This window comes from Rattus norvegicus, chromosome 14 (assembly GCF_021556685.1).
Source record: "Rattus norvegicus strain SHRSP/BbbUtx chromosome 14, alternate assembly SHRSP_T2T, whole genome shotgun sequence".
Taxonomy (NCBI): Eukaryota; Metazoa; Chordata; class Mammalia; order Rodentia; family Muridae; genus Rattus; species Rattus norvegicus.
This window is the reverse complement of record NC_141547.1, coordinates 83,772,855-83,912,500: the sequence shown is the minus strand read 5'-3', so window position 1 is coordinate 83,912,500 and position 139,646 is coordinate 83,772,855. Positions and strand designations below refer to the sequence as shown.

Sequence of the window (139,646 nt, the reverse complement as noted above, 5' to 3'; positions counted from 1 at the left end):
TATTAAGTTTAATTCTCTAGGATAACTGCCCAAGACCACAGTTCCTTTGTATTGGTTAACTATTGAGCTGTGTAAGAAACCTTCATATTTTTCTCCATGGTGACTTTGCGTTTCCCTAATGACCAGCAGTGCTGAATATCTTTTCCCATGTTAGCTTGTCATTTGTGCATTGCGTGTAGAAAAACATCTGCTCATGTCTTTGGCCAATTTTCCAATTGGTTTGATGTTTGTTTGTCTTTTATTTTTCTGAGACAAGGTCTGATTATATAATCCAGGCTGACCTGGAATTTACCACAGAGTGCAGACTGGCCTCGAACTCACGATCCTGGCTCAGGCTTCTGAGTAGGGTTGCAAGTATGTGCCACCATATTTGGCCAGGTGTTGGAGTTTTAACTGCTGAGTTTTGTGATCCCTTGCTGGGTATATAGTTTACAAATATTTTCTTCCAGTCTGTACTGGTTTTCATTGTTGTCCCAGAGTTTTTAATTTTGATGTGGTCCAGCTTACTGCTTTTTCCTTTTATGGGTTATACTTTTAGTGTTGAATCTAAAGACCTCTTCCTTAGCCCTAGATTTCAAAGATCTTTTTCTTAGTTTTCTTCCTAAAAATTGTATAGTTTTATATTTCATACTTAATCCATAAATCCATTTTGAGTTAATTTTTTAATATAATCCGAGTTTATTTGCCTGTAGATAGTGAATTACTTAGATACCATTTTTGAAAAGGCTATATTGTTTCCTTTCCTGGATCACTTTGGCATCTGTCAAAAACCAATCGAGTATATTTACATAAATCTATTTCTAAGCCAACAACCCAATTGGAAGTTGAATTCAAATATTGAGCTTGGGTGAACAGAATGTAAGAAATCAATCCATACAGAGACTGAAATGAAGACTAACATGGGAAACAGTTATCAAACAATCTAATGTTCTGTGTAATTAAATATGACACTGTAAGAAATTGGCTGTGAGCACCCTGATCATGAGCTCAGGGAAGTGTGTGTGTGTGTGTGTGTGTGTGTGTGTGTGTGTGTGTGTGTAGAAGTGGATGAGTTATGAGCTCTAAGCAGGATATATTAAAACACTTCCTGACTATGGAGCTAGGAAAACTGGCATTTATGCCATGAATCCATCACTTATTACCTGACTCTGAGCAGGTAAACACATTAACTGGCCTCTTGGAGCATCCCTTCACTCATTCAGTAGAGACCACATTAACTCGCCTCATAGAATTAATTTAAGGTTCAATGCTATGGGGACCTACAGAGTGGTTAACATTGATTTGTTATTATTATTATTTTGTTATTTCATGTGTATGGGTGTTTTTCCTGAACCTACATCTATGTACCACCTACCTATGTGCCTGTTGTCCAAGGATGACAGAGGGAGACACTGGATTTCCTGGGACTGGAATTACTGACCTTTATGAGCTACTGTGAGGGTGTGGGAACTTAAACCAGGTCCTCTAGAAGAGCAGCCCGTGCTACAGCTCCTGACACCGTGTATAGCAACCACAGCACAGCAGGTCTAAGACATAGTTTGGATGTTTATTCCATATTCTCTGTTAACATCCTCTTGAGCACTTGCAAGTGGATGTGTTATTCTTTCAATAAGATAGTGCTCTCATGTGCGTGTGTGCGTGTGTGTGTGTGTGTGTGTGTGTGTGTAAGAGAGCTGGGTATTGAACAAAGGGACTTAGGTATTAAGCAGGTACTCTACCACTGAGCCAGCCCCAAAACTACAGCTTTGACCCCTTGTTTCCTAGAAACAGCAGGGATGCTACTATTCTACACCAGGGTTCAGTGTCTTCTTTCCTAAGTATGAGGTTCCAGTGCGCCCTTTGCAGGCCTGGACATTTAAAAATCCCTACTTCAAAGAGACACCCTGTTCCGAGCAAAACAAAGCAAAAACGATCTCTATTTCAGCGTTCTCTAGCTACTAAGTCACCTTGCAAATGAGATTCCTTGTCTTTCTTGGGACATTAACTTTGACTTAGAAAATGGAGGTGGCTCAGGGGCCACCTTCTAATTGTGGTTTAGAAGGACCAACAAGAAGCCAAGTGCAGAAAACCTGGTAAATCTCTGCACACCATTCATAGACGCAGTGAGCATGGACTGAACATGAGTCAGCAGTGGTCAGGCCAAAACTATGCTCTGCCCTTCCCGTCAGCCTGTGTTCTTGACCAGAGAGCTAAGAATAGTTTTTACACTTCAGAAAGAAGAGGGAGGGAAGTAAGAAATGTGGGAAGGCAGGAAGGAAGGAAGGAAGGAAGAAGGGAAGGGAAGGAGAGAGGAAGGGAAGAAGGGAGGGAGAGCTGTGCTGTAGAGCTGTGCATGGCTTACAGAGGTTAAAATTCTGTCTCGTACTTTATGGAAATACTTTGCTATACCTTGTTGTAGAAGGTGAACACGAGCTCCAGAAGCAGAAACCAGTCAAGTATGGCAGTGTATTTTTCTTTAGTCCCAGAACTGAGCAGGCAGAGGCAGAGGCAGATGGATTTGTGAGTTTGAGGCCAGCCTGACCCACATAGCAAGGTTCAAACCAGTCGGGGTTACATAGTGAGACCAACCGAACAACCAAACAGAACTCTCTGGAGAACACTATCTGGCTGGAAGTCACACAGTAAGGAACTAGAAATCCATTCATTCGTCTGAAATGCAGATTGAGTTCATTCTGTATATAAGAATATTTGCGGGGCTGGGGATTTAGCTCAGTGGTAGAGCGCTTACCTAGGAAGCGCAAGGCCCTGGGTTCGGTCCCCAGCTCCGAAAAAAAAGAACCAAAAAAAAAAAAAAAAAAGAATATTTGCGGGGTTGGGGATTTAGCTCAGTGGTAGAGCGCTTGCCTAGCAAGCGCAAGGCCTTGGGTTCGGTCCCCAGCTCCGAAAAATAGGAAAAAAAAAAAAAAAGAATATTTGCTTGCCGAATCATGAGGACAGAACGCACAACATTTCCAAAGTGGGTTATAAGGAATTTGCTCTGCAAACTCTGTAATTTCTTTCTTTTTTTTTTTTCTCATTGTTGTTTGAGACAGGAGCTTTTATTCTGTAGCTCAGCCTGTCCTAGAACTCACTATGTAATCTGGCATTAAGTGTGTGGCACTCTTTTGGCTTCTACTTCCAAGTGCCAGGATTACAGGTCTGAGATACACGTCTCTCTCTCTCTCTCTCTCTCTCTCTCTCTCTCTCTCTCTCTCTCTCTCTCTCTGTCCCCTTACCCGCCCGCCCCCAGTATCTCATTATGTAGCCCTGGCTGTCCTAGAACTCACTATGTAGACCAGACCGACCTCAAAATTCACAGAGATCACCTTCCTCTGCCTCCTAAGTCCTGCTTCCTGTTCTCTTCAGTTTCAAGACTATCTAATATCACGCCTCACCAACGTGGGGAATTCAGAAATCACAAGCTGGGTTGGTGACCCCTTTGCCTTAGACAGAATCAGTCAGCTCCTCCAGGTCTTTGATGAAAACTAGAGACTAATTTCTGGCTCAATGTTGCATCTCCCGCTTTGGCCTTGAAAGCCTAATTATTTCCCAGGCCTCTGGGCTGAGAGTCAAAATGGCTCTGGCTGAATATTGTTCCGTGATGTTCTGGGAAGCCAGAGGCCTCTCTATCACAGCAGCTGCCATTCCATGCCTCTCGTACCCTGATAAGGGAGGATGTACATCAGTTTATAGAAACTCACACGTCAGGAATGTAGGACACGGGGAGATGGATGGAATAAACACAATAACCATCACCACCCAGAGACTTGCTGGGACAGGGCTATTCCTAGAGGTGCTGATGAAGCATTTGTCATAGTGAAAGAATGTAACTGTATGGAACCCAGCCTGTACTTTATGACTAACACCACATCAAATCACAGAATTTCAGCATCGTTCTCCTCTCGGGACCACAGTAAGATGCTTAAATAAAACCCATACCTGTTTCAGTGCCTTGGTTCAATTGTTCAATGAGTAGGTCAGCTGTCTTTTGCCTCTGGATCTTTCTTTGTGCTGTGTCCTTTTTCTCTCCCCTCAAATTTTATCCAGTCTTCATCTGTTTTGCTAGCTTGGTTTTGTTTGTTTTGAGACAGTGTCCTCAGATTGCTATGTGGCAGAGGATGCCGTTGAGCTCCTGATCCTCCTGCCTCCACTTTTTTCTTTCTCTTTGTTTCTTTGTTCTTTCTTTCTTTCTCTCTTTCTTTCTTTCTTTCTCTCCTTTCTTTTCCTGAGATAGGGTTTTTCTGTGTAGTCCTGGCTGTCCTGGAACTTATTCTGTAGACCAGGCTGGCCTCGAACTCACAGAGATCGGCCTGCCTCTGCCTCCTGAGCACTGGGATTAAGGGTGGGTGCCACCACTGCCCAGCCTCTGCCTTGAGTTTCTGAATGTTGGTATTACAGATGCGAGCCATCATTCCTGTCTGGTCAGTGTACATCTAGTCCCCCTTTTGGTCTCTAAATCAATCTGGGCCTTGGTGAGTCTAGGGTGGCTTCCTCTGCATCTTCACTACCAGGAGTCCTTGGTTTTTCTTTTTTTTCTTTTTTTTTCTTTTCTTTTCTTTTCTTTTCTTTTTTTTTTTTTCTCGGAGCTGGGGACCGAACCCAGGGCCTTGCGGTTGCTAGGCAAGCGCTCTACCACTGAACTAAATCCCCAACCCCGAGTCCTTGGTTTTTCTGTCTGAGCACTAAGCTTGGCTTCTTTGCATCCTCACTAGGCTGTGAGTCTCAGGGAAGCAGTGCCTGGACTCGTATTCTTCACTGTTGCATGAGCAGAACTTGCCCTGATTTCAATCAAGGAAGTGGCCAACCAACACTGGCTGCAGAGAGATTGACTGAGAGCTGGATGTGTAGTCAAATAAGCATGAAGCAAAGGGCTAGGCTCCACCCCCAACGCTGGAGGGGAGTTGGGAGAGAGAGATTGACTTAGAGGATGTAGCTTAGTTCGTGGAGGTCCTGCCTCACATGTGCAAAGCCCTGGGTTAGACCAGATATAAGGACATATCCTTGTAATTCCAGATCTTGGGGAGATGGAGGCAGGGGGAAAAAAGTTCAAAGTTATCCCTGATCACACAGCAGGTTTGAGGCCACCCTAGATTGCATGAGACTCCATCTAAAAAGGAAAAGAAAAGCAAAAAATAAAAAGAGAAAGAGAGAGAGAACTGGTATGATTGCCTTTAATTTCCTTAAGGCAGAGGACATGGGGCAGGGGGCAGAGGGCAGGGGGCAGGGGGCAGGGGGCAAAGTGGAGAGGGTAGAGAGCAGAGGGCACAGAGCACAGGGCAGAAGAGCAAGACAAATTTAAAGCCAGCTTGGGCAACATAGCAGCTTCTAGACCAGCTGAGATTACATATAGATCCCCGGTCGAAACATAATACAAACTTAAAAAAAAAAAAAAAAAGAAAGAAAGAAGGAAAAAGGAAAGACTGAATGAGCTTGTGCATCTCACCTGGCTCCTTAGCTCAATCCAAACACTGGGAAACAGCCTGGTAGACTCTAAAGAGGCACAGTAGGTCTGGAAATGGAATTGAGCTTCTCTAACACTGGCCGTAAAATGTTTTCAAACCTCTAAAACGTTCTTAAACAACTTAATTCCTCCCCAGCAGAATTCTCTTGGTCCCTCTCTCTTCTTTCTCGCCACCTCTGCAAAGGTTAAGACCGTTTAGAGAATTATTTGATAACAGATGGGATCCCGAGCAGAGGAAAATCTATGTACCTCCCAGGAGCAGAAGAAATGTGTACAGTTGGACCTTGGGTTTAAATGAGCCAGCAAATTCCTGCAAATGTCCTTCCCTTGCTGGGTCCTGTCGTTTCACCTTCAGCAAAGGAGAAAGCCAGCCTGTGTCACCCTTGATTTATGGGCTGTAGTTTGCTCTCTTCCCTAGAACACTTAACACCCCAAGCAGAGCGGGAAGAAGAGGTAACCTCAGGCTGCCTGGCTGCCAGACTTGGTGTCTGGGTGCCCCAGGAATCATAGGAGTTCTTTGCTCTGTTGAGGCCCAAAAGTTAAAAAAAAAAAAAAAAGACCCATGGGGCTATGGGGTTACTGTATATAGGGAACAAGGGGGATTCTGTTCGCCTCAGTTCTGCAAAAACAACTGGCCTCTGAACCAAGAGACCTGGCTGGCTGATTTATTCACGTACTAAGTGCCTGCTTTGAGAAGAGTCTTCTCTTGCTGTGTGCCTCAGGTTTTCTAGCTGTCAAAGGTTGGCTGGAAGGAATGGAGACACTCTTAAACTGGTGCTGTATCTGGCACACTGGCTCTCTGAACTATTGAAACAAACTACCCTGAGGTATTGAAATTGCTTTCGAAAGAACATCTGGGAGAAGGAAGATGCTGACCCTGGTGCCAACCAGAAGGGAACTGGACTCCTGACAACTTTTTTTGACCTTTCTTGCAGGAGACTTGGAGCCTGAGACCATGGAGGCGTAGGGCTGCCCCTTGACTAGGGCTTCACAAATACGTCTTTTGTTCTCTGTTTAACCTGACTCTTATCTAGGACCCTTAAGATCGACTTGGAGGTTTCCTGATCTCTGTCTCTTTCCAGTGGGGTCACAGTGAATAAGTTTTTTTTTTAAATTATTAATTGGGTACTTTAATTTGCTTATCAAGGAAGAGTGGCATGGGCCCTGACTTTAATTATGGTAACATTTTCAGCCTTAAGAATCTGGAGCTATCTGGCTGTGAATGGAGATGAGTGTATTGCAGTGGTTCGCCTATGGGGGAGGAGAAGATTCATATTCTCTACCTCCAATTGGTTGTGTGGCTTTGTAGGAAGCTCTTCCTCTCTCTGAGCTGCAAGTACACTATTGACCTTTCTTTCTTTCTTCCTCCCTCCCTCCCTCCCTCCCTTCCTCCCTCCCTCCCTTCCTTCCTTCCTTTGTTTTTTGTTTTTTGGTTGGTTTGTTCGATTTCCAGACAGGTTCTTTCTGTGTAGCCCTGGCTGTCCTGCAACTCACTCTATACACCAGACCGGTCTGGAATTCAGAGATCCGCCTGCCCTCTGCCTCCCGAGTGCCAGGATTAAAGGCTTGCATACCCTCCCGGCCCTCTGTCTAGGGACCTTCTTTTTTGGCTTCCTGAGAACTATAGCCAAGAGGAGACCATGATGCTGGCATCGAGCCAGCATTCAAGAGCGGGCTCCTCCTCCTGCTCCTGAGTTGTTGGTCCGTAACCCCGGGGGTCTTGGTACGCCTATCTCTGAGTTTTTGGCTTGTGGCCTGCTCACTGCGGGCAGGGTGTCCTAATGAGCGCTTGTAAGTCCTGGGCAGGAGGAAAGAGGAGCTATTTTCAGTGGGTCCTGGTTCTATTTGTAGCAGGCGAGTTGGCCCGGGGTGCAGGGAAGCTGCTGCAGAGCAAACTGGGTGCGAGAGGGGTGTGTTCCATTAAACTGGGAGGACGGGGAAGCTGGCCCCGTCAACAACCCTAACTTCTTGCCAATTTCATTTCCTCTACCTTTCCTGGGAGAATTTAGAAGGGACACCGGATCTTTGAAAGGTGGATTTAGTTTGTGACATGAAACATTCATCAAGCTCGCTAACCTAGTGAAGGCCGCACAGTATTGATTCTCTCAGGCTCAAGTGAGATTTGTATCCCCGCTGGAACTGCAGTGTTTGTGAAAGCGCGTGGTGGCTAAACTGCCAAACCGAGAGTCGTTTCTCAAAGAATAGACGATGTCCTTTCATTTCCCCGAGGAGTCCTAATAAAGAGCTGCCATTTTCTCCCCAACTCTTGGCAACGTGGCTAAACCAATTGTTTAACTTCTCCAGGCCTCGGTGTATTAATTTGTGAAATGGGATGTGGCTGCCAGGAACACATCTTGCTCTTGAGTCCTTTCCAGGAGAGAATCTGACGCAGTCATCAAACAAAGTCAGGGCTATCCTTTAATGAGAGGACGGTGGGAAGGCCTGGCAGGCTGCAGAGGATATGACAGCCTACCCTGTCATTTACTGGATGGGAAAACTAAGGCTCTACACGTGAGGTCAGATCAGTCCGTGAGTCAGTGAGCCAGGCCTTCTACCTCCCACAGCCGGGTCTGTCAGTCTACTCTGACGCCAGGCTGCAGTACCTCTCTCCAGAGGACAATAGAAACCATTTGTACGAGCACTGACTCGTTTAACTCCTTCAACCCTCTGTTTTCCCGATGAAAGCCACACACAGTTAGGAGGGGTACAGATGAGCTTGATGCAAAAGCTTTACCATGAGAAGCCCAGTTATTGGGCTCCATATATATGCATTTTTGACACAATCTGTTTTTTACTACTATTGACTTCTTATTTTTCATTAGGCTAATTTGTTTGTTTTTTTGTTTTTGTTTTTTTCCCTATCTCCTTGCCTCTTCCCTGGTGCTGAGACTACAGGCTTTTGACACCACGTTTAGATTTTTTTTTTTTTTTTTTTTTGGAGACAGTCTCATAGACTTTCTGATCCTCTTGTGTCTACCTTCCAGATGCTGTGTTAGGAGTGTGCGACTGCACCCAGCTCAGACTTTCCTTTCTTATGATAATTTAACTTATTTACTTCATATTGTATAGTTTTTGAGACAGGGTTTCATGTTGCCCAGTTGGCCTTGAGCTTGTGTTTGTGAATAGCTTGAAACCCTGAGCCTTCTGCCTTAAACTCCATATGTTGGGGTTACATAAGCCATTACCACTGGCAGATCATTTTATATTTTTTTCTCTTTTCAAATTGACAATTAAAAATTATAGATCTTTCTGAGATATAACCTGTTTTTTTTGATACGTCTGAACACTTCGAAGTGAGTAAATTAATCTGTTTAGCATCCCCGTTACCTCAGCTCCCTTTTTGTGAGGACATTTGAAAACCTACTCTCTCACAGAATACATTGTTAAAATATAGTATGCATATAACTAACTTTACAATCCTGTGCTGTGTAACTAGAATTCCTTTCGTCTAATACCTTGTACCTTTGACACAATAGTTTCCCAGTTGGCCTCAGTCTCAACCTCTTGTAACTACCATTTCCCTCGGTTCCTTCAGGATGGACTTCTTTCAGATTCCATGTAGATGTGAGTGTATTCTCTACTTATCTGCATCTGGCTTATTTCACTTAGCGTACTATTCTCCAAGTCATCTATCATATTGGAAGTAATGGGGTTTTCTTCTTTTTTTTTTTTTTTTTGAGCTGAACAGCGTTCCATTGTACAGAGACCACATCATTTTCTTTTTTCTTTCCTTTTTTTTTTTAAAGATTTATTTATTATATATAAGTACACTGTAGCTGTCTTCAGACACACCAGAAGAGGGCATCAAATATCATCACAGATGGCTGTGAGCCACCATGTGGTTGCTGGGAATTGAACTCAGGACCTCTGGAAGAGCAGTCAGTGCTCTTAACCGCTGAGCCATCTCTCTAGCCCCCGAGACCACATCATTTTCTTTGCCCATTCATCTACTGTTGGGATCTGCGCATGCATTCTTTCCACTGCTTGGATATTGTGAATGATGTTGCAACGAATACAAATTGTAGATATTTATTTGTTCCACACACGACAACATCGTGTCTTTTGGGAACCAGCACTCAGATTGCTGGCTCCCGTTCTACTTCTATTTTGAGTTTTTTGGACATGGTATGGTGTTGTGGAGGTTGGCTTCAAACTCACGATGGAGCCAAGGATGGTCTTGATCTTCTGATCCTGCTGTCTCTACCCTCCAAGTGCCAGAATTACAAGCATGTGCCAATACTCCAAGCTTATGTGGTCATGGGTGGGGTCAAACCCAGAGTTTCATGTATAACCGGCTTACATCGAAGCTCTACTTTAATTATTTTGAAATCTCTCCATTCGTTGTTCATCGCGTTTTACCAATGCACATTCCAGCCAACACTTAAGTTCCCCTTTTCTCTATATTTTCACCAGCATTTTGTTGTCTACCTTATTGATCATGGCCATTCTAAAAGGCATTGTATTCTTTCTTAATTCAGATTTATTTAGGCACACAGTGGTGCTGGATACTTGGTCTAGGCCTTGCTCATGCTAAACGTGCAAGGATACATTTACCATTGAGCCTTATGCCTTGACCCTTCTTCGAGGATTCTGGGCGTGAGGGGGCATGTGTGTATGTGTGTAGTATACATGTGTAAAGTCCAGAGGGTCAATGCGTGATGTCTTTTTTAAAGATTTATTTATTTAATGCATGTGAGTACACAGTCACTGTCTTCAGACATCAGATGCCATTACAGATGGTTGTGAGCCACCATGTGGTTGCTGGGAATCGAACTCAGGACCTCTGGAAGAGCAGTCGGTGCTCTTAACCCCTGAACCATCTCTCCAGCCCTTGATGTCTTATCTATTGTGCATCACCTTACATTTTTGGGACAGCATCTCTTGCTGAACCTGGAGTTTACCGACTGACTAGGCTGTTTGTTCAAGAGGTCCCTGGATCCTGCTGTCCTGTCATTCTCTGCTGTGCCTGGCTTTTTCACATGGGTAATAGAGTCCAAATTCAGTTCCTCATTCTTGTGCAGTGAACACCTTTATCTACTGAGCCATCTCCTCAGAGTGTACACTTTTGTTTTAATTTACATTTCCTGGATGATTAGTGACGTTAGACTTTTTTTTCATACACTATCTGGCCACTTGTACGTATGTCTTCTTTGGTTTTGCTTTGTTTTGGTTTGAGACAGTGTCTCACTATGCAGCCTTAGCTGGCCTAGCATTTGCTATGTAGACCACGCTGGTCTTGAATGCGTAGAGATCTGCCTGCCTCTGCTTTTCAAGTGCTAGGATTAAAGGTGGGCGCCATCGCAGCTAGCCAAATCTTCTTTTGAGAAATGTCTGTTCACACCTTCAATTTACTTCTCAGGTGGGTTACTCATTGGCTTATTTTTAAGTTGAATTCCTTGAATATTTGTATTTTCCTTAGGTACCTGGTTTGCACATAGAACCTCTTATTCTCTAAGTTGTCTGTTCATTATTACCCTCTGCTATCTGTACTGAAACTTTTTAGTTCGATATAATCGCTTTCGTTTATTTCGTTTATGCGTTGGGGGCCATATTAAAAAAAATCAGGCTGGGTATGGTGACACATATCTTGAATCCCAGCACTTGGGAGATCCAGGCAGGTGGATCTCTTGTTGGTTCTTGGCCACCATCTACATAGTGAGTTCCAGGACAGTCAAGGATCTATATAGAGACCCTGTCTTAAAATAAAATGAATTCATTGCTCAGAGCAATGTTACAGAGTCTTTGTTTCTTTGGTAGTGTTTGTGGTGGCTGCTTATTCTAGTTTACATTTCTTTCTTTGTTTACTTTTCGTGATTTGAAAAATTTATACTTGTATGCAATAGAATAGGGTCATTATCTACCCATTTCCCCCTTCAACGTCTCCTGAATGCCATCATATATCCTTCTCCCGATGTCAATGATTTTTTTCCTTTAAAATAGATTAGGATATATTTTTGCTTATGCGTATGTGTGTACACCTGCTTGTCTGTCTGTGAAACCTGCACTGATATTCTTTTTTTTTTCTTTTCTTTTTTTCAGAGCTGGGGACCGAACCCAGGGTCTTGCGCTTGCTAGGCAAGCGATCTACCACTGAGCTAAATCCCCAACCCTCTGCACTGCTGTTCTTGCATCTGCATTTAGTTTGTAGCAATTTGCTCTGGCCAAAAGTACTGAAGAGAATCTTGTCTCATACAAATAAGACATTTGTGCTTATTTTTTTGTCTCAATGTACTAAGACTTGCCAGAGTCTAAAGTTTTTTTTGGTTGGGTAATTTGTATCAATGAACTTCTAGCATTCTGCTGCACTAAAGTTCACCGGTCTACCTTCCACTTGGAAGGGTACCATCTGGTAACAACATAATGAGTTGATCCTATGTAAAATATTAGTTCACTGGTTTATGCGGCTCTCTTGGCTCTGTTCATTCTGTGTTATGAAATTTTCACTTTTGCTAGTGTTATCACGCATCTCAGTACAAAACACTTTCTTTTGTTTCGTATTGAGACAGGGTTTCTCTGCATCCTGGAACTTGCTCTGCAGACAAGGCTGCCACTGAACTCAGAGATCTACCTGACTCTGCCTTCCAAGGGCTGGGAATAAAGATGTCCCCTACTTTGTCCAACCTTCAATAGAAAAGACTATGTCTCATGAAGCAGTCAAACTTATGGTAGGTCATTCAAGTTAATTAGGCTTTAATTTTACCACTGGTAACAAATACAACACATTGTATTCGTTACAAACCTAATATCTGTTTTGAGACAAGTCAAATTTGAGAAACTGGATGTTGCTTGTTAACCATTCTTTCCTGTTCAAACAGTGTTCCTTAAAATAAGAGACTGACCCAACTACAACCCAGACAGTGGCAGAAGGATTTTCCTCCAGATAATTTAGGGAACAACTGCTTATAGGACATCACATTTTATTTGAGAGTTCTAAAAGCATTGAGGTGGGAGAAAGGTGTGTGTGTGTGGGGGGGTGCAGAACACTAGGATGGTATTAAATATTACTGGTTTGTTTGCTTTAACATGATGAGTTGACCTGTGAATTTCAGCTCAATAACCTGTGAAGAAATGTGCTCTATATGGAATTTCCATATCATCGTCTGGAAGATCGAAAGGTTCGCCGTCAAAGAACCAATGAAATTAGCCTTTTTTTTTTTTTTTCAATACAGGTCATTCTTTTTTTTTTTTTTTTTTTTTTTATTCTTTTTTTCGGAGCTGAGGACCGAACCCAGGGCCTTGTGCTTGCTAGGCAGGTGCTCTACCACTGAGCTAAATCCCCAACCCCAATACAGGACATTCTTTTTTTTTTTCTTTTTCTTTTCTTTTCTTTTCTTTTTTTTTTTTTTTTTGGTTCTTTTTTTTCGGAGCTGGGGACGGAACCCAGGGCCTTGCGCTTCCTAGGCAAGCGCTCTACCACTGAGCTAAATCCCCAACCCCAGTACAGGACATTCTTCAGTGAAGTTGACACATTGTTTAGTAGCAGTCCACTGTGTGAAGAATACAGTTGCTAGGGGAACACACTGTACCACTGCCTTGACTGGGACAAAGCGTCAGCAATGAAACCAATTCTTTTGTGCCATTGGTATAAAAATCAACATAGTAAAAAAGAGGCAAGTGATTAATTGGTATTATTATGAAAAGAGTTTGAGCCCAAATAGACCCTGGAGAATTTCAGCCTACCTGAAGGCCATGCTTTGAAACCCATTGTTCTACACTGAAATAGAACTGAAATTAAACTGATCCATTTCGATCAGTAGGGGTACCTGGTGCTGTTGGAAAAATCCTGGGAGATATTTGTATACTTACTAGAAATTTTAATTCAAGCACACACACAGTGCTATGCTTGCCTTGTTTTTAGATTCTATCACTGGACACAGAATAAAAGTAGTGATTCTGGGGGGCTGGAGAGATGGCTCAGCGGTTAAGAGCACCCGACTGCTCTTCCAGAGGTCCTGAGTTCAGTTCCCAGCAACCACATGGTGGCTCAAAACCATCTGTAATGAGATCTGATGCCCTTTTCTGGTGTGTCTGAAGACAGTGACAGTGTACTTATATATAATAAATGAATAAATCTTAAAAAAAAGAAGTTGTTTATAAAAAAAAGTAGTGATTCTGATAATGGCATGTACTTTATGTTGTTTTTAAAAATTACTACTTTCAGGCTCTTTTACTGCAGTAATTATATTCTCATTAATGTTATTAATGTCACTGTAATCGTTTTTGGCTAGAGAAAGTTTTTTTCCCACTTATTAAAAATAGGCTTTGGTGTGTGTGTTGTGTGTGTGTGTGTGTGTATGTGTGTGTGTGTGTATGTGTGTAGATGCAATTCTGGGGGCTTTTCTTTGCTCCTTTTGCTCCCAAGCAATGACGGGACATTTCTCTGCCTGCTGTAGCCTGTCTTAGCTCCCCAAATAAATGACATGGAGAACTAATACATTTATTAACAAGCTGCAGGCACTATGTTGGGCAGATACCTTTCTGGTGGCTTCCTTCCCAGCCACATGGTCCTTTCCCTGCAATCAGTCTTGGGTTAGCTTGCTCTGTTCTATCTGACCTCTCCTCCCTGCAACCTCCCGGTGAATCTTCCTGGTCCTTCTCCTCCTCCTGCTCCTTCTATCTCTTCTTGTCTCCTCTCTCTTTTTGCTTGGGACCCCCTGACTAAGAATTGGAAGTCCTGTCCCGTTCTCTTCTGCTAAGTTATAAGCGGAATCAGCTCTTTATCAACCATTCGAAAGTGATGGAGAACAATTTTTACACATTGTTGAATCAGGAGATGTTCCACATATCCTGACGATGCCAATGTTCAGATTGCAGGCTGCTTCCAGATCTCTGGGCACAGCAATCAGCATCTGAAATACACACTGCCCAAAGTCATCCATATGTATGAATGTATGTATGTAGTATGTAGTATGTATGTTTACATATATATCACAACAATTAAAGAAAACGTGATCATGAATTTGAAAGGGGGATGATGCTTTATGGGAGAGTTTGAAGGGAAAAAAGGGAAGGGGGAAATGATGTAACTATTTATAACCCCCTGAAAAACTAAAAAAAAAAAAAAAAGTCCAGAAACAAACCTACATAAATATGATATTTCAATGTTAACCTCTTGCAGTAGTACTGTGGTAAGAAAGACAATGCGGCAGTCAGTGTGACTTGGACTGGGGGCTATGTAAAATTAGTTGGATTTGACCGAAAGCCCTGAAACTTTGCTGTCTGTCCTGAATTCACGACTGAGAGATGTAAAATCAGGAAACGTGACTTCATTTCCATCTCTATCTGCTTTGGACAAGTTGGTTTTCAGCGGCTGGAAATTTAATTGCTGTGTTGGTGAGCTGGACTGGCAGCCACAGGGGATCTTCATGAAGTTTGTGAGGACTGGAGGCTAAGCCGAGCAGAGCTTCGCAGATGTGAATAACTTTTATCAGGACCTAGTGTTGGGAAGTCTGCATTTTTGGGGTTGAGGGACTCCCAGGGAGTACTGGGAGCCTCTGGGAAGCCTCCAGTCTCCAGCAGTCAGCCTTTCCATCTTCAAGAAGCTGGGGGAGACTTTTTCACCTTGAAGAAAGCAGGGGAGACTGAAGCTGAAGGAGAGCAGGAAGGAGAGAGGAGGTTCAGGTGGGCAGAGGAAGCCCTGTATGTAAAATCAGTGCAGTGACAAGACCCCCCTGAGCTAGCTTGCTTCCTTCTCTTCCTGTGACTTTCTGTTGGGTTTTGACTTCTGCCTGCAAGGATCATTATCCAGTAGTTTAGTTCGTCCATAAGATATAGAATGTCCTCAAATCTTGAGACTGGATAGATGGCTCACTGGTTAAGAGCACTGGCCGCTCTTGCAAAGCTTTGGTTCCCAGTATCTGCCTAGTATCTCACAACCGTTTGTCACTCCAGTTCCAGGGCATCTGATGTCGTCATCTGACCTCCGTGGGCACCAGGCACACACCCGGATCACAGGCATACGTGCAGGCAAAACATTCACATGCATAAAATTATCAAATCTAAAAACAAAAACAAAAAAAATCTAAAAAAAAAAAAAAACCCAAGAACCAAACCCTTCAAATGTATTACATCATAGGGTTGTTTTTTAAACACCTTTGTGTGGTAGGCACAGCGATCATGTGACATGGGTAATGAGGAAACTGGAACACAGAAAAAGGAAATGAGAAACAAACAAGTGTAAATAAGTACCAGGATTCAAATTGACGAGAGCTCTCTTCGTTTTGTCTTCTTAGGCCCTTGTTCTGGAAGTGTATTTTGCAATGAAGGAAATGGACTCTAGAGCCTGGGGTACACTCAACACACACACTCTCTATACCCAGCCTCTATAAAGTGGGTTTTCCAGGTCATGCAGAGTTTGCTCTTTTGTATTTAGAGACAATTTCCTAATATCCGCCTTATAGGCCCCCATTAGTGGGGAGGAAGGGTAGTGTGATGTTCACAGATGTCCCTCAATATTGGGTTGTTTGAGTTCAAACTTCGGCCTTCTCGTTTCACCTACATCATAAGGTCGAGGTGGTTTGGTGCGCACTGAAAGCTTCGGTGCACACTGTGAGTTCACGGGTACAGGAAAATTCCTTCAAAAGTTTTACATACTGGTGGAGGATTCAGTATCACTCCGGATTAAAAAACAAACTGCTATTCTTGATAAACAGAGAGGAAAGTGACAAGCCAACCCACTTGCTCTTTCCATGTGGACTGTGGGAAGTGTGGGATTGGTGGAGAAAGTGTGAATTTTCTGTTGCTTGAGTTGTCTACCCAGAGCAACTTTATTAGTGTCTAGCTGTCCAATAGGGAGTTGTCCTGGCAGTCAAGGGCTAGTTCCAGGACAGCGATGGCAGTCTATCTATTACTCTACATCTCTTGTCATTCATTTATTTTATGTTCTGTTTCTTTTCCTGTCCCACAAAGGCCACGATAATATACAAAGGGGCAAATCAGGACAGTGGATTATAAATGAAGGTGTAGAATTTCTTTCTATCACTACCAAAAGATCTTGTTTCCCCCCCTTAGGTCCAACAGGTGCTATCACTACTCTTCAAGTTTAGCCTTGTGCTTCTTTAGTGAAGGTGACAATAGAGACACAATCAGCTGCATTGAAGAGGAGGAAGACATCAGGTTCTCAGAGAGCGATGGCAAGTCTTTGCTAACTGATCTGTGATGTAATACTTTCCCTGAGATTCTGTGATTCGGTGGGTAGTATAACCTAGAGAGTAGCAGGACGGTTTTATTGTTGTCGGGGTCTGGGTTTGAAGTTTTAGTTAAATTCAGCTTAATCTGGGTTTTACTTTTTTTTTCATTTGTAAAATAAAGATAGCCCTGACCATTTATGAAGATTCAATTAGATAAATAGAAAATTGCTATTCCACAATTAGGAGATTTGCCTGGCTATTGTCTTGCCCAATTTTAGGTGCTAATGACAAATAAGACAGCATCCTTTTTTCTAATTATCCTTAAACTCTAATGGGGGCAGAAAGGCAATGTTGAATACAAAGACACAAATAATTGCTGTGTGTAGGGGCAACAAACAATGTAACAAAGAGAGGGATAAATTTCATTTACTTGTCTTCTGGAAAAAACAAGGTCATATTAAAATTCATCTGAGGAAGTGAAAGAAACATATCAGAGGGTTTGTCAGGACCTAAGACAGTGGTTCTCAACCTTTTAAACGCTGTGGCCTTTTAATACAGTTCCTCATGTGTGGTGACTCCCAGCCATAAAATTAATTTTCTTGCTACTTCGTAACTGTAATTTTGCTACTGCTATGAATTGTAATGTAAATACCAGATATGCAGGATATCTGAGACCCCCAGGTTGAGAACTGCTGACCTAAGATAAGGTTTTAGATTATTTCTTCTGGAGGCCAGCGTTAAGTAGGTCCCCCCCCCCCCTTGCTTTTCTTTGAGCACTGAGATTTTTTTATTTGGAGCTGAGGTTGAGGCAGTTTGAACTTGTATTCTCGGATAATATAGCACACTATATTTACATGCACCGTATTAAGTTAGTTTTATATTCACTATGCTTGCTGGAGAAATAATATTACTACTGTTCTAAGTTTTTTTTTTTTTTTTTTTTTTTTTCCGGAGCTGGGGACCGAACCCAGGGCCTTGCGCTTCCTAGGTAAGCACTCTACCACTGAGCTAAATCCCCAGCCCCCTAAGTTTTAATAGTAGAGTAAGCTGATGCTATCTTGGTCCATTCAGTTGGAAAAGAAGCCTCCTGAGAATCTTTCTAATACTTGTTTTTCTTTTTCTTAATTTTTAACGGTTTATCTAATCATTTCTCATTTTTCTATTCTTTCCTTAGTCTGTCTCTCCTCTCTTGCCTCTCTGCAGCCACATTCCGGGGACCTGCAGCCCCGCCCACATCCTGGGGCGTGACCAACGAGCCAGGCCCCGCCCCCGTCCATCCCATGACGGCCAGCCCACTCCGCCCCACCTCCCCCGACCGCGGACAGCGCGCCGGGGCGTGCGCGCGCGTCCCCGCTCTCAGCTCCGATCGGTCTCGGGAGCGCGCTCTGTGTGGCCGCTGCCGCCATGTTGTTGTGGTTGTGAGAAGGCGGCGGCGGCAGCGGTGGCGGCGGAGCAGCCGGTGGAGACGCTCCAGCGGCCCAGGCGCTGCCCCCCGCCGACCCTGGCTGGCAGCCTCCTGGGGTGGCGGAGGAGGCCGTGCGGTGGCGGGCCTCGCCATGTCCTGCCTCCCGGTGAGAAGCCCACCCTCCGGCTCCGGTGGCGAGGAGGTGCTGGAGGAGGGGCGGGCCTGGGCCGGGTGCGGCGGCTGTCACCGGCTGGGGAGGCGGTGGCGGGCCGAGGGCTGGGGTGGCCGCGGCCTCCCGGGGCAAGCTCTCGGAATGGAGCACTGAGGCCCGGCCGGGCGAGTCGGGGGAGGCGGGGTCGCCGAGCTCGGCGGCCATCCGGAACCTGGCGGTGGGCAGCACTCCCGAGTGTTGGGAGCTACCGCTCGGGCGCCCTGGAAAACGCTCCCGGGCCTCCGGGAGGTGAGCGTGTGGCCTGAGGCCCTGGCCGAGACTTTGGGAGTCCTTAGTGGCGAGTGGCCGGAGGTCGTGCTGTTGGAAACCGCGGGCTAGCAGTGCGGGCCTCAGCCTAACTGCAGCAGGGCATCTTCCTGACCTGGTAGTACTTGAAGGGGAACGAAGGTCCAGGGGTGGTTGAAGGAGCTCAGGGAGCACTGCTCAAGTAGCTCTGCAAAAGATTAGTGTTATTTCTTGGGTTGAAATTGTACTGGATGTATTGCGTTTCATGACCCAAGATGATGTTGGGGCCAGAAAACTTACTGCAAAAATTTGAAGTAGAGTTTGAGCACTCTATTAGGCCACCTGGAGTCTGATCATCTCACCTGGGGAATTAACACACAGGTTTGTTAGATATTAATGTTCAGTCGTCGTCAGAATGAAGTTTACATTTTTACGCTTCTTATTATCTTGACATCTACTTGGCTTTTTGACATTTAGGGTTTTTTGCTTTTTGGTTTTTGTTTTTTTGTTTTTGTTTTGTTTTGTTTTTTTGTTTTTTTTGTATGAAAAGTGCATATGCTCTTGTAGTGGGGGCTCAGCTTCGTTTCTCATGTGAACCGTGAGTCGTCAGAGGTTACGATTGAATGGTTCTTTATCAAGATGATTTTGTTTGTGGGGATGTGAAGGAGTCCTCCTTTGAGATTCTGCAATGTTTCTGTGTTTTTACTTGGAAACCAAATAACATGCGTTGGTGGCCAGTGAAAGACTTCTTTTCCATGACTTGAGTGCGTAGAAGAGTTTACAGAATGACACCGTTTCGAGTAAACGCTATGCAGTATGTTATTAAACTAAGTTTGGAAGCTTCTAGAAGGTTAGAGTGATTGCCTATGAAGACGTATTTTACCCCTACCATCTTTACATTTTAGGTAACTGTGAGCAGCATGATGAATCTGTTCAGAAGGCATTAGAATACATTTTATCAACTTAAATGTTGTTTAACTGAAGGTATGTCCAGAGATACACCAAAGACATAGAGGGAAAAATAAAGGGAGGCATGAAGTCTGCTTCTAGCCCACAGAGGGGTCCTAAAGGTGCCTTCTAACATGCCAACATTGTATTTATTTCTAAGCCGTCTGACTCAGGTTTCCAGTAAAGTGGAGGGTAGCAGGGTGTGTTACAGTCATTTGAGACCGGGTTGTGAACCTGGAAGGTGTACTGTAGTTGTTAAAAGTTCTTGTAATTTGCTTCGGGCTGTGAGGTATGGTAAAGTCAGTTTAAGTCCTAGTTTATACTTTCTGTGGTAATTGGAATTCTGAGTTATCAAGAGATGGATTCATATTTCAAAGGTGTGTTGAGTACTAGAATTTTGGAAGAAGCAAACGAAAGTATTACAACAGTTGCATAGGATTATATATTCTGACATATCATAGAGAGGCCCATCCAGTTGTTCTCTAAGACCAGAAACCTTGTCTTGTTCAGTCTCCTGATATTCCACTACTTATCATAGTTCTCAGCAGAATTTTCTTTCCAGATATTTTTTAGCAAATGAATAGTATTAGTATGAGAAACACTAGTGTTAGTTATTAAGAATTTCTTGATGGCTTACATTTCATTCTTTGAAACTTGGACTTTTCTGTAAGAGATTCTGTTTTCTATAGATTGTGAAGTATTTACAACTTTAGGTTTCACACTTTTTATTGACTTTAGAGGTGGTATAGACTGATGGGACATTCTGTGCTGGTGGATAGATCTGGATCGTTTGTGGCATTAATGGCTGTTGGGATATTACTTCTCTGAACTTGAGTTTCCTCATCTACCTAATTTAGACCTCATACTGAGGCCAAGTTTTTACACATTTTAATTATTCTTTTTAAATAAAGGAAAGTGTAATATATATATATTTTTTTTATTCCGGAGCTGGGGACCAAACCCAGGGCCTTGAGCTTGCTAGGCAAGCGCTCTACCACTGAGCTAAATCCCCAAACCGAAAGTGTAATTTTTATTTAAAAGAAACAACTCAGGCTAAATTGCCAAGAGTTTGAGAGAACTGTGGGCCAGCCACCTAAGTAAGTACCACATTAGCCAAAGCTTCATAGTAAGATCCTGTCTTAAAAAACGAAAACAGAAGCAGGAGCGATGGCTTACTGGGTAAAGACACATGCTGCAGGGCCTGACAACCTGAGTTTGATCCCTGGACCCACGCAGTGGAAGGAGAGAACAAAACTCTTTTTTTTTTTTTTTTTTTTTTGGTTCTTTTTTTTCCGGAGCTGGGGACCGAACCCAGGGCCTTGCGCTTCCTAGGTAAGCGCTCTACCACTGAGCTAAATCCCCAGCCCCAAGAGAACAAAACTCTTAAGTTGACCTCCACATGTGTTCATTGACACACATATGCACACATACACAAAAAAAGAAATTAAAAAGAAACAAAACTCTTACAAATTTGCCCCAAAATCTCAGAAACAGTATTCTGTTTTGAGTTTTGCTTTTAGCTTATGGATTTCATGCATTTCTCAAAAGCGCTCAGGAAATTGAGTGCATGTTGCAAGTTTGCAGAAACAGCACACTTATGCTGTTGTAATTCTCTTTATGTTGAAATCAAGTCAAGTTTCACAGAGGGCCCTTCATAATCTGGTATGAAGATACAATTCTAAGAATGTTTGGAAGAAGTTTGTGCACGCTTTATGTTTAGTGGCTTCTTACGGATTTCCCAGTTATGTAATTTTAAATTTGTTTTTAGGAGTTATTCTCTCCATTCACCATGTGCGTCCTGGGGGTGGAACTCAGGTCGCAGGTTTGGCTGTGAGTGCCTCTATCTCCTGCGCTATCTCCCTGACTGTTGATGGTGAATGTCTATGTAATTTCATAATCAGTGAAACCGATTTAAAATTAAGTCTGAGGTCACATCCAGATTGGATTGAACTAGGGTTCCCAGTAATTCAAGACTACTACTACTACTACTACTACTACTACTACATGTCATTGCTATTTTTAATCTTAATTTTGTGATCTTAATACTGGTGTGCTTTCATTTTCATTTTTGTACTGTATGAAGAAACTAGAAAACCTTTTAAAGTTGATATTTGTATCCTGCACTAAAAATGAAAATTGTTTTAGTGTAATAGTGGATAGCTCAGTGAGTCTTGAGTCCGCTTAGTGCTACTCCTTAGCCCTTTTGTTTCTAGCAAGCCATATAACATTCCCTCATTATTAAAAGGAAGAACAGTGTCTACTTATTTCATAGGTTGTGAGGGAAGAGCAGGTGGAATGACACATGAAAAATAAGCTAAAAATGTAATGATAGAATCCTGTTGCCTTAGAATTCTTTTTTAAAAAAATTTTCATGAAAGTATTAGATTGTCTAGCTTGGCAGTGGTGACTCATGCCTTTAATGCCAATACTCAGGAGGCAGAGGCAGGTGCATCTCTGAGTTCAAGGACAGCCTGGTCTACACAATGTGTTCTAGGACAGCCAGGGATACATGGAGTAACCCTGTCTCACACTCGATCCCCCAGTAAATAGAGTTGGCTAGTGAGCAGAGATAAACAGGAGCATATTGTTAAATGCAGAATTTCCTGATGCCACTGAGAAGGCAGCCGAAGTGGAGAAACCCTTCAGCACTTGTATCTGTTACTGAAATAGTCATGGGGTTGCAGGGGTTCCAGCAGAGGGGATCTCATCTTGCAGGGTGAATCCTGGTTGGGAACTGGAACTGAAGTAAAGCCCATCAATTCAAATGCCCATAAGGATCAAGTAGAATACACTTAGCTGTATTTGATCTGTATTTTGGAGCTGTGGTGGTAGGTGGTTAGAGCAAAGAGCTTAGCTTTGTTCTATGTAAAGTTTTAGAAATGTGTTTTTGTTTCTTTTTTAAAACATTTTTAAATTTAAGTGTATGTATGTATACCATATGTATGTGTGCATGTGCAGGAGCCTGCAGAGTTCAGAGAGATGTCAGAACTCTTAGAGCTGGAGTTATAGATGATTATGAGCCTCCATGTGGTTTCTGGGAACCAAAACCAGGTCCTCTGCGATTTCTACAGCCCCAGAACTGTGTTTTCTAAATGGCAAGTGGCATATTGCAGGGTAATGAAGTCAGTGCGGTTACTGGAAAAAAAAAGCATTAAAAAGGATGTCAATACATGCTAATGGTAAAACTGTTGATTGGGGACTGTGTTTATTATTATTATCTAAGTTTATACTGGGTGTGGCATACACCTTTAATCCTAACACTCTGGAAGCAGAGGCATGAGGATTTCTGAGTTCGAGGGCTACCTGGTCTACATAGTGAGCTCCAGACCAGCTCTGGGGCTCCATCGATATGCGCAGGTATATGTGTGTATGTGTGTGCAGGTATATGTGTGTGTGCATGTGCAGGTATATGTGTGTGTATGTGCAGGTATGTATGTGTGTGTGTGTTTGTGCAGGTGTATGTGTGTACGTATGTGCAGGTATATGTGTGTATGTATGTGCAAGTATATATGTGTGTGTTTGTGCAGGTGTATGTGTGTATGTATGTGCAGGTATATGTGTGTATGTATGTGCAGATATATGTGTGTGTGTGCAGGTACATGTATGTATGTGCAGGTGTATGTGTGTATGTATGTGCAGGTATGTGTGTGTGTGTATGTGCAGGTATATGTGTGTGTATGTGCACGTGTATGTGTGTGCGTATGTGCAGGTATATGTGTGTGCGTATGTGTAGGTATATGTGTGTGTGTGTGTGCAGGTATGTGTGTGTGTGTATGTGCAGGTATATGTGTGTATGTATGTGCAGGTATATGTGTGCATATGTGCAGGTATATGTGTGTATGTATGTGCAGGTATATATGTATATGTATGTGTAGGTATGAGTGTGTATGTGCAGGTGTGTGTATGTGCAGGTATAAGTGTGTATGTATGTGCAGGTATATGTGTGTGCGTAAGTGCGGGTATGTGTGTGTATGTATGTGCAGGTATGTGTGTGTATGTATGTGCAGGTATATGTGTGTGCGTATGTGCAGGTATATGTGTGTGTGTGTGCAGGTATGTGTGTGTGTGTATGTGCAGGTATATGTGTGTATGTATGTGCAGGTATATGTGTGTATGTATGTGCAGGTATATGTGTGTATGTATGTGCAGGTATATATGTGTGTGTATGTGCGGGTATGTGTGTGTATGTATGTGCGGGTATGTGTGTGTATGTATGTGCAGGTATGTGTGTATGTATGTGTGGGTATATGTGTGTATGTATGTGCAGGTATATGTGTGTGCGTATGTGCAGGTATATGTGTGTATGTATGTGCAGATATATGTGTGTGTGCAGGTACATGTATGTATGTGCAGGTGTATGTGTGTATGTGCGGGTATGTGTGTGTATGTGCGGGTATGTGTGTGTGTGTATGTGCGGGTATATGTGTATATGTATGTGCAGGTATGTGTGTGTATGTATGTGCAGGTATATGTGTGTGTATGTGCACGTGTATGTGTGTGTATGTATGTGCAGGTATATGTATGTGTGTCTGTGCAGGTATATGTGTGTGTGTGTGCAGGTATATGTGTGTGCGTAAGTGCGGGTATATGTGTGTGCGTATGTGCAGGTATATATGTGTGTGTATGTGCGGGTATGTGTGTGTATGTATGTGTGGGTATGTGTGTGTATGTATGTGCAGGTATGTGTGTATGTATGTGTGGGTATATGTGTGTATGTATGTGCAGGTATATGTGTGTGCGTATGTGCAGGTATATATGTGTGTGTATGTGCGGGTATGTGTGTGTATGTGCGGGTATGTGTGTGTGTGTATGTGCGGGTATATGTGTATATGTATGTGCAGGTATATGTGTGTATGTATGTGGAGGTATATATGTGTGTGTATGTGCAGGTATGTGTTTGTGTATGTGTGTGTGTATGTGCAGGTATATGTGTGTATGTATGTGCAGGTATATGTGTATATGTATGTGCAGGTATACGTGTGTGTGTATGTGCAGGTATACGTGTGTGTGTGTATGTGCAGGTATATGTGTGTGCGTATGTGCAGGTATATGTGTGTATGTATGTGCAGGTATATGTGTATATGTATGTGCAGGTATATGTGTATATGTATGTGCAGGTATATGTGTGTATGTATGTGCAGGTATATGTGTGTATATATGTGCAGGTATATGTATGTGCAGGTATATGTATGTGTGTATGTGCAGATATGTGTGTGTGTGTGCAGGTATGTGTGTGTGAATGTGCAGGTGTATGTGTGTATGTATGTGCAGATATATGTGTGTGTGTATGTGCATTTCAGCAGAAGTTAGATGCTAAGATTTGGTGCCAGTCTTTTTTTTTTTTTTTTTTTTTTTTTTTTGGTTCTTTTTTTCCGGAGCTGGGGACCGAACCCAGGGCCTTGCACTTCCTAGGTAAGCGCTCTACCACTGAGCTAAATCCCCAGCCCTGGTGCCAGTCTTTAAGGACTACTCATCTTGTAATCTGAGACAGAGCCTCTCATTGGACCAGTGCTCTGCAGCTGCATTTGTCTAAGCTGACCAGAAGCTGGCCTTCCAACCCCAAAGGTTTACTGTTTATGCCTCTTCCCCATCGTTGGGGTTACAGTCATGAGCCACCAATACACAACGTGTTAGATGTGATTTGGAGAGTGAACTCAGGTTCTCATGACTGTAGCAAGTACTTTATCTATTGAGCTTGTTAGCTCCCTTGTAGCTTTTTTTAGGTTTAAAAATGTTTTTTTACTATATTTTAATTTATTGTGTGTGTGTGTGTGTGTGTGTGTGTTCATGTATAGGTGTAGGTATGTAGGTGGGCATGTAGAGGTCAGGAGACCACTTGTTGAAGTAGATCTATCCTGTTGGTCTCAAAGATTCAACTAAGGTTGTGTCACTCTTGGCAGTAGCTTCTTCAGCTGAACTACCTTGCTGGGTTAAAAATGTCTTTTTCTTAGTGTAAAAATAATTTCATTCATTTATAACATTATACTTTGCATATAAATTCATTTGCCCATTGCCCTTTGCTCCACGCTTCCTATGGTGGCCTTTTCCTACTCTTCTGATTTCATGTCATTCATATATATATATATATGAATATATCATATATATGCACATATACACATGCACATATATGTATGATAATATGTATAATGTTACATTTAGATTCCTCATAGGATGGAAGATATATTATTTACCTCCCCCCCTTTCCCCTCTTTCTCCCCCACTCCTCACATCTCTTCTCATATAGTTTGCTTTTAAAGTAAATTTATTTCTGATTCAGAATGTTAGAGTAGATGTTCACTGTAAAAATCCCACAAGTTATGCGGGGTGTGGTGGTGCACGTGAAATCTCAGCACTTGGGAGGTGGATGCAAGAGGGCCAGTTAAGGCTGACTATCTACATAGTGACTTTAGAGCCTGCCTGGGCTGCAGGCGATTCTGTCAGAAAAAGCCTACAGTGGGGCTGGGGATTTAGCTCAGTGGTAGAGCGCTTACCTAGGAAGCGCAAGGCCCTGGGTTCGGTCCCCAGCTCCGGAAAAAAAAGAACCAAAAAAAAAAAAGCCTACAGCAAAACACTTCCCAAGCCCAAGCAACCAACCCACGGTCAAACCAGTTGAATCATCCCAGGAGAATACGTAAAAGTAGAGGTGGTCTATCCAGCTTGAATTTAACAGTTATTAACTCTTTCGTTATATGTTATCAATTGGAATACTTACAAGAAAAGCTTTCCATGTGAAATTTATATTCTCATGATGGAGAATATTCTGTAATCATATTCTATAATCATAGTTTACAGCAATTTTTTGTTAATTTATGTTACCTTAATTTTTTTTTTTAAATAGTGCTATGATGAACTGGTGTGGACATTTTCCTGCAGTTGTGCTGTTTTTTTAATCTTGTAAGTTTGCTTCTCAGGTCGTAGGGTATTTTTTGTTGTTATTGTTTTTGCTTTTCTGGTTATTGGATCAAGAACCTTGAACAATGCTTAGAGTCTATCCCTTGAAATAAAGGTGTTTTAAAATTTGGATATATTGAAGGTATCATGTTAATAGGATCGATGTCTTAATTTCCCATCAACATGTTAAAACCTATGTCCATACATTCACACTAGCAATTTACCAATTACAGCTTGTAACTCTGACATTAAAGTGGATTAGTTTTTCTATTCTCTTTTCAGCACCAAGACTTAACCTCTATAGTTTAACTGTGGAGGGGTAAACATGAGTTAAATAATAAAGCAGTGCTTTAGATCTCTGGAGATGAGGTTTTTTTTTTTTTTTTTTTTGGTTGCTTGCACCATTAGTACAAAAGTTTGAGCACTAATTTTTAATACCTTGGTGTTTAATTTGCAAACTATGTATTTGTATATGATATGGAAGACAAAAAACAGACAAGAATGAAAATTACAAATGAAGCCTAAATCTGTTTTTCTTTCACCCAGTGAGACATCTCTTGAGGTATATTGTATTCTGCTCTGGCTGTCAATGCTTAAGATTTCTAAGGTGGAAAAATTGTTTTTTTCTGTTTTTTTTTTTTTTTTTTTTTTTTTTTGAGACATGTGACTCACTAGGCTGGAAGAACGGCTATGAGGAGTAGTCTGGACTGGAACTCAGAGATCCACCTGCCTCTGCCTCTGCCTCTCTGCCTCTCTGCCTCTCTGCCTCTCTGCCTCTCTCTGCCTCTCTCTGCCTCTCTCTGCCTCTCTCTGCCTCTCTGCCTCTCTGCCTCTCTGCCTCTCTGCCTCTCTGCCTGCCTCTCTGCCTCTCTGCCTGCCTCTCTGCCTCTCTGCCTCTCTGCCTCTCTGCCTCTCTGCCTCTCTGCCTCTCTGCCTGCCTCTCTGCCTGCCTCTCTGCCTGCCTCTCTGCCTGCCTCTCTGCCTGCCTCTCTGCCTGCCTCTCTGCCTCTCTGCCTCTCTGCCTCTCTGCCTCTCTGCCTCTCTGCCTCTCTGCCTCTCTGCCTCTCTGCCTCTCTGCCTCTCTGCCTCTCTGCCTCTGATCGGGCATTTCTCCAGTTATGAGAGATCGAATGATTCTGTTTAGTTGGATTATAATTTTTATAAAGTGCCCCATGCTCTCGAGAGTCATTTGTAATAAGGATAAGGTACATCTCAGTCATCAACTTAATACTTTTTGTGATTGCTGACTAATTGAATTAGAAAAGACAAAAAGATAAGGAACAGTAGAGTCTACTTCTCCTCGAAAGAACTGAGACTACATAGAGCAGTCCACAGTTTGTGAAAGCAGCTCTCCTGTAAAGCATCCTTGTTCTTTTACCGAGTTTGGTTTTTGGAGACTGAGTAAAGAAGTGTGATTGCTGTTTGCTTTCCTTTGCTTGCAGAGTACCTGGTGACCTGTTTTGACTCTCCATTTGGAAGGGCCTGGTCTGTACCATTGTAAACATGCTTTACCGAGTTGTGATGACTGCTCCTCCTCCTTGTCTTTGGCCTGGGAACTGAGCCCAAGGTCTTATCCAGGTGAGCACTCTCCCACTGAGGCGTAGCCCCCAGCCTACTTGGTGCTCTTTATTTTGAGGCAGGATCTCACTAAGTTTCTCAGACTGGCTTCAGTCTTAGTCTGCAGCCCACACTGCCTTGGATCGCAGTTCTCCTGCTTATACCCCTTAAACACTAGTGTTAGAAGCACGTGCCTCCATTCCTGTTGGCTACTTTTAAGCTTCAGAAGTTGTTTTTGACTTGGTGTCCCTTTACCCATAAGTTAGGAAGTTAGGAAACATTTTCTTGAGTTAGAAAAAAATTGTCTCCCCTTCTTCTCCATCTTAGGGAACTTACTTCTTGTTTTGTACGGTCATTGTCAAAGAAAGACAATTAAAACCTCAGAGATTGTGAAAAGAGATTATAATTAAGCAGCTTGAATGGTTTTCTTTTTTTCAACTAAAAGGAATGAAATACTTAATGTTGAAGGTGGTTGCTTCGTAAGGTACCTTGGACACAGACCAGGTATCTTTTTTTTTTAATCTCGTGCAGTTGGCTATGGAAGGTTCTTTCTGCTGGGCAGTAGTGACACACACCTTTAATCCCAGTGCCCAGGAGGCAGAGACAGGCCTGAGTTCTGTGTTCTAGGCCCGTCCGATCTGCAGAACAAGTTCCAGGACAGCCAGGGCTACACAGAGAAACTCACTCTCTCTCTTATTTTAAGAGAGAGAGAGAGAGAGAGAGAGAGAGAGAGAGAGAGAGAGAGAGATCCTTCTTGGGCGTCTTAGATGCCACAAGGATTTGAGACCACTGTTACTGGAGATGTTGTAACTTAGAGGATTTGACATTAGGTGCTATATAAATTTAAGTATTTACAGGCTGATTAAATTGTCAACTTTTTTGAGACATCTCATGGAACTTAGGCTAGACTTACACAGCCTGATCTTACCTCAGCCTCCTAGGTATTGGGATTATATCCATATATCATCATGCCTGACCAGCACATACTCACTTACTCACATGAACATAAATTAAATTGTTCTTTTGAAAACATCATTTATGATTTTATTTATTATTAGCATGTATTTCTATATACCAGAATACATGTGGAGGCCAGGATTTGGGAGTTGAACCCTGAGTTTCTTGGATCAAGCTCAGGTAGCCAGGATTGCATGGAAAGCACTTTTACCCACTGAACTATTTTACTAGTCCAGATTATTGTTTTATGTAATGTGTAGAGAAGGTATTTTTGTAAGGTCAGTAGTTGTAGATCAAACTTTCAGCTATCCCTTTACCTCTCAAAGTATGTTCAAGGGTTGAAAAAAATTAATCTCTTAAAAGTCCCTTTACTAAATATATAAGCAATGTGCTTTGTCTTGTATAATGTTCTTAAACTCCTTTTCATAGTTTGTTGTGGGAGTGAAGGAAATGGAGTAAGGTTGATTCCCTTCACCTGCCTCATTTTCTTCATTCCTTTAAACATATATTCATAAAACACTAAAAAAAATGAATCTTTCAGAGAAACAGGATCTCTCCCTTGTTCTGTGTTACTTAAAATCTGGTTTGATAAACTAGTTAATATGCTTATACACAGAAGAACAGACTATGGGTAGAAGTGTTAGTAGTGATTAATAGCTGTCTGGTGAGATAATATGACTTTTTTGTTTTATGTTCTTTTATAATTGACTAGTTTTCTCTAACAAGTATATTTCCTTATAGTTAGGAAAAAGAGTAGGTTTGAAAAATTAATTTAAAAACTGTTGTAGTTTTACCAGCACAGAATAGAGGAAAGTGGAGTTAAAGATAAGCTTCTCAAGCATAGTCCACAAATTGTTAGACTCCAGTCATTAAAATATTGGAACTTTCTTCTTCTGTCTGTACTGAGTCCTTTTAGGCTTTTGAAATGAAAGGCAGTGTCAGGGAGGAGGTGTTGGGTGGTAATCTGCCTAGAGCTATGGAAAGATTGGAAACAGTGATCCTGTACTGTACTCAGAAATGGCGAAGTGATAATCCCGTAGAAGCTAGCTAGTTAGCTCCTCATAGGACGTATACATCTGTTGATCAGCTGAATGGTGGGTAAGACAGCAATTTGAAGTTGATAGAATTTGAGCCTGCAAGAATAAATAGAAGTGTGCTAATTGAAAGGGAAAGGGAGTTTTGGTAAAGGACTGAACTGAGATCCTTATGTATTTAACAGTGAGGCTAGGATATATTCAGGAGCTTGGTTACAGAGAACTTGGACCGGGAGGAAAGGTAGCCTAGTATGGAAGATCTTGAATTTAAAAGAACATATTTAGGGGATAGAAAAAATGGAGCTAATACTTAATGCAGCTAAGTATTACTGCCTTTGCCTCATCATTGCTGGGGTCACAGAGATCCACCTGCCTCTGCCTCCTGAGTATGTCCCCCCACCACTGCCACCACAGCCACCGCCTCACCATTTATAGAATCTTAATGTGGAGCAGTTACCTAGACGAACAGTAGGAAGAGATTATAAAATAGAACTGTTTGGTTATTTATAGATTGGCTGTGAAACAGTGGTTTCCAACCTTCCTAATGCTGCGACCCTTTAACATAGTTCCTCATGTTATGGTAACCTCCAACCATAAAATTGTTTTGTCGTTCTTCACAACTGTAATTTCGTTAATGCTATGAATCATAATGTAAACATCTGCTATGTGACCTCTATGGTCTGGACTCACAGGTTGAGAACTACTACTGTAGAGCCTGTGAGATGGCTCAGCAGATAAAAGGGCTTGCTATTCAAGTCTGGTGACTTGAGTTTGATCCTTGGGACCTAGAATGGAAAGAAAGCTGACTCCTACCTAAAAAATTTCCAATGACCTTTACATGTAAACTGTGGCATGTATGAATCTGCATTCACATATGCCACACACATACAATATTAAATAAAGTAAAATGAGTTGGGGTTGGTGAGATGGCTTAGTGGGTGAAAACATTTACCACCTAGACTGACAGCCAGCGTTCAGTCTCTGTAGCTCACATTCCGGAAGGAGAGAGCTGACTTTGCATGTCGTCCTCCAACCTCCTCTCTAGCGTATGTGTGTGAAAGATTTTTCATTTTATTTGTTTATTTTAACATGAGTGAGTGTGTTCTCTGTATGTATGTCTGTGTACCACATGTGTACCTGGTGTCTTTAGAGGTCAGGAGAGGGTCTGGATTCTCTGCAGTTGGAGTTACAGACTCTGTGAGCTGCCGTGTAAGTGCTCAGAACCAAGAGTCTGGAAGAGCAGCAAGGCTCTTGACCACTGGGCCATCTCTCAGCCTCTTGAAGGATTTTACAAACACTCTTTGGACTTCTAGGTAAAGTATATAATGAAAAAAAGTTTCTTGTTCCCTCCCACACATTATCTTGTTCTGTTATTAGAAATAATTAAGATTCTATCACATCTATGGTTAAAATTATTCTTTACTAAGATATACTTTATATAATAGTGTAAAAAAGCTATTATGATCAAGGAAGAATAGTTTGTTTGATAATCTCAAGCATTTTTTTCCAGTCCTTTGTGTGGTTAATCTGGTCTCTGCTGTTTGTTTTCTCTTTGGCTTTGTCTATTTTAGAATTCTATGCATAGGTCACACCGCATGCAGTTTTTTTAAATTGTGAGCTGGTGTCTCACTATATGTTGTTCTGGCTGTCCTGAAACTTCCTATGTGTATTAGGCTGACCTTAAACTTGCAGTGATTCTATTCTGCCTTTGAAGGGCAGAGGTTACAGACTGGCATATTGTACTTGATGTAGTGTAATTTGATATTCATCCTGTTTTGGTTATCAGTAATCAGTTTTTATTACTTCAGAATAGTATTTTGTTGTATGAATATGCCACAGTTTATCCCTTAGCTTATTTATATTGTTTTCAGGTTTTGATAATTATAAAGATTCTAGAAAGCTACTTATGTATACACATGTACGTATGCTCATGTATTTATTGTTTTATGATGAAGAAAAAAGGTGCCTGCAGTTGAGGAGATGTCTTGGTTGGAAGAGTGCTTGGTAGAATGTATGCAAGCCTGAAGATGCGATTTTGCACCCTGTCGCCCACATAAAAACACAGGTGTGCTGCGTGTCTAATCCCAGTGCTGGGTAAGGCAAGGGACTTCACTGTCCAGCAAGCCTAGTGGAATCATGGGTTCTGGGTTCAGTCAGAGAGCCTGTCTCAGAAAATAAAGTGGAGAGTGACTGAGGAAGACCCTTGATCCTGATCTCTGCCCTCTACATTCATGTACACTCAAATACAATGTCTAGCTGACCCAGCTTTTTGTTTGTTTTAAAGTTTTATTTATTTTATTTATATGAGTACTTTTGTAGCTGTTTCAGACACACCAGAAGAGGGCATCAGATTAGTGGTTGTGAGCCACCATGTGGTTGCTGGGAATTGAACCCAGGTCCTCTGGAAGAGTAGTCAGTGCTGTTAACCGCTGAGCCACCTCGCCAGCCCCTGTTTGTTTATTTGCTTGTTTGTTTGTTTGTTTAAGACAGGGTTTCTCTGTGTAGCCTTGGCTGTCTTGGAATTCATCGTAGATCAGGCTGGCCTTGAATTCAAGATTCTCACCTGCCTCTGTTTCCTGTCCTGAGTGCTGGGATTAAAGCTGTGTACCACCACTGCCTGGCTCTGATCCAACATTTTGATGTGATGTGACATTAACTATAAGCGTATTGGCATACTCATAACTGCTCTGGGACATGTTCATGGACAAGGTTGAACATGCTGGGACACTAGACCTTTTGTAACTTTACTACAGAATCTGAAAAGGCTGGTAATTTTCATAGAATATTGTCAGTTGTTTAGCAAACTTCACTCCTAGAAAAACCCACTTAGAAAGTAAATGAGAATAACCTGTTTATATGAGTATTCTTAAACTGTTAACTGTAAATCAATTTTTTCCTTTTATTTAAAAAGTTTATTGGGGTTGCAGAGCTCTTGCAAAGGACTCAGATTTGATTCTCCACATCCATACAGTGCTGGCACTCAATCATCTGTAGCTCGTTCGAGGAGAGTCGGTCCTTTGGACTCCAAAAGCATCAGACACATTTGGAACACAGATATAAACACAGTCAAATACACATAAAATACTACTAAAATGTTTTAAAATTAACTATATTTTTATTGTGTTGTTCGTTTGAGTTCCTTTGTATGCCCCTGGAGGTCAGGGGACAACTGATGGGAGTAAGCGCAGTTTCACCCTGTGGACCGGTACTAGGCAGAGAACATTGTGCTTGGTAGTAGGCACCTTTATGCATTGAGCCAGCTTGTCAGCCTCAGAAATTTTTAAAATTAAAGAAGTTAATTCATGCATCCTTATTAATGGATACATAGGCTGTCTTAGTGTTAAAGTCATATTTTGTTTTTAGTGGCTCTTAAATTGTCAATAGGATGAATTTTTTAGTAGGATGGTTATCAAAGTCTGTCAGTAAAAATTTCCTGTGATTTTTAGGGCAACTTCCTTAACTTCTCTGTTTTCTTTTTAGAAATGGGAATTATGACACTCCTGTAAGGATTTAGCAAGTGTTTATTGTGGAAGCTAGCCAGTGGTAAAGGCTATGTTTTTGCTGTTTGTAGTGATGCTATTATCATTACAGTGATAATGATAACATCTTCTTTCAACTAGGGAACACTGAGCATTAGAGAAGAAAATGCAAGAATCAAAAATACTGAAAAGTGATAGATAATTTATTCCAGGAGGATAAATAGCAGAGGAAGATTTATGCAGGAGGATATATCGGTATAATAAAGGGAGATCCATTTTATTACAGTTTCAGCTGTGTCCATATTTCTTGACTATATAACTATGTTGAGGGTTGAACTCAGGATCTTGAGCATGCTAAGCAAGTGTTATATTTGTACGTTAGAGGGTTTATGAGTGGTGCTTGGGCCCTTTTTTGCATAAAGTAGTTTAAGATGTTCTTTTAAGTAACTTAATGTAAGCTGTTTAAATCTACTTCTTGATCTTATTACTTAAATTGAATTACATAATATATCCTAATTACATAATATATCCTAAAATGTCTAGAATTTATTTTTATTTTATATGTACAGCTTACTCATCTTAGATATTAAATCATCTTTTACATGTTTTTGGTGAAGAAGACTTTACTAAAACTGCATAAACTTTTATATATTATATATATATATATATAATTTTTTTGCTTTTTCAAGATGGGATTTCTCTTTGCAGTCCTTGCTGTCCTAGAACTATCTACATAGAGTAGGATGGCTTTGAACTCACAGACTCACATACCTGCTTCTGGTTGTGAGCCTAGCCTTTATCAGGCTGAGCCATCTCTCCAGCCCACATACCCGCTTCTGTTGTCTGAGTGCTGGAATTAAAATATGTGCCACCATGCAAGACCATGTTTTTCAAGACAGGATTTTTTGTGGAGCCCTGGCTGTCCTGGAATTGTTAGACCTGACTGGCTTTGAACTTACAGATTCACCTGCCTCATATGCCACCACTGCCTAGCAAGACTGTAGTCTGGTTGTTTGTTTGTTTGTTTTGGTGGTTGTTATTTTGAGACAGAGTTTCTTTGTGTAGTCCTTGCTGTCCTGGAACTCACTTTGTAGACCAGGCTGGCCTCAAACTCAGAGATCAAGGGGTGTACCATTGAGCCTGGCTCTTTTTTTTTTTTTTTTTTTTTTTTAACTTTCTCTAAGAATTATTGTTTTTTTCTTTCTTTTCTTTTCTTTTTTTTTTTTTTTTTTTTTGGTTCTTTTTTTTCGGAGCTGGGGACCGAACCCAGGGCCTTGCGCTTCCTAGGTAAGCGCTCTACCACTGAGCTAAATCCCCAGCCCCGTTTTTTCTTTCTTTTTTAAAAAAAGGTTAATAGCATTCTCTTATAAAGTATGGGGACTAGACTTAAGTGATATTCTTGCCTCATATGAAAAAGTTAGACACATTCATACAAGGCAGTCTTGTAAAATTCTGCCCGATGTATCACTTATTTCTTTCTTTTAATTCAAACTTTTTATTTGTGTATGGGGGAAAGTTGATTGTTATTCAAACATTTGAGTGGCTTGCTTTGATGTGTATCTGTATCCCTTGCTTGATAAGTATTTTAGGGAGCCTTGAAATGTGTTGTTTTACCTGCTCTCCCTACTCTCCAAAAATACGTTTTCACGCTAAATCCAGCAGAAAGCATGCTGGCAATAGTGCAGAAGCTGACTCACTAAGGAGCAATGGTAGACACTGAAGGGAATGACCTATCCCAGGATTCTATTTCAAAGCTTAATGCTGTGATTACATCAGTAAAAAGCAGCCAAGAAATCAAGATGAGCTCTTCCTTGTACCTCCTGAGAGTAATGCTACACATAGGAAGGACCTTTCACAGTAGGCACTACTACCCCATTATATATAGATTAACATTTTTTTTTGCTAGCAATCTTACATAATTTTAGGATGAGCAATAAATTGAGAGTTCATTATGGTAGTGCCATTGTGGGACTGAATTGCCTTTTCCCTTTTTAGGGCTTGGACAGGAATAGCCTTATGGTGACTAAGGGTTAACTCAAGAAGCTCAATGCAGATCAGTTTTCTAGAGCTAAAGGAGTATACTTAGCTCAGAAGTAAGCACATGTATCATGTTCATGCAGACACGGTAGGCTCCGTCTCCTAATTAAACAGACTGGAGGAAACCAAAGCAAGACCAGGTCCTTTGCCTGTTCCTATGATACATTTTAGGAGTAAAAATGGTTGGAGAGTGAGCTTGCTAATACCGTGAATAGATAGTACTACGGATGACGGCGCGGACTGCAGAGATTGCAATTCCATCTTTAAGTTTGATTTTGTAGCCAGAATTGGTTTTTATGGACAACTAAACTTTTATAATCACGAAGAAAGTTTGTTTTTATTTCCAGTTGGAATTTTTCTGTTTAAAGGTGTCTTGGAGATGAGAAAACACACAAATATTTTTTCAGAGATAAGCTGGAGTATGCTTAGATTGACCCATTTTGATTGTGGTAGAACTTTTTACTTCTCAGTAAAATATGTTAATCCTGAAGAAAGTATTAAGCAAGATAGTAATTTGCTATAAATAAGATGGATTGTTTAGCTGTTTGACGTAGTTCAAGTATAGTGTTTAGGAATTAAAAAGTTAGTTTTCAACTGTTTTCTCCAGAGTATGCTTCTCAAAAGTTAAAATTACTTTGCTTTATTTAAGGAATATGTTTCATCTGTCCATCCATCTATCTTATCTATCTTTCTTTTTCTTCCTTCCTTCCTCCCTTCCTCACTTCTGCCCATCCTTCCATCTGTCCATCTGTCCATCCGTTCGTCTAATTTGCCACCACAGATTGCCATCTTTCCAGTTGTTTGGACCTGGTCATTACATTGAAAAAAAATTCTTAGTTTACTTTTATCTTTTTTTTTCCTTCCCTTCAGCCTTTCCTATATGTAGTGTTTTAACAACGGTGTTTAAAAAAGTAAGTGTGGCTACAGAGAAGATTCAGTGGTTGAGAGCGCCTGTCCTTGCAGAGGACCTGGGTTCAGATTCCCTAGCACCCACAAGGAAGCTTACAACCATCCATGCTCCAGTTCCGGGGAGCCAGTTCCTTCTTATCTCTGCAGGCACATAGTGCACATACATGCACTCAGCAAAACACTTACACACATAAATAAAATAAATCTCAAAAAACAAAGCAACAAACCCCGAACAATTCGTTCAGTTACAGCATGCAGGGTATTGAACCTAGCCCTCAGCTGACCTTTGTTTTTGAATTGGTTCTGCATGTACTGGTCCTACTTCATTTCTTACATGATTTAAACCTGCATCTTAAACATATTTATTGGTTAAGTTCATGACTTGAGAAGGTTAACTTCTCTGTTATCTTAATTTCCCTCTTTGTAAAGCAAGGGCAATATTGTCTGCCTTGTAGAATCTTAAGGTTGATTAATACATGATGAGGCACTTAAAAGAATGTACTGTATGTTGTGGCTGTTAGAAGCCAAGAATCGACTCATACATTTTCTACAATGCTTCATTTTATTGACTCTGAATTTTAGAATGTAAGAGAACTTTGTGTTAACAAATAATAAATTTTACCTTGTATTCAATTCATCATAAATGTCAATTTACTATTTATTAAAAATATCATATTTTGTTGCTCTAGATTAAGCTGAAAAGATAACATGTTGATAGAAAGTTTTTTCCTGTAACTTTTAGGTCGTTACATACTTTCGAGTGAGTGTAGTGTTGTGAAGTGGAATAAAGGCTGTGGCATGGGACGGAAGTACTGGAAAGATAGAGACTGTAGCAGGTAGCTAATTGCTTCAGGAGACCAGCAAGGAATTTGAGGTTGCCAGCCTCTAGTTAATACTCAGTTGCTGTGCATTTGTTCTGAAACAAAGTAATTTAAAACCTAGATATGCGGGGTAATTTTGGATTTCTTTCCAGTTTACAAATCCATATTCTTTGTTCTTCTTTAAAAGGGAGAACCATTTCTCTAGAGATAACTTAGAACCTTGAGTGCTTTATGAGTTTCAGTCATTGCTATGATGACTATGTGATCACCAATAGTATGAGTCTATACTTTTAAACCTAGACCATCAAATATATTGAAAGAGGAGATTACTAAATTATCATGTTGACTTTTATGAATCTTTCCCTTTTTCCCTGTAGTGGAACTTTTTCAGTGACTTTTGTGAGAGTGAGATTGTTTTCTACATTTAGTAGAATTATTGTTAATTCCTAGACTTTATCCTTAAACTAGATTTTTTTAAGCATATAGAAATTATAATAATGTATTAGTAAAAGGAATAGGGTATTTGCTGGAGTTCTAAATTTTTTGAGGTCTTTTACATTTAATTTATGATATCAAAATAAATCAACATGGGTTTGGAGAGATAGCTCAGTGGTTGTGTCCTTGTTGCTGTCACAGGGGACTTGTAGCACTTATGTGGCAGCTTACAACTATCTGTCACTCCAATTTGGCTCTCTTCTGGCCTCTGTGGGTACCAGGTATGCATCTGATACACACACATGTAGGCACAACACTTGAAAACAAAGTTTTTTTTTTTTTAAAGCAAATTAGAAGAATAAGTCAAGTCAGTGTATATAATGGCCAAACTATTACATTATATATTCAGTAAGGATTTCACTCCTTTTTTTTTCCTTATTGGCTCAAGGGTAGACTAGAGCAGTTTTTTTTACTGGTTCATCCTGTGCTGATGGGTATAAGGCATTGCATGAAGGGTCAATATATAATAATATATTACCCATAATATATAATTAATTATATTACCCATTATCATATGACATATGTATAAGCATTAATATAAATACATATGGACACATAGACTACTGTATTGGTAACAGAAGCGATAAGAACAAGCTGTCAGTTTCCTTGTGGGCTTGTGAAGCTGGGACTGCCTCTAGCTGCGTGGTGCATCTCTCCTTTCGCTCTGTCAAAGGCGGACGATGTAGCTGCAGAGGGAGAGGATGACGCCAGGAAAGTAAAGAGTAGCATGAAATGAAGAAATGGATCTGGTGGCACTGAGCTTTTGAGGGCCTGCTCTCTTCAGTTCTTTCTATTTTGGTGCTTTACCTCAGTGTCCTGTGAGCCAGTAAATTCTGCTTTTGTTGACTTGCTTGACTTGTGTTTTCTTTCACATGTATCCACCTCACGACGGACATGCCTGGATGTTAGACTTTTTGTAACTTTACTGTAGAATCTAAAAAGAATATTGTCAGTTATTTAGCCAACTTTACTCCTAGAAAAACCCACTTGGAATAAGAGAGAATATAAGTATTCCTGTCCTGTTAACTGTAAATCAAAATTTTTCATTTTGTTTGAAAATCTCATTAGAGGGTGCTAGAAGACACTCGAGCACCACTACAGTGAGTAAATATGTAATGGAGAGGTGGGAAAGAAAGAGAAAAACTGAGTGGTGCCTGTGCTAGAGAGAGCTGTGGACTTGAAACTGTGATGGTGGACAGGTGAGAGAGAGAGGGCTGAGGTCTACATGCTGTCATTCCCCAGTAGGGCCAGCAGGATGGTATACAACAGCTTATGCTGATGCAGACTCAGTCCCCCAACATGCTGCTGGGCTACAGGATCCCACTGGCCCTGGGCAATGACAGAGGCCTGAAATGAGGAACAGTTCACTTTCTTGATTGGACTTCCTTGAAGGACCACTGTGGTCTGCAATATCACCAGAAGATGTGTTGGTATCATTGGTCCATTCTGCTGGCCCAGACCGGGATGAAGCCTGAGATCCAGGTGGAGGTATGCAGTCTTGGTGATATCCTCAGGCTTGGCTGCCTCAGGAGCCATGCTGGTCTGAGTGGCCTGTCTAACCACCTGAGACCATGAGGAGACAGACTCCTGGTCCCAGCAGCCTTGAGGGTAATGAGTGGATCAGTGGTCCTGATACAGCCAAGGGCCATGTTGGTGTTGGTGGCCCCATGTGGTCAGAGCTACAGAGGCTACTGCTTGACTCTCCTTACCTTTTCTTTTTGAGGTAGAATCTGTCAGTACAGCTGTGCCTGGCCTTGAACTAGTGATTATTTGCCTCTGCCTCCTTAGTGCTAGAATTGCAGGACTGAACCACCTTGCTGGGTGGATAATTTTAATTCTTAATTGTTGGGATATTTTTTGTGGACTGTGTAAAGGTTGCCTTTGTATTGTTCAAGTTTTGATTTCAGTACCTGGCAGGCCAGGACTTTAGTATTGTTATTTTTATGAAGCATCACCTGTTTTGATACTTTGTAAACATTCTTTTCCATTTTCTGATTGGTTTAATAAAGAGCTGACTAGCCAATAGCTAGGCAGGAGAAGATAGGCGGGACTTCCTGGCAGAGATAAGAACTCTGGGAGATTCACCAGCTGGCCGCTGAGGAAGAAGCAAGAAGGAAACAGGTTCGGGAGTGTGAGGAGAGATAATGAGCTTAAGCTATAAGGCCTACATATTCATAAATATAAGTCTCTGTGTCATTATTCGGAAGCTGGTGTTTATGACAGTTCAGCAATACTTAATAGTGGTATAGATTGTAGACATAGATATGTAAGTTAGAAGTGATGTTTTGGAGCATGGTGGTGCACATCTTTAGTCCCGGCACTTGAGAGACAGACACAGGTGGATCCCTGAGTTTGAGGCCAGTGTGGTCTACAGAGTGAGTTCCAAGATAGCCAGAGCTGCACAGAGAAACCCTGTCTTGAAAAACCATGAAAAAAAAAAAAGTGTTGCTGTGACTTTCTCACCGATATATTTGGTGAAATGGTTTATAAACTGTTCAGTTTTATATATGCAGAACAAAGGTAGCCAAGAAAGGACAAAGAAAGTTACCTCTTGACAGGATTAATAAAATTATAGTTTCGAAACAGTAATATGTAATGAGACATGTTAATAAACATTCTGACTTAATTTATATTCACTCTTGACAAGTTTCTAGTCTTGATTTTAGTCTTGAGGAAATAGTTTTCTAGATTAAAATTAGGGGTTGGGGATTTAGCTCAGTGGTAGAGCGCTTGCCTAGGAAGCTCAAGGCCCTGGGTTTGGTTCCCAGCTCCGAAAAAAAGAACAACAACAAATTAATTCAGTAAATTTATACTTACAATGCAGTTAAGATATCTAACTTTATTAGGCGATTGGCTGAGGGCTGTATAGGCATTTTATTTTACTAGTGCTTTTGTTATAGAGTTAGGCAATTCACTGTAAGAATTTAATCAGATGGGGTTGGGGATTTAGCTCAGTGGCAGAGCGCTTGCTAGGCCCTGGGTTCGGTACCCAGCTCCGAAAAAAAAGAAAAGAAAAGAAAAAAAAGAATTTAATCAGATAAGTCCTGAATTCATTAGTTTTTCTTTAGTAGCTAAAAAGTTATTAGGTCATTTGTTGCATATTGTACTAATTGAAGTGATTTACTTTGGCTAATTAAGCCATCTATGGTTGGTTAGATAAATATTTTTTTTAGAGTTTCTCACTGTTTAAAAATATGTCCAACAAGAAATCCATGATTAAGACTTTAGGAATACTCTGTTTTATCAAACTCTAATTTCCTATTTGTTCCTCCTACTGGTACTGGTAATCAGTCTTCCACTTTCTATTTCTATGTATTTGACTTTCTTAAGTACTTCCATATATGTGGATACATACAATATTTCTCTTTTGGGAAGGGGAATACTCAATTTTTTTTCAAAGCAGTGTAAAGTTCATCATGTGGCATGTGTCTAAATTATCTTCCACTTAAATAGTGAATAATACTCCGTTGTATGTAAGTGTCGTGTTTATATATTTACATATTGATGGACAGTGGTGGTTTGCTTTTGTCTTAGGGGTGTTGTAGATAATGTTGCTATGCATATTGATGTACAAGTGTCTATTCAAGTTAACTTGTTCTGTTTCTTCTGAGTATATATCCAGAAGTGCGTTCGTTAAATCATGTTGTTATTTTGTGCTTAGGATTTATAAGAAATTTCGATACTATTATAATGGCCATATCTTTTTTTTTTTTTCTTTTCTTTTTTTCAGAGCTGGGGACTGAACCCAGGGCCTTGCGCTTGCTAGGCAAGCGCTCTACCACTGAGCTAAATCCCCAACCCTGTAATGGCCATATCTTAAATCCCATGATTGACCCATATCCTAAATAACATGTAAGGAAGAAAAATTAAAAAAATAAAAAGCTTGGGTGGGTGGATGGCTGGAGAAATGGCTCAGGGCTTAAGAGCACTGACTGCTTTTCCAGAGGCATTGAGTTCAATTCCCAGCAACCACATGGTGGCTCACAACCACTAATCTGATGCCCTCTTCTGGTGTGTGTAAAGAGAGAGACAGTGTACTCATCGATACATAAAATAAATCTTTTAAAACATAAAACAGAAAGCTCCTATTAACTAGACATGGTGGTACATATCTATAATCTTAGCATTTAGCAGCTGGAGACAGGGTGGTTAAGAGTTCAAGGTCAGTATTAGCTAAATAGTGTGTTCAAGACTGGCTTGACCATAGGTCAAAAGAAGTTAAAGATTAAATAGCAGTTCTAAGAAATAAAATAGTCTAATTGTGGTTTTGATTTTTATGTTTTTAATTACTAGTAATGTTGGGAGTCTTTTATTGTCCATTTTTTTAGACATCTTTTGGAACAGTGTATATGTTAAGTCTCTATTTGAGGTTCTGGCCTGGTTTAGTTTTTGCCTAGGACTGACTTCTGAATAATGAATACTGGCATCTCTCATATGCACAGTGGTCCTGTAGGACTGAGCCTTACTTGCACAACTTCATTTAACTAATTGCAGCAGTAAAGATAGGCCTTACCTCCATAATGACGTTGGTGGTCAGTGCATACCATTTGAAGCTTGAGGGGCTGTAAGGACCATAACAAAGTCATTTGCCCTCTTTATGATAGGTTTGCTTAGTTTTTTTATTTGTCGAGTTGTAAGATATTTTCTGATTATTAATCTCTTTGGTCAGGTCTGGGGTTTGCAGCTATTTCAACCACTCTAGAGGTTTCCTTTATACTGTGTTGATAGTGCTCTTTAGTGCACAAAAGGTTCTCATCTTGATGTGGCTGAGCAGGTTGGTTTTTCTTTTGGTGCCTGTGTCTTTGATAGCAAATGCAGTGTCATGAAGCTTTTCCTTTCTTCTTCTAAGAGTTTTAGAACTTAGTTTTTACTTCATTTTGACCTAGTTTTTATGTTTTATGTACACAAAATGACTAACTTTATTCGTTCACATGTGGGAATCCAAATTATCTAGTGCCATTCATTGGGGAAATTGTCCTTTCTCTCTTAATGGTTATAGTGTCCTTGCTGAAAATAGTTTTGCAACCCTGGGTAAAACTGGGAATGCCTTGAAAGCTACACATAGCACCTTCAAACCCTTGATATACACGTGTGTGTGTGTGTGTGTGTGTGTGTGTGTGTGTGTGTGTGTGTGTGCGCGCGCGCGCGTGCACACACATGACATCGTACACAGGACATCAGCATGATTTCAGGTCCCAGGATATATTGAGAGTTCATCATCTGTATTCAGAACAATATCCAGTTTAAAACTTAATTATTTATTTCTGGAATTTAATATTTAGTATGTTTGGATTATGGTTGATCTAGGGTAAATAAAAGCATAGAAACTGAGCTACAGATATATGGTTATCCCAAGGTGCTTGTTTTGTTCTATTGGTGTTGTTTGTATTCATTGTATGTCCATTTCTACAGTTTGATATGTGCTTTTTAAATTTTTATTTATTAGTTTTTTTTAATTTTTTTACTTTGTTACTTAACATTCTACTCACTGCCCCCCTCCCGGTCAACCCCTTCCACAATCCTTCCTCCATCCCCATTTTTAATTTTTTTTAAAGACAAGGCTTCACTATGTAGTTCTGGCTGGCTGTAACAGTGTAGGTTAGTATAGCTTGGGCTTAACAGAGATCCTCCTGCCTCTGTCTCTGGAGTTAAGAGGCATATGTCACCATGCCCCACTAGTTTTTGAATTTTAAAAAGTTCTTGTGTTTCATTTTCTCTAGATTTTGAATTATATATAATGGTCACTTTTAGTTTTCTAGCTAGTAGTAGTTACCAAAAGAGAAAGACTTGGGTATTGATGGACTTTTCCAAAGCATTGTGCAAGGTGGCAAATGCAGAAGGCACAATGACACTTGTGCAAAATGATACAAATGTTTCCTATGTGTTTTTTTTATCAGCTGCTTTGCATCAGTTCCTTCCAGAGCGTATTTTCAATGTGTGAACAATAGGGTCGTTGTAAAGAATTAAAACATAAGGCTAAAGCCCCTTTATCTTTATTCTTCCTTTTCTTCCTCCCTTTCTGTTCATCATTGACAGTCTCCTAGTATAGCTCAGGCTGGCCTGGAACTAACTGTGTTGCCCAGATGAGTCTCAAACTCAGCAGTCATCCTGTTTCTGGTTCCCAAGAGCTGAGATTACAGGTGTGAGGTAACATGCACATAGCTACTTTTACCTGTTTTCAATCCAGCTCTTTTTTTGTTGTCTCTCAATCCTTATATTGAGTTTCTATTTTTATTTTCTGCTAGTTCCTTCAGCCCTAATATACATGTACCCCTAACTAATATATAACTTTCGTTTTAAAACACATTGTCTATTTCTTTGATGTATCTCCTATTGGTGGATAATAGGCTATTTCTAGTGTCTGTTCTTCTTACTTGTTACACTGAAGCTGTGTTTTAGTACTTTAAATGTAATTTCAGTGAACATTGGCTTAAAACTTTGTTGAAGTGTTTAGAAAGTACTAATTATACTTGGTCATTGGGCTGGAGAGATGGCCCAGTGGTTAAGAGCACTTACAGAGGACTCAGGTATGATTCCTAGCACCCACACTAGGAGACAGACAGACAGACAGACAGACAGACAGACAGACAGACAGACAGACACACACACACACACACACACACACACACACACATACACACGTAATAATTTTAAAGGTGGTTTTAAAAAATGTAGTAGCTACTTGGTCATATTATATTGATCCAACCATAATATGCTTCCAAGACAACTCTTCAATTTTACCATCACCAAAACTATACATGAGTTTTTTGTGTCCACCCCGCCCTCAAATGCCAGCACTAGTACTTAAAATTAACCAATAACATGCTTCTTTTTTCTTTTCGGAAACAGGCTCTTGCTTTGTAGCTTAAGCTGGTCTCCAACACATGATCCTCCTGCCTTGGACTCCTGAGTGCTGTGTGTACAGTTACTAGCCATATCTTTTTGTTTTCTTTTGTTCAAAAGTAGTTACCTTCATTGTTTTAATCTGCATTTTTCTTGTTATTTAGGTTGGTATTTTTATTTAAGTACTTAATATTTTGATACTATAATTACATCCTCGAAACCTTCCCATGTGTTTTACCCTTTCTTTCAAATTCATGGTCCCCTTTTCTTTAATTGATAACATATACATGTGTTATCAATATATATGTTGAATATAAGTAGAAGCTACTCAGTCTATATAATGGTACTTGTATGTGTAGTTTCAGGGTTAACCTTTTGGCATTGTCTAACCAGTTGGTGTGCTCTTGCCTGGGAAGACTATCTCTCCTGTTCTCATCATTCCTTGTTTGCTTGTAGTTCTTTGTTTAGGGTTGAGGCCTTGAAAGCGTTACCACTTTTGTGTTCTCAGACAGGTCATGTTCAGGTAGCTGGTGACACTTCATGGTGATAGCTTCTGGTATTTCTAGAACACAAAGTCTTAAAGCAAACGTCCTGTTCCTTTGTCTCCTATAACCTTTCTGCCCCATTTCCCACAAAGATCTCTAAGTCTTAGGTGCAGAAGCTGTGTTGTAGAAGTATCCATTAGAAGTGGGCTTCACAACTCCACATTTTGAACATTTGTGTTTTTCTGTAATGGTTAGATTCATCATTTTAACTGGTAGTCTTGTGTTAAAGGGGGGTTGATTTTTTTTTTTTTTTGACTGAAATGTTTGTTTAGCATTGAGCAAATGTTTGGGTGATGGGAGTATCATGTGAAGGCTGCAGTAGCTAAGGGCCAGGGGACTCTGGGAGGCTCATTGCTTGGGTTCTATACAGATAACCTGATTTGAACCGGTGGAGGATTTGTAGTCAGCACATTGGAGGTGGAAGCAGGAGGATTACAAATTTGAGGTTAACTGGTTATACAGTAATACCCTCTGGAATCAAAATAAAGCAGAATTCAAAATAGCTTAACTTGTTTTTAAGTTAAACCAACATAAGTGTGTTTGCTTGTTTGTTTATGGTGATAGGATTTCCTTGTGTAGTCCTGGCTGGCCTGGAACTGGCTCTGTAGACCAGGCTGGTCTGGAACCCACAGAAATCCTGCCTGCCTATGCCTCTTCAATATTGATTAAAGTGTTTACCACCACCGCTCAGCTTTACTGAGTTTTTTAATATTTAATTTTCCAAGGCTTGAATTGTTTTTATTTAAAAATATTTTATTACATCTATGCACACGTGTGTACATGCATGAACAGTATACACATTGCTTAGCATCCTTGAGGAGGTTGGAGGACAAGTTGTAGGAGTCAGGTCCCTCTACCCTGTAGGTCTCAAGGATCACACTCAAGTTGTCTGTCTTAGAGGCAGGTACTTTCACCTGCCGAGCCATTTCACTAGCCCATATTTCTATAATTTTAAGGATTTTATTTTATTTTATGTTATGTGTCTGTGTCTCTGTGGGAGTATGTTCCGTAAGTGCCGGTGCCTGGAGACTTCAGATCCATCTAGTGCTGGAATTACAGGCAGCTCGTGCATCTGCTGATGTACTGTGGGGGGAAATGAACTCAGGTTATCTGCAAGAGCAAATGCTCTTAACTCTGAGTCATTTTTGTTCAGGCCCTCCATGTTTCTGTTTTTTAAAGGTAAATTTGTCTACATGAACATTTATTTAGTGCATTTTTGACAAATATATATTACCACCCAATGACAGTATCCTTTCTCATTTTTCTCTGCTACCCTAGCAAATGACTAATCTGACTGTTCTCGTTAGAGGCTAGTTTGGACTCTTATAATTTAATAGACATGTTCACACCCAGACCTTTTAATAGGACTTCTTAGCTTATGATTATTAAAAACATGAACAAAAGAGACTCTGTCTGAAACCCCCCCCCAAAAAAAACAAACAAAATAACTCAAATGAACTAAAAATGCTTAATTTTAAAAATGCTTCCTTAGAGTTGTGGCATACTTCTGAGTGGTGATTTGGCAAATTTACATCACTATTTAATAAGCAACAAACTTTTTTTGCATGTAAAATTCTGCAGTGGAAATACACAGCCAAGTTAGCAGAACTTGCATCTCTGAAATGAGATATAACACAGTGGAAGGAAGATAGTAATAGCTGATCTACCTCTCTCTGTTACCGTACTTACCTCCTAGTTGTTAGCCTTACAGCCCTGTTAATTGTTATATATATATATATATATATATATATATATATATATATATATTATGCATACATTTGCTTTGTGTTGTCTCATACCTTTAGTCATTGCTTTGAACAGAAAATTTATAAAGATATACAATATTTCTTACTTAATATTTGCATTTTTTAAATGTCTTCTCAGAAGGGAGAATGAACCAACAATGCCATCCCTCCTCCAATTTTGGCGGGGTGTGGGGGGTTGATTGATTGGTTGATTATTTATTTATTTATTTATGCAAGGTTTCACTTGCTATGTAGACCACTTCCTAGAGACCACTTTCCCCTGTTTTCTGAGTACTGGGATTATCATTATCTTGGTTCTTCCTCTTTAAAAAAGCAGATGTGGGGTGGGTGTGTGTCTGTCTGTCTAGAATTTGTAGTATGTCTAACCTGATTTCTATCCCCTCATCCCAAAAATGGCTTTATTGGGAGTTTAGGATGCAGCTAAATCAGTGAAATGCTCATTGTGCAAACCTGAGGACTTGAAATTGGATTGGCAATACTCATGTAGAAAGCCGGGTGTGGCAGCATGCACCTGAGGTCCCAGCTGGAGAGGTGGAGACAGGAGCCAGTCTGGGGCTGGCTGGCTAGCTAGTCTGGCTGAATTGGCAAGATCCAGGTTGGACCAGAATTCTGTCTCAAAAAATATGGTAGAGAATGATGGAGGAAGAGGCTGTTTGTTGACCTTTGATCACCATACATACATGCACACATATGTATGTGTACACGCACACATATATATGTGTACCTGCACTACATGTGAACAAAGAAAATAACTTTTTTGATATGTAAATCACATATATTACCTATTTGGACTATATAAGCCAGTGATTTTTGTCTTTGTTCAGAGAATTGCACAACCATCACCAGTTTTATAACATTTTCATTATCTAAAAAAGAAACAGTATTTCCTTCCCCTCTATCTTCTTCCTAACCAACCAAGTCTCTTTATAACATGTTTCTGTTAGATTAACTCCCCTCCTCCAGTTTTTTTTTTTGCCTGTACATGATGCATCTCTGTGTGTGTGCGCGCGCGCATGCGGGCATATGTCTGCATTAATATATGGAGGTCAAAGGACAACCTTGGGGGTCAGTTTTAGTCTTATGCCTTTGTTTCCGAGAGTCTTTTTGTTTTTATGCTGATTATGCCAGGCTAGGTGGCCTCCGGGCTTCCAGGGTGTCTCCTATTTCAGCTTCTTGTTTTCCCATAGGAACACCAGGGTTACAGACACTTACACTGCTGTGTATTTTGTGTGGGTTCTGAGGCTTTGATCTCAGGTCCTTATACTTGGATGGTACAGCATTTGTTTTCTTCCCCTGAGACAGGGTTTCACTGTGTAGCCCTTACTATCCTGGAACTTAGCCTGTACACCAGGCTGGCCTCGAGCTCACAGAGATCTCCCTGCTCCTGCTTCTCAAGTCCTGGGATTAAAGGTGTGTGCCACCATTGCCCTGCCTATGGTACAGCATTTTTATCCATTGAGTCATCTCTCCAGTCCCAGATCAACTTTAAATTTAACAAACAAACAATATGTATTCATATACACACATTAGTATTTGTGCATTGAGTGTGTGTATGTGTGTGTGTGTGTGTGTTTGTGTACTCACATGCTGTAGCACATGTGTGGTAATCGGTAATTTTGTAGAGTCATTTCCTTCTGCCTTATGTGGGTTCTGGGGACCAAACTCAGGCCATCAAGCTTCTGTGGCAAGCACATTGCCCGTTCAGCCCTCCCACTTCCTCCAGATCAGCTGTAAGAAACACCAAACAAATGTGGTTTTAGATAGGGTCTCGCTAACTTTTCATATTAAATGTATCTGTGAAGTCATGTGTTATATGTCTAACTGCACTTTGTTTACTTTACTTACCATAGTCTTCCCCAGTTTGATCCATAATGTCACAAATAACAGGGTTTTTTTCTTGTTTTACTGTATTCATTGTTACATGTACTACATTTTCTTCATCCAACACTTGACAGTCTTTAACAGACACTTTTTTTTAGATTTATTTATTATATACACTGTAGCTGTCTTCAGACACACCAGAAGAGGGCGTCGGATTTCATTACAGATGGTTGTGAGCCACCATGTGGTTGCTGGGAATTGAACTCAGGACCTCTGGAAGAGCAGTCAGTACTCTTAACCACTGAGCCATCTCTCCAGCCCTTAACAGACACTTCTAACCCTATTGTAAGATAGATAATGTTAAGTATATATTCAATAAAATATCATGTTATTTGTAGGTACTCATTTTTTTTTTTAATGAATTTTTTTTGGGTGTGAATGTGTGTGTGTGTGTGTGTGTGTGTGTGTGTGTGTGTGTGTGTGTGTGTGTGTGTGTCTTGGGGGTCTTGTATAGTCTGGAAGATAGGGACTCTGATGGTTACCTTTATTTCATTACTCTTCTTTGATTTCATTGCACAAGTTCCATTTAGAACTCTGTAATGATTACTTTCTTGTTTTGTTTTGAGAACAGGATCTAATGTTGCTCCGGGTGACCTTGAATTTTTAATCTTGCCTCAGCCTCCTGAATGCTGAGATTACAGGCAGCGGGTCTCAACTTGTGGTTTGGGACTGCTTCAGGGTTTGTCTTAGGGTTTACTGCTGTGAACAGACTCCATGTCCAAGGCAGCTCTCATAAGGACAACGTTTAATTGCGGTTGGCTTACAGGTTCAGATCAGTCCATTATCATCAAGGTGGGAACATGCAGCATCCAGGCAGGCATGGTGCAGGAGGAGCTGAGAGTGCTACATCTTCATCTGAAGGCTGCTAGCAGAATTCTGGCTTCCAGCAGCTGGAATGAGGGTCTTAAAGCCAACACCCACAGTGACACACCTACTCCAACAGGGCCATACCTTGTAATAGTGCCATTTCCTGGGCCAAGCATATACAAACCATCACAGGGGTCAAAGGACTCTTTTACAAGTATTGCCTAAGACCATCAGAAAACACAGATATTTACATCATGGGTCATAACAATAGCAACATTACAGCTATGAAGCAGTTACAAAGTAATTTTATGGTTGGCCGTGTTGCAGGATTAAGTAGATTTAGAACCTCTGATGTAGTATCTTTAAATTAAAGCTTAGTAAGATCTCATCTATGTGTAGACCCACAATTTATATATAAATATGCTTCCCAGCATATACAAGTATTTCCTTAGGTCTCTTCCTGTTCCTTCTCAGTTCACACTTGAGATAATCACCATTTTTGCCATTTATTGCCAGAATGTCTTGGCAGGTTTTTTGTTTTGTTTTGGGTTTTTGATTCATGCTAGAAAGTTCTTTGCTGAATGTTCTTTTTTAGGTTTGTAAAGTTTACAGAGCACTGAATTGGCATACCTAAACAACTAGCAGTGTTAAGAGCAAAGGACGTGGACCTGAGGCCAGTGATGTGACTTAAGTCCTTTGCTGATTAAGTCCTTTGCAGCATTCTAAGGACACTTTACTGGAAGTAGAGAATAGAGTTCCTTTTCATTTTTAACCGTAAGGTAACAAATGATGTGATGTAATAGATGTTTGGATAACTACCTATGGGCTAATTAAATATTATTATCTTGTCTTATTGTTCTGTGCTTTATTACAGTGACACTTGAAATTTAACATAAGTTCTAGAATCATATAAGAAATTTTCAGTCCTTTTTGAATAGTTGTTTATGTTTTCTTTTATATTCATGACTCTTATTTTTTTCTTTGAAATCATTTGAGAATAACTTAGAGGCACTGTATTTTCCTTCTAAATACTTGAGAATTTATTTTCTAAGAACAATAAAAGCAATCTCTCATATATCAATACTTTTTTTTTTTTTTTTTTTTTTTTTTTTTGAGACAGGGTCTCACTGTCTCTCTCCTGCCAGGCCTGTAGCTCATCCAGATCTGTCTGTCTTTGCCTTCCCAGGGCTGGGATTAGAGGTATAAACACAGAAGAGACATTTTTAGTTGTTCTTTCAATAGCCTACAGTTCAGGCAAACTTCACCAGAGAGCAAATTGCAGCTGCTCATGAGTATCTTGAGAAAAACTTTAACTCGTTAGCATATACTTTCCCATTGGAATGGTGTACAATAGGAGCTGGAATCTAACTTCAGAGTTAAAAAAGAAATTGTGTTCAGATGGTTGTGCATCTACCTAGACTTTTGAAATATTCTTCATTTTACTGCGTGTGTGTATAAAATCAGATTCTGACTTGGAATGACTCTGTCTATGAGGGAAAAAAATTAAATTGTAGTGTTTTTACATATACAAGTTTTTGCTCTTACAGAGACATAATGATTTAATTATGAAAAAAGGGTAGTCATTCTTATCATTCCTTGGCATGTGGGCATTAAATTAGTGTCTCTTTGTATATATTAGGATGTTTGATTTTTGTTTTTAACTTTTGTTCCAGACACTGACTTAAATTGTTCAATGAATTTTGACTTTCCAAAATTTCTGAAATGGCCCTAAATGTCATGTTGCGTTTTGTACTGTGTAATTAGGTGAAAGTGTTCTCAGAACTGACTACTATAAAAGCAAAATATCAATTAACTCCTAAAAAATGTTTAAAAGGCTCTACATCTTGTGCTATCAAATATTTGGCCACTGTAATTCTTTATGTAAATGTAATCAAACATACCCTTTAGTATGCAAATTTCCTTTTTCCCTTTAATGAGTTATGTGCATTGCAAATACAGTGTTTATGTTATTAGCAAATGTTTTACCTGTATGCATGCTCTGTACCTGGGTACATCCAACCATTTCCGGGGTAGAGGATGTTTAGGCAGCCCCTGTTCAGAAGACAGATGAAAACAACTCTCCTTCTTTATCTGTACCCAGCAGGGGTAATGTATACCAAGATTATTTAATATTTTTATGGTACTGGCTATGACTTTATAATTAATTTTGGAAGAAAGCCTGGCGTTCGGATGGGCTAGGGACTTTTTAGGCAGTTCCAGTCTGACACATACACTGATTCCATGGAGCAGACAGTCTCTGGTCAGCTTTTCTCTTCCCAGCTCTTGTGTTTGCTCTGTGCCAGCTTTCCTACAATATAAACTCACAGTGCAGAAATACTGCACAAGGAGACGTCCTTCCTAAGCTGATGCCAGCTTTGAGGATGGGGAGCCTAGGCATTCAATGGAAAGCCAGTTTTCCTGACTTCCCATTAGATGAAACTGTTCAGTGTTGAGATAAAGGGTAGGGATGGCAGGGCCTAAGAGAGGAGTAGAAAGTCGTGCCTAGCTTGAAGATATTTTTAATAAATATTTGACTTTTGAATGAATAGGTTATTCGCTCTGTTAATTTCCAAAAATGCCATTAGCTTTAGCACATCTAGAACAACAGCATTTAATGCTGCCAGGTTTTTAATTCAGTGGTCACTTTCTTGCTTCGGTAAGTAATTTGTGTTAAGTGCTTAGTGGTTGCCAAGATATCCTCTTCCAAGACTTTGTATTTCTACACACTTTCTTTTCTTTTTTTTTTTTTTTTGGTTCTTTTTTTCAGAGCTGGGGACCGAACCCAGGGCCTTGCGCTTCCTAGGCAAGCGCTCTACCACTGAGCTAAATTCCCAACCCCTCTACACACTTTCTATTTTTGAGGTTCAGCAGTTGTTTTATTTGCTCACTTTTTCTTTTAGAAAACCTTGAAATTTTATAAAATGCTAGCTTTTAGAACAGTGGTTCTTAACCTTCCTAATGCTTTGACCCCTTAATACGGTTAGCGTCTCAAATTGTGGTGACTTCCGATCATGAAAGTATTTTCATTGTTGCTTCGGAGTGTTAATTTTTCTGTTATGAGTTGTAATAGAAGTTTCTGATACGCAAGGTATTTGATATGCAAACCCTGTGAAAAAGCCATTTGACCCCCAAAAGGGTCATGACCCATATGTTGAGAACTGCTGGTTTTAGTTGTTTGTTTTGGGTTTCCGAGACAGGGTTTTTGTGTATAACAGAGCCCTGGCTGTCCTAGAATTCACCATGTAGATCAGGCTGGCCTCAAACTGAGAGATCTACCTGCTTCTTCCTCCCAAGTGCTGGGGTTAAAAGGATGCGCCACCACCAACAGGCTCAGGAACCACTGTTTTAAAGTATAAAATTGTGGTGAATAATGGCGTTACATCTAATTCTTAGGTCTGAAGTAGGCAGCAAAACACACTTTGTAAAGCCGCACTAAAAGAGGCCTTGTTATTGAGTAAGGATATCAATATTTATAAAAGCCTGGCTTTCGGTTTATAGTTTTTTCTTTGTCATCATGCTGTACTAAACAAAAGCTTCTGTAGGAGCAAACCTTTTTGAAGTCAGTCTTTGATTTGGAATCACAAACACAATTCTGGTCATACCAATGAAAAATTCGTATTGATTTTTTTGAGCTTAGGTGTGAAATTTTCTTGGTCATTAGAGTAAGGCTGTAACTCAGTTGTCTTGCTTTTTTCTGAAGAACTTTCCCAGGACTGACTATATGATTTACCAGGAACTCTTGTTCAAAACCTACTAGGGATTTTAAACTCGTTATAGCAGAACATTAATCAGGCACAGGGCCCTGCGGAGCTATACTCAGGTCATTTGTCCTTGAAGCCAGTGTGTCTGCTTTTGTGCTCATTCCTTTATAACATGCAATTAAGGAAGCACGTTTCCTAATTTTGTGTTGTATAATTACATATTTTGCTTTTTTTAATTTGAAGAAAATGTCTGTACTGCAATTGAAAATACTTTTAAAATATTTTATGGTGTTTTGTTTTCTTACTTAAGATCTGATTAAGGGAAGCCATAGTTCAAATTCTGCTTGTTTAATTTAGGTTTATTGTAAATAAATTTAAATAAATACAAGCATAAAACACAGTGTCCAAAAATGAGAAAAAAAACTTTATTGCTGCTAATAGTTTGTTGTGTTATATTCAGGCTTCTGTGTTTTTGGGATTTTAGAATTGATCATCCTTTCAGCCATGTTCTTAACACATGCATGAGATAATCCTTCAATCTTTTCAGATACGGTTAGCTAAAACTCCTTTGATGGCCAGGGAGGTGAGACGGCTCAGTCAGTAAAGTGCTTGTCCTACAATCATGAGGACCTGGGTTCAGTCATTAGCACCTACTTAAAAGATGCACCTGTTATCTAAATGCTAGTGAACTGGAGACAGGAGTACCCCAGAAGCTTGCTGGGATACTCTTGAGTTTGTTCGAATCAGTGGATTTATTTAATGTTGTTTTATAATGAATGCTAGAGATAGAACTCAGGTACTTACATGCCAGGTAAGTACCTTACCTCTTAGCTATACCTTCGGGTTCCTTTTTATTTCTGAGCGTGGTAGTACACTGTAGAAACACACCACAATTTATTACCTATTGTTAGATATTTGGGTTTCTGGTTTAGGACAATTGTGAAAAAGTTACTGCTGACATTTGGGCTAAAGTTGTCTTGTGATTATGTTTTTATTTCTCTTGGGTTAATACCTAGAAGTAGAACTGTTAGTTCTACTTTAGTAGGTGTTAGCATATGTGTGTGCTGAGCTTCATAAGGAGACTGCTCAGACTGTTTATTCTAGAGTAGTAATATCTATTTGTATTTATACTGCAGTGATGATAAAAATGAACAAATTATAGCAGTATACAATAGCAGCAGAAATATTTTTTAAAAAGCAAGACAAAATAATTGTACAGAATGATTCTGTTCAAATGACAAAAATAGCTGGACAGTAGTGGTGCACATCTTCAGTGGCAGCACTCAGGATCCAGAGGCAGGTGGATCTCTGAGTTTGAGGACAGCCTGGTCTACACAGAGAAATCCTCTCATGAAAACAAAAAACAAACAAATCAAAACAAACATAAACTGTACTTCTTAGAAATGTGTATACACTGGCTAATACTATAAGCAAATGTACATGTGAGGTGGTCAGAGACAGTCTCTGTTGTTTGCTGGTGTGTGTGTGTGTGTGTGTGTGTGTGTGTGTCTAACAGGCTAGTTGCCCAAGAATTTCTAGAGAGTCTCCAATTTCCTTCTCATCTCTCCCTTCTTAGGAGCAGTAGGATAATGGAGTGAAATAAAGAATGGATGGCAGTGACCTTGACTCTACTTGGAACTGTCATTTTATTCCAATGATCTAAAATAATAATGTATCATGATATGTTTGACAACTTTTGTCATTTTGGATCAAAATGACATCAGAATTCTAAGGAAACATGGAAGGACTCAGATGTAACCTACTGGGTAGCAAAATAATAGTTTAGGAAATAGGTTGTTAAAACAAGAAACTTAAAGCTCTTGTAAAGAGTGCTGGAGAGACAGCCAGCAGCTAAAAGCACTTGCTGCGCTTAGAGAGAACCTGAGTTCGGTTCCCAGCACCCATGTGGTGGCTCACAACTATAATTCCAGCTCCAGGGGATCTGACATATTTTCTGACCTCGTGGTATCTATGTACATGAAGGTAAAACACAAATACATATAATGAAACAAACACAAAAATATGTAAAGTAGATCAGTAGTAACAGATTTATGCATGGGGAAGATTAAAGCCAGTATATAGTAGATGAACTAGGAAACCATGGGAGAGAGAGCTATTAATTTAGCTATTCATCAGTTGATTATAACTTCATTTCTGGAAGCCTACTTTCCCTCTTCCTTTAATTCTTCTCCCATTTCTCCTTTAGGCAACTCCACCCCCTCATTGTTATGTTGAATTTTATGTTCATGTTTCTTTAGGCCCCCTGGGTACTTCTGCAATTTTAGTAGACTGCATAGTCTAGACATTCCAGTAACTAGGGTATGTGCACGCCACAGTGCACTTGTGGAGGTCAGAAAACAACTTTGTGTGTCAGTCTTTTATCTTCCACTTTGTTTGTGACAGGATCTTTTGCTTGCCTTGGGTCTGCCAGGCTAGCTGGCCTGTGAGCTTCTGGGGATTCTTAGGTCTCTTCCTTCCAGCCATCTGCCCAAAGGCTCATTGGGAGTACAGACTCTGTCTGAAGCTCCAGTGTCTGGCTTGTACATGGGTCCTCAGGCTTGCATGGAAAGCACTTTTAGCTACTCAGCACCTCCCTAGCCCCCAACTTTTCTTTTTGGTTTTCGGAGTGGATAAAGGACATGAACACACAGGATGAAAATGAATATGGATACACTAGGCAAAGACACAACAATGTTTTATTCTTTATATAATAAGAAAGTGACATAAAGTTGTTGATATTTAAATTTTCTTAGTTGGTATGACTGGAATGAATACCAAATCAGTAGAAAATTTGCGGCATTCTTTTCACCCTGATAAGTCTTTTATTTGCAGTAAATATGTAAAAACCATGTTTACATGTCCTTATTTTTCTTTTTGTTAATCATAGTGATTGAGGCCTTTGGGCATGCTATGTTAGCATTCTGATCACTGACTCTGTTAATTTCATTTTTAATTTGTCAATTAAACTTTAGAAATGTTTATGCTTATAGTTGTTAAACCTTTTTATTCCAACCATCAGCTACAAAGGGTGATTGGTTACAACAAATGAATTACACATCATACTTTGCTAGAGTTGTCACTGTGTTATTCTAAAACAACAGTGTATCTCCATATATTGAATGCAGTATCTACATCAGTATATTTCTGGAGAATGTTTAACTTACAGGTTATTATATTTAATGAATGTTTAAATACAGTAAAATATTTGATGGCTTTAATATAAATAAAACTAGAATTTTTTGTCCTTTTAAACTAATTTTTGAGTATATTAGAATTCTGGATTGCTTAGAATATTGTTTACTTTCCTTCTCTCCTTCCTTACTCCATCTCTTCATATCTTTTTTGTCTGTTTTGTTTTCTTTTGATTCTTGAGATCAAACCCAGTGCCTTGCACATGCTAGGTGGGTACCCTACTCCTTGAATGAGCTACATGCTTCTTCTTAATTTTTCATGTCAGTGTCAATGAGAAGTTATAAAGAATAAACTCAAATGAGTAGTTTTGTCAGTAAAAACTAAGTTTCATTAAATGTTCAGTATCTATGGGCATTAACTGACAGTTACTAGGAAAAGTGTTTTGTGTTCAATTGATACAGGAAATAGTGAGCAGAAGGATTTCTCATCTAGGTCCCAATAATTCTTGCTCTTTGTTTTTAAACTAGTTACACCATAATTATGGTTTATTTTTTAGGACTCTGTCACTGGTGACACAGAGATTCAATTAAAGCTTAAGCAGATAAAGGAGAAGGGCGTGACTCTGGCAGAATACTGCAGCACTGTACATAATTGAAGGAAGAATGGAGCAGGCGATTTGGGGTCTTAAGGACTAGAAGTTGGAGTGTACTGTCCATAGTTTCAATGATCTTTGAACATTGGTGTAATTCTCTTAGGATTTTCCTGACTCATGGCTCCATAGTTCATATTTTCTTTTTCCTCCTGGTTCTCTTCTAAATTATTTCTATAGCATTACCTAAACCAAATGAGGTAGCTGTTCTATTTAAGTAATGAGGTAGAATCAAATATTTCTATTCTAATAAGTTAAGGGATTTGATGAGTTTATTTGAGCTACGTAGAAAAGCAAATCCATAAAAGCAAAGTGATAGTGAATATAGGGACTGAGGGGAGGAAGCAGTGAGTTACAGGAGCATGGGGATAGTTCAGTTTAGTAGGATGAAAAATTCTGGAATATGGATAGTGATTTTCAGTATCTAACTGATTGTACAGCAGTGTGAATGTCTATCAAATTGTGTACTTAAATATGTATTTTAAGTTAAATACATATTTTTAAAATAAAACAATGAAAAAGTTCACTTTAAATGTACATAGTGTGTCAGTTATATGCTGATTGAAATTTTTTTCTCTTTTTGAAACAGGTCTCACTATGTACACCAGACTGACCTGGAACTCTGTAGATAGAGATCTGCCTGCCTTTGCCTGAGGTTAAAGGCGTGGACCACAGTGTAGGACTTCTGATTAAATTTTAACAAAAAGATATTCAGGGTAGATAGCTAGATATCTTTTAAAACTTTAAAGGTAAAAGAGACTGCCTAGTTTTGAAAAGCAGTTTGTTTTACAATATGACAAATGATAACAGGCTAGAAATGTTGGTTTGTTTTTTTTTTTTTTAAGCTTTAGAGAAGATAGTAAATATTCACAGTGGCATTTTAATGTGCTAAATAGCATAGGACAGATTGGAGAGCCATATTTATTTATTTCTTAGAGTTTGACAGCTAGAGGAGTGCATGGGGCAAGAGCAGGACCAGTGGGTTAGCTTGATGTCAATGGGGTTTGACACTATTGAAACAGGAAGTGACATATTCAAAATGTAGTTTCAAAAAGCAACTTGGTAGGCATAAAATTTTACTTGTTTTGAATGACATGTGTACCACATACTATAGTGCATTTGTGCATGTGTGTGTTTGTGTGTGTGTGTATGTGTCTGTCTGTACAAGTGTGGGGAATACTACATATAGGTACTTCTCATTCACATGCTTTGTGTCCATTGGACATTCTTTTTTTTCCTGAATGGAGTATCATTTATTGAGTGGTGGAAGTCATTGCCTAGGTTTGCCTCAGTCTGAGGTCTTCCTGTGTTAGCTTCCCTGCTGCACCCAGCCAGTCTGTTTTTGATGTATGGTCATTGTCTTTGGATTACTCTATAATTTTTAATGTAGGTTTCTGTCCAGCTGTTTTTTCATCTTGAGACTATTTTACCAAAATTTGTATGAATATAAATTTATCTCTTGAAGGAGTCTCTGATTTTCCAACTGATTTCATAATAGCTGAAGAAGGTTTTAAAGCCATGGTTCTGCATTTTGTCTTCTATGTGATTGTTTAAACTTTTCTCAATTGCTGACTTAAATGTAGTTATTTAAAAGCACAAGAGAGAATTCCTTTTACTTAACAATTTTTATTAGCCCTTATTTAACTTGATACTTTTGATTTCCTTTCCATAAATAAAACATAGTGATGAACTCTTTTAACGTTAGTTAAAAAGTTCTGCTTTCAGGGGTTGGGGATTTGGCTCAGTGGCAAGCGCAAGGCCCTGGGTTCGGTCCCCAGCTCCGAAAACAAACAAACAAACAAACAAACAAAAAAAGAAAAAAAGAAAAGAAAAAGTTCTGCTTTCCCTCCCTGTACGTATTAGGACAGCAGTCATATGTACTCCTCTGCTTACATGATAGAAATAATGTAGAGTGATTATTTTTACTTTTGTTTTTTTCTGAGTATGTGTTGAAGATGCTGATTTCTGGTGTCTTGGCTTTGAATATTCTAAGGAGGACTGTTTAGAGAGGCTAGGTCTTTGAGTTTCCTTTGTAAACAGAGACCTCACTGTGGTATGTGGCTATTGGAAGTTATTGGAGTTTTTATTGGCTTGTTTTCAGAAATACGAGTAGCCCCCTACCTAATTGCCAGAATATAAATTTTAACTAGGCCAGTAGAAGAGTAGGCTCTTTTCATTGCACACAGCAATGTGTGTAGTCTTTGAGTGTGCCCTTTTCTGAATGCACTTACAGACTGGAGAGGTGTCAGTTTGTTTTGTATGTGGTAGGTAAGTACAGCAGGGTTAGAAAGCTTTTAGATTTATTTATGTATTTTTATTTTATGTGTGTATTGGTTTGCTTGCATTTCTGTCTGTACACCACATGTGTGCCTGGTGCCTGGAAAGGATAGGGGAAGGCTTCTTATATATCCCCAGACCTGTAGATACAGAGTTGGGAGCCACAGTGTGGGGGCTGACAGTTGAATCCAGGCCATGGGCAAGAGTGAGAAGTGCTTTTAACCACTGAGCTATCTGTTTAGCCTTCAGCACAGCAGTTTTTAATTGTGATGACATAAGTTTGTTTGTTTGTGTTTCTCTGTGTAGCTCTGGCTGCCCTGGAACTCTGTAGACCAGACTGGCTTTGAACTCAGAGATCTGCCTGCCTCTGCCTCCCAAGTACTGGGATCGAAGGTGTGTGCCACCACTGCTAGGCTCAAAGTTTAAATTTTTATTTTTAATTTGTAAGCTGAAAGGATGGGTATGCATTTTCATTGAGGCAAGCACTTCAGTGGCTGAGCTGAATCCCTGGCTTGACCATTTTGATGCTTGTTACTGTACATAAAATTCAAGACTCAATTCACAAAAGTGGCAAGCAACCGTATCACTCCTAATAAAATACTCAAACATGATAACTAGTGGGCAGATCAGCTTGGTTAAGAGTACTGGTTATCTTTTTTTTTCTTTTTTCTTTTTTTTTAGTGTGGTTTACTTTCATACTTTTCCTAGAATTCGTGTTTGCTCTGCCAAGTGTCTAAAGAAGATAGGAAAATGAGACATGTTATTTAACATGGACAGAGTTTTAGGGTTCCGTTAGCAAACTGACTACCAGATTAGGCTTTTTTTCCCTCCCTTTTTATTAGGCAACTGCTTGGTGAGAGGGTTAGGGAATAGTGTTCCATATGTGCTTTGTGGGAAGGTTCAGAAGCAGAGTGTGCTGGTATAAGTGGTGTCAGTTTGGCAGGTTTCAGAACTACATTGATGGTTTTACAGATTTTTTTCTAGAGCTTTTAGTGGCCTTTAAAATTGTCTTTGTAATATAACTTACAGATTGATTTTCTTTATTTTTTTCTGAGTATATAAGAAATAGTTCTTATGTAAATACAGTATCATATGTAATTCTTTTAAAAATTTAATGTTAAAAGATATAGGAGTTCTTTTTTTTTTTTTTCTTTTTCTTTTTTTTTTCGGAGCTGGGGACCGAACCCAGGGCCTTGCGCTCGCTAGGCAAGTGCTCTACCGCTGAGCTAAATCCCCAACCCCAGATATATATATATAGGAGTTCTTAATTGTAACGTTATTGCAGAATCCTTTTGAGAACCTGTTTATCATAGGGATAGGTATTTTAAGTCCTTTACCTAAGAAAATCCACTTTTTTTCCTGAATTTCAGGAGCAGATTTTGTGGATTAATGTTAGGTAAAATGTTAAGGCAAGATAAGTCTTTATAAACTTACTATTAGGAGAATTTAAGTTTCCATGAATTTCTGGGATTTGAATTGTCATTCTATTTCAGTAGAATATTTGATCTGTGCGTTGAGGTGGGGTGAAAGACAAATGCTCCAGCCGCTTCTGTTCTCTGTGCTAAAAGGTTACTGAGAGCAAGTGCCAAGTGACATTGAGATATTAGCGTGTGTGTCAGAAGGTTGCCTTCCCAGAGGTATGCCTTGGAACTGCTCAAAGGAACAGAAGTCAAGAGACTTTCCAGTGCTACAGATAGTCTTTCTGATGTGTATTGAATTATAAATAATAAGCCAACTCTGACACTTAGACTGATCCTACATGGCTTTTAGTCAAATTAATTTCTAGTAAAATATCCATGCACATGAAGTAAAGAGGGGAAAATTTAAATGATTTTATTTACTTAATTTGTGTGTGTGTGTGTGTGTGTGTGTGTGTGTGTGTGTGTGTGTGTGTGAACACACATGTGTGGCTGCCGTCAGAGATTGGAAGCAGGCTTGGGTCCACTGGCCGCCCTACGTGGGCACTGGGAGCTGATGTTCTTGTGATTGAGCAGTAAATGCTGTTGACTGCTGAGCTCTCTCCAGTTCCAGACAGCTTTGTTCTCAGTAAATTATGCACCTCCCCTTTTAGGAAACAGGGAACATTTTTCATTTTAGATGTTAAACCTTCCCAAGTGCTGCCTTACAGTGTGTGTAGGTATGTATACTCGCTAATACACGTGTATTAGGAAACCTGAGGTTGACATTGGTGTCTCTCTTTCCACCTTATTTTTATACAGAGCCACTGAGCCTGGGCTTTGTCTCTCCCCCTCAGCACAGGCTTGTGATGTCATGCTAGCTTTTAAATGGGAGCTGGAGGTCCAAATCGAGGTCTGTCTTCCTGACTTCCACTGAACTGTCTTCCTGACTCCAAGATTGGTTTTTAATTCTTAATTTTAATAGTAAAATGATACCTTCCCATTTTTATAGGGGAAGTCAGAAAATTAACATTATAGATTACTTGTGGAACTTCCATATAATTCTGTTAATGGCTTAATACATCTGAGTAAAATAGGAAAAGTAATCATAAAGAACAAGTCAGAAAAATGTATTATCTTTACATTTTTGACATTTTAAATTTTAACTTTTTAAAAAGTAAATTGTATGTGGTTGTTGTAGGTTTTTTGGTTTTTTATTTTCTTTTGAGACAGGGTTTCTGGGTGTACCCTGGCTGTCCTAGAACTCACTCTTTAGACCAAGCTAGTGCTGAACTCGGAGACCTTCCTGCTTCTGCTCCCTTCCCTTTAAAAGGTTTAAATTTAAAAGAAAAATCCTCATAAACTAAGGATTTTTTTGTTGTTGTTGTTGTTTTTTTGTTTTTTTTTCCGGAGCTGGGGACTGAACCCAGGGCCTTGCGCTTGCTAGGCAAACACTCTATCACTGAGCTAAATCCCCAACCCCAACTAAGTTGTTTTAAGGGTTACCAATCAGATATGCTGTCGGTTTGGATGTAGATAATCTTTTCTGTCACCATTCAGCTTCTTCAGGCTGGTTACCTCCTTGAGACAGGAATAAGGAATAAGGTGCTTGTGGGATGTAGTCAAGTCTTAGTGTTTAAAGATGGCAAAGCGGTCACTTTGGTGTAGACTCGTTACAGTCTGAGGTCCATAGTTGGAAAAGTTGCTGCCAGCATTTCAGCTACTCGTTGATGACAAATGACCTTCAACATTGATCAGCAACTGAAATCTTACTACAAAACACCCTTTGACGAGCGTATTCAGAATCTCCCATGTTCAAAAAAATAAATTTGTATAATCCATGAGCCACATACTCTACATCACTTGTCTAATTCCAGAATTATACCAGAGTAGTTCTTTCGTTATTTTTCTGCGGAACCAGACGATTCCTTTTAGCAGTGACATTTGAGAATTGCTGTTCGAAGCAACTTGTTACCAGTATATGTTCTTTGATATGGAATTGTAACATGGGGTCTGGCTGTTTCTGATAATTTAGGTGTTTGGCTTGGTTTTGGTTTTCTTTTTTTTTTTTTTTTTTTTGGAGCTGGGGACCGAACCCAGGGCCTTGCGCTTCCTAGGTAAGCGCTCTACCACTGAGCTAAATCCCCAGCCCCTGGTTTTGGTTTTCTTTTTGTTTGTTTTTCCTAAGAGAAGGATGGTTGTTTTGTGCTGGGCATGATAACAGTTAACTGCTTATCTGTGTTCCACAGCTGCAGAGAAGTGCAGTAAACTAATCATGAAACCAGGGCATCCAGGGCTCTGACTACTGTCAGTCATTAGTGTCTCCAGAACGGTAAAAGACACAGGATGTGGTTTTGATTTTAAACATGTATGTATTGTTGTTTGTCTTTACAAAGCATGCTTGTAAATAAAATGGCACAATTTGAGAAAGTCACACTGAGACCAGATGGTGCTACACAAGGGTAGGGACTTTATTTTATTTATTGATGTGTCATGCCCTGCCCATAAGTGCTGTTAGGTGAGAGGCCCACCATCACTTACCATGGGGATTGGTACATGCAGTCACTCTTTAGAACTGCCTCCTTGTTTCTGTTTTCATTTATTCTTGATTTCAGTAGTAAAGGCTTCAGAGAAAACTTTAGATTCAGGGAATACGTTTTAATCATAATTAGTTCATTCAGCTATTAAATGTGTGGGTTTGGGTTAATTCTTGTGATTAAATAGTTTTCCTACCATGGAATAATCCTAGTAAACATGCTACTGAAGTATAGTATTGGATGCCAGAAACATTAATAACCATAGTAATGAAGTACTAATTGGAAAGAGAAAAAGTCACCCAGTGTAGCTAGTGCCAGTTGTAAAATGCTCCTTAAAGTTTAACTCCCCCAAGTTTTTGTTTTTCTTTTTCTCACCTTCTCTTTCTTTTTTTAAATTTTTTGTCTCGTCTGGGATTTATTTATTTATTTATTTATTTATTTATTTATTTATTTATTTATTTTGAGACAGGGTCTCCTGTAGCTCAGGCTTTCTTGGAACCCCTTTTTAACCTAGAATAACTTTGAACTTTGGATCCTTCTGCTTCTTCTTCAGAATGCTAGACAGGCATGTAACATGCCGGGTTTCGTGTAGTTCTGGGTGTTGAACCAGGGCGTTTCTTTGCTCATGCTAGGCAGACACTATCAGCTCAGCCACATCCACAGCCCTGAATTTTTAAATGTTGCCTCTGTACTCAATTGTGTCTGAATCTGTTTCTTATTATTTATAAGCAAGAAAGTCTTTTGTTTTCATTTTGGTGGGAAATAGAGATCATTTAAAAATGAAGGTTTAATACTGCCTTCTTAAAGTTTTGAACTCTAGCCTCCATTTGAAAAAGTGAGACAGGACCATCTAAAGAGCACTCTTTTTTCCCAAAACATATCAGAGTCAACAATATCTACTTACCCACTCTCCACCCATAAATGTTTTAGGAGGCATAGCATCTCTTTAGATTTTATTTGTTTTACCTTGGTTTGTTTTCATATTTAATTTAAAAAAAAGTATCAATGATATACAAATGATGTTCCTCCCTGCCTTTGTTAAAGCCAGTGTGTCAGGTCTCATGTAGTTAATTACATAAACGAGTTTGTGTGGGAATTGAATGTGTATATTCCTTCTTGATCTCAAAGCCTTCAGGCTCTTAAGTTGTTACCTAATCATCTCCTGGTGTAGCTGCACATTAATGTATACTGTCATGGTATTTAAAATCAGGTGTATTGATCTTTACACTCTATAGGATCCCCATCCCCGTTCCTCTGTGTGTGTGTGTGTGTGTGTGTGTGTGTGTGTGTGTGTATGTGTGTGCCTGTGTGTGTGTGTGCCTGTGTGTGTGTGTGTGTGTGTGTGTGTGTGTGTGTGTGCGCGCGCCTGTGTGTAATAGAAATTTATATCTTGGGCTGGAGAGATGGCTCAGCGGTTAAGGGCACTGACTGCTCTCCCAGAGGTCCTGAGTTCAAATCCCAGCAACTACATGGTGGCTCACAACTATCTGTAATGAGATCTGGTGCCCTCTTCTGGTTTGTCTGAAGATAGCTACAGTGTACTCACATACATAAAATAAATCTTAAAAAAAAAAAAGAAATTTATATCTTATTGAGAGGGATGCAGAAAGATCGATTTTTTTTTTTTTGGCCACTCTAGACCTTAGTTATAGAATTTAGAGTAATTTAATGCATAAGGATTAGCTTAAAGTTACTCTATCCCTGTCCCATCCCCTGCTTTGATTTGTGCCTCATGTATTTGTGCCTCTAAATATTCATTATAGTTAGATCTTTTAATTAATTGTTTGTATTTAACATAGCTACATTTTATCCTATCTCAATGAACAGGAGAATATTGAAGGTCACTCAAACATAACTGTTGTTATTCTCTGAAATATTTATGACCTCATGGTATAGGAGAACTTCTTTCAGGCTCACCTTTGCTTGGAATGCCAGTGTTGCTTTGTTGGCACTGTCACAGTGACGATCCACTGAGTAAGGAGATGTCGGAGTGTGGTTACTGAGGAGTCATTGCTGGCACAACGCTGTTCTGCTTTAGTCTTTTTTTTTTTTTTTTTTTTTTTTTTTTTTTTAGCGTTGCTGTTGTCTGATTTATCCAGCACCATAAGCTGGTTGTTCTTTTTTTATTTTTGAGATGGAGTCTTGTTATGTAGTCTAGGTTAGACATAAACCTGCAGCAGTACTGCAGCCTTAGTCTCTTAAATGCTAGGATTACAAGTGTGCGTTACTGCTAGGTCCATTCATTCATTCTTATCAGTAGATTTGCCCTGTGTCTTGAGTTTAATCTGATACATGCCCAATTACTTAGGTCACCAGCAACCATTGTTTTGCTTCTTAAACTTTGCCCTTCATTTTCTAATTCTTTAGAGTTTTGGTACTCTGTAAGTCTTAGTTATATTACTTCATATATTTTAAGTACCATATACAGTAGCTCAGACCTATAATCCCAGCTCTCACTAGGCTAAGGCAGGCAGAGTACCATGCATTCTAGTCTAGTCTCTAGTTACATGGTGAATACCAGGCTAACCTGGGCTACAGAATGAGACCCAGACTTTGTTCAAACAAAACCAACTAAACTGCCCCCTCCCCCAAATACAAATACAAAACTAAAACTAACTCCAAAAGACAAGTTGAGAAGGATGTGTCTACAAATACTAAGAGAATTTACTACACTTGGGTAGATTTAGTTCTCTTACTTCTATGAAGTTCAGATTGTTGTCTGATGGCAGGAGGGTTTTGTTTTCTTTTGTTTTGTTTTCTTCTTTTTGTGTAGCTTTGGCTGTCTTGGAACTCACTCTATATGTAGACTGATCAGGCTGGCCTCAAACTTACAGAGATCTGCCTGCCTCTGCCTCCTGAGTGCATCACCACTGCCCAGCTAGGAATTCTTTATTTTGATATCCTAAAAAGATAAGTAATCTCCTTTGGTAGAAGTCAGTAAAATGCACAAAAGACCTTAAACTAGAGGTTGAACCTAGGGTAAAATGGTGGTGACAGTAGCAAAGGATTCCCTGCCCAGCTGTGGGAGGTGACACTTGGTAGCCTGAGGGACTCACTATGGAGCATCCTAGGTTTCTGATCCATGTCAGAAACAAATCTGAGTATCCACCAAGAGTCCATACAGCAGTTCTAGATGTTGGTATAGAGAGAAAAGTCTTAAAGGGGGCTCTTAAGTGGTCTAAGTTGACCGTGGGATATTTGTTTCTTTTGCAGATTTCCTTGTAAAACCTTGTAGAAGAAAAAGTTCTCAGGAAGATACTTGGTAAGTTTGTTTTTCTCCTGCAATCATTCTGGTGATTTGAAATAGGGAAAATGTATTTACAGTTTGGTTTTGTGACACTGTTTATCCCTGTACATTTTCATTAAGACCCAGGCCAGATTACCTTTTCTGGATTTACTTGTGGCATAATACAGTGTTCTTTATGCCTGAAAATGTGTAGGATCGTTGTGGTTTTGAGATGTAGCATTTATTCTTTTGTTTGAATATTTATCATTCTGGAGCTTTTAAAAGTAAGTGTGTGTGTGTGTGTGTGTGTGTGTGTGTGTGTATTTTGGAGCAGAGTCGGGCCTGAGATTTGCTGTGTAACAGATGGTGTCCATGAGCTCTTGGTCCTCCTGGGATTACAGACTTTACACCACCAATAAGTTTGGAGGACTAAACTCAGGACTTCCTGCATGCTAGGGAAGCACTCTACCAACTAAGCCCTTCTCCAGCTATTTATTTTATTTATTTATTTTTAGAGACAGGATCTCAGCTATGTAGCCCTGGCTGTCCTTGATTCCCAGAGATTTGCCTGTCTCTGCTGAGATTAAATATGTGTGTACCACACCTAGCTCAGCTTTATTAGTATCTGTTGAGTATGTATAACAATGGACTTACTACGACATTTTCAGACATGTATATATTTTGGGTATGTTTATCCCCAGAGCCTTTTTGCTTGTTACTCTTTCACTGATTCTTGTGTCATGTCTTTCATCTCTCCTCTCTTTTCCCTCCGTCCTCTCACAGCCCACTGAGTTTATTTGGGGCTGTCTGAGTGAGGTGTTGTTTATGCTCACCTTACTTATATGGCTGTACCACCGAGGAAAATGCCTCTCCTGTCTCCAGCCCCATTGACTTTGTTTATATTGTCAGGAAAGGATGGGGCCTCTTGGCCCTGTGATCTGTACTTCCTGTCCTCCCCGCATCCCACTCCTGACATAATGCTGACCAGCCTTTGTGCACAGTTACTGAGAGCTCGAGAGTGGGAATGCAATAGCCTGGCTGGGGAAGTGGCTCAGAGGATAAAGGGTTTCTGTGCAAACATGAGGTCTAGAGGTTAGAACTCCAGCTCCTATATAAAAGCTGCTTTTCTCTAATTCTAGTGCATCGGAGTCAGAGGCTGGTGCAAGCTGGCTAGCCAGAGAACCAAATCAGTGAACCCCCAGTTCTACAGCAGATCCTGCCTTAGTAAGTAAAGTGGTGAGTGATTTAGATACCCACTGTCAACCTTTGGCTTCCACCTTCATGTGTATACATGCACACACATGCACCAACATGTGAAATGCATGTACAGGTTGACAGAGAGAGAGAGAGAGAGAGAGAGAGAGAGAGAGAGAGAGAGAACAGACATACAATGTACAGTGTCTAGAAGAAAGTGATCCACAACACTCCTCTTCCTCCAGCTTATTTATATATGTGTGTGTATGTATGTATATGTGTGTATGTATATATACATATACATATACATATCCCTCCACACACATTATTTCTTGTAGACTGGAATTGGTGGTACAGATGTTTCATATAGGTTCAGCTTTCAACAGTTATTTTGACTTTTACCAGTTATGAGTTTGTGCAATGACCTCTGCCCCCGGCAAAAATGAGCTTCCTGACCAGCAACAACAGCAGCACTGACCTACAGTGATAAACAAAAAGATTTAGAAGGCAGTTTGATAGTTATGCCATGCTCACTTATCAAAAGGGCAGCAGTAGCTTTCCCACTGTAGTATATGACCTCCCAAGCCACGGGTTTTCTCTAGGTTTAGAGTACCAGACAAGAATTCCCTTCATGCAGTGGTAAATTCAGTCAGAAAGTTGGTACTCTTTAACAGACTTGCCATCACTGCTCTAGTGGGCATGTCTTGCTGATCAGTTGGTGGTGTGCACACAGGGTTCACAGCTGAGTATCTATCTGCTAAGGACAGTTCTCCAGCATGCGGAGCACCTTCTGACACTGTTCAGTTAAAACCTGATTTCTTTATGTCCTGTGACTAAAGCTTGTGGTGTCATAGGGCATAGAGTTTTACTATGTAGTTTTAGTGGCAACCAGTGTAGTAGCATACTGTTTGGGGAGGCCCACGAGCCTTCCTGATCAATAATTCATAGAGAAGTGGCTCACACTGGCACTGGGCTTTTTTTTTGTTTTAGTGACCTGTGATTTCTGGAAGCAGCTTGTGATTAGCTTATAAAGTAAGCAGCTTTCCTTATGAATTTTAATATATATATATTCTTGGGTTTAGGTGACTCTACCCTGACATAGTGTTTAGTTCTCTGAGAAATCAGGATTTTAAGAATTCTGGCCTGTTCTCTAGCCTGTCCTGTCTTCACTCACCCTTACCCAATGACCTTGTCCAGTATCCATCCTAGGATCAAATCCCTTAGCATGGAATCAACAAACAAATCAGCCTTAGCTAGCTACCTCTTCCCTATGCACACCATGTAACCACCCAGGACTGCCTCCTGGCTTTTACATGTTCTCCAGTGGATTCTTTTGTTTTATTCTCTATGTACCCTTCTTGTTCCCACTTTGCCTTAAAGCTTGAGGTGTACATATGCAAAGACTTTTTTGGGCACTGTCCTCTACCAAAGTCAGTCAGAACCTATAGGAACATGTATTATCATATATATGATTGAGTGGCAAACTATTGACCATAAAGCGGTAATTATGCTGTTAAGAATACTAAATATATCACATGAAGCTGAGGCTCACAGAAATAATGTGGCTTATCCTTATGGTCATAACTTTAGTATTGGTCTGGCATTCCTCTTTTTTTTTTTTTTTTTTTTTTAGACATTTTTTAAATTTACATTTCAAATGTTATCCCCTTTCCTTGTTTCCCATCTGTAAACTCCCCTATCTAATACCCCCTCCCCCTGCTTCTATGAGGATGTTCCTCACACCCACCCACCCCTTTCCACCTCCCTACTCTGACATTTCCCTACACTGAGGGGTCCAGCCTTAGCAGGTCCAAGGGTTTCTCCTCCCATTGGTACCCAACAAGGCCATCCTCTGCTACATATGCAGCTAGAGCCATGGGTCCGTCCACGTGTAGTCTTCAGGTAGTGATTTAGTCCCTGGGAGCTCTGGTTGGTTGGCATTGTTGTTCTTATGGAGTTGCAAGCCCCTTTAGCTCCTCCAATCCTTTCTCTAATTCCTCCAATGAGGACCCTGTTCTCAGTCGAAGGTTGGCTGCAAGCATCTGCCTCTGTATGTCTCTCGCTCTGGCAGAACCTCTCAGGAGACAGCTATATCAGGCTCCTGTCAGCTTGCACTTCTTGGCATCAGCAATAGTGTCTGGGTTTGGTGACTGCATATGGGCTGGATCCTCAGGTGGGACAGGCTCTGGATGGCCTTTCCTTCAGTTTCTGTTCCAAACTTTGTCTCCGTACTTTCTCCTGTGAATATTTTTGTTCCCCCTTCTAAGAAGGACTAAAGCATCCATACTTTGATCGTGAAGTCTGTGGTCTTGAAGTCTGTGGTCTTCTTGTGGTCTATGGACTGTATATTAGAAAATCTGAGCTTTTGGGCTAATATCTACTTATCAGTGAGTGCATACCATGTGTGGTTTTTTGTGATTGGGTTACCTCACTCAGGATGATATTTTCTAGTTCTGTCCATGTGCCTATGAATTTCATGAAGTCATACTTTTTAATAGCTGAGTAGTAAGTACTCCATTGTGTAAATGTACCACATTGAGGGACACCTGGGTTCTTTCCAGCTTCTGGCTATTATAAATAAGGCTGCTATGAACATAGTGGAGCACGAGTCTTTGTTATATGTTGGGGCATCTTTTGGGTATATGCCCAGGAGATATAGCTGGGTCCTCAGGTAGTGCAATGTCCAATTTTCTGAGGAACCTCCAGACTGATTTCCAGAGTGGTTGTGCCAGCTTGCAATCCCACCAACAATGGAGGGAGGAGTGTTCCTCTTTCTCCACATCCTCACTAGCATCTGTTGTCACCTAAATTTTTTATCTTAGCCATTCTGACTGGTGTGAGGTGGAATCTCAGGGTTGTTTTGATTTACATTTTCCCGATAACTAAGGATGTTGAACATTTCTTTAGGTGCTTCTCAGCCATTCGGCATTCCTCAGCTGTGAATTCTTTGTTTAGCTCTGAACCCCATTTTTGAATAGGATTATTTGGTTCTCTGGAGTATACCTTCTTGAGTTCTTTGTATATATTGGATGTTAGAACCCTCTATCGGATGTAGGATTGGTAAAGATCTTTTCACAATCTATTGGTTGCTGTTTTGTCCTAATGACAGTGTCCTTTGCCTTACAGAAGCTTTGCAGTTTTATGAGGTACCGTTTGTTGATTCTTGATCTTAGAGCATAAGCCATTGGTGTTCTGTTCAAGCAATTTTCCCCAGTGCCCATGTGTTTGAGTCTCTTCCCACTTTTTCTTCTATTAGTTTGAGTGTATCTGGTTTTACGTGGAGGTCCTTGATCCACTTGGACTTGAGTTTTGTGCAGGGCAATAAGAATGGATCGATTTGCATTCTTCTACATGCTGATGACTAGTTGAACCACCACCATTTGTTGGAAATGCTACCTTTTTTCCACTGGATGGTTTTAGCTCCTTTGTCAAAAATCAGGTGACCGTTGATATGTGGGTTCATTTCTAGGTCTTCATTGATCTACCTGCCTGTCTCTGTACCAATACTGTACAGTTGTTATCACTGTTGCTCTGTAATACAGCTTGAGGTCAGGATGGTGATTCCCCCAGAAGTTCTTTATTGTTGAAAACTATTCTCAACAATAGAAGACCTGGCTTCTTTTTTTTTTTTTTTGGAGCTGGGGACCGAACCCAGGGCCTTGCGCTTGCTCTACCACTGAGCTAAATCCCCAACCCCGAAGACCTGTCTTCTTAATCCCCAAACCCACAATCTTAAGTGTTCCAAAGTCTGGGAAAACAACAACAAAACAACAACCCTGAAATCTAACAACAACAACCACCCTGAAATCTAAACCCTGCCATTCTGGTGCAGTTTTTGGTAAGGGATGCTCCCACATGAGCACAGCATAGTCAGGACTTAGAGCTTCTACACTCTCTGTCATTGCTTTAGGTCAGTAGTCGTCTTTTCTTGAAGCCATTATTTGCACTTTTAGTCTGGTTAAGTGAAAACCTTTTATTTATATACCAGTTATTTTCAGTTTCCTTTAATAACGTTTTATAGCTGCTCTGGTCAGTTGTTCCTGTGGTCTGAGCACTGCGAAAGTTGAGCCTAAAAGCTCTCTGCCAGTCAAGGTTATGGTTGTGGGTTCCAGGCCATCCTGAGCTATAATGTGAGACTGTGTTAGAAAACCAACCTAGGGGCTGGAGAGTTGACCCAGTATTTACGAGCACTTGTTGCTCTTGCAGAGGGCCTGGGTTTGAATCCCAGCACCCTCATAGTGCCTCACAATTGTTTATAATTCTAGTTCCAGTACCCTCTTCTGATCTTAACAGCCAGCCATTAGGCATGCATGCAAGAAAAATGCTCACACACACAAAATACTTTAAAAAACAAAAAACCAAAAAACCAGAAAGTCTAACCAAAAACTTTATGTAGAGAAGTTTATTTTCCTAGCCTGATGTAGTAATTACACCGGTAATTCCATCACTCAGAAGGTTGAAGTTCACAAATTTAAGGTAAGCCTGGGTTAACACAGCAAAACCCTATTTTAGAACCAACCAGAGTAAACCAAATCCATCTAATTAGAAATGTAAAATAAATGTTCTAAATGTATGAAAATGAGAAAACTCTCTGTACTTCTTTTCTCTCTGAGATAGGGTCTCAAGACTGATTTACTGGGAGGCTGAGGGTAACCTTGACTTTGCAGTCTTTTCGTTGTACCTCCGACTTGCTGGGTTGTGAGTGTGCGTCACTGTACCCAGTGTTTTGGGGCCTGGGGATTGAATCTCAGGCCCTTGTGCATACTAGGTTAGCACTCTGCTGTCTGAGCTGCCTCTCTGTCTGTAGTCCTCATCCCACCCTTTTCTGGCGGAATGGCTGTTGTTAAGTAGCACTGCATCATTTTTCTGTGCTTCGTAGTAAATGCATTGCTTGTGTGTGATTTGAATACTTTTTAAAGTAGTAGAGCACTCACAGTTTTTACCAGGCAGGTTGAGGCCTGGAGTGGTGATGTGCTAATCATCTCAGTGTTCAGGAGACTCAGGAAGAAGAATGGTAAGTGAGAGGTCAGCCTTGGCTTCATTTCCTGATCCTGCCTCCAAAGACAAAATAAAACAAACAACAAAAGCAGCCTTCCGAAAGCAAGCCAGTAAAGTTGATGACTGTTGAAGATGGTAGAGGATGTGTGTGTGTACTCCACAGCAGGGGCAGCAACCCTTGTGGTCCTTCCCCAAGGTTTATAGTTTTTCATTTAATAACTTGTTTTAAGACCCAGTAGTAACAGAATAGTGACTTGTATAGAGATATCAGGATAGCTTTTGTTGTTTTTTAAAAGACTTTTCTGGTAGTAATAGAAAAATGGTAACAATTTAAATGTCTGCCCAAGTAATGGGTAGATTATGGTAGATTGAGATGTAGTGAAATGTTGAACTGTTGTCCAAATGTATGCACCAATATGGGAAAGATTTGATTCATTTTTAGAATCAGATAAATTGGAGAATAGTAAATATCATGTGTTTCTCTTAACTCCCTTTTCACTTGTGGGGTTGTGTGTGTTTTTATATATGCATAGAGAAGTTTTTGAAACAAAAGAATAAAGTACTTAGTGGTGGCTATACTTCAGTGGGTAAAATGAAGAACAGCAGAAGCAACTTAGTTATTAAAATCCGTTGCTAAGGTGTAGTTCACATGTTGCCCAGTCACCCATGTCTCAGCCTCTCAGAAAGACATTCTATACCCTTAGCTACCACCACCCTTTCCCTTCATCTCCACCAGCAGACAGCAGCTGCTATTGTGTTTTCTACTCCCTGGCAGCAGTCTTACTGGCTCTCACTGTTCTGGAACCCTTTCATGTGTCTTTTGTGCTAGGCTTTTTTCGTTTAGTGTAAGGTTGAAGGTTCCTTCATTCCTTGAAAGACCACAGCCGAGGAGTGTGCTGTTCAGCATGTGGCATCCGTACTGGTCGCTTGGATTGTTTCTTACTCTTTGGCTACTGTGAATGACTGCTGTAAACATACAGATATAAATTTTAATGGTATGTTTTGTTTTCTTGGTTAGGTATGTGAGAATGGACTTGTAGGGCCTCATAATGTTTTATAGTTTGTGGATGAGGCTAGCAATTTTCAGAGGCTACGCACTATTGTACACTCGTGCTATCATTGCGAGGGGATTGTTTGCATCTATATTTTAACAGTTTCTTAAGAGTAACGTGTAGTACTATCACAGCTGAAACAGAAGGCTGTTTTAAACTGCTTCCTAAACAAAGTGTAATGACACAGTCTCCTCCCTTTGTGTTGAGAGTGTAGCTGTTCATGGTTTTCACTGAGGCTCTGCATTCACCGTCTCCTGACACCGCTCCTATTGGTCTTCACAGTTTTAAAGGGAACTGTAAACAGTTGTTTAGTTCCTCCTGGCTATAAACTTACTCATGATCTTGGTTTATGAATTTGGAATTCCTATAGTAACTTTATTTTCTTGGTTGATTAAAACAGCACATATTTTGGGACCCCTCCTCTAGTGATAGAGATTGAAACTGGTGCCTCATTCATGCTAAGCAAGTCGAGTGTTCTACCACAGAGCTACATTCTGCCCCCATTTTGAACTGTTTTTAAGTGTGTTTTATTATTTTCCCTCCTAAGTTAGAAACTCTCTAGTCTTATTTAGCCCTCATAGCCAGGCTTTTTACCATCTACCCTGTTACGTTCCCATACTGTTCAGACTCAGTGTTTCCCTGGTCTGTACTGCTCTGCCTCTGCTCTACAAAGAAATACTATCCTTTTCCTGTAATTGTTTCCTGATTGTTTTTGTTGTTTTCCTCCTTTAATCCGTTTACCACATACCAGCCAAGGGTTCTGAAAATCAGATGTGTCAGTCTGCAGTTTGAATCCCCCACTCACAATCCACAGTGGTTATTGTACTTAGAGTCACATCTTTATTCTGTGTTGACATGGTGTTTTCTTTGTGCGAGTGTTCACCTTCAAGTTTTGCAACTTTCTAATCTAGTCAGCGCATTTTAGCTTCAGTGGCTTCTTTTTAGTTTTTTAAATATGTTTAGGGTTATTGTTGGGTCAAGAATGGATGATGTTCCCTATGTCAGAGATTGACCTTTCTGTTCGGTTACCTTTATTTCTTGTTTTCTTCTTGTATCTTACAACTGTACCATGTCTTATCCTGTTGGTTTCCTTCATTATACGGATTGCAATTTGTAATTATCTTTTCTGTCTTTTTTTATTGGACTATAGGCTTCCTGGTTGCAGGATCCAACACACTGCCATTCTGTTAGACATAGGAGAAGGAGTGGGGAGGAGGTGGGGAGTGGGATTAAGTCCAGGCCCACCTGGCAGGTGTGTATTCCTGGGGATTGAAACTGGGGCTTTATGTGTGCTAGGCATTGAGCAGTTTTTATTGACTGATTTTTATTGACTGATTTTTTTTTCAGGGCTATTTTTTGTTAGAGAAGTGGAAGACACTATCTTCGAGTGAATACTTTAAATTTAAATTATACTTTCATAAGATTTTTGTACTTATTAAAATGTTAGGTCAAGCATGCCTTAAATCTTGGAATGCAGCAGCAGAGGGATTTCTGTGAGTTTATATATAATCTTATGTGTATATGCTATGCTTACTCATCAAGAGTTTACTTTGTAACTGGGTCTGCATTTATAGTTCATTGTTGTTGAAGTTGACTACACTTTACTTGTTCTTTCTAGCTCTGCGATACATGTATGTTTTCCTAAATTTTCTTTGGAAATTTGTGGAAAAAACTATTAACAAACACTAGATGCATTTTGAGAAGTGTATTGTATTAACACTAGTTTTATGATAGCTAAAACTTTGATTCTTTAAATTAGTCCTCCATTATTATATAAACATATATAATACATACACACACATTTATGTTTAATTGGCACAGCATACACACACATACACACACATATACACATACATGTTTACTATTGTGAATTGTGGAATATGTTGGCACATTTCTCTATATGATTACAGTGTGTGTGATAAGTCAGTGTCTGTGTGATAGACATCTAGAATTCTCTACTAGCTGCATATGGCTCTTCTGTGCTGTCGACTATAGATCTTGTTTGTCTTTTAGCCTCAGTACTCCTGTAAGCTCTAGCTATCTTCCATATCCCTCTCCAACACCCTTCCCAGCTTCAAGTGACAACTATTCCATCACATTGCCACAATACCAGAATTTCCTTCTTTTTCTGACTGACTGAGTTCCATTGCATATATAGTTACTCATTCTGTGGACATTGAGGTTGAGTCCACATTTTGTTCATGAAGATGTGGCACAAGAGAGAGGAAGTAACGTAGAAGTGCAGTAAGAGCGTCAGCGTCCTCTCTTTAGTTCTTTTGATAACTTAAAGTATTGAGTTTGCTACATGGCATGTTTGAGGTTCTTGTGGCTACGATAAACAAATTTTATTATGCAAAAAAATGAATGTACAAAAGTAGAAAAAAAAATCACTTAATCTCCCTACTTACTCATCCGACTGTCTTGAAAAGTTCTCAGTCCGTTGCCCGTCGTGTTCACAGGTGTTCCTCCTTCCACTGTGCCTTTGCTTACACATTATCCAAGTGCATTTCAGATACATTCAAAAGATGGATCCCCTAAGAAAAAGCAAACCTACGATTATGTGCAGAAAATTCATAGTCACAACCGTATGTGTATAACATTAGTAAGTCATTTAATGTTAAGTATAATGTTTAGTGAGAGTTCTCAAAATGTTTCAGTTTATTTTCATACTCTATTTGAATTAGGATGCAAATAATGTTCCTATGTTGCAGTTGCTTCAAATGGTTGCTTGAGTTTCTTAGAGCTATTTATTTTTTATTTCATGTATGAGGGTTTTTTTAATGTATGTATATTCACCATGCACATGCTTGGTACCTATTCAGGTAGAAGTAGAAGGTGTCCAATCCCTTGGAACTGGAGTGACAGCAGATGGTTGTGAACACCTTGTGGGTGCTGAGAACTGACCTCTGCCAGAACAGCAAGTGTTCTCACTAGAGTCTCTTAATTCATGAGCTTCCCTTGCAACTCTGCTGTCTGGAAATGTGTTTGAGAATTTGGGTCTTTTATAGACCAGATCACTATTTGTATCCTATATTTTACTGGCAATTGTAAGACTGGTATCTGATTCTTCCCTTTATGTAGTAGGTAGACTATTTCTCTCTGAACTATTTGATTCTATATAGAAATCTATATAGAATTTGTATGTGAAAGGTAGGTAGGGTGTCTGTCTGTCTGTCTTACAATGCTGGGAATTTAACTGAGGGCCTCATACTGCACATGCTAGGCAAGTGCACTGAGCTAGATTTCTGGTCCAGGCTGATTCTTAAACAATTTTTTAAAAACAAAAGATTGTTTCTCTAGCATCTCCAGTTGGTATATGTCTTAGTCGGGGTTTCTACTCCTGAACAAACATCATGACCAAGGAGCAAGTTGGGGAGGAAAGGGTTTATTCAGCTCACACATTCACATTGCTGTTCATCACCAAAGGAAGTCAGGACTGGAACTTAAGCAGGTCAGGAAGCAGGAGCTGATGCAGAGGCCATGGAGGGATATACTTACTGTCTTGCTTCCCCTGGCTTGCTCAGCCTGCTTTCTTACAGAACCCAAGACCACCAGCCCAGGGATGGAACCACCCACAAGAGGCCCTTCCCCCTTGATCACTAATTGAGAAAATGCCTTATAGCTGGATCTCAGAGACATTTTCTCAAGGGAGGCTCCTTTCTCTGTGGTAACTCCAGCTTGTGTCAAGTTGACACACAAAACCAGCCAGTATAGTATATATGAGAGAATGTATTTTGTTATGAATTTAAAGATAGTGAAAGTTAGTTAATTGTACTTAACTATGTTTTTGTGGAAACTACTCCATTGACTAGTGAGTCTTAGATCTTCCTTATTTTATTTTTTGAAAAATAAACATTATTTTTAATTTTTATTTTATGTGTATGGGTGTTTTGACTACATGTATGTCTGTGTACATGCATATGACTGATGTCCGTGGAGGCCAGAAGGCATCAGATCTCCTGGAACTGGAGTTAACAGATGGCTGTGAGTGGTCACATGGGCCTTGGGAATTGAACTCACTAGAAGAGCCAGTGCTCTTAACCCCTGAGTTGTTTCTCTTACCCATTACTTTACTTTTACCATGTGTATTCATGTGTGTCTGTGTTAATATGTGTCCCTTGTGTATGGGTGTTCTTGGAGGCTAAGGACAGTAGATCCCCTGTAGGTGAAGCAAGCCTGATAGGAGTGTTGGATATGGTCCTCGTCTCCTCTGGAAGAGTAATAACACATTCTTAACCAGTGAGCCAATCTTTGAGTCCCAAATCATTTTTTAAAAGATTAATTTATTTTTTTCTTAATTTCATACCATTATATGATTCCCTTGAGTCTATTTTGACATCCTATTAGAGATTTGATAGTTCCCTAGCTTTCAGATCTAATAAGGCATACAAAGTAATAATTTGTGCATTTTTTGGCTCTAGACCTGCTGTATTTTCCTCAGGAGGAAGCAGTAGTTAGTCTGTTCAGCTTGTAGCCTGTGTGCTTAGAATTAAGGTCATTGCTGCTCAGTTCATTCTGTAATTGTTTTTGCAGTAAAATTTTTTACACTTACTATGAGTGAATTCATGCCTTCTTATTGAATTTACCTTTTATTTGAGATATAATTCAGATCACATAAAGTCCATGTTTTAAAAAAGTACACAACTCAGTGGTGTTTAGTATCTTCATCATGCACAAACCTCACTGTCTAATTCTAGAAGATTGCCACTCCTCCCCCATAAATACAACCTGAGCCCACAAAATTACTCCATATTCCTCTCTTAGTGCATGGACTAGCAACATCATTTTCTCTTTCTCTGTATTTACCTCTTCAAATTTGAATTTGTAGTGTTTTGTGCTCTGGGTTTTTTACTTAGCATAATGTTTTTATCCATGCCTTCATATTTCCTTCCTCTTTATTGTTGAAAAAGATTCCATTCTATATATGTTGTTTATCTTTTTGTTTGCTACATATTTGAGTTGTTTCCAATTCTTTGAGCATTATGAATAATACTGCATGAATGTTTATTTACAAATTTTAAAATTAATTCCTTCCTCCATTTCTCCTTCCCTGCTGGGTCTTTCAGCGTAGCCCTGGATGTCCTGGAACTCACTGTGTAGATCAGCTTGGTCTCTGACTTACAGTGATCTGCCTGCCTCTCTCTCCTAAGTGCTGGGATTAATGGTATATGCCACCATGCCTGGCCCAGTATTTTAAATTTTGTAAATTTTTGTTTTTCTTTTTTGCTTTTGATATAGGTTCTTACTGTATTGGTCTCCAACTCATGTGATAGTTGTATATCTGAGACTACAGATACTCTCACTACTGAGCCCATCTTCTCAGTGTACAAGTTTGTGTAGACGTAGGATATGTTTACTGTTCTGTTGCGTATGTGCCCATGAGTAAAGTTGATGGGAAATGTGACCGTATATCTCTTTTGGGAAGAGCCAAACTGTTTCCACAGAGATGTCCTCTCTGTGAATTTCAGGTTCTTCATACTCCACCACCATTCTAAGGCAGTACTTTAAAGTGCATGTCTGTACATGTGTGTGCAGGCACACGTGTGAACACGAATCTTAGGTAGCATCTTCAGGAATGCCCTTTATTTCTTTGGAGGTAGGTCTCTTGTTGCTGTCATTAGCCTGAAGCTCACCAGCTAGGCTAGACTGGCACAGGGATACCTATTTGCCTCCACAGAGCTTTGATTACAAGTGTGTGCCAGGCGTTGAACTCAGGTCCTACACTTTAAGTTGAGCACTTAAGACTGAACTCCTCTGTATTTTTGGCTTTAATGTCTTGGCACTGGAGTTACATATTTAGTTATCTAATAATATAAAAATGTATCAAATTTATGTCTATTGGTTTTATAGAGCAGTTTGAGTTCTATGTGTATAAGCTCAGTCAGGGAGACTTGCTTGGCACATAACCAAACCCTGGTTTAGTTCACAACTGCATGAAACAACAAAAACTACAAGTAGTCATCGTCTGAAACAAACTTGGTTTCTTTGTGTTATTTCTCCCCGTGACTTATGGGGTGAGGAATCCACACTTTCCTTAGGGGTTACATCGGTAAGTGGGGAGTCCTTGCTTCTATTTGCTGAGGCAGAAAGCTTGAGGAATCTTCCTCTCACCGGTAGCCGATAGTTTTTTGGTGCCGAGTTCCTTCAAAGACCGTGGAGAGTCTGACAGCACTGTTTGTGTCCCTGCTGCCTTGTGAGTCCAGTGTTTGTTGTTGGATTTGTCACTTCTAGTGGATCTTAGTGTCTTCCTTGTCCCTTGTCTCCCAGAGTGGTTCTGTTAAAGCCAGCCTCCCCTCCCAGTCCAGCAGAGGCACAAAGCCTTGGCCCTCCTTTGACATTCCTTCTCACTGCCTTAATGCTGTTCTCACAGTGCTCTTGCTTTCGGTTCAGACTCACAAATGTCTTCTTTTTTTTTTAATCAAACTTCAGCAACCAAAAATACTGGTGTGTCTGAGGCTAATCTATGCAGACAAAGGCTCACTAAGGAGAGGTGACAGACAGCACGTTAGTGGGCCATCTTTGCATTTCTTTTATTTTTAGAGACACAGGTGAACTATTATATAATTTTCCAGGTAAGCACAGGATATAAAATAACAAGGTAATTGATTTATATTTTGCCCAAGTCACTTTATTTCCATAGACGGGAAGACCCGTTTTCTAAGGTAAGCTACACAAACATCCTGAACCATTAGCAGAATACCGTGTTTGCTGATTTTAATGATTTGTTTTATCTTTCTGCAAGGTTTATAACATTTGAAAATTACTGTCAACACAGGAATGATGGTGTTTTCACGTTTCTTTTTTTTTTTTTTTTTTTTGGTTCTTTTTTTTGGAGCTGGGGACCAAACCCAGGGCCTTGCGCTTCCTAGGCAAGCGCTCTACCACTGAGCTAAATCCCCAACCCTGTTTTCACGTTTCTTACAGAACTAGTTAGAGTTAGTAATATTTTCACAAAGGTACTTGCTATTCAGTTTAGAACCAATGGTGAGAATTTAGCTGGCTGATACTCAACTTTTTCTGGGCTGACTCCAGTAGATTTTCATGTCTATATATGCATTATGGCCATTTAAGGTATAGCCATTTGGGGGGGAAAAACTCGCTAAGTTTGCTCTTCTTTTTTCCTCTTCCTAAAATAAAAGGTCTCAAGCAGAAGAGAAAGAAGAACCTTGTCAGAGACTGGAGAAGGACGGGGTCTCTCCTGACCTGGTCTGGTCATGGTACGTACCAGAAATAGGGACATTGAGAGTCAGACTCTTGATAATAGTGAACAATAAACTTCTGTCTTATAAGATTTCCATTTTCTCCTGTTCCCTAATTTATCTCTATTTCCTTTGTCAATTCCTCAATACCAGTCCACTCTGAATAGAACAGCTATGTATGCAGCACAGTTTAATGGAAACCAGATTGAAATATGTACTTCTTGGACTCCAGGATTTTCATTTCTTCCTTTACTAGGAAACTGGTTTGGGGGTATAGCTCAGTGCTAAACCATGTGTGTCGCATATATGACCCCAGGTTCCCTTCCTCCCTTTCCCTAAAATAATTCTAGGAAGCAAGACATAGTGAAAATGATTTTTGTGTGTTTATTTGGTGTGCTTACAGAATTGTTAGATGGCCACTCACATATTTTTCTTTATATGATTGACCAAATTGTAAAACATTTATTGTAAAATATATTACAAAATAAATATATGTTATAGCGTGGTCACATCAAAGTAATTAATGCACATGATCACACATGACACACACTCTATATGAATTTATTAGATAGAAGCAGTTCCTTCCCTTCCTGTCCTATTATGTTTTCAGGACTCTTTTTGACCCCATGGCAGATGAGGCAGCTGTGCATACCCTGCCCATACTTAAGAAAACAATGGGGGGTTGGGGATTTAGCTCAGTGGTAGAGCACTTGCCTAGGAAGCGCAAGGCCCTGGGTTCGGTCCCCAGCTCTGAAAAAAAGAACCCCCCCCCCCCAAAAAAAAGAACTACATTTAAATGTAGAGCCAAGAAAACAATGGGCATTTCAGTGGCATCTGGGCCACAGGCAGAAAAAACATCTCATTAGACATAAGGACATATAAGCAAAGCTTTGAGGACTTGTGTGTGTGTGTGTGTGTGTGTGTGTGTGTGTGTGTGTGTGTGTGTGTGTGTGTTGGTTTTGTTTTTAAACATGTGATAGTTCTTAGACTTAAGGTGTTTCGTGCTGGTACACAAAGAGGTAATTGAAAATACCATATTAATTTCAGACTTCATTAGGGACATGTGTAGAGAATGCTTTTCAAAATTAAAAACAAAGTAAAAAAGTGCCCCCTGAACCTCATGTTGTGTAGTTACATCATATTAAAAAGAGGAGGAAGGTGATTTTTTTCTTCTTAAAGGTGGGCCAGTATTCTCAAAATTTGTGGGCATCACAATTTTTTAATTTAATCTTGTACCCAAAGCATGATGTTTTACTAGTTTTTTGGGGGGTGCAGGGGAGTATGGGAGACAGTATACGAGACAGGTTTTTTTCTGTGTAGCCCTGGCTATCCTAGAACTCGCCCTGTAGACCAGGTTGGCCTTGAACTATTAGAGATCCACCTGTCTTTGCCTCTGACTGCTGAGATTAAAGGTGTGTCCACAACCAAACAACTACTAATTTTTTTTAATCTAAAGTATGTTTTTATTTGCCCATAGTTTTCAATAAGCTGAAAATGTGCTTGCCTGGTATTGGCATGGTACGTACACCAGTGCCAGTGAGCGATGGTCAGACATGAGAGCTGCCCTGCCCTGCTCTGCCCTGCACTGAGTGCTTACCCTTCACTGTCTGCCTGTCATGTAGCAGCCAGCAGTATAGTCCTCGTTCTCGTACTGCTGAGGGCTCTGTGGGGCCCAGCACAGTCCTCTGGGGGTTCCTTCTGTCCCAAAGCTATGGAGCCAGGTGACCACACATCATAAAGGATACGTCTTAGTTACAGTTCTGTTGCTGGGAAGAGGCACCATGACAAAATCAGCTTATAAAAGACAGCATTTAAGTGGGAATTTGCTACAGTTCCAAAGGGTGAGTTCCTCATGATCCTGGTGGGAGCTTAGTGGCAGGTGTCAGGCATGGTGCTGGAATGGTAGTTGAGAGCTTTTGAAACCTCAGAGCCCACTGACCCCCAGTGACACACCTGCTTCTTGTATTTTTTTCTTTTTTTCAAAAATGTACGTGTAGCCTCTTGGTTCTCAGAGTCTGGTAATGCCTGATAAGCTTTGCATCAGTGTGTCCTTAGATTAGGGATGCCTCTATCAGTCAGACTTGTGTTCTTATTACCAATGCCTATATAAGCTAACTAAAAAAGGAGAAAAGGTTTATTTTGGTTAACAGTATTGGTCAGCCACCCCTGGCTTTTGAGTGTGTGGTGAGGCAGTATATCGAGGTGGGAGCGTGTGATGGAAAAAGACCACTCACATGGGAGAGCCCAGGAAAAAGAGAAGAGGATCTCCTCGCAGAGTTTCTAACTCCCTGGTGACAGTCCTGTGTGCTAGCACCAAGGCCTCTAACATGTAGGCCTTTGGAGAACCCTTCTACAAACCATTGCAGTGCCTCATTATCAAATGAAGCCCTTGGAGAGAGACTTTTTCTTGAAGTTTTCTGCTTGTTTCAGAATGGTCATTGGGTTATTATTATGATTATATAAGTGGAGATGGCAGAAGAATCAAATATGGATGACTAGTATAAGTTTTTAAATTATTAAACATGGTGGAATTTTTCCAGGATGAAGAGATGCGGCATAGCCTTGAGTGCATCCAGGCCAATCAGATCTTTCCCAGGAAGCAGCTGATTCGGGAGGATGAAAATCTTCAGGTAAATATAGGCCATTTTAAACTGTGTAATATGTGTTTAGCTTTATATAGTAATGATGGAGCAAAACTAGTAGATTGAAGTCATGTATAATAGACACAATCCTTAAACTGTACTTACAAAAATGCAACTTGGAAAATGTTCCTTTTTGCAAATTATTTCTTAAAAGTTCATAGTTTGAGATGATCATTTATCTCATCATTCCTTAGAAGTCTATAACTTGGGGACATAAAGTATAAGCCGTCCTTTAGATTTTTGCTTTAACTTGTGTAGCAGAGTGTTTTTGTATGTTGGCTTACGGGTTATTCACCAGGCTTATTTTTCAAGACTTGGCTTTTCTGCTCTGGAACTCTGAAGGGTTTCTTGTGTTTTTCAGGTTCCTTTCCTTGAACTCCATGGAGAGAGCACAGAGTATGTGGGCCGTGCTGAGGATGCCATCATTGCCCTCTCTAATTACAGACTTCACATCAAGTTTAAGGAGTCTCTTGTGAATGTAAGTGATACCAGCTATTTTCCCCGTGAGGTAGACAGGAAAAGGAAGAGGTGAGAGTTACACAGGCTTAGGTGTAGGAAAGCGTACACTGTGCTCTCCTCTCAGCTAATTTCATGCTCAAGTATGCTTATTTAAAATAATGCGTCCTGTCTGCTGAGGTCTCCATTCTTTTTTTTTTTTTTGGGGTTCTTTTTTTCGGAGCTGGGGACCGAACCCAGGGCCTTGCGCTTCCTAGGTAAGCGCTCTACCACTGAGCTAAATCCCCAGCCCCGAGGTCTCCATTCTTAATAGTAGATGGTCTGTACTGGGCACTGCTGTATTACTGAGCTTTAGAAAGGTGTAGAGACTGCACAGGCCTTTCCCTCGCTCCCTCACGAGTTAGCAGTTAGCAGCTGCTTCCCTTGAGATAATCTTTTGGGTCTTAAAAGAAAGGTGCTCTTTGAGCTCACTACAGATTATCACATTGGATAAAGTTACTCCGGTGGCTCTTGAAGCAGATAAGAATAGATGTTACACATTGTTTCTTTGCATATCGGACTCTTACCTAAGGAAAATGGAAGCTTGAAGTTGCCCTCTTTTGGTTGTGAGAGTCCACTCAGTAGAACTGGTTCTTCCAGTTCACCACTATCCTTAGGAGTCATCATGAACCAACACAGAAAGGCCCACAAGGTCACAGACTTCTTCTGCCAGTGGGAAGTGTTCTTCCTCTTTAACTTGCCAGTCTTGTGGCTTTCTGTATTTGAGTGTCAGTGCAGAGAAGTGTGTTGTGATGTCTGTCAGAGCTTAGGCCTACATTCAGATTATGTTTATTTAGGGGAATCTTTGAAATCTGTTTCTTGCATTCATTTTATTTCACCTTTCTAGAATTTACCTAACTATTCAAGTTGCATTCTTTATGACAAGGTCAATGGCTGTCATTTTTGAGTTGGCATTTAGTATGTATTTGTTTATATATCATAGTCACACATTTTGAGCCATTTTGACCTGAATTCTTCTAACCACCTACTAGACTTGGGTTATATCTGTATTCTACCCATTACTATACCCCAAAGTCCTCAAGGGAAAAGAAAATGTACTGTGTTGATAGTGTTCTAGTGACCAAAAGCACTTTAGGGAAGGTTTATTTCAGCTGGGTATGGTTGAGCACTTCTCAAATTATGCAGCATGATGTGAGGCTATGGTCCTTGTCCCTGTCAGCTTTTCTGTTCCCCTTTTACTAGTAAAACTAGCTTTCCTGGACCACTCAGGCAGACCTCATAGTTTTGCACATTTTCCCTTTTCTCTTCCCTGGGGAACTTCTCTTCATCTCTCAGAACTCAGTTCAGGTGGTAGCTTCCTCTGTGATGCTTTGCTCAATCCCTTTCCCTTCCTGGCAGTAACCGTGCTCAGTGGGCTGCTTCTATATCTTAACACACTTTCACAACATTACTAGACATGTTGTCACTCTCTGTCTTGCCTTTGTATCTTCAGGGTCCAGCATGTCTGTCACCAGATGCCCTGCAGTTCAGTAAATGGGCAATGAATTGAAGTTAGTATGGATCTGAAATAAGCATTTCTCCTCTTTTGGATTCGAAGTTCATTAAAAATCGTGTGCTTCTGTGAATAGGCCTATGCCATTCATGATTTCTCTCTTACAGTAGCTCTCTGAGTAGGATATAGTCTGGCCTTTCCCCGCAAGTGTAATCGCTATATACAGTGTTTGTGGAAACTGACTGCTTTTAATCCATTTTAAACACTTACTTTTAATCCATTTCCTCACAGGAAGCATTTTCTCTAGCATTGTAACTCTAAGTCTTAGAAGAGAGATGTTGTGTTTGCACAGAAAAATGATAGTGCAAAATTATCTTGACATTGTAGGAGCTATGAACATTCCCTATTAAGAGACTCCACAGTTAGTGCAAGGGTTCCTGAAGCCTGAGGTCACTCCAGGAAGAAAAAGGCTGGCTCCTCCTGCAGCAGATACTCCTAGATGGAGACTAGAGGATGATAGGGGTTCACTCTCTCTCTCTGCATCCTTCTATTCTATCTTCAACAGATAAGTATTAACAGCAAAACACAGGAAATCAAGAGACCCTATTAAAGGTTATTTTATCTAACTCACACACATTTAAGCCCTTAGAACCCAAATGTGCTGTCTCTTTTGTGGCATGACCCACTTTGCATTGTTTAGTACTTCAGAAAATGACTTGCCATTAAGTTTTAAGTAGCTACCCAGTATCAAATATTCTCTTAGTTTCACAGCACATTGAAAGTTTATAGGTTTGGCTACTATAAGCACTCTTACTTTAATCTACACAATCTCAGTGAGCATCAGACTTACAGTTCGTTCCTAGGGTGACCTAGGGTGTTCTGTGACAGCATTCCTGGTATGTGCAATCTTCTAGTTTTCTATTTTTCCTAAAATATTTCTTTGAAGCTTACAACTAAGTGTTCAGGTAGGATTTATGGACACTTAAAACAGGTTTTGTTGTGTAATTCGACAGACTGATTTACAGTCTGCTGCTTCTAAAACCCCAGTGAGTGGCTGAGATTCTTGGGTGATGGCTGCTTCACTGTCTGGAACAAATTGGTCATGAGTGTTGGATATTTATCTTGAAATCATGTCTTCACTGATGAGTCTCCTCTTTTTTACTGATGCATCGTGTTCTTACAGGAATATTTTGTGGGGGTAAAGATAAAGCCTACAGTTTATACAGAAGCAATAGAATTATGACCTTAAAAAATGTAGACTGAGGTTATATGCTTGCTGTGGTACTTGCATGGGTGCTTGAATGTGTATGCACAGAAGAATAAATAAAATTTAGAAAAGAATGTAGACTGAGTTTTTAGCAGAAATGACCAGGTTGTGTGTTGGGTCTGGGAGGTGTTAAAGACTGAGAATGTTTAGTTCTGATTTTGATACGTGAGGGAAGTTGGGAGAGCTAGAGCAGTGGTATAAGCCTTAAGAAAGGAGAGAAACTTGGTTAGATGTATGGGAAGGAAAAGGTGGCGAACTCTTCCTCCTAAAGGAGGTGGAGGGGAGCCTGGGACTGAAGGAGACAAAAGGGAGGCAGGTTCCATTGTTACAGAACTAGGTGTCTCTCATTTTATTTTTGTTTTATTAATGCTACTCTCACATGTGACAATCAGTTAATTAAAATTTGATGTTTTGCGGGACTAGGAAGGTGGCTCAGGGGTAAGAGAATTTGTTGTGCTAGTGGAGAACTTGAGTTTGGTTCCCATCATCAACACAGTGGCTCACAGCCATCTATAATGCTAGCTCTTTCTGGCCTCTGAGGGTACTGCACACATGGTTTGCAGACATACATGCAGGTAAAATACCTGTACACAAGAAATAAAAAAAAACAATCCCTATTTTTCCACATTGTGATTCCAGTTGATTTGGATGCAGCCTCCTCTTCCTCCTCCTCCTCCTCCTCCTCTTCCTCCCTTCTTCTGCCATCTTCTTCTCCCATGGTGCACTAGGTAAGAACACAGACTTCCCCTCGCAGACGACCTGAGTTCAGCTCCAGTACCCAACTCGTGGGCGGTTCACAACCACCTGTTCTTTCGGCTCTAGAGGATCCAACACCTCTGGCCTCTGAGGGCTTTGTGTTCAAAGCCACATGCTCACATGTAGACAATTGCAAAGGAAAGGAAAAGCTTTACAGGTCTTTCATTTGCCAAACTGTCAGATGACCCACCATGTGTGAGAGATGGGGGAAAGGTAGCGAGCTTGCAGGAACACACAAAAAAAGAGTCCATTTATAGGGAACCTGTAAACTACCTGAGAACTAGTTAGTGTTATATTTTGTCTTCTTTTTAAAAGTATTATGTTTCTTTATTGTGTGCGTGAATCTTGAACTCAGGTTGCCAGGCTTGGCAGCAAGCACCTGCGCCTGCCTAATCTCTTTCCTCTTGATCTCCACATTCTCTCTTGATGATGTTACCATCACTGAAAATTCTCTCCTTCTCTCTCCTGATTTACAGGCTCTTGAAATAAATTTTAGCTGTGTCAGCTATAGTTTCTCGGGCAGCATCTTGGGGTTAAGGTTTTAAATAAGCAGAAAGCCAAAGCTGCTTTTTTCTTTTCATGGAATATAAGCAAGAATGCATAGTTTTCCTCTTACACCAGTTCTGTTACAGTTGTGGGAGAGTTTTAATAGATTGTATACTTAGAAACAAGTCTTTCGGGGGCTGGAGAGATGGCTCAGCGGTTAAGAGCACCCGACTGCTCTTCCTGAGGTCCTGAGTTCAATTCCCAGCAACCACATGGTGGCTCACAACCATCTGTAATGGGATCTGATGCCCTCTTCTGGTGTATCTGAAGACAGCTACAGTGTACTTATATATAATAAATGAATAAATAAAAAAATTAAAAAAAAAAAAAAGAAACAAGTCTTTCACAAGGACTCCCAGGCTTATCTGAATGTTATGTGGTTTGCTGCTCTTTTTCAGTCTGCGCCCCAGTTTCTGTTTCTGTGTTTCAGTCTTCTGCCCTGGACTTCTTTCTGACCCAGCATTCTTGTTCTGAGGGGTCTCTGCTGATTCTGGCAGCGGCATGGTAGATCAGAGTTGTAACAGGTTAGCTCTGACAGTGGCAGGACTGACTTGGAGCCACCCTGTGCAGCCAACACTTTCGGTTGTTTGCTGTGTCTTGGAGACAATTGCCCCCACCTGAACAAATTTAAACAGATTGTTGGAAGGCTCCTTGCAGCTCCTACAGCCGCATTGACTGGGTTTAATAGTGTTAAAACAAGCCAACCATTTTCCCCAAGGACTCAGTACTCAGGGGTGGATGTAACTCACTTGGTAGAGTGCTTGCCTAGCACGCATCAAGCTCTGGGTTTGATGCCAAGTATCACATGAACAAGCCAGGCTGGTACTGCACTGTAATGCTGTCACTTAGGCAGGCAAGTGCGTCAGATGTCTTTAGTGTCATCAAGAGTTTTACAGCCAGCCTGGGATGCATACGAACCCATGTCTCTTTTTTTAAATGAACCAGGTGGTAGTGGCAAACACCTTTAATTCTAGGACTCAGGAGGCAGAGGCAGGGGGATCTCTGAGTCTGAGACCAGCCTGGTCTACAGAATGAGTTTCAGGATAGCCATGGCTACACAGAGAAACCCCGGCTGGAAAAACAAAAACAAACAAAAAGAATTTATTAATTTATCATGTTGCTTGGAAATTGCTTTTGGAGTTGGAGGTCGAGTCAGATATTTTCAGGAGGAATATCCTGTGTCATTTACACACTTCCAAAGTGTTTCTTCTGTCTCACTGGCATATCTTATCTTTGTCTACTATTGTTAAGTTGAGCCTGCTGACCCAGTTGGCAGGGAGAGGGACTATTCCAATTCACGAAAGCATTGAGTCCTGCGTGACAAATAAGACTCCTCAGCTTTGGAACATGTCAGATCTAGCCTATTTTAGGTTCTTGGACTGCTGTAGACTTTGTGATCTCCATGATCTATTCTACTGATCAAAGATCCTGACCAGTGACTACTGGTGTGCCCTCTTTGTTCTATAACCTATAAGCAATTAGGCCTCTAGAAGACCCCTTTGCTAAGAACTGAGGCATAAATATACTCTGCCACCCGGGACAGGGAATACATTCATTCTTGTTTGCACCTAGCCTTGAGTGCTTTGTTAGTCCCTTCAACTTTTGTGTTACTACATATCATAGCATCTTAAATAGTGCTGTGAGAAATGAACTTGTGGGCTTGATACTCAAGGATTTATTTCCTCTTCTCTTCCAGAATCCATGCCTCTTCTTAGTGATCATCATGTTGAGACTTGAACTCATTGATTTAGGGAAAAGGAAACTCTAATCCTCTCTTTAGTAAATCACTACTGATCTAGCTAAATTTGCCATTCTGTTTGCTTCTTTTTTTTTTTTTTTTTTTTTTTTTTTTTGGAGCTGGGGACCGAACCCAGGGCCTTGCACTTGCTAGGCAAGCGCTCTACCACTGAGCTAAATCCCCAACCCCTCTGTTTGCTTCATTCTCTGTTAATCAATTGGTCTGAATATATCTCAAAGTCAGTGCCTTTTTGACTAAGAGAACTTTATCCTTTTTAATTTTTGCAGGTTCCATTACAGCTTATAGAAAGCGTTGAATGCCGTGATATATTTCAGCTTCACTTGACATGCAAAGACTGCAAAGTTATCAGGTATGTGGTGTGTTTATGAGGCTGTGAAGTATTATGGAAAATATTCTTTAAAGAGTTGTTCTATAGTTTGTTAGGAAAATATCTTCTGAAGATCGACACTGTTAGGATAATTTCTGAGTAATTAGTAACTGGAATATTTTATTTTTAGTGTATATTGGTGTACAAACAGATACATTTTACTTGGAAATAATTTTAAATACATAACACGTATAAAAACTAAAACAGTACAGTAGTGTACTGTTTACCTGTTAACACTTTACACCAATTTACTTGATTATTTGCAGAGCGCGCGCGCGCGCGCGCGTGCGTGTGTGTGTGTGTGTGTGTGTGTGTGTGTGTGTGTTGGGGGGGAGAAGATTTTTTTTAAAAAATTAAAAGTTGCTTCATTTGGCTCTTCAGCCTTAACCTCTTTAAGTGTGCTTTCTACAGTGTGTAGTTCTGTCTGCACTGCTTTAAGTCTTTGGCCAGTCATGCACATGCACCTGCCCAGAAGCTGTCTCAGATCCTGGGATAAAAGACGCACATATAAATTGGCTTATTGGGTCTGGCTGGGCTCTTCTGAGCCTTTCGCTAGCGTGCCCTTACCTTCACTCCTTACTCAGTGCCTTTAACTCTGCCCTCAGCTTCACTGCTCAGTTACCTTCATGACACCCATTGGTCTGCTGCCCAAGATGGTTTGGGACCATTTTCCCTTTCCGCCGACATTTTGGAAGATCTCCAGTGTAGCTCTGAGTCTGTCCTGTTTGTCTTCTCGATTCTGTCCTCTCTCCTGGCCTGTGGGAACCTGGAAGTCCTGCTTTTTTCTTTCTGCCCAGCTATTGGCCACTGATATCTTTATGATAGATCAAAATCTAATTGGGGGTGAAGACCTTTAGCATCAATAAACAGATTCTCAGTCAAAACATCAAACCACCCCTACAGCTTCCCTTACAATAGAATATTTTCCCACAGTCAGTACGTCATTGTCAATTTCACAGTTTTACTTTATAATACATTTGCTAAATGTACTGTCCTGCTCTAATGATGTCCTGAATAATATAGTTTTCTGTTTTAATAGATTGTTTCTCATCTTATGCGTCTAAAGTTTCCTCAAAATTAAATTGAAATTATGTGTCTACAACTGGGATACACAAAACACACACATACACTCCTTTTCAAGGTATTGTGTTACATCCAGAGACAATCAATCCAGTTGTCCCTTATTGATGAGTTTTGATTAGACCAGTCAAAATGTTATTCAATTTCTGTATAATTTCTACATTTTCTTATAACTAATAAACGATCTGTGGGAAACATTTTGAGAAAATGCAGGTGTCTTGTTTCTCATCAAAATTTTTCTAATTTTAACATTCATTCATGATTTTATTAAACCTAATTTTAACTCTGATGGTTGCAAAATGATGTCCAAATAGGTTTTTAATTTAGTAGTTCTAGATATGTTCCTGACATTTTCACTTTACTCCTTTGAACTGTTTTGGGATACTAGTGAACACGGTATTACCATGTTGATGAACTGCATTCACTGGGACAAAGGAAGGCTTTAGTGACCTCCTGTTAAGGCTGACATTTAACACGCCTCTTTAGCTGCTCATGTTTGTCTTTCTGAAACTCTGTGCAGCCCACGGGGGCCAGAGACTTGCTGCAGTGCTCCTGTTTCAGCTTTCTAAGTACTGGGGTCACAGAAACGAGCCGCCACATACCACACACATTATACTTTTGATAGATAATTGCCAGCCACTCAGATTTAAAAGTTTGCTTAGTTTTCGTTTGTAGCACTGCATCTAAAAATAAAGATAAAAGCAAGCCCTCAAATATCAATTTGTACTAATTATTTTAACCCCTTAATGGTATACACTGAAAATTGCTATTGGTAATGGAACTGTTTTGTTCTCTGTGGTTGTAGCTGGGTGTCTGTGTGTGCTTTGCCTTACTTGGGTCTGTTGGTCCTGGTTGCTAAGTAACCACGTTTTGAAACCATCTCCCGACTGACTGTGGATAGGATCGTGGTCTGTGTTTTAGGATGGTCTATTACATCACAGCAAAAGAAAAAGGGCTTTCTGAACACATTTCCTAAGAGAGATAACTGTAAAACATGCTAAAGAAGTAGAGTGAGCCCTGATCATCAAAGGTGCAAGCCAGTCCTTTACTTTGATAATCACTGTTAATTACTTTTAGAAGAGATTCGTTAGATCAAAATAATAGATTTTCCACATGTCCAACTTCCTTCCTTTTCCTTTGGCACCACTGGCTAAAATCTGTCTTTATTGTAAGTAGTAGTAAATGACTGTCTCTGACACTTTCTTCACTCATCTTCATTATGAATAGATACTCTTGAATGGTGGCTTTTCTTAGACTTGATTATCGACTGTCACCTGATGACATTTATACCTGTTTTTGCTTTGCAAAGGTGTCAGTTCCCAACCTTTGAGCAGTGTCAAGATTGGCTTAAGAGATTAAACAATGCAATCCGACCACCTGGAAAAATAGAAGATCTCTTCTCATTTGCATACCATGCTTGGTGCATGGAGGTCTATGCCAGTGAAAAAGAGCAGCATGGAGACCTGTGCAGACCAGGTAGGCCAGACTGCTTAGGAAGCTTTGCTTGGAGGCCTTTATCATGGAATGGGAACCTACAGGAGTCACACTTGACAATCTCGGTCATCTAGCTTTCTTCTGTTACTCTAAGTTTAGTAAGACATATTTCCTGCTTTTAAGGGGGAGGTGGAAAACTGTGTTTGATATATTAGCTTCCTAGTCCTAAAATGACTATAAGAAAGGTTGTGGGGATTATAGAGCCCTAGTGGAAGGAAGCTGTACATTTTGTGTATGTGTTAAATAGCATTTAATAGGCTTTGAATGAGATTAGCCTTGGACATTTATGTAAAAATACTTAATTTCTCACTTTATTCTCTTACATTTTCCTTGGTCTTTTACTAAAATGACATCTGTATGTATGTGTGTGAGTGAGCGAGCGGGCAAGTGAGACAGAAAAATATTTGTGTGTGTGTGTGTGTGTGTGTGTGTGTAACTACATACATATATGGAGGTGAGTGATGTTGGGTGTCTTCCTCAGTGGCTGGCTACCTTATTTTTTAAGACAGGTTAGAGCTCACCAGTTTTCACTGGCCACCAAGCTCCAGCAGTTTCTGTCTTTGCCTTCCCAGGAGGATTATAGGCGTGGGCCCTGGTGCTCTGCTTTTACATGGTTATTAGGGATCCAAATGTAGGTGCTTGTGCTTGCTCAACAAGCACTGTACTGAGTAATCTTCCTTGCCCCTGTCACTGTGTTTTAACGAATTTCAACTAATATAAATGGCTCGTGCTGGGTGTGGTGATGCACACCTTTAATCCCAGCACTCAGGAGATAGGCAACAGATCTCTGTGAGTTCAAGGCTAGCCTGGTCTACATTGTAAGTTCTAGACTGACTAGCCTTACATAGTAAGATCCTGTCTCAAATCAAAACAAACGAAAAATGTGGCTCTTTAAATTTTTTTATTGTAATGTTACAGATAACAAAGGGTACAAATCTACATTTGCTAAGTTTTAAATTAACCATTGTATATTATTTCAATTTTTCTGTCATCTTATAGAATAATAAGCGTAGAGAAGTGAATCCTGTTGCATCTTCTTGTTTATGACACTAATTTTAAGAGGTACCCATTCTCTGACTTGAGTTGCCTGCTTGCCCCTATTTTGTTCTTTCACGACAAAAAAAAAAAAAAAAAAAAAGGTAGGGTTTCTCTGTGTATCTGAACTGGCTGGTTTTATGTGTCAGCTTGACACAAGCTGGAGTTATCACAGAGAAAGGAGCCTCCCTTGAGGAAATGCTTCCATGAGACCCAGCTGTAAGGCATTTTCTCAACTAGTGATCAAGGGGGAAGGGCCCCTTGTGGGTTGTACCATCCCTGGGCTGGTGGTCCTGGATTCTCTTAGGGAGCAAGTTGAGCAGGGCGGGGAAAGCAAGCCAGTAACATCTCTTCATGGCCTCTGCATCAGCTTCTGCTTCCTGCCCTATATGAATTCCAGTCCTGACTTCCTTTGGTGAGGAACAGCAGTGTGGAAGTGTAAGCTGAATAAATCCTTTTCTCCCCAACTTGCTTCTTGGTCATGATGTTTGTGCAGGAAGAGAAACCCTGAGTAAGACAGTAACCTTGGCTGTCCTGGAACTCACTCTATAGACCAGGCTGGCCTTGAACTCACAGAGATCTGCCTGCCTCTGCTTCCAAGTGCTGGGATTAAAGGTATTTGCCATCAACACCCAGCTTTCACAACAAACTTTTAAAAAGAGAACTTCTCTGTTCCCTTGGTAATTTTAGCTGCCGTGTAAGACATTCCTAAAATGGATTGTCCTCAGGTTGGGCCTTCAGGCGCTTTCCTTCCTGATGATATATACCAACCAAACAGCTCTCCAGTGTCCTCTGTCTTTCTACAGTCTGGGAGACATGGGGGATGTGGGCGTTGGGGTGGGGGTGGGGGTCATGTAGTGGGTAAAGTCTTGATTTTAGAATTCAAAAGTCTGAAATCAAGCCCATACTGTTTAATTGAAAATAATACTTAAACTTTGTGACCTTCAGTTTCCTTTGCTTGTCAAACTGGAACATTTATTTCATATTCTTCCTCTCCAAATTAACAAGGGTATCTTGAAGATCAAGTGTGTTAATGCCAGGGTTCAATTCAGTAAATATTCTTGTACCTCCTATACACGAGGCTTATGAACTCACACAGCTGCAGTGTCTTCCTCAGTGGTGGTCGGAGATTCTCTGGACTGAAGGCTGCTTTTTTTCTTCTCAAGATGCACATGTGTTCACACTAATGCTTACTGCTGTCACTATAGGGACTGTTACTGACATTACTTGGAGAAAGAGACGGAAGATAGGAGGGACGGAGGGATGGGGGTGGGGGGAGGGAGAGGGAGAGAAAGAGAGAGAGAATGAGAGACTACGTTTAGGGTTTTTTTCCTTTTACATAGGTATACTATGTATACAAAGATAAAAATGTCTGCCATTTTTCATTCCAGCTCTCATGGTTCTAATGCCTTCTCAACATGTTGAATGTTGGTAGCCACAGCTTATTACAACAGGAGCACACTAGACAGCCACATTGTTATGTTTTCTCTAGGATGAAACAACATGTGAAATATTTCAGAGTATAGTGTAGCCCAGAACATGAGAGCATAGCATAGACTCTGAGGTATAGACTTTGGTTTAGTCTTTCAGCCATACATAGAGCCTTTGATGGCTTCTCTCCTGTTCAGCACTGACTGTGTCAGCAGACAGGGACATGGGATGGCTCTGTAACTCATTGTCTTGCTGTTCATGTAAATTTTACTGTTGAGCTGTTAAGCCTGTCATAGTGGAACCAGTCATTTTGCATCCACTTCTGGAGGACTTCCTCACCCTAGGAAGAGGTCTCAGCATTGCTGTGGATTCACTTGTGAACCTTGAATGTCTTTGTTAACTGTTGTTAAGTATCTGCCTCCTCTCAAATGCAGACAGGCAGTAGACTCAGGACTGCAGCCTTGGCCCAAATGTCCTCCGCTTCTGGAGTACTTACATTCTCATTGCTGTGACAGAACCCCTGCTGAAGTAGCTTAACAATGGAGAGAGTCATTCTGACTCACAGTTTATGACAGACCACCATGGTGAGGAAATTGTGGTGTCTTAGTCACTATCCTGCTGCTGTGAAGAGACAGCATGACCAAGGCAGTTCTTATAAAAGAAAGCATTTAACTGAGGTGCTGGTCTGCAGTCTCTGAGGTTAGTGCATCATTATGGTGGGGAGCATGGGCACAGCCAGGCATGGTGCTACTAGATAAGTGACTGACAGCTACATTTTTACCCATACAGGTGTACATGTGTGCTTGAGCTCGAGTGCTCCCCCCCCCCACACTTCTAGATTAAAAGAATTACTTTGTGTATGAATTTTTGCCTGCATTTCTTTATATGAACCATGCATGTGCAGTACCCATGGAGGTCAAACAGTTTTCCCACATAAGCTTTTTTTCCCTGAGTCTGACTTGTTTTGCTTAACAATAATGATGCCTACCTCTGTTTTCCTATATGTTGTTGCAATAATAGTTTCTCTAATCTTGATTAAAATTGCCTTGCAGTGGGTGAGGTAGCTCAGTTGGTAAAAGCATTTGCTCTGCCAGCCTGATGCCCTGAGTTTGATCAATAGGGCCTACGTGGTGGCGGGGAGAGCTGACTCCTGCAAATTGTCCTCTGACTTTCACATTGAAGCAAGCATCATGCCTCTCAAACATATACAGATACATATAAAATTTTTCTAATAAAAAAATTTCATTGTGTGTGTATATTTTCTTTTATTGATTAATCTGTTATTAGACATGTATTCTTGCTCCAGTTTCTTAGCTGTTAAGGGTCCTGTGAGTAAATATGGTAGGTAGTTTTTGAAAGTGAATGTGCATGTTTGCTGCTGTGCTGTGTACTCCAAGCTAGCTGGCTCATAAGCCTCTGGGTGGTTTCTCCTATCTCCATCTCTCCTGTGCTTTCTGGGATTACTGATGTGTGTAACTGTGTTTGGCTTTTTACCTGGGTTCCTGGAATCTGAACTCAGCTTATTAGGTTTGCATGGCAAACACTTTTACAACCATTGAACCATCTTTCCAGCCTTTAAATATATTCATTATTTTTTGAGAAATATGTATTGGACCAGTGAGATTTCTAAGTAGGTAAAAGTACATGTCACCAAGGCTGTTAACTTGGGTTCTGTCCCCAGGACCAGAGAACAAACTCCTGAAAGTCGTCCTTTGACTTCTGCACATGTATTGTAGTATGTACCCCCAGCACCATCAATAAATGTAATATTTAAAAAATTAAGACCATTTGTTTTTATGTATGTTTGTATTGACTATAGATAATATGGATGTAAGTATGTATGAGAGAGAGAGAAAGAGTGTGTGTGTGTGTGTGTCTGTGTGTCTGTGTGTGTCTGTGTCTGTGTCTTTTTATATTTTATTTGTTTAGGACAGGGTTTCTCTGTAGATGTGGCTGTCCTTGAACTCATTCTATAGACTAGTCTGGCCTCAAATTTCTCTGCCTCTGGAATGTTGGGATTAAAGGTGTGTACTACCACTGCCCAGAGAGTAAGTGTTTTGTATTTTTTATGTAAATACAGCTATAAATGTTACTCTTAAGACATTTAGTAGATGTGTCCCAAATGTTCTGATAAATTGCATTTTTATTTTTATTTGATTCTAGAAATTTTACAATTTCCTCCCTAGTTTCTTTAGTGAGTCATTTAGTTCTTAAATATTTATGCAGTTTCTGTAGCTTCTCCTGTTACTAATTTATTTCTAGTGTTATTCCACGAGACCTGAGAAGATACTAGAATTTATATCAGTTATTAGGCTGTTGTTAAGATGTGCTTTATGTCTTATGTGTCTGTCTCAGAGGTAGCTCCAGGGATTACTGGAAGAATGTATATTCTGTATATTTTTGCAGAAGTCTGCTATATTCATTTGGTCTTAACTCTGAAGTTGCTTTGTGGATTTTTATTTGGAGGGTATGTCTAAAGGTGAGAGTTGAATATTGAAGTTACCCACAGTTATTGTATCAGGAACTGTGTGACCCTTTGTGTTCGTTAACATTTGCTTTATAAAATTGGAAGCCCCAACATTTGATGCATATGTACTTATGTTAGATCTTTTTGGTAAATTGTTCTTTGTTAATATATTGACTTCCTTTGTCTCTTCTAGCTATTTTGATTTGAAATCTGCTTTATCAAAATGAGAATAGCAGTAACTATTGTCCCCTGTTTGGGGCTTCCAGTTTTTGTTTTGTTTTGTTTTTTCATTTATAGGCTTCTATCCTCTGACCTTTTTTTTTTTTTTTCTCTCTCTCTCTTCTTTTATCCTTTGACTCTTAATTTGTGGGCTTGCCAATGAAATGATTTTCTTGCTGACCACAGATAGTCCAGTCTTGCCAGCTAGTCCAGGCAGCTGGGCCAGGCAGCTGGTCCTGCATCTTTGTATTAGTACATTGAAGTTTACACTTAGTCAATACTAAGAGGTGTTTATTGATTGCTGTAGTTTTCCTGGTTGCATGGTTCCTGTGCTCCTCTCCTGTTAATTTTAAGGGTTTGCTGTTTTACTATGTTGAACATGTTAAATTCCTCTCTAGTTCTCCAGTGTTCATCTAAACTCATGAACTTTATTCTGTCCTATGTACTTGGGATTGAAACTGTCCTTTTTCCTCCTGTGAAGTGTCTTTTTAACTACCTTTTGCAGTATTGGCTGGATAGCCAGAAACTGCTTTAGTTCATGCTTGTTTGGAAATGACTTACATGTCTTAGTTTTCAAAGATAGCTGTGCTGGCTGTAGCAGTCGTAGTTGGCAGTTATTTACCTTAAGGGCTTGAACTAAGTCATAGAGTGCTTACCTGTTTTTAGGGTTACTGATGAGGGATCTCAGGATATTCTGATGTGTTTGTCATTGCTAGGTGTTTTTCTTAACAGTTTATAACATTTTTTGTTTTATGTTTTTGACACTTGACTCTTAATATGTATTAGAGAAGTTCTCTGGTGATGTCTGTTTGAGATTTTGAATATCTCTCATATTTGAATGTCCTTCCTCTAGATTTTGGAATTTTTGTTACTATTTCATTGAACATATTTTATACCTTTAGTATTGATTGATTGACTGCGTATGTTTATGAGTAAGTATAGTGCATTCAGGTGCCTTTTTGAGGTAGTGTCTTCCCGTGAACATGGACCTCATGGTGTTCAGTTAGACTGAGATCCAGTGAACTGCAGCAATCCTGTCTCTGTGCCTCTTGGTGTTCAGGTCCCAGAAACACCACATATGCTGGGATCTGAACTCCAGTCCTCATGCTTGAGCAGCAAGCACCTTTAACTGCTGAGCCAACACTCCAACCAGCCTTTAGCTTTTCATCGCTGCTTCTTCTGTCGTGTAGATCTTAGGTTTGGTCGTGTCTCTGTTTATCAGTGTTAAAGTTATATTTGTTTTTGAGATAGGGTGTCCCTATATAGTCCTGGCTGTCTTGGAACTTCCTATGTAGATTAGGCTGACTTTGAACTTCGAGATCCATCTGCTTCTGCCTCTTGAGTACTAGAATTAATGTGTGTAGCGCCATACCTGGTTATTTTTATTTATGCTTTTATCTGGTCTTTACTTGACCTTGGCCTTGGTTCCTGAGATTCCTCTGCATGGTTGGACTGTGATAATGCTTTCCACTGTTTTTGTTTTTTGAATCTGACTCACTAAGTTCTTCATTTCCAACTTTTTTTCTAAAATAACAATCTTCTTGCTGAATTTTTCTTCCATGTTCTATCTATCATCTGTGCTGCTGATTTTTTTTTCGTCCACTTTGCTGACTTTGTGCTCCTGCTGATATCTTCTTTAACTCTTGAATTTAGTTCATCTTGAGGAGTTAAAATATTCTGTCTCTTCATGTTTCTTCTGTTCCTACTTTATGATTGGAAATCAGGTGGTTTGGGTGTCCCTTCTGGTTGTATTTGTAGGTATTCTTATTGAAAAGCTTAATCTTGGAGCCTTACTCCCACTGAGAGAGAAGAAAATGTCAGTGTCAAACCACACAAGATTAACCCGATGAAGCTCACTCCTACATTAATCGTGACTTGCTAGACAGAATATGGCAAAACTCATGTGCTGTGCTGTGAGGTTGTAACTACTCAGGGTAACCAGTGACACCAAATGGATGAGATGCCAGAGGCAGGGAAAGGTTGAATAGAGAGGAAAAGACAAGTCGGTAAACTGTGGAGGGTAGGAGAGAACATAGGGGATTTAGGAAAAAAATAAAAGTAGCAGTAAAACAAAAAAGATATCCTATTTGTGAGAACGTGTTTTAGAAATTAGATGAGTGAGGGGGATGGAGAGATGGTTCAGGGGTTTAAAGCACTTGTCATTCTTGCAGAAGGCTCAGGTTCAAAATCCTCTAACTCTAATCCCAGGGAATCTCACTCCTTCTACTGTCTTCTGAGGGCACCAAGCAAAAGAGTGGTGTGTAGGCTTAGATTTTTCAAAACCTGCTTTAGTAAGTATACTTAAAGGCTTTAACCTCCCTTCTAGCCCACTGCCCACCAGAGGTAATGGAAAAGAAAGGTTAATAGGGCAAAGGAGGGTGTAGACCTGTTTAACAATAGTTCTTTGGAGCGAATCCGACCTGTGATGTCAGGATATCAGCAGTTCAGTTCACTAGAATCAGCATAGGCAGCTCAGTCCACTCGCAAACACCACTCGTGAGTCAGCAGCAGCAGGTTGATCCAGAAGAAACTGCAAAACTCTGCCAGTCAGACCAAGTCTACCAGAACACCACCAGAACTTCTTTGGTGTGTTTCTCTCTATGAAGTCAAACAAAAAATGACCAGCAAAGAGTTGCAAGGTGAACTAATGCCACACAGCATAGTCAGAGAAGACCAGTACCAGCAAAGCCCAACAAAGGTCAGCAAAGAGTGGCAAGGAGAACCAATGCCACACAGTGCTGTCCACTGTCTGTTGGATGTTTGTCCCTTTCCAAACATCACACATTCTCTCAACTGTCTGCCCTCTCTAGCAAAGCATCACATGCCCTTTTTCCAGGCAGCTCCAGAAAACACCATTGTCTGTTCTCAGCAAAACATCTCCCACATGCCTGCTTCAGCGGGAACATGCTTTTATAAGACAGCTTCCAGAAAAACTTCACATGACACAATCGAGTCTCCAAAGAAATCAGAAATTTCCACCTTAGAGGCGCACATGCTTACTTGCAGGCTAAACACCACACATAGAAAATAAAACATAAATCTAAAAAATAAATAAAACATGCAAATCTAAAAAAATTTAATTAAATGTAAAAACATGGGCCAGTGAGATGTTTCAGCAGGTAAAAGTGCTTGTTGCTTATAATCTGAATTCGATCTCTAGAACTCAAGACAGAAGAGAACTGATCCTACAAGTTGTCTCTGACTCACGTGTGTACCATGAACCTGCATTTATACATAAAATAACAATGAATAAATACATAAATAAAGATAAAAGCATGAGGTGTTTGTTTTTTAAATTAAAAGCTAGTAGGGAGGGCATGGGGAGTATGTTTGTAATTCTAGTAGTGGGGAGGCAGAGACAAGAGGATCAGCCTTTAAACCAACTTAGGCTGTGTTTGACACCCTGTCTCCAAAAACCATTAAAATAAAGTCAAAATACTATTAAAAATAGTATAGGGAGAAAAAGTGAGAAATATAAGAGGAAAAATATGAGAGGAAAGGAAACACTATGCTAGATTAACTTAGGAAGAATTCAGAATTAAAGACAGACATTGGAGCTTCAGTGATAGCTAAGCAGGTAAGAGCACTAGCTACTCTCTCTGAAGACCATGGTTCAATTCCCAGCACCTACATGGCAGCTCACAACTATCTGTGACTCCTGTTTTAGGGGATTCTATGCCTTCTTCTGGACTATGGACGTTATGGGTACTTTGTTTTCATATACCTCTGCACACCAGAAGAGGGCATTGGATCTCATTATTATAGTCAGCTGTGAGCCACCATGTGGGTGCTCTGAATTGAACTCAAGACCTCTGGAAGAAAAACCAGTGCTGTTAACTTCTAAGCCATCTCTTCCCCCTCCTTGGGATATTTTCTTTTAACAAACTTGAAAGTTGCCACAGTTTTACAGCTTTGTCTTTTATGTTAAAGTCTCCCTGTTTATTTTTCCTAAGGGCCAATAAATACTCCTTACAATTTGTAGACAGATGGCACCTCTGTTCAGATTGCTTTTTATCTTATTTGGGAGTCTCCTATGTTGCTTCTAAAACTTTTCAAATGGACCAGATTTAACTGTTATTTCTTCTTGCCTGTCTGAACATCATCTTTTCTGAGCTCTTCCTCCGGAAGATACTTAATATCATGTGATACTTAGCTTAAACTCAAGAGAAGTTGTTTAAATGGAACATAGTTTTATAGGATTGGCTTTCATCCAAGCAGTCCGGTGTTTTTCTGTTCTGAAGCTCATCTCCCAGGGAGAACACAAGTTTATCCCCTCTCTAGAGTAGTCCGCTGTGTGCTTTTGTTTGTCGTGCTTTCTTGAAGCCCCACCCTCATTTGTTTTATAGCTTCCAAGACTGGTTGTACACATCAGGGATCTGCTCAGTGGTTTTGTTTAGTAAGTTACTGCTCTAGACCCATATACTTCCTAAGAAGAAAAGCACTTTAGATTTCGGTCTGGATCTACCTTTGATACAGTCTTAAGGGATAAAGGGCCATATTTAAGAGAGATGTGACCACGTTATAGGTAGGTGAGAAGGTGTATTCTTACAGATCTCTAGGATCTTCCCCCCCCCCCCCCCCCGGAGCTGGGGACCAAACCCAGGGCCTTGCACTTGCTGAGCTGGGGACCAAACCCAGGGCCTTGCACTTGCTAGGCAAGCGCTCTACCACTGAGCTAAATCCCCAACCCCCTTTCTGTAGTCTCAACCTGCCCAGTTTTTGACTAAAGCTAAATATATGTTATCAATTTCTATATTCCTGCCTTTAAAGCAATTGAAATAGAAGAGCAAAGGTAGTGGTGGTTTTGTTTTCATTTTGCAAAGTGGTGTTTATTTCTTTGTTTCTGCTGTCTGTCTCTAGGGGAACATGTAACGTCAAGGTTTAAGAATGAAGTGGAGCGGATGGGTTTTGATATGAACAATGCCTGGAGGATTTCCAACATCAATGAGAAATACAAGTGAGTTACATGGGTATCTGTAGGCTGTGTTTCACAGCCAGTACCTTTTCCAGAAGCCCCAGTTCTCAAGTGGCAGGACATTAAATTCAGGTACCTTAAAATAGAATTTTGTTTATTAACTCTAAATTTGTGCACTTCAGAGTCCTTGTTGAACTTTTTGTTCAATATTTCTGGAGTGGAAAATGATTCTTGCTTACAAAATTCTTGAAACCTCTCTTTTAACCTCTGCAGGCCTCCTTTCTTCCTGCCACATGCATGTCTAGATGATACCGTGCTTACTGGGTAGTCGTGTGTATTCATCAGCACTCTGGCATTATGGAGTCACTGCACTTAAAAGCAAGGACAAACAGTGCTTGCTTTTGTCTGTGTTTGTGCCCTCGTGCGTCCACACACCTGTGCAGGTGTAGGCAGAGGCCAGCAGCTGTGAACTTTTGAGTCTTACTTTATCACTTGTCACCTTAGTTTTGAGCCAGGGTCTCTCACTGAACCCGAGGCTTGCCAGGGCAGTAAGACTAGCTAACCAGCAGTCTCTAAAGAACCTCCTGTCTCTGCCCCCAGTGCTGGGACTGTAGGCGTACCCTACCACAGCAAGCCTTCTACATGGGCACTGGCCATCTGAGCGTGGACAGTCATGCTAGCATAGCACAAGCACTTTTCCTATTGACTAATATCCCAACCCCTCATGGCTGATCTTCATGACAAATTTCCTCAGCTGTGATCATTTAACCACTAAATGCTAAATCACTCTTATTAAATCATTCATTACCTGTTTCCTTAAGACTTAAAACATGTAAGTGCTTTGGTGAGAGAAGGAAGCTAAACACTGGGACTTTGTCAATCTTAGTTTCTATGAAACAGCACAGTCCAGGAGAGAATATATTCTACTCATATGTTTCTTTGTATTGCTGATCATCCTTTTCAGTTACCTCAAATTGTAATACCCATTCTCTTGATCTGTTTGTGGTTAGCCAGTTTTCACTGGAAAATCCACTACTCATTGCAACTCTTCACATGGGGCCTAGCCAAGGAGTTGAGAACCTGGAGGTTAGAAGGACACGAGAGCTTCACATGGAGCTGTTCTCAGAGGCGGGTTGGAAGACAGATTAGCCATAGAAAATCTAAGTTTCACTTTGCTGTGTGGAACTTTCTTTTTTTTTTTTTTCTTTCTTTTTTTTTTTTTTTTTTTTTTTTTTTCCGGAGCTGAGGACCGGGAACTTTCTTTTCTTTTTTTTTTTTTTTGGTTCTTTTTTTCGGAGCTGGGGACCGAACCCAGGGCCTTGCGCTTCCTAGGCAAGCGCTCTACCACTGAGCTAAATCCCCAACCCCGAACTTTCTTTTCTTACACTGGAACGGCTTACCAACAGTGAGAAAAGCAAACTTCTGAATAGAATAGGTGTGGTGTCTGCTGGACACTGAGCATAAAAATCACCAGTTCATGTGAACAAGTCAGCCTCCAGGACTGTGAAACATTTATTCTACTGCTAACGAATAAGAGGCAGATCTAGTCCGGAACATAAAACGAAATAAAAAGGATAAGATAAGCTATTAGACTAGTTGCCGTGGTCACTGTCACAGGTCATTTTTTAGAGTTTGATGGGTGTTAGGAAGTTTGTGTAGCAATTCTCAATCACAACCATCCTTCTGGTTCAATGGCTTTTAAATTTCTGGTTCTTTATCTTCTGGAAATTGAGAAGAAGAAAGAAAAGAGATGTAGTGTTGAGTAATCAAAACCCTGTGTCTCAAGTCTCCTTCTGATGCATGGAGTAGGGCAGTGGAGGTGATGGTATCTTAGGGTTTCAATTGCTGAAGTAAAACACCATTACCAATAAGCAGCTTCAAAAGGAAAGGGTTTATTTTGCTTATAGTTCCACATCACAGTCATCAAAGGAAGTCAGCACATGCACTCAGGGTAGGAGCCTCAGGGCAAGAACAGAAGCCTTGGGTAAGTATTGTGTACTGGCTTACTCTCCATGGCTTGCTCAGCTGACTTCTGTACCACCCAGGATCATCTGTCCAGTAGGCTGGGCCCTCCCACACCAGTCATAAATCAAGAAAATGCCTACAAGCCAATCCTATGGAGAAACTTTCTTAACTTTTCTTCTTCTCACATGTCCCTAGCTTGTGTGACGTAAACATAAAAACTAGCCAGCACAGATGGTTTTTGAGTTTTAGGATTCAGTTTCATACTGCTTTCAGTGTTCAGAAGGAAGATTACCTAGTAATACTGCCCTGTAAATAAAATCTGTCCGAAGTACTGTATCCCAAGTCACCAGCTTGACTAGAATGCAAAAACCACCTTTTGTTTTAAATTGAGCAAGCAAGGGGGTGAGAGTGCGAGGTGGAGAGCATAGGAAGTAGTTTCTTCTGAAGTGCGCTTTATAGAAATGATGGCTAATGGCTCACTCACATTACTAATCTGGCTCGTTGGGATTATCTGTATGTATTGTATCTGTACAACTCCTGGCTGCACTTGTTACTTAAAATTAGGACATCCTGGTTCAGATCAGGTGAGTAAGTTCATCTGAAGAGGAGGTCTGAATTGGTGGGCTTTGTCCTTCTCATGCTTCAACTTGACAAGGAGCCTGGAAGAGCGAAGTTAGGAGAGGTGACATAGGTGCTTCTTTCTGTACTTTTTCTCTCTCTCTCTCTCTCTCTCTCTCTCTCTCTCTCTCACATACACACACACACACACACACACACACACTTTACAACAGAATTATCATGGACAGTGAGAATGTCCCTCAACTCTTGTTTTTTCCTTGTTAGATTATCAGATTCCAAAATCTGATTGAACCACCAAAGATAACTTGTATATATAAGCAAAAATTATGTTTGCCTATTCTGGTTAGGAGGCCAAAACCTCAAATAGCCCCTCCCCTCCAACCCAGCCCCCCAGTTTCTTCTCTGCCATTTTTTTCTCCGGTGAATATAGATCCTTAAACATGCTAGGTAAGGGGTTGGGGATTTAGCTCAGTGGTAGAGCACTCGCCTAGGAAGCGCAAGGCCCTGGGTTCGGTCCCCAGCTCCGGAAAAAAAAAAAAAAAAAAAAAAAAACCCAAAAAAAAAAAAAAATGCTAGGTAAGCACCCTCATTGCATTTTGTTTTTTAAGTTTATTTCTGTATTTTTTTATTTGTAGGAGTCATTCTAGAAGATCCCTTCATAGATGGTAATAAACCACCATGTGGTTGCTGGGAATCAAACTCAGGACCTCTGGAAGAGCAGCCAGTGCTCTAAATCACTGAGCCATCTCTCCAGCCCCCTTGTTGCCTCTTTAACTGGCTTTGTGATAGCGTGAATAGTGTCCCATGACAGCTCATATCCTATCCCTCTGCCTCTCTCTCCTCCATCTTCTCCCCTTCTCTTTTTTTTTTTTCTTCTCACCACCATTCTCTTCTTTCCAACAGATTATGTGGTAGTTATCCACAAGAGCTCATAGTACCTGCCTGGATCACTGACAAAGAACTAGAAAGCGTGGCAGGCTTCAGATCCTGGAAGCGCATCCCCGCCGTCATCTACAGGTATGTAAGCCACACCAGCCCCAGGTACTTCAGCCCTGTCCTGACAGCTGCTGATCAGGCACAGATAGTCCCTGGCAAGTGCCACCCGTGCTTCCTTATTGTAATGCTGTGCCTGCAGAAAGAAAAACACTAGTACCCACTGTGTCCAGAATGGTAGCCGGCAATGCCAGTGAGCCCTGAAAAGTGTCTGGGCCACCTGTTGCAATGCACACCTTTAATCCTAGCACTCAGGAGATAGTGACAGGTAGATTGTGTGACTTCAAGATTAGCCTGGTCTATATAAGGACTTCCAGGCTAACCAGGGCTACTACTACGCAGGGAGACTTTGTCTTTCTTATACTCACTGCATGTGTTGAAAGATTGGTGAAATTTAGAATAGAGCTGAATGAACTTTAATGGTGTTTGTGATTGTCACTTTAACATGTGGAAGGATTCTTGTTTTGAGATGAATTAGAAACAGCCATGGTTAGAAAATTTCAGAGACCCAAGGCATGAGAGCAGAAGTGTAATGTCTTGTGGGGGACATGAACAGCCCCCTCTATAATCCCAGATGGGACACCAGCTACAGACCTAAAAATGGTTGACCCTGAGGCTGTCTTGCTGAACACATGGAGCTTTTAAGGTGACTTATAGGAGCATGGGTGAAGACTGACTCGGAGGGATCTAGAAGACTCAGGAGTAGCTGTGTCACTGAGAGACTCGCCAGAGTGGTGACTCAGGACAGCTGCATCGCTGGCATTGCCTATGGCAGCACAGCATCTCTGCCAAGGCTGTCCTCCCCACCCAGTATCTGTTGCCCCCTTGGAGAGGTAGGCACACATTCTTATGTCCTGAGCTCCATATAAGCCTTCCCCTCCCTGCGTACGATGTTTTTATTTTGAGGGAATGGTATCTATGTAAGAGCTAAAGGGTGCATGTTTTAAAAGGGTTGGTGACACACTGACAGGGTGTAGGTTCTGGAGTCACAGCCCTGACCCTCTGTGTGTTCTGACTGTGGCACTCTTAACTGACTCCACTCTAACTGACTGCAGTCTGCTTCTGATGAGTAGAATAGGAAAGATAATTCTTACCTAATAGATGTGCTGTACTATGTAAATGAGGGCCTCTTAACACTTAAATGCCTTTAAGTGACATTTGGAATAAAGAATATACTTGAGTACTAGCTTTATAAATCAGTGACCACTCTGCTGTTACACAATTACGTTAAATTTTTAGGAAGTCATATTGTTTCTAATAATGTTAATATTCTCCATTTTATCTTTTGATTTGTAAACTTTTTAGACTGCCCAAAGTGAGCCAAAATAATGACAGTTAAAAATTGCCACACCAGGAGCTATTGCACTTCGACACTGAGGCTCTGGGAAGGTATATTTCTTGTGACCTTCCTGTGAAGGTAGCCAGCTTGTTCATTTAGCCTACGGAAGGCAGATCTGATGCCACCCTGAGTACAGAACATGAAGGACACTCGCTGCCATTCAGCCTTCAGTGTCAATTTTCATCAGTTTTGTTTTCAGATACCAAATAGGTCACCAAATTTACCTGTCACTCAAGTACTATGAATGACATGGAATTAGAGAACGGGAGCTGAAGAGACTGAGAGAGCAGCTACTGCTGCTCTGACCAACAGCTCTGTTAGGTCGGCTGCCTGCCCTTTGTGAGACTTGTGACTTGGGGCAGAAGGGGGAAGTGCTCTTTCTTTCTGAGTAAAAGGCTTTCAGTAAAAGCCATTTTTCTCCCTTTAGGCAGAAAGCCTAAGAATGCTAGTTAAGAACTCCTTAAAATGTGGTTTTTTTTTTTTTTTAAATTAGCTTTTCTTTTCTATAATCCTATCCTAGAAGGCATGAGTTCTGAGGTTCCCCATTCTAGATACCTAGAGAACACACACACACACACACACACACACACACACACACACACACACACACGGAAGTTTTCACTGTCAAGCCTTGAGAGAAAAATCTGTCGAGATTGTGGTTGAAAGTTCTTGGTGTAGCCATGTAAATCAGGCTTCCTGGAGCTGCTCTCTCGATGGAAGGACATGGTCTTATGTCTCTGACCTCTGGTTTGGGATTGAACAATCCGTGTTGTTTAGTTTTGTTAGGGGTGTGTTGAAGAATGTTGGGGACACTCTGCCACTCATCAGTGCCAGCAGAGGTGATGTCTTAGTTACCATTTGGCTGCTGTGAAGAGACATTATGACCAAGGCAACACTCACAAAGGAAACATTTAACTGGGGCTGGCTTACAGGTTCAGAAGTTTCGTTCCTTGTCATCATGGCAGGGAGCATGGCAGCATTCATGGCTCTAGAATGTGGGCGTGGGGGGGGGAGCAAGGCTTGGCATGGGATTTTTGAAACCTTAAAGCCTGCCCCCAGTGACATGCTTCCTCCAGCATGGTCACGCCACACCTTCTAATCCTTCTCAAATAGTGGTCCTCCTTATGACTAAACATTTAAGTATATGAGCCTATGGGGGCCATTCTCATTCAACCCATCACATTTCATTAAAACCACCACAGGTATCAAGATACCCCTAAGTCCACCATTCCCCAGATCAGGCTGTGTGGGCTGCAGCAGTGATTTCTGAGGTCATTAGCGTTGCTTGGCAATGCTGAGCTGAACCAGGGCCTGATTAGAGCTACCGAGTTGCCCTAACACAGCAGGATCTCAGGAGACCTCCATCTGCAGTGGGGCTCACAGTGTCTCTGCGCACTTGGTGTGAGCCTCATCAGATGGGGATCTGCCTGACCACTGGATTAGAGGCAGTTAAAACCATTGCACTTTCATGGAAAATGGAAGCATTCCGTGCTTTAGTAAGTTGGTTTTACTAGACCTTTTACCTTTTTGTATTTTGGCAAGTTCTGTTTGTTACAGTGGTAAAATATCTACTTTATCTAGTTTTCTCTTTTCTTTTACCTTTGAAAGTGATTGTAACTTTCGTCTTTGAGCTGGCTTTCATTCAATACAAAGCTTTTCAGGAGATTGATTACTGCTACTTGTAGTGACCCAGTTGGCCCTGAAAGCCCAAGACCAGAGTGCCATCTGCTGTTCAGTCACAGTGCTAGGAAGGCTTGCAGAGACAGGGCTCTCGGGAAAGGCCCTTCCACCCTTTTCTGGGAAGTTTGCAGTCATTTGGATCTGTGGGTTTTCAGTCTAGTAGGGAGACACAGCAAGAATCATGGAATTTCACATCATTTGTTTCATTTGTATGTGAGCCAGCTCGATCGATGTTGGTAATGATGTGAGCTGTGAGCTGTTTGCCACTCACAGTGAGGAAGAATTGAAAACCTATAAGCAACTTGAGTGGGATTTGTTACCACCAAATTAACTTATTGCCTGTGAATTTAAGGATGAAATTTTCTCACATTGTCTCCTAGAGAAGGAAAAGGAATGGACGACTGTGTAAACTTGTCGGTACTGTCTGTGTGCAATTGAAGAGCATTGTGAAGACTGTGGGCATTTTCTTCAGTGTATGGAATTGGTAGAGCTGTGGACTTATGCATAGCAGATTTTTCAAAAGTATTTATTGGTGCTGAAGAGCTGGCTAAGTGGAAAAGAGCATTTGCTGCTCTTTCCAATGGATGGAACTTGATTCCCAGCACCCATTCCGGGCACTCACAGCTGCCTGCAATTGCAGCTCCTGGAGGCCTTTTATCCTTTTCTGGCCTCTCTCCCTTTACACACATACAGACAACAGACGGACACATACAATACAAAATACAACAAAAATATTTTTTAATTAAAAGATTTATAAAATTTTATTTAACAGTGTGTGTGTGCACGTGTGTATCACATGCCACAACACGTGATACAGCTTGGTTGAGTCAGTTGCCTCCCCCTACTTTTACATGAGTTCAGGCATGGAGTGTGGGGTACCAGGCCTGTCCTTCACTGAGCTCTCCATTTTTTCTTTCTTTTTTTTTTTCTTTTTTTCGGAGCTGGGGACCGAACCCAGGGCCTTGCATTTGCTAGGCAAGCACTCTACCACTGAGCTAAATCCCCAACCCCAAGCTCTCCATTTTTATAGCAGATGATTACTTGTATAATTTAAGAAAGCTTTAAGTATGCTAATACGATTTAGCAATCTTTAGTATGTTACATTTAGAGTTGTGTAACCCGTCTACAATCAGTGTTCCTATATTTTCACTATACAGAATGAAACCTCACACCTTTAGCAGTCATTGCTTACTTCCGCACTGCTCTCTCCTGAGGTGTAGCCAATAATGTACTGTTCTCTAGATTTGCCTCTTCTGACTATGTGATAAGTCTAACAGCACATGTCCTTTGTGATGGGCTCACTTCACTCTATCTGACACTTTATCTATGGCATAGCATGGGTCTGAACTTTGTTTTTTGCAACTAAATATTAACATTTTTCCAACCTTCTAGTTGACATACTGGAAAGCACATGAAAATGTAATCACATCTCAGAGTGGACTCTTAAGAGTCATTTCTGGTTTTGGAAAAGGATCTGTCAGAGTATAATTTACTGGGACTGTGATTTCTTCCCTCTGAGAAGCCTGAGGAAACATAGCTGGGTCATGCATGAGTGCTGTGTCCATAGTAAGAATAACTTGTGACTCATGACATCTCAGGAGAGCCATATAAAAGATTTCACTGTAGGTCAGGTGAATGTTCCACTTGCAAAGACGGGATGGGTTTGAAAAGAATCGTCAAGCCAGCAGTAGTGACTATGTGGATACTGCAGTAGACTTCAGAGGTGAGGCCAAAGCAGTTTGTTCTGTACCTTAGCATCTTGCATGTGCTAGGTTCAGTATCAGAAATGAGGTGTTTGTACTTAGTTATTACATAGTAGAATTGGTATAGTATTCATAGATCTTATTTCCCAAAAATAAAGATTCAGAATAGCTAAATTGTGTCAGTTCATTTTCTCTAAGAATAGTCACTTACCATTTGTTGATAACTTCACAGAGAGCACTATGATCAGATGACAACTGAGGAAGTTATGTATGTTTTGTTATTCTGTCCCTGTTAATTGCACAAATGTGAAGCTAATCCCGGATTTACCTAGGGTCAGGCTATTTACAGTTAACTCCCATCCTTTTATGTGAGTGCAGAGCATCCGATGGGTGCCTTGAAATAGTGCACTCACGGGGCTGGGGATTTAGCTCAGTGGTAGAGCGCTTACCTAGGAAGCGCAAGGCCCTGGGTTCGGTCCCCAGCTCCGAAAAAAAGAACCAAAAAAAAAAAAGAAAAAAAAGAAAAGAAATAGTGCACTCACTGTCTGTTGTCTCCACACAGGCACCAGAGCAATGGAGCCGTCATTGCCCGCTGCGGACAGCCCGAGGTTAGCTGGTGGGGCTGGCGGAATGCTGATGATGAACATCTGGTGCAGTCAGTGGCCAAGGCTTGTGCTTCTGACTCTCAGTCAAGTGTTGGCAAGGTTTCCACTCGGAACAGTTGTCGGGGCTTTCCCAATGCAGGGGATCTTTCTGATGTGGAGTTCGGTAAGATGCTCACTAGGCCCATGCAGTAATTTTTAAAACCACCTGGAAAGCTTTTCTTAAAGTGGCTTTTCTTAGGTGACAGAATGTTACTTCAGATTTTTTGAGTCTCTGTCCTGGAATTCACTATACAGACCAAGGTAGCTTTGACATCACAGAACCGCCTGTCTCTGCTTCCTGATTGTTGGGGCATACGTCATCATACCTGGCTATAAAGTTACTTTGCTTTTTTAAAAGTGTTATTTATTTATACACTGTACACTGTAGCTGACTTCAGACACACCAGAAGAGGGCAGTTAGCACTTTTAGCCACCGAACCATCTCACCAGCCCTAGAGTTACTTATAAGAGAGAATTCAGTGAGTTTGTTTGAGGATGATAGGTCTTGACAAAGCACCGGAAGACCTTTTGTTTCAAGCTTGATTTAAGAACCTAGTGTTGTCTTCCCTGCCATTGTGACAAGAATGAAGTGTTTGGATGAGGACATGGGTTGTCTCCAGTCTGTGAAGGAAAATGCCTCCTTTTATGAAAGGGCTACAGGGGTAGGAATGGGAGTAAGACATCAGGCAAGGTGGGAGTTTCATCTAATGTGCTTGGGGAATTGCTTTTGGAAAATAAATCCTTATCAATTTCAAGAGGCAAAACAGTACACTGAAGGCAAGTGCCAGGGTGTAGCTAGGGGACTTCACTGACTGGAGTTCATTTTATTCTGTTTTATATATGCCTCTAGTACTAGTTGTTCACAGTTCTAGGAGAGCTAGGTTTGCTTAGTTTTTATCCCCTTCTTGATGTCTGCAGATGCCTCTCTGTCAAATGCTTCAGGAACAGAAAGTTTAGCTCTCCAGCCACAGAAGCTTTTGATCTTGGACGCACGCTCCTATGCAGCAGCTGTGGCAAATCGAGCCAAAGGAGGGGGCTGTGAGTGTCCAGGTGGGTGTGTGACCTGTCCCTGCAGCATCTGTCCTTGCACTGCAGCTCGCTCACAGCCTAGGCGTAAGTTACAGTAAATGGCATAGCATGCTCTTCACTCTGTGCTCAGAAAGCCAGGGCGTCTCTCTGGATCCTTGACATCCATGAGCTTTGGCTGAGGTGCAGACCGTCTTCCTCCTGTGTGCCAACCTTAAGGATAGGAAAGCTGGCCTCTGCCCACAGGTCTGTAGAGGCTCTGTTTCTCAGTCTGCTGTCTCTCACAGTGCATACATGAATCACTAGCGTCCTGCCGCTCCCCACGAACTGCGTAGAAAAGCCAGGGTCAGATGAGGTAGTAAACAGAGTTCTTGCCCTGTGCCCGTTCTGAATCTGCCGTGGCCTACCGTTTGCTCCTGCTGCTTTGCCGCCTTCACGTTTGCTGGCGAATTGACCGTATTGTGGGTTTTTAAAGTTGTTTTTCTCTACAGAGTATTATCCAAACTGTGAAGTTGTGTTTATGGGAATGGCAAACATACATTCTATCCGGAGGAGTTTCCAGTCTCTGCGACTGCTGTGCACACAGATGCCAGATCCTGGAAAGTAAGGCTTGGCTTTAATTTGTGTGCTTCTTTTGTTGTTGCTGCTGTATTGCTTTCTCTGTTTGGTTTGGCTTGGTGTTAAACAAGTTTGGAGGCTCCTGTTTGTGGGGTGCCTGTGGATGCTCTCCTTGGCCTACAAACTGTTCTTTCTACAGCATAGAACGTCAACTGTGGGAAATCAGCTGTTTACTGAGTTTGTGGATTTTTTTTTTAATTAAAATATAATTCCATTATTTTCCCCCTTCCTTTTCCCTCCAACCCTGTTTATAATGTGTATAACCATTCAGACTTTCTATGTCTGCCCCAGTTCCAGAATAACAACTCAGAGGCTCATCTTTTACAAACAAATTCCTAGTTTGTTTCCCAACTAGTTCATAAGTCAGTTATTCTGTTTATTCTGTTCTGTTTGCCACATGGCTGGTTCCCCGTCCTCAGTTTCATACATCCGACTTCCTTCACGCCCGGATGGAGAAAGCATCCTGCCTCAGCTTCTTGGCCATCAGATTTTTATTTTGACCAATCAAAAGGTACCTTAGGCAGGCAAAGAAGGACGGAGGCTCATGTTCACACAATACATGTCCCTACACTGTGTGCATATTTCTGAGTATATAAATATGATCTGTTCAGTCCATTAATGTTACCTTTATTTATTTTCAGGGCTGGTCACTTGGTATTGGACAATCAGTTTGGAGGCTCTTCCCTTGGGAAGATGATTTCTCCCAGTCTTGTTATTCCCCAGTTGGCCCTTAGTTCTTTGTTTAGGGTACCCAGCCTCACTGATACATCTGTAGCACGGTTCTGTCACAGAGTTTAGGATGTGTAGCACATAATTAGCTCTCAGTCCTCAGAACAGAAGCAGCAAGCACTTACTGTTTTTCATGGGCTCCTTCCTTTCTCTGTTGTGTTGTGTTTAGCCCTGTAATTCTTTGGTCCTTGAAGTACTATAGTAACGCTTTCTGTGAAGATACACGCACACGCGCACACAGAGCCGGTTCAGTCCATTTAGTATTGCTTGTGTTATATGATCTCAGGTCTGGCTACTTGGTATTGGAGAAACAATTAAGGGGCTCACCTCCAAGGAAGACTTTTCTCTCACTATAAGCAATTCTTAGTTACAATGCAGTTCTTTGTCACGAGGCAGGACCCTGTGAGAGCACCCCTTTTCAAGTTAGCATGTCTGTTGGGGGTATACTTGTTTAGATTTTATTAAGGCAGCCACATTGTGGAGATCTCATGAGTAAACCTTGTTTATCATTTCCAGGAGACACAAGTTCACAGCAGATGTCCTGGTCCTTTGTCTTTCAGTCTTTCTGCCTCCCCTTCCACGCTGTTTTCTGAGCCTTAGGTGCTGTAGATGTCCATTAGGGCTGGCCATCCCACAGTCCTTGCTGCACTTTGACCAGTTGTGATTTTTCTCCACTTGCTGCAAAGAGAAGTTTGTTTACTGAAGGGTGAAAACTCCACTTCTCTTTGAGTAAATGGATAAGTATTCAGAATTCGGTTGGGAGTTGCTGGTTTACTGAAGTGGCAGTTGCAGATTCTCCTGTAAGGGCCATGATCTCACTGCTCTTGGGTAGTTAGTTGACTAGCTTTTTAGTACCAATCATGGTTTCCCTCCCATTGAGCATGTTTTAAGTCTGATTGGACAGTTGTCGGCAATTGCCAAAACATGAGTGCTACTGTGGTCCCTTTAGGGATTTCTTGCCATGCTTGTCACAAGGATGGGACCCTGTGAGAGCACCTCTTTCCAGGTTAGCATGTCTGTTGGGGGTGTATCAACATGTGCCAAGCACATGATGTGTGATTCATAGGTACCACGGCTGGGTAGGACTCTTGGTTCATTCCCTCCTTTGGAAGCTTGTATAACTCTTTTAGGTATTTTCTTTTTTCTTTTTTGGGGGGACATGGGTGCTAGAGGACTCAAACTCAGGTTGTCATATTTGTGTGGCAAGCATTTTACAAACTGAGCCATCACTCCGGTCTCTCAGTATGTTCTAAAGTGTTGAACCTGTAGGTTAGTTCTTTTCTTATGTTAGCTTCAGTTTCTAAAGTAATCTTACTCAGAACATTATCATAATTGCTACTGCTTCTTAAAAATGAATGGCTGGACTTTATGGTGTGAAAGGTAGGCACACCCTACCTTCAAGGGGTCTGTTTGAGTACGAGATAAATTAGGAGCAGTGATTTGTTTCAGGAAGCCAGCAATGTGCCAATAAAGATAGGAGGTTCTTGTTTAGGTGTTTGTGCTGAAGCCCATAGTTGTTTCTTTGGGTCCTGCCAATAGACTATAATCACAGCAAGTGTTTGTTTGTTTGTTTGTTTGTTTGTTTGTTTGTTTGTTTTACATTCTTAACTGGATTTATGACATCAGTGCTGCCCAAACTGCCTTTGCTAACGCCTGGTAACAAGTAATTAAATTCATCACAGTAGCAGTTAGCCCTGAGGATGAAGCAGTGTCTGACTGTTCTGTTGTTGTAAAAAGACATCACGACCAAAGCATCTTTTATTTTCTCTTTTCCTTTCCTTTCCTTGCCTTTCTTTTCTTTTCTTTTCTTTTCTCTTCTTTTCTTTTCCTTATTTTCTAGATAGGGTCTTACTGTGTATCCTTGGCTGACCTGGAACTCACTCTGTAGACCAGGCAGGCCTTGAACTCACAGAGATCCACCTTTTTCTGCCTCCTGAGTGCTGGGAGTAAAACCATTGGTTTTTCAAGACAGGGCTTTTCCTGGACTTGCTTCATAGACCAAGCTGGCCTCAAACTCACAGATGTCTGCCTACTTCCACCTCCAGAGCGCTGAGATTAAAGGCCTGCACCACTATATCTAGTTGAAAGAAAACATTTCCTTGGGGCTGGCTTACAGTTTCAGAGGTTTAGTTCATTAGCATCATGGTGGGAACATAGTGGCATACAGGCAGACACTGGGGCAGCAGCAGCTGAGAGCTGTGTCACGGTCTGTAGGCAGAAAGAGACTCCTGACTTGGCATGGACTTTTGAAACCTCAAAGCCAGGTTGGGGATTTAGCTCAGTGGTAGAGTGCTTGCCTAGCAAGCACAAGGCCCTGGGTTCAGTCCTCAGCTCCGAGGAGAAAAAAAAGAAAAGAAAAGGCTAAAACCTCAAAGCCTACCCCAGTGATTCAAATCAGTGACCTCCTACAGGACCACACTTTCTAATCCTTTAAATCCTTTCACATAGTGTCACTCCCTGATGATGAAGAATTTCAATATATGAGCCTGTTGGGCCATTCTCATTCAGACCACCACTCTGACCAAAGGAGAACTGGCTTCTCCTCTGAAGACTTTCCGTTTGCATCTGTCACTTAGCTCCAGGGCCTTGCTAGTCCTTTTAGGTTAGTGTGAGGACTCCAGAGACTTGTCACAGACTCTGTTCGTGGCCATTTAGCTTAACTGCTCAGGATCCCTTTTCATGTAAAATAAAAAGACCAGATTAGCACTGCGTAGTCTCTGACACCTCACATATATTTAAGTTCTCTCTTTAAAAACTTAATTTTGGGGCCAGAAAGATGGTTCAGTGCTTAAGAACACTTTGTTGCCCTTGCATAGAAAGAATCCAGCTGTTGTTCCTAATATCCATATGGTGGTTCATGAATGTCTGCAATTCCAAACACACACACACACACACACACACACACATACACACAGAGACAGAGACAGACAGAGACAGACAGAGACAGACGGGGAGGGGGGACTATTTAAAAACAAAACTTAGCCCATCCCTGTGCAAGTGAGTGGGGATTTGTTGAGGATAGAATGCTGCTTTGTATTTGGGTACTTAAGTCTCCTTTATGGATGAGTTGAAGCCATGGCAATGATGGACATTTGGTGAGCCACCCATCAGGGGCTGTGGAGGATGGAGGATGGTATGTTTCTGTTGCAGTTTGACAGAGTACAAAGTGCTGGGGCATCCCCTCTGGTGGCTGCCTCTCTCTCTCAGCTTCTCTCTCAGGCTGACAACACTGGCTCGTGCTCAGTGGGGTCAAGAGCGTCCACTAGAGTTTAGTTTACTGCTTCCTCAGCAGCTGGGAGATGTCCACAGTTACTCATCTCTCAGCCTTTTGATTTCTTTTAAGACAAAAGAGAAAACATCCCACTCATCAGGAACGTATTTTAAGTGTATCTAACTAGAAGATACGGAATCTTGAAATTGAATTTTACCTATGACAAATTTATAATTCATTAAATAAAAGGACATGATGTAGGGGCAAAGCTTGGAGAATAGCAATGATGGCAGCATAGTGTCAGTCTCTGAGTCACAGTGTAGGTGGGAAACAGGGCTTGTACACCCTGTTCTGTAGTTTGCTTGCCTGGCAGGACAGATCTCCCTTTCTTGGACTCTTAATAACATTCATGTTCTTTCTTCAGATTTTAGTAGACTGGCTTTGTCTGATAGGCCTTATCTAGACCTTATCTTGGCAAAGCTTTCTCAAAGATTCTGGACAATTGTTACTCCTTATCTTTCAGTGCTTAAAGGGCTAGACTTTAGCCTTAAACCACAAATTTGGCCACATTTTGGGGGGGGAAAAAACCACAAAAGTAGTTTGGGAGTATGAGGATGGGGGAAGAAGCACATGAAACAAAATGTCAGCTTATTTGAGCATGGCAGTGAACTGTGTAACCTCAAGCCAAAGAGGTAGTTCTTTTTATCTGATAACCCCGAAAGGATTTTGGAAAAGGTGGAGGAGTCTTCTTTCTGAATCCAACCTAAGTCAGCGATAGTATGTAGCCATTGCTCCAGTTCTTATGAGTCTAACGATCATAATGGACCAGTGCAGTTTTAGTCAGTAAGTCGACAAGGCTTAGTCGTGGGTGATAAGTAAATTTGAACCATTCTTGTGCTTCCAGAAGAGCTATTTTTACACTCTGTGTACCAGTCTAGGACTACTCCTCCTATCCCCACCCCCCCACACACACACACACTCCCCTTTGGGCAGACATCTGTAAAGAGCTAGATGTGGTGGTACATACCAGCACTCGGAGAGAATTGGGTTCCAGATCAGCCTGAGCTACATAACAAGGCCCCTGTCTCAAGTGAATTAAATGTGGGTTGAGGGAGGCACATACTTGTGTGTGTGTCAGAAGCAGGGTTGGGGGCATAGCTCAGTGGTAGAATACGTAACTAGCAAGTGTGAGACCCTGGGTTTTATTTCCAGCACATTAGGGAAAAAAAGAGGAGGGGAAGGTGAGGAAGCTTGGAGATGGAGAGATGTGTGTCTGTGCTTACGAGCACATACTGCTCTTGGCAGTTTGATTCCCAGCACCCACATTGTGCTGCTCACAGCCATAACCAGCTCCAGGGGCTCCAACACCCTCTCTGGCCTCCTCACACATGCACCAAGTGCTGGGTACAGTGTAGCATTGCTAATTACAGGGCTTTTTTTGATTTTTCGGGTCTTTTTTTTCCCCCTAAAGCTGTCTTCTCTTGATTGTGCAGCTTGAGTCTCACCTGGACATTCTTTATGAATAGACTTTTTAATATCACTTTGGAAACAAAGGTTTTGTGGAATTGCTTTTTAATTTAATAGGCATCAGACATGATGCCAAAAATCATAAAGATCAGAATTTCCGTATCTTCTTTATAGTTGGCTTTCTGCTCTTGAAAGTACGAAGTGGCTCCACCACCTGTCTGTGCTTCTGAAGTCGGCACTTCTCGTGGTGCATGCTGTGGACCGAGATCAGCGACCAGTGCTGGTGCACTGCTCAGATGGCTGGGATCGCACTCCCCAAATCGTGGCCCTGGCTAAGCTTCTGCTGGACCCTTATTACCGAACCGTAGAGGTACGTGTGTCTAAGGGAGGGAGGAGTATTTCAGGATAGGTTGTAATCAATTTGGGGATGGAAGTACGTTCTGTAGGAAGTATGATTTGTTGTAGTCCTGTGTCTATCCATCGCCTGCTGCTATATGGCTAGGCGTGTGATGATTAGTAACAGGCACTGAGGATAGAGAAAGGTTTCCTCTGCAGCTTCCCTACTGGGAAAGAAAGGTTGTGTCTACTTCAGGAAAACGGGCTTAAAAGAGCATCCACATGCTTATAATAGCAGGTCTAGACAGAACTGCATGGCATTCTGGGAGAAACATCTGCTCTGGAATAACCATTGTTGGGTTAAAGACAAAAGAACAAAAGCACAAAGCACAGATATTGGTAAAAATTGCTGCTGGGGAAAAGGTTTACAAATATGGCTTTATAAATGTGACATCAGAGGTGAGATTCAGCACAGGAAGAATTAAGTAGGCAGGTAGCATTCGTGTAGTAAATGAGAAAGACTACACAAATATAGATCGTCAGTGTCCTTTAGCTGGCTCCTGAGTGGAGCTGATGAATTGAGACATTTGTGTAAAACTGTGTGAGCCATTAGACAGAGAGCCTTTGGCTCTGAGCCTGTGCCAGAGGGACTTACTAGAAGGCTCTTGGTGACATGGAGCTCAGGATGTCACAGATGAGACTGTACTGTACAAGTGATCTCTCCTCCATGCCTCCCTGCAGGGTTTCCAAGTCCTTGTGGAGATGGAATGGCTGGATTTTGGCCATAAGTTTGCTGATCGGTGTGGTCATGGGGAGAACTCAGATGACCTGAATGAGCGTTGCCCAGTGTTTCTCCAATGGCTTGACTGTGTTCATCAACTCCAGAGGCAATTTCCTTGCTCTTTTGAGTTCAACGAAGCATTCCTTGTGAGTTTGGACTTAATGATTCTATATTTTGGGACCCACGCACACTTAGAGGGATGCTAATTCAAGTGTTAGGGGGCCATTTTCATTCACAACTTTGCATTTTTCATATTTCATAAGGAGTGACTGCTTTATTTAAAAGCAATAGCAGTTAACTTGCATTTTATTTTTCACTCAGCGAATCTGGGTGCACCAGGCTTTCCTCTGTAAACATGACTTGGTTTAAATTTGGCTCCTAAAGTGCAAGGTCTAAAGTGTAGTTAGAGACAGAAACTATCTGAACGTGCCGTGCCCCACTCCAGCCTCTGCTGACGCTGTCAGCCATCCGCACCTTTGATGAAAGATGTGCTCTTCCTGTTTGAGCCCTCTGTCCCCATGTCCTCCAGCTTCCATCCCCATACTTCCGACTGCCCCAGCATTTCTCTCCACTCTCCCTCCTGCATTAGTATGTCTTTGACATGGGAGTGCTGGTGGTCAGGGTCACGCCCTGCAGTTGGTAGCAGAAGAGGAGGTGTCACATGTTAGCTGCCTATACACATGCAGACCACATGGCTGAGTAAGCAGAAGTGTTCAGCTGTGTTAGCCCCCTTTCTGTGGCCATGTGCTCCACTGCATGGTTTTGCCTGATTGACCTCTCGCAGGTGAAGCTGGTTCAGCACACCTATTCCTGTCTCTTTGGGACATTCCTGTGCAACAACGCCAAGGAGAGGGGGGAGAAGCAGACTCAGGAACGGACATGCTCGGTGTGGTCGCTTCTGCGGGCCGGCAACAAGGCCTTCAAAAACCTGCTATATTCATCCCAGTCAGAAGCCGTATGTACCCTTTGGCCTGTCTCTGTGATCAGCAGAAGGAGTGGGAGGGTGGGGACACGTGGGAGCTGCTTTGAGTAGAACCTGTTTTTATGAAAACGGTCAGCTGTCTCAAGGTACCGGTTCTACTTTTCATTTTCTACCATTCTGTCTCTGTAAAGACATCCTGTGTCTTGATAATGCTCTGGCCTGTCCATGACCAGCCCAGCCAGGTTCAAGGTGGCTTGGTGTAGAACACATCATTCCCTTGTCATGAATCATCACCTGCACTTCCTCCAGAGCTCAGCGTAGTCTGAACCTGTTTCCGCACTCTGGAGGAAAAAGCACTAAGGTTCCTTCTCTCAGATTCCTTGTATGGGTCAGACACCAGGCTCCTGCTACTTTCCCATGAACCAGGCTATGAGACCCACTGCATCTCTGTCTCAACACAAAATTCTTTCTGGTGTTGGCATGTGTCTGTCTGTGATTTTTTGCACACATGAGAGCTGCCAGGCCTTTTAACACTGTGTTCCCTCAAAAGAATGCCTTCTGCTAACCAAAGAAAGAGAGGCAGCATGTCTGTGTTAAAGAAAGAGAGGCAGCATGTCTGTGTTAAAAGGCATTGCTGTTCCCTTTGTTGGATGTATTCTAAGCCCTTAGAAGTCCATGAAGGCTAATCAGGGGTTGGATTGCATTTCTGGGCAATTAATACAATTATCATCACAGTTAAGTAGTCAGAAGTAAAGGTTTGCAATGTCTCTTTTTCCCTTCACTGTGCCTGCTGGGGAAGTGGCACTAAAGGGTGGGGAAATAGCCTTACTTTCACATGATTAATTTGAGTGATTAATTTATTTTCACATGATTAATTTGAGTGATTCTATAAAATAGGTTTGCAGCTTCTACTGAAGCCAAGCTTCTGGGAAACAGCCATATTCACCGTGTAACAGAATGATTCTTACTCAGTAAATCAGGCTGATGGAAGCCTGTCTGTCATTCAGTAAAGACCACCTGAGATAATGTAAATCAGCCTTTAAAGGCTCCATTGGATTTTCATGTTCACAAGAAGCTTTTAAATAAAGAGTTCTGTATCTTATCCTCTTGGAAGATAGACCTTCATTTGCTGGTGCCACCTCCTTGTTGATCTGTGACCCAGCTGTGTTGAGTGGCCCACCTAGGTGTGTTCATTCTTGCTGTGTAACCCCGGCATTTCTAACATTTACTGGGACATACATAAACCTTTGTCCTCCCTCCCCCTCCTCAGGTGCTGTACCCTGTGTGCCATGTGCGGAATCTGATGCTGTGGAGTGCAGTGTACCTTCCCTGCCCGTCCCCATCCACCCCCACAGACGACAGCTGTGCACCATACCCAGCCCCAGGCACCAGCCCTGATGAGCCTCCACTGAGCCGGTGAGCCCAAAGCTGAAGCCCCAAGTCCCAAGTCTTTTTTTTTTTTTTTTTTTTTGGTTCTTTTTTTCGGAGCTGGGGACTGAACCCAGGGCCTTGCGCTTCCTAGGCAAGCGCTCTACCACTGAGCTAAATCCCCAACCCCCAAGTCCCAAGTCTTAAGTGGTGCTATTTTCTCTCAAGGGGTGGTATTCCCTCTTTCCTCCCCTCTTCTACTCTTCTCCCCCCCTCTTCTCCATCCTTCCCCTGCCTCCAAAGCTGACCTTAGACTTGCAGTGATGTGAGTCTTGGATTTACTGGCATGAATCTGGCTGAAGTTTAGCTTCTTAAGGAAGATAGTAAGTCTTATTTCTGGAAGTGAGCTGGACCTGTCGATAAATTATTCTACCACATGCACTGAGCAGTTTCTCGGTAGTGGAGCACATCTGCAGAGTCCTCATGGACTCTGCTTTGTTTACACCCTGCTCCCTGCTTCCTCCTCTCTGCTCCTTTCAAGTCTTCTGAGGCTTGAAAGTCAGATGCTATAAGATAAGAGAAACTGGTTTTGCCACTTGTCTACATGCTTTATTAAGATCAGTGTGGAAGATAATAAGTGAACTTAAAATGTATAGTACAAAGAACCAGCAAATTCCTTTGCCACTGCTTGAGAGGCATAGAACATCCTGAGGAATGCCTCCTGAAGGCTGCAGGTGCATGAAGCCCTTGGTTGAGCCCCAGTGCTGCATAAACCTGCCATGGTGGCACATTCCTGTACTGTCAGCCCATTGGTGGTAGAGGCAGAAGGGTCAGGAGTTCAAGGTCATTCCTAGGCTATAGAGAGAGTCTGAGGCCAACCTGGAATACATGTGTCCCTGTCTGAAAAATCAAAAAATAAGGAAAAAGTAAAAGTAAAAGGATGCCTTTTAGAAATAATACATGCTGTTAGCTTATTTGAGGGTGGGGACTAGCAGTGAGGAAGTGCACGCAGTACCAGTGGAGAGCCATGCTGCTCTAGGAGACCCTGGGAAATGTCATTTCAGAGATGTGGCTGCAGTGGCCCAGTTGTGAAACAGTAGCTTACTAGAAACCTGCTGTCCTCTGTGGCCCTCTGAATAGCCTCTAAGATTCTGATTTTCCCCAAACCCTTTTAGGCTACCCAAGACTAGATCATTTGACAATCTGACCACAACCTGTGACAACATGGTGCCGCTGGCCAGCCGGCGCAGCAGTGACCCCAGCCTGAATGAGAAGTGGCAGGAGCACGGGCGCTCGCTGGAGTTGAGCAGCTTTGCTGGCTCTGGGGAAGAGGTGCCTGCCATAGACAGCCTGCGCAGGCCCAGCAGGCTGCTCGGAGGAGCCGAGCTATCTGTGGCAGCTGGTGTGGCTGAAGGGCAGATGGAGAATATTTTGCAAGAGGCCACCAAAGAGGAGAGTGGGGTAGAAGAGCCCACCCACAGGGAGCACACTGAGGTGCCAGAGGTCAAAGAGGAGGCACCCCTAGCAAAAGAGAGTAGGACGGCAGCTCAGGGCTCAGGTGTACTTTACCAAGAACCACAGCTGGATGATGCTACTCTAAGGAGCCATTTAGGCCCCAGCCTGTCTTCGTTCTCCCAGGGTATTCCTGAGCATCGGGAGGTGGGGCACAGTGTTCTCTCTAGTTCACTCCCAGCTCCTCTCAGGGGAGAGGACTCCCAGGAGGTCCCTGTAGAACAGCCTCAAGTAGAGAACATTGCAGAGGACAGGGAGAATGTAGTCCCTGCTGTCCCAGTAGATGTAAAAATTGGCCTTGGTACCTCAGAGTCTAGTCCTCTGCTGCCTTCCCAAGTCCCATTCGAGACAAGAGGACCACACATGAACAACTCCGTGCACATGTTATTAGAAGATAAGGTGAAGTCCGAGAGTGGGCCCCAGCTCCATCACAGACCCTGCCTGGCAAGCAGTGGTAGATTCAGTGGCAAGGACATGCTTCCTATAGCACCAGAGCCCAGGTCTGCTGAGAGGCCCCAGTGGGACTCTGTGCTACACAGGACTTCTTCCCCTGGCAACACCCTCAGCCTGATGATGCAGGCTCCTTGTGCCTTGCCATTAGACAAATGTAGACAGAGAATTGTGTGCAACGGTGCCCTAGAGACTGAAAACAAGGCCTCAGAACAGCCTGCAGGGTTTGACACCCTTCAGAAGTACCCCACACCCAATGGGCATTGTGCCAATGGGGAGACTGGGAGGAGTAAGGACTCACTGAGCCACCAGCTGTCTGCCACAAGCTATAGCTCTGCTCACTCGTGCTCAAGGAACTTGCACCACAAGTGGCTGAATAGCCACTCGGGGAGGCCATCCACTACCAACAGCCCTGAGCAGCCTTCCCGCAGCCACCTGGATGATGACGGCATGCCTGTGTACACAGACACGATCCAACAGCGCCTGCGACAGATAGAGTCTGGTCACCAGCAGGAAGTGGAGACCTTGAAGAAACAAGTCCAGGAACTGAAGAGTCGCCTGGAGAGCCAGTACCTGACCAGCTCTCTGCGCTTCAATGGGGACTTTGGAGATGAAGTGGTAAGTTGGGTCATGATTCCTTTGAAGCTATCCGAGGAGATGGCACACAGATGCAAAATAACCCTTTGCATCCAGTGCATGGTTACGGAAACAGATATCTGAGAGGGCTAGAAAGGTCTCAGTGCTGAGAGAGAGTGTTTGGGAGTTAAGTTAGCCTCGGCCATGGGGATGGCAGTCTGCCTCTTTTCTGCTGTGCTGGCTCCTTATTCCCTTATAGGCAGTTAGAGAAAGGGAGGGGTTAATGTGCATGACAGGAGATCAAATCTCTGCAGAGGATTGTGTCGGCCAGGCTTTGTACCTCATGCCTGCAATCAAGGGAGGCTGAGGCAAAGCATTTCTACAGGTTTGAGGTTAGCCCATAGTTGCATAGTGAGTTCTGGGCTAACCTGGACAACAAAGTGAGAGCCTGTCTCAATTCACTCTACCCTGAAATAAAAGCACATATTTTTAGAAGGGCTTGCACACCTGTTGAGAATGGCATTGGTAGAGCAGTGCTGATTCTGTTAGGTTGGAGTGCTTGTCCTGCCTTAGTCACTAGTGAGCTGCCTGCTTTTCCAGACTTTGGGAATGTTGAAAGCTTTGCTCTTTTTGAACAAGTTTTTGTACCCACTCTGTGGCAGGTGCTGGCAAGAGAAATGGAGAGAAGGGGTGGTTTTTTTCTTTGTTTGTTTGTTTGTTTGTTTTTAAAGCATTGTTGAGGGCTTAGCATTGATGAGGCTTGGTGGCTAGAAATGAGGGGCCCAGAGTTCCTGGGTTCCCATAGGGGTTTTTTTCTTTGATGGGTCTGACAGTGTAAGGCAGGTTCTGGGGTAATCATCCCAGTCCAGTGACTTTGCAACCAAAGCAAGCTCTGGCTTTTTCTTTATACTAAATAATGGTTTCTCCTTGTCCCAAAGAGTCCCTCAGAAAAAAAGGAGGGCGCACTTAAATCATTGTGTCATTCAGTGCTGGACTGAATCATCAGACCCACTACAACAGCTGACACAGGGAGCTCCTCCTCCCTCTAGCTCACTAGTTGTTTCCTGGACCCTAAGACCCATTTTGCCATTCCACGTCACTTCACAAAGTCTCTATGCCCTTCTGAGCCCATCCCCTCTCTGCGCCTGGCCAGCCCAGGTCTGGGTGGCTGGTGTGGCTGCACATTTGGCACCTTATCCCTCAGGCCTGCCCATAGACCCCAGTGCTCTGCTCCTCCTATGGGAGGAGACAGGTTCACTCCGTTCAGCTGTGTTTGTTTGCCAACAGACTTCAATCCCCGACTCGGAAAGCAATCTGGATCAGAACTGTTTGTCTCGCTGCAGCACAGAGATTTTCTCTGAAGCCAGCTGGGAGCAGGTGGATAAACAGGACACAGAGGTACAGGCTCAGCCCCTGCTCTGCGTGCCAACCACACAGGTGTCCTACAGCTCTCCACTCCAGTCCCTGCCCCCTGCCACTGACCAAGGAAGAACTCACAGTCAGTCTTCAGCCTCTGTGCCTCAGCCTCTGAGAACCCACATTCGTCAGTTGTAAGACAGGGACATCAACATCAGTGAGCTGGCCCTTTCTCTCCATTGCCTCTGCCAGCTCATGACAACCCAGGGTGCCGTTGGGCCAGTTTGTCTCAGGAGATTGGTGCCTCCTCCAGGCAAATAATTTGGACACCTTTCTTACACTGTTAGCAGGCGTGCTGGGCTGATACCACTGGAGCACATGTAGTCCTTGTGGCTCTTGCTCCCCCTGGTGTGGCTCTGTTGACTTCTGCTGACTGGTCACCTCTTGTTACTAACTTGGTCCCATGTGTTTTACAGATGACCCGTTGGCTACCTGACCACTTGGCTGCCCACTGCTATGCCTGTGACAGTGCCTTCTGGCTTGCCAGTAGGAAGCACCACTGCAGGTGCCATTGGGTGACTTTTAGGGTGGGATGGGCTACAGAATCTGAACTTTGGCATCATACAAGCAATGTTCTGTGTGAGCTGCCCTTGGGGTTGTGGTTCTGTGCCTCTGAAATTGGTCCTTCTAGAACTGTATTTGGGGCCTCTGTTCCAATTCAGTGATCACTATTACATTTTGAAATGTGGACATACTTTATTTCCCAGATTGGTGGGTAACAACTACCTTGCAGATCTTCCATTTCTTACTTCCAGCATAAAACTGGTCATGGCTACTTTGAGCAAAAACAATTTTCTAGCATAGGCGGGGAGCAGGGTTTTCTTATTCCTTCCTGCTCCCTGCTCCCTGCTCCCTGCTCCCTCTGCTGCTGGGGGATAGTAGACACAGCTGAGGGCAGTCTCCAGTCCTTGTTACCTCAAGAACTCTCAATTTCTTTCCCTGGGTTGGGGAGTGAGTCACTAAGGCTGCTTTGCCCTGGCTGGGGTAGTGACTGTCTGGTAGATAGATGCTCGTGTTCCTAGAATAGGAACTTTATCAGAATCGTACCATGGCCCACATGTAGAAGTGAGACTGTATTGAAAGTGGTAGAAAAATCTCTGTCACAGACGACACTCTTAGGACCATGGGTCTCCCCCACCCTGCACCCCTAGACCAAGTGGCTTCTCCTCTGAGCTCTTTCTCCCCTCCTTGCAGGGACACTGACCGTGTTGATCAAACGTGGTGAGCATTTACAACAACTTGTCTGTGACGTCTGCACACCCACAGTAACTTACTTCTCCACACTAATGCTGCCATTCCCTTCTCTGCACTCACTGGGCTGAAGCCTTGAGAGGAGGAGCTTAGGCAGATGGGTGGGCATGGAAGAGACGTAGCAGCTGAGGAAAGACACTGCCGAGGGCTTGTCTGCTGCCGCCTGTGCCCCTCTGGACTGTGCAGAATGGACGGATCTTCCCAGAGAGTTAGTGTGGAAGATTCCACTTAGGTCCTTCAGGATCTCCCAAGGAAAGTCAGATAGAAAAGCTTAACTGATGAAATTCGTATCAGGCTTTTAAGTCAAACTTCAGTGGGTATGTTTAACAAGTACAGACATTCTGAAGATTTCCTGTGTAACCACAAGTTCTTGCGGACTCGTGTTTCTTAGAAAGGTATAGTTTTTCCTATGCTCTAGAAATGAAAGGCTCTGTGTTCTCGTTTCCTGTCCTGTTGCCCTTTGTCCCATCTTCCCTTCTCCAGTGTTTCTTTGTCTCATGTGGTCTCCAGTGTCTGCTCCTCCTATGCCTGAGTGCTCCTTACCCAGTGTGGTCTGTGTTCTGAGGAATATGGCTGAGAAGTTAGTACAGAGGAAGCCTTTCTGTTCACTCCCTCTTCTCATCTCTGGAGAGCTGTGCCTTGGGGTTCCCTGTGCTGAACTGACCAGTGTGGGTTTATGCTTCAGGGCTCAGCAAATGTAGGATTGTAAGATGAGCAGAGCGTATCCCGTGTTGGTACCTTCCGTGTGGGGTGTGGGTGTGTGTGCGTGTGTACGTGTGTTGAGGTTTGGGGAAGGGCATGGGGGAGGTTTCAGTCTGGCTGTTCAGACCTGTGCTGCAAAGATGCAAAGAAATAGGGATTTTAGCAGAAAGAGAGGGGAGCCTTGAGATGTACGGGGTGGGGCACTGAGCCCTAGCCGACTGACCACTGTCTAATAGGGATGTATTGTGCATGTGTTTCTCCACGGCCTCATCCTTCCACCCCCCTTTCACGCTGAGCATGTGTCATGTGCTGCTTTGGTTTTTGGCTTTGCATGCTGCTGGCAGCAGTACTGCATCCAACTTACCTGTGAGGCAGTGACCATTAGGCCACAGTTCCTCATCCCCAGCTGGGCAGCATAGTTGTTTCTCTTCCTTGAGGGGCCCACAGGCTGACTCCACTTGACTTTGGTCTCCGTTTGACCTCAGACTACCCAGATGGCCAGTGCCAAGGTTAATGCAGCCACTGGATGCATCAGGTCAGCACTCAGCGATGACTGGCAGTTGTAGTGCTGTGCTCATTTGCCCACAGAGAGCTCTTCTGAGCATCTTCTGTGCATCCGGCAGCCTTGTACCAGAGCAGTGAGGCAGCCATGTGTCATCCTTGGCTGGAGGGGAACATGACTACACTAGGTAGGCTCATCTTCCCGTTGAGCTTCTTCCTGACCTGGCCTGGAGAAATGAATGAGTTTCTAGCACATGCAGACAGTGCACACACCAAATGCCTCTCTGAAGTTGGTTTTTCTCCCACAAAAAGCCTACCAACTGAAACTAATGTTGTTTTTTTCTTTTTGTCTCAAGGAATTGTGGGAACGTATTCTGCTCCAGTTGTTGTAACCAGAAGGTTCCAGTTCCCAGCCAGCAGCTCTTTGAACCCAGTCGAGTGTGCAAGTCTTGCTATAGCAGCCTCCATCCCACAAGCTCCAGCATTGACCTTGAACTGGATAAGCCTATTGCTGCCACTTCAAACTGAAGCTCAGTGACCTGGGGTGACAGAGGCCATGCTGCTGTCCCTGTAACAGGCTCACACACAGCCTGGGCAGTCCGAGAAGCCCATACATTTTGGATGGGGGCATGGAACAACCTGTACAGAGATTGGGGTGTACCACTGGATCGTAGATCGATTTTCCTTTCCTTCCCCTTCCCTTTCCATCCTCCTCTTTGCCTTCTAAAAAGAAAAATGTCCCAGTTGTCTTAATTTTTTTTAATGGAAGCCCAGAGGTTACCAGGCTCTTAGAACTGCTGAGTGGCTTGCTGTCGGGCACTCTGTGACATCACTCAGTGCTTCCCTATGGAAGGAGGCACAATGAAGGCCTGAGACAGCAGGACAGAAAGCCAGCCTACCATTAATGACCGTTCTCCACATGAAGCTGTGCCACAGTTGACTGGTGCACCTTTGCAGCTGGGGAGGCTGGAAGCCCTTTTCTTGAGTACTGTTCCTCAGAGGGATAGATAGGGCCATCCTACCTCACAGACAAAAAGCAGGATGGTGTTGAGAGGAAGCACACAGTGAAGTGCTCCACAGGCCTCACTTTGAAAAGTGAGGTATGTGCTTCTTTTGAGTTACTGAGGGCCTAGATGGCTGACATGTTGGCCCAGGTGGATCCATCTTTAACAAGATTGGGTAGGGCTTTCTTTGCTTCTTTAGGCTTCCAGACCAAAAGGTACAGACTGGCCAGAAAGCAGTATCCTGCTGCAGTGGTCAAGGCCTGCACTGAGCTGGGCACCTGAGGTCCCCCTCTGGGTCCTAGTCCCATAAGCAATCTCTTCCTCAGCCAACACAGGGAAATCCAGACTCAGGGTTCCACAGTCTCCTGTTCCCAAAGCAAACCAATCATGCATCTCCCCTTGAGGGACAGATCCCCACAGTTCCGAAGCTCTCCACACAATCAGCCTTCCTCTCTTACTTCTGGGCAGCAGGAAGGACCCAGGAGTCCCTTGTCCTGCTTTTGGCTGCCTGAGTGGGCACATGTCTGGCTCTTGCTATCAGTGAAGAGCCCTTGGTGATTGTAGGGTTCTTAGAAGATGACATGGCTGAGGAGATTCGGGGTACCTTCCCGTAGTGAGCTTTGATGTGGTCCAAAAAGAGCCTTAAGTCTGTAGTTATCTGTGCTGGAGGTGGGTATGAAGGGTAGAGAGCAGTTTTGGTTTGTACTTTGAATTGTTGGCATCTGTCTGTGCCCACCCCATCCCCCAAGGGTGATGCTTGGCTCTGCCAAAAGCTGCAATCTGGTAACAGAGCAGATTATAGTGTTGGGGCTGGGTGAGGCTGGGTGAGGCTGGGGGACACCTAATTTTAGCCTGGCCTATGTCCTTGCTCCTCTCCTCTGGAAGCTGTTACCTGGCCATGGGCCTTCCGTGTCTCAGGAAGGTGGCTTCTGCATGTTCCTCAGTATGACTGGAGAAGCCAGAGCCTTCCCAGCAGTTGTGTGCTGAAGGGAAGGCTGCAGTCTCCGAGTATTGCTGGTCCTTCAGGAGCAGGCCGGGCAGAGGCCGAGTTTAGTGAAACAGGGTGAAGTTCTCCAAGCTCGCTGTGGTCTGGAGTTGCGGGTGGGGAAGGTCGGCATAACTGAAGACTGCAGTTCCTAGTGAGAGGTGCCAAGAGGTTATGATACGGGTGTCTTGGGTCTGTTGTACAGTGTGAATAAGTGCTTGCAGCTCTTAGCCCTTTTTGATCAATGAAGCACTTTTTTATTAATATTTTCTTTGTATGTAAAGGAGGAACCGTAACTCTCCATAGCTGTACATATAACCCCTTTCTCCTAAAGAGGAGTCCGTGCTCCTATATTTTTCATTTTTTGTCAAAGCAAGAAGTAAATACTTTAGAATTGTTAAATACATAGATAAAGTGAATAAAGTTGAGTGTCAGCAAGGTGCTATCTGTGACGAGTTCCGGTTCTTTGCCCCTTTCCCCCTCACATGGGAGACGTGGTTTCAGTAGCTGCTGGGAATTTGACCTTTAGCAAAGGGAAACTGCACATTTCAGCTCTAGCCCTTGGCAAAGGCCGAGCACACTGTAGGCCTTCGAGGTCTACCACGCCGAAAGAGGGCGGGGCACTGCGTGTCCACAATAGTCCATGCTACCTGTAGCCTTAGAGTCTCCCTGCCCCCTTCCCTTCCCTTCCCTTCCCCACAGCAACTTGTCATTTAGCACAGGCTGGCACAGATGCTATCTGCAGGCCACTGACTGATCACTGAGCCTCGCAGCAGCTGACTGCCCTGGGGCTCTAAGAACACCAGTGCTTAGAACCTCGGGTGTTTGTACCCGGCTCACAGATAAGAACTAGAAAGCAGCCATTGGGTATCTTTTTAAGCATTTACTTGTTTTCCAACAACGGAAGAGCAGTGAGCACTCCTAACCACAGTGATCGCTCAGGCGCTGGGATACCTTTACACGTATTACATTTGTTGATTGATTTATTCATTCATTATGTGCCTGTGTACATATGTGCACGTGCTGTGTGTGCCATGGCATTCGTGTGGCAATCAGAGGACAATCTAGCAGTCAGTTCCCTCTTTCCAACATACCACACGGGCTCTGGGGATCAAAATTGTCATGCCTGGCGACACAGGACCTTTGCCAGCTGCTCCATTCTGTCAGCCCAGTCTTGGTAAATACGGTGCCGCAAAGCCCCGCTTCCAGCCTTTCTGTGGGGAACCTCACCACTTCCAGGACAGGATGCAGAGATAAGCGACAGACAGCATCAGCCAGATGGCATGGGGCCCTTCTTTTCAGCTGGACCTGGCTCTTCCCCTGGCCCTAAGGCCTGAAAAGCAAGTTCTTGAAGTCTCTGCCTCCAGAAGGGCTTCTTCCTGCCCTTTGCTTTCCTAGAGGGCCATCTCCCGGGCCATTCCTTCACTCGTTCCTGATACCCCAGTCTCTGCTTGTGTCCCCAGGCGCCACCCATCCATCCGTCTGGCCTTCTTGACCTCACAGTGCACCTTCACTGATGCTACCACTCCTACAGCTGTCCCCGTACCACTGGCTGCTTCCTGGATGAGAGTCTTGGAGGCCTAGCTCTGACCTCCTGGAACGCTTGCTTCCTAGAAGACTGAGCAGTTAGACTGGGAGTAGCTCAGTGTTTGGGCATTTCTGAACATCAGTAAGGTTCAGCCCCCCAGCCCCACACTCCACAAAAGAATTTTCAGAATGGGACGCTGCTAAGGACCACAGTCCTTATGAATCTATGCCAGTGGTTCACTGGAGACTCCTTCCTCATCTACATCAGGTGTAACCCTAACATGCTTTCCCTGTGCCTCATCCTGCCCTCCTGTGCTAACCCAGCTTTGTCAGCTGGGTGGCGTGGATCGGTAGGGATTCCCTGGACCCAGCCTCTGCTCCTGTACCTGCAGGGTCTAGTAAACTGGCCAACCCTTCCCAACCAAGTAGGAAGCTTGCCTTCTAGTTCCATGCTGTGGTTAGATGCCTCGTCTGCGTTTCCTGGGCCAGGAGAAATGCCTCCTTTTGGTCTGTTTGTGAAGCTTGGTTACAGTTCTGACCCATAGCAGATAGCACTGAATCCCAGCAACTCAATCTGCTGCACAGGGCTCTGTGTAATACCAAGGGGAGGGTAAAGGGGCAATTGGGGGGGAGGGGGCATCCCCAGTGCCTTACTCATTCTGTGCCTTCCTGGTAAACTGGCCAATCAAAGCAAGAGCCTCACTATCTGTTGAAGCCCCGACTATCCTTTTAGGCTGATACTCTGACACCCTCCCTCGTCATGGGGGCCCTGGCCATATCAGCTATGACAATACCCTGTGACTAATTCAACATATCACTGGAGGCTAAAGCTCTGTCCAGGCGCATCCCTGACTTGCTGTTTTATGAAATGGCATTATTTGTCCTCAAAAATGTTATCTTTTATGAAAGGTCAGGTAAATATATTGTAAGGTATATTATCCAAACAGAACTGAAACATGGAAAGCTGCTCAGAGTCAACAACACACACACGCACACACACACACACACACACACACACACACACACACACACACACACACACACATGCAGGGCCAAAAAATGCCTCCTCTGGTAAGGACTTGCTAAGCATGACAAGCTGAACCCCAGAACCTACGTGGTGTACTGAGAGCTAACCATTGTGCCTCCCCACCCGTGCATGGCAGGAGTACCCATGCCATTCTTTATAGGAACATAAAGAATAAATGTTACACGGCATGAAAAAATCCACTAGGAATTCTACTTTGAAACTGTTACCGAGACAGGTGTCATTTCAAGCCTAGTTGAAGCTGTTGACAGTTGATGGGTGCAGTAGGGGAAGGAGTCAGCTTTGGTCAGGCTGTGGTCCCCAGGAGTCTGACCATGCAACAATGCACGGCAGATGAAACACACCAGTGCTTACGTGAGCAGCACAAATTGAACTCATTGGTTCTGGGAGGGTGCGGGGATTGGGGAGGAGGGAGAAATAGTGAGCGAGCAGGGCTATGAAATTGGGAAGGGAGAATAGAGAGTTGAGGTGGATCTAGGAGGATTTAGGAGAAAAGGGTAATGTGCTCAAAATACATACACACATGAATTATCAAAGGATAAAAATTAATTTAGAGTCAGAGGGCTGGAGAGATGGCTCAGTGGTTAAGATCACTGGCTGCTCTTTCAGGGGATCTGAGTTCAGTTCTTAGCACCCAAATGGAGGCTCACAGCTATCCACAGCTCCAAGTCAAAAGGATCGCTCGGACTGTCCGGCTGCCTTCTGGCCTTGTTGGGTGCTTCAAAACCACATCAGGCATATAAAATAAATTATAAAATGTATCTAAACTAGTTTTGATGATTTTTCTTTTTATGTTTTTAATGTATTATTATAATGTATTTAGTATACATTTCACCTACATATATGACTGTATATCACATGTATGCCTGGTGCCTGCAGAAGTCTGAAAAGGGCTTTAAATCCCCTGGGACTGGAGTTAACGAATCATTTGTGGACCACCATATTGGTTCTTGGAGTCAAACCCAAGTCCTCTGGAACAACACTCAATGCTCTAAACCACCAAGTCATCTCTCCAGTTCCCTAAACATTTTATTTTATTATTTATGCACAAATGCTTGCTTGCATGTGCATTCCTGGTGCCTACAGAAGCCAGAAAAGGGGATCAGACCCCTGAAACTGGAGTTAGAGACAGTTGCAAGCTGCCATGTGGGTGTTGGGAATTGAACCTGGGTCCTCTGGAAGAGCAGCCAGTGCTCTTCAGTTGAACCATTTCTTCAGCACCCACTGCAAACTAAGTTTTAACTGACAAACAATTTTTTTAAATTATTTTTTTAAAAAAAGTCTTGTTTTGCAGTGCTGGAGGTGGAGCCAGGGCATGAGCTGGGCCGGTGCTCTGCTGCTGAGCTGCGTCCTCGGCCCTTAGCTTATGAAGAAAGTCACCTTATTTACCATGGGCATGGTTTGGGGCATGTATGTCCATTATAGCACTAAACTGAGTTAACTGTCTCTTATTGTAATGAGAAAACTTAAACTCAGAGGGATTTCCAGTAACACAGTCCACTTCATTACTAGCAGCTCTAGAACCAAAACCTAGATATACCCTTAGTCCTCATTCCCCGGGGCATTGTTAAAGCAAGTATCCTTTATCAAGATGGACTTGCAACTCCAGGCTGATTGCTAGCGTAAAACATATTTTAGGTATTTAGCTCTCAAGATACATATACACTGCACAGTAAGATACCTTTTCATGTTTATGTTTGCGATCGTAAGTCATGCTTTTCCATACACCCCTTTAGCTTTGATACTCAGATCACCCTTCATGAAGCACCTAGGACTAATGGGGCCACTCTGTGTTTAAAATCAGTTTCCAAGCTAGGTTTGTACTCTAGGGAACTCAAATTCACCAAATATATATAGTTCCGACTTTAAACAAACAAAGCCCATATCAATTAGCAACTGATTGCGCTGGTGACCGTGAGAAACTGCCTGGAAGTCAGGCACTGCGACCCAGTGTGTGGGACCTACTGCTTAGCCTCCTAAACTCCATAGTTCAGGTGGCTTTGAGCACTGCACTCTGCTCTCATTGCTCCTTGGTGAGGGTTTGTGCAGTCTCTTGTTCAGGCAGGCTGCTGAGAGCCAGTGAGGGAGTACATTATGTTTAGCAAAGTCTGCTTGGTTGGCAGCATGAGGCCAGCACCCTGCCAGAGTCTCTGAGCTCATGAATTTAGCCTGCCAGCTCCAGACACCAGCACCTCCTCTTACTATACCTGCAAAACCAGAGAGCAAGGGAAAGTCACCTCCAAGCTGAAATGCTAAAGGGAGGTGTTGCCTAAGATAGGCTTTCTGGCAGTGGCAGTGAGCTCTCCCCTGGCTTTGGGAAGTCCCCAAGTAATGGACTGTATACGAGGCTTCACTTGCCAGCCCAGGTAAGATGACAGATCTGGACCAGTCAGTAGTTGCAAGCTTCTTCAGGTCTCTGGCAGTCTCACCTCGAAACCACCAACCAGCGTGCTCCTGATGGGAGAGCAGAAGCATTGGCTAGCCAATTTGTGTTTCCTCTATCTTCTATAGATAGTATTCTCTGTTGCCTGGCTTTTTAGGCATGCAGAGCTGAACTGTACCCCAAAAGCGGGTGGAGAAGTAGGGTCTGGTCTCTGATAACATCACCGTGATACCTAACGCTTGTCCGACTTGAACTGTGGCTTTGGAGGGCGCACACCACCCCAATCTTTTTTTTTTTTTTTTTTTTTTTTTTTGTTCTTTTTTTCGGAGCTGGGGACCGAACCCAGGGCTTTGCGCTTCCTAGGTAAGCGCTCTACCACTGAGCTAAATCCCCAGCCCCACACCACCCCAATCTTAAAGGCAGCTGTCAAGTGAGCTCTCATGCCTGGCTCCCAGCCCCCAGCCCCACTGCATTTCTGTGACAAAGCCCTTCCTACCACATTGTCTGCTGTGCCTGCAAGCTACTTCTACTTCTTTCCTCTCTCCTCTCATCTCCAAATTCTTCCTGCCTCTAGAAGAAATCCAGAATGCCAGCTTCGCACCGAGGCAGAGAGAATACAGTAGCCAGACACAGCAAAGCCACCCATTGGCAAGTCTGTATAACTACACGAGTGGGTCTTGGAAAACTTTGAGAGTTTGAAAACATGCCCTGTACAATCCCATCATCAAGAAATTTAAAACTAGGAAGGAAAAAGGTATTCTGTAGTGGATACAAGGACATGACGACATCCCCAAGACCAAGGTTGTCTAGTAGGGACGGGCAGATTGCAGAGGGCAGAGGGGGTTTCTGGAGAGCAGAAGATAGTGTAAGTGCTACAATCAGTACAGCTAGCCCCATCCATCAGCCTCTCTAGGTGTGTCTCAAGCACTTTTCTTTGTACATACTGTTACACGAGGATCACGGTAAGAACCCCCTTCCACAGCCCTGCTCTGGACACTATTCAGAACACTGGGCCTCTCCTCCAGAAGACTTTAGTGTAGAAAAAAACAGGATGGGGAGTGTCTTAGCTAGGGTCACCGTTGCTTCGACGAAACTCCATGGCCAAAGAAACTTGAGGAGGAGAGATTTACTCAGCTTCCACATCGCTGTTCATCATCAAAGGAAGTCAACACAGGAATTTAATGGAGCAGGGCAGGGACCTGGAGGCAGGAGCTGATGCAGAGGCCACGGAGGAGTGCTGCTTCCTGGGTTGCTTCACATGGCTTCCTCAGCCTGCTTTCTTACAGAACCCAGGAGCACCAGCCCAGGGACGGCACCAGCCACAATGAACTATCCCCCCCCCCCCAACCACTAATTAAGAAAATGCCCTTCAGGCCTGCCTACTTCGAATCTCATGGAGGCATTTCCTCACTTGAGGCTTCTCCTCACTGATGACTCTAGCTTGTGACACAAAACGAGCCAGCCCATGGAGCCACCAGTTTGAGGTTGGCAGGTGATCTGATCTGACCTAGCTGTGGAATTTTAGGGGGAGTTTGAGGTTCGTTTGAGACAAGGTGTCACTCTGTAGCCCAGGATGACCTGGAACTTATGATAGACAGACCATGCTGGCCTTCCACCAGTCCCCAGTCTCCTAAGGAAGGATCTTGCTCCATACTTCAGGACCCACACCTCTGGTGAGACGGCCTAGGCATGGCTGCTTATCTGTATGATGTGGTCATCTGGCAGTTACCTGTGACTGCATCGAAGTTGCCAATCCCAGCAATAGCAAGCAGCGTGAGCGAGCGAGCGAGCTTCTGTGAGATCCACATTAGGCTGGTAAGCCTGGTGGTTTCTTGCCCTCCTGAGGGACCACTGGGAAGGAGAGTGCTGCAGAGCCAGTCTAGGGGATACACGGAGCCAGTTGGGAAAGTAGTCTCTAGGGAAGTGAGTGGCACTCAGGCCTGGCTGAAGACAGAAAGAGGGATGTGGCAAGGCTAATGTCGTCAAACCGCAACTGGCTAAGACAGGCATTGTTCCCACTTTACAGACGAAGGACGGAGTCTCGGGGAGGTCGCCTGTATCATATCAGGCAGAGTCAGCACTGTACCTCCAGTCTACCTGATTCAAAGGCTGTACCTGGTCCTGTCATCCGCAGTGGATAGGGACACAAGAGCACTTGGGAGCTCGTTGGACACCAATGGTAGAAGTCAGGAGGCGAAGGGAGAGGTCGGTCGAAGATGACAGCCAGCCAGAGTCTGCTGTGATCAGTCAGTTGGGCATTAGTGAAAATATGCCCAGGTCGGGGCTGAGGAGATGGTTCAATGGCTAAGAGCACTGACAGTTTTTCCAGAGGACCCAGGTTCAATTTCCATCACCCACATGGTAGCTCACAACTGTAACTCCAAGACGTGCCATGCGTGCAGGCAAAACATCAATGCACGGGGTTGGGGATTTAGCTCAGTGGTAGAGCGCTTGCCTAGCAAGCGCAAGGCCCTGGGTTCGGTCCCCAGCTCTGAAAAAAGGAAAACGAAAAAAAAAAAAAATCAATGCACAAAAAACAAAAATAAATAAATTAAAAAGAAAAGAAAAATAAGCCCAAGTGGAGAAAAAGGAAGAGTATGTTTGAGGGGATGAGGGGAAAAAAAAGCATTCATTTCAGCTTGATACAGTCTACTTCAATAAATAAAACTGTTTGGTTAAATAAAAATGAACCAGGATTAATTCTCTGCCTAGAACCTCTGCTCTGAGGCCCCAGTCCCTACATTCCAGAATACCTCACCACCGCCACCTCTCCCTTCCTGTGTCCTCATGTACTGGCCTTTTTCTGACTCAGTCCTAGGTTTCTAAGCTTGTGTCTCCCGTTGCCTAGGACAGTTTATATTGCCGGTTACCCTGGCAGGATATGGAATCACATGGAGACAAAGCTCTGAGCTAACCTGGGTATGAAGATCACCTTACACGTGGGCAGAGGCCCCCGACAGAATCGGCTGAGCAATACTCATCTCTCCCTGCATCCTGACTACACATGCAGCTTGACAGCCGCCTCACGCTGCAGCGGGCCGGACCCTCGCACCAGGAGCACAAGCAAACTTTCTCGGTTGCCGTTCTCAAGTATTTTGTCACAGACATTTGGAGGATAACTAGTTCACCGATCCATCCGGTTCCTCAGAAGTGGCCCTGGCCAGCTCGTTCTAATCTTCCCAGCTTCCTCCCCCTTTTTTGGGGCAGCCCTTCAAAGATAGGAGCCCGAGGTAAGGGGAGCTCACTTTACAGGTGCAGTCTCTGCAGTTCTTAGGCCCCCGAGCATGGCCCACCCTGGCCTTCGTGTGTCTGTGCTGCAAATCCTGACATCTTTAAAAAGAGGCCCCGTGGATTGCACCAGGCTCACAGACTTGGTGGTTGTCCCTGTACATATGTCTGCATTGCAGTGCTGTAGGCCAGTGAGTGACAATCCCTCCCTTCCGTGAGATGCTGTGTCATTTCCAGCCGGGAGGAACTGCAGCTTTTAATCACAGGGAGACACAGGGAGAACACAAATACGCTTCCTTTGTCTGTGAGATCCACTGTTTTATGTGCAGTTTTATGTTTCTTCCTGGGTAATAACTTAGGGGGGAACCCTTGGGAACACGACATAGGAGTAACAAATTATGGGCCATTAACTGTGCCTAATTGTTTCTTTATGGCTTACAGTGGAGGCCTGTCTCAGCTGCTCTGGCACTCCGTTACAGGTAGTGAAGGAAGGTTGCTTAAATGCAGTCTGGAGCGCCTACGGGACAGAGGGACAGAGGGACAGAGGGACAGAGGGACAGAGAAAGGAACCACAGGGAATCCTGGAACCACCAAGGCCTCACCCAGTAACAAGACCTCTAACCAACTCGGGAAATGGAGCCACTTCCGAGGTCCCAGCTCCTTCTGAGACTCACAGAAGTTGGTCTCACTCGCTTCTCTCTGGGCTCCAAATCTCTGCCAATCCCGCTTGGCTCACCAAACCTTGTTTACAACAAGGCTGGGGGTGTGTTTCAGTGCCAGTGCACTAATTTAATAGTCATGGGGCCTTGGGTTCAACCCCCTAACCCCCTAACCCTCCCAAAAGGAAATTGCCTCCCCCCGCAAACCTTAAAAACATTTCCTGCTAAGAAAAATGCAGAATATGATACAATACTTATTGTCACAGCCTTTCACACTCTCAGCAAAGCGGCATGGTTCTGAGAGAATAGTCCCTCAGAAGCACTTTAATATCAGTGCTCAGTGAGCATGAGATCCTG

The 139,646-nt window shown here is 41.9% G+C and overlaps 1 protein-coding gene across 50 annotated transcripts; it reads left to right on the top strand.

Annotated features, from left to right (window-relative positions):
• Window positions 1-17,956: 17,956 nt before the first annotated feature.
• Window positions 17,957-130,890, top strand: Mtmr3 (myotubularin related protein 3). Of its 50 annotated transcripts, XM_087583384.1 has the most exons (24): window positions 17,957-18,140; window positions 26,218-26,273; window positions 27,713-27,848; window positions 66,308-66,356; window positions 67,460-67,544; window positions 80,704-80,781; window positions 83,304-83,393; window positions 83,767-83,883; window positions 89,948-90,030; window positions 92,438-92,604; window positions 102,635-102,731; window positions 106,137-106,250; window positions 111,511-111,716; window positions 112,511-112,642; window positions 113,110-113,221; window positions 118,818-119,013; window positions 119,721-119,906; window positions 120,545-120,715; window positions 121,953-122,098; window positions 123,226-124,630; window positions 125,876-125,986; window positions 126,421-126,509; window positions 127,199-127,225; window positions 128,815-130,890. In XM_087583384.1, the coding sequence occupies exons 6-24, from the start codon at window positions 80,779-80,781 to the stop codon at window positions 128,984-128,986; spliced, it is 3,624 nt and encodes a 1,207-aa protein (XP_087439510.1). In that variant the 5' UTR covers window positions 17,957-18,140; window positions 26,218-26,273; window positions 27,713-27,848; window positions 66,308-66,356; window positions 67,460-67,544; window positions 80,704-80,778; the 3' UTR covers window positions 128,987-130,890.
• Window positions 130,891-139,646: the final 8,756 nt, after the last annotated feature.

What these genes read in the sequence shown, in the direction of transcription:
- Mtmr3 (XM_087583388.1), top strand. An exon ending in CTTATTACCGAACCGTAGAG is followed by an intron (nt 119,014 to 119,720) that starts GTACGTGTGTCT and finishes GCCTCCCTGCAG; the next exon opens with GGTTTCCAAGTCCTTGTGGA. An exon ending in GATGAGCCTCCACTGAGCCG is followed by an intron (nt 122,099 to 123,225) that starts GTGAGCCCAAAG and finishes AAACCCTTTTAG; the next exon opens with GCTACCCAAGACTAGATCAT.